Below are 144,179 nucleotides of genomic sequence, written 5' to 3'. Positions count from 1 at the left end.
CTCACAGTTCTGAGGTCCGGGGTTCAAATCCCGGCCCAGCCAGTGTGGAGTTTGCATCTTCTCCTCGTTCCTGCGTGGGTTTTCCACCCATATCCCAAAGACACGCATGATAGGTTGATGGGAGAAACTCGAAATTGCCCTTAACGTGTGAATGTGCGCGCGAATGGTTGTTTGTTTATATATGCCCTGCGATTGGCTGGAAACCAGTTGAGGGTTTACCCCGCCTCTCGCCCGAAGATAGCTGGATAGGCTCCAGCACGCCCGCAACCCTAGTGAGGATAAAGCAGTACGGATGCTGAATGGATGAGTGGATAAGAAACGTTGTTAAATAAAGATCGAATTATCTTGGTGGAATTTTGACACCACGAAAGTAGAATTACTGCACGTTGATGACACACATTCACATGAACACTGGATGTGTCAGTTCGGTCTAGCTGTGTGACGTTCCTACCTGGCAGCCATTTGAGAGAGTCAAAGTTCCCATTTAAGGCAATACATGGGTGTAGAAATTAAATTAAAATGTGTTAATTTCTCAAAGGGTTTTCCTGAGGTTTACCTTTTTTGTCAATGCCAAAGCGTGTGCAAGTAATCACGATAATTTGTGGAGAAAAATCCAAGGTGTATTTTTAACCAGTGAAACTTACTCCCAGTTCCCTTGTCGTAATTATACCGCGTTGTTCGAAACCGTATACAGTACAATGTACCGTCATCCTTGGTCTTTAGGTTTTCTTGCCTTCCAAAGCACATGGAATGCGGTGTCGACTTTGACCCTCCTAGTTTAGGGTCGCTGTATGCACACACACACATAGAGAGACACGTATTGGTCGCCGATGGTGCGCTCCTCCGTGCCGACTGCTACGCTAAGCTAGCTTGTTTAGACACACCCATTATCTGTGGGTGCATCTTTTTATTTTTTGGAACTTCCTAGGTCTTAGCTCCTCTGTTTAAATGCTAGCTCTCCCACCAGAAATTTCATCGAGGAGGATATTAACAGAGGAGTGATGCAGGAGGTGGTAGGAATGTTTGGGGCTGTGTCCGAAATCGTTCACTCACTCACTACTTTATATTCGCCATCTAGGGTTGGTAGACTATAGAGTGAGCTCCTTCATAACGGCGCCCTGTGAATGACGTCACAGCTGTCGCACAATAAAAAGTGGGCTGTTGCTGTCGGTAAAAGAAATAGGAGTGCTGCACATTATTAAAACGAGAGCATTTTGTAAAGAAATACATGTCAAGAATTTCTTTATTTTTTGAAAAGATACTTAAATTTATATTTTTTTAAATTCACTCCCTTCGTCTCTGACGCATCTCCTAGTCGTGCCATTTTTTTATGCGGAGAGATATGTCTAAAAATTATTTGCACGTGTGTTTTTAAAATCCACAAATATGTCCGCGAATCACACGTGTTTTGCAAATCCACAAATATATCTGCGATTCACGTGTTTTGCAAATCCACAAATAGTTTGCACGTTATTCAAATCCACAAATAAATCCACAATTTACATGTGTTTTTTAAAAATGTTATGTGTGCATTTATCACAGCTTATCATTTGTGAATATTCAATTTTGTTGGTGCGTTTGTGAATCAGTGGGCGCGCGGTTATTTCTTAGATAAACGTAACGCATTTTTATAAAAAACCACACGTGTGGGAAAGAGTGGAATGATATATATATATATATAGAGAGAGAGAGAGAGAGAGAGAGGGGGGGGGGCACGGTGGGCGCCTGCTTAGAGCGTCAGCCTCACAGTTCTGAGGACTCGGGTTCAATCCCCGGCCGCCCCCGATGTTTAGTTTGCATGTTCTCCCCGTGCCTGCGTGGGGTTTTCTCCGGGCACTCCGGTTTCCTCACACATCCCAAAAACATGCATTAATTGGAGACTCTAAATTGCCCGTAGGCTTGACTGTGAGTGCGAATGGTTGTTTGTTTCTTTGTGCCCTGTGATTGGCTGGCAACCAGTTCAGGGTGTACCCCGCCTCCTGCCCGAAGACAGCTGGGATAGGCTCCAGCAAGCCCACGACCCGAGTGAGGAGAAGCGGCTCAGAAAATGGATGGATGGATATCAGATGGATACCAGAAAATGGATGGATGATATAACGCTTATCCTCACTAAGGTCGCCGGCTGCTGTAGGCCAGCAAGCCCACGACCCGAGTGAGGAGAAGCGGCTCAGAAAATGGATGGATGGATATCATCCATCCATTTTCTTTAACGCTTATCCTCACTAAGGTCGCCGGCTGCTGTAGCCTATCCCAGCTATCTTCGGGCGGGAGCGGGGTACACCCTAAATGTTTTAAACTGAGTGTCACACACTAATCATCCACAAAACTCAAATCACCTGTACAGGTTTCCCTAGGTGTCATTAAATTGCTTAAATTTGGTTCAATTGTCTCAGTTGGATTCAATATGGCGGCACGGTGGCCGACTGGTTAGAGCGTCAGCCTCACAGTTCTGAGGACCAGGGTACAATCCCCGGCCCCGCCTGTGTGGAGTTTGCATGTTCTCCCCGTGCCTGCGTGGGTTATCTTTGGGCACTCCGGTTTCCTCCCACATCCCAGTCAATAGCGGGAAACTGTTTTTCTAACTTTACGGCATAATTCCTCTTTGAAATGTTAATTTCTTTAGTCAGCTGGTTTCTAGCGTGATTATACAGGGCCGATCCCGACTTCGATATGCGTCCTCTTTAGCCTGGCGAAGTTGCTTTAGTTTGGCAGTGAACCACGGCTTATTGTTATTGAACATGCAAAATTACTTTGTTGGGACACACGCCTCTTCACAGAAACTGATATAGGATGTGACAGTGTCTGTATAGTCATCCAGGCTGCCAGCTGAATTTTCAACGACGCTCCAGTCTGTGCAGTCTAAACAGCTTTGAGTGTGTGTGTGTGGATGTGTGTGTGTCTGTATATATATATATATATATACATATATATATATACATATATATATATACGTATATATATATATGTATATATATATATATATATATATATATATATATATATATATATATATATATATATATATATATATATATAAATATATATATATATATATGTATACATATCTAAAAAGTTAGAAAAACAGTTTACTGCTAATGACTCTAAATCAGTCTATCAATCTCATTACGATCGCTAACCAATTATAAGCGACCAACCCCCCTAAGCTGTGTGTATGTGTGTGTGTGTGTGTATATATATATGTATGTATGTATGTATGTATATATATGTATCAGAATCATAATCATCTTTATTTGCCAAGTATGTCCAAAACACACAAGGAATTTGTCTCCGGTTGTGTCCGGTAGTTGGAGCCGCTCTAGTACAACAGACAGTCAATTTACAGAACACTTTGGAGACATAAAGACATTGACAAAAAACAATTGTGCAAAAAGAGGCAGAGTCCTCTAGCACTTAGAGCAGTTCGAATGACTAATATTGCAATAGTCCGGTACAATGACCATTATGCAAAGGGCGCTGAGACTTCAAGGAGTGTATGCGGTTTAAAGTGACGAGTAGTGGGATCATCTGGGACAATGTTGGTTGTGCAAATGTTACAGATACTCCTCAATCAGTGTGCAAATGGAGCAGATGCTACTCTGGCATGAGTGGCCAGTATATGCAAATAGTGCAGCATGGCGAGACAACTACAGTGAGTGCACGAGTAATACATAATTGGCCCCACAGAAATGTGACAACGAACTCAAGTCAAAAAATTTCCAGCTTGTTCTAATGGAATTATAGGTTAGGTGTTTAAGAAGTTGATCGCAAGAGGGAAGAAGCTGTTGGAATGTCTACTAGTTCTAGTTTGCATTGATCGGTAGCGCCTACCTGAGGGAAGGAGCTGGAAGAGCTGGTGACCGGGGTGCAGACGGTCCGAGAGGATTTTGCACGCCCTTGTCTTAGTTCTGGCAGCGTGCAAGTCCTCAATGGTGGGTAGGGGGGTACCGACAATCCTTTCAGCAGTTTTGATTGTCCGTTGCAGTCGGAGTTTGTCCTTTTTTCTAGCAGCACCAAACCAGACTGTGATGGAAGAACACAGGACTGATTCGATTACCGCTGTGTAGAACTGTCTCAGCAGCTCCGGTGGCAGGCCGTGCTTTCTCAGAAGCCGCAGGAAGTACATCCTCTGCTGGGCCTTTTTGAGGACGGAGTTGATGTTGGTCGCCCACTTCAGGTCCTGAGAGATTGTAATTCCCAGGAACTTGAAGGTCTCGACGGTTGACACAAGGCAGCTGGACAACGTGAGGGGCAGCTGTGGCGAAGGATGCCTCCTGAAGTCCACGATCATCTCTACAGTCTTGAGCGTGTTCAGCTCCAGGTTGTGTCGGCCGCACCACAGCTCCAGCCGCTCCGCTTCCTGTCGATATGCAGACTCGTCACCGTCCTTGATGAGGCCGATGACAGTAGTGTCATCTGCAAACTTCAGGAGCTTGACAGTCGGGTTCGCTGAGGTGCAGTCGTTCGTGTAGAGAGAGAAAAGGAGCGGAGAGAGGACATAACCTTGGGGTGCCCCAGTGCTAATGCTGCGTGTGGATGAGGTGGCCTCCCCCAGCCTGACCTGCTGTGTCCTGCCCGTCAGAAAGCTGTAAATCCACTGGCAGATGGCAGGAGAGACGCTGAGCTGGAGAAGCTTGGTTGAAAGGAGTTCAGGGATGATGGTGTTGAACGCTGAGCTGAAGTCCACGAACAGGATCCTCGCGTAGGTCCCTGCACTGTCGGTACACATATATATATATATGTGTATATATATATATATTAATGCATGTTTTTGGGATGTGGGAGGAAACCGGAGTGCCCGGAGAAAACCCACGCAGGCACAGGGAGAACATGCAAACTCCAGATGGGGCCGGGGATTGAACCCGGGTCCTCAGAACTGTGAGGCTGACGCTCTAACCAGTCGTCCACCGTGTCACCTGACTGAAAACAGACCTATTCTTTGAACTGGTTTGGCTTTACTTTTATCTTCTTTGATTCTAGTGTGACTGCTTTAGTTTATTGGTCTTCCTGTATTACTTTTAACCATGTAAGGTATCCTTGAGAGACAAAAAAGGTGGACATAATAAAATGCTATATTATTATTATTATTAATAGTAGTAGTATAATTCTCATAATATTATCATTTCAGTATTTTTTTTTTTTACATTTGAAATTTCCTACAGGCGGCACGGTGGCCGACTGGTTAGAGCGTCAACTTCACAGTTCTGAGGTGCGGGGTTCAATCCCCGTCCCCGCCTGTGTGGAGTTTGCATGTTCTCCCCGTGCCTGCGTGGGTTTTCTCCGGGCACTCCGGTTTCCTCCCACATCCCAAAAACATGCATTAATTGGAGACTCTAAATTGCCCGTAGGCATGACTGTGAGTGCGAATGGTTGGTTGTTTCTATCTGCCCTGCGATTGGCTGGCAACCAGTTCAGGGTGTACCCCGCCTCCTGCCCGATGACAGCTGGGATAGGCTCCAGCACGCCCGCGACCCTAGTGAGGAGAAGCGGCTCAGAAAATGGATGGATGGAAATTTCCTACGTATGAAGCTAAACCACATTTTATCCGGATTCATATTTTCATATTTTTTTTACATTTTTTTTTACACTTCTTCCTTCCTGCCCTGCAAAGGTCCATATATCACCCTCAACAAAAACACATAAATGTTTGTGTGGTGTAGCATTTATTGGGGGACATCAAATTGTGCGTCACTTACGGGTTATCGTAATTTTAAATTGCAGCGTTATAAATCAAGATATTTGATAGATATGAGGGGCACCATGTCATACTTTTACAAGTTTAACTTGAGGCGAAATGACGACAAACCTTTATAATCAGTCTCTTATCGGAAGGGGGCTCCATTTTAGGAATGAGTTCTAGACTTTCCAGAGGTTTCATTCTGAACCCAAACACACACATAATCAATGCAAAGGGTGAATTTTAAATAAAATTTAATTATGAAAAGGGGTTTCTACAGGATAAAACACAGACAAACACAAAACAAACAAGGTACGAACATTGGCAAAGGAAGGGATTTGATCCTCCACATCCCGTTCACCAGCTCTTCTTGCTCCTTCCCTCAGGTTGGGGCTAACGATCAATGCAAACTAGAACTAGCAGACATTCCAACAACTTCTTCCCTCTTGCAATCAACTTCTTAAACACCTAACCTACAATTCCATTACAACATCCTGGCAATTTTTTGACTTGAGTTTGTTGTCCCATTTCTGTGGGACCAATTATACATTACTCGTACACTCACTGTAGTAGTCTCGCCATGCTGCACTATTTGCATATCTGTTGTTGAACAATACTGGCCACTCAGGCTACCCCCCCCCGCACCCCCCGCCCCTCCTTTTCTACCATCTTCGCGAACACCGAGGGGCTGGACTGACTTTTTGGCGTTATTTTTCCATTCTAGGATTATTTTGTGGTTTAAAACCAGTGGAATAAAATATTAATTATTGGCTTTAAGATAACTACACCATTTTCCCACCCTGCATTGTTCCACGTTCATTCTCTTTCATGCCTGTAATGAATATTTCAAATGTTATGTGGCGTGGAGAACATTACTATTTTCATGTGACATTTGTAGCGAGGGATGAGACATTCCATCTGGTTCAGTTAACAACAGATTTGATGTTAGACATTCAAGTTTGCCGAAATACAGTCACTAGTGGCGTTCATGTAAAGTTCTTAAAATATTGAGTCCTAGCCGAGTCACAGACTGTCTTATGAACCCCTGTCTGTAGTGTTGTCTCGTCGCCCGTGGGTGTCGCTGTTGCCTGTTCCAACTCCCAAGTTGCAGCTCTCGGCAGGGTGGAGGTGTCGCTGCAGGTCCAATCCTTCGACTGGCGGGGAGTTAATTAACTTAGCGTTCGGGGGCGAACCCAGCATTTTTGGGTCTCCCCTTTGAAGTCTCAGGCAGATGTGATTCACTTAGCGTCGGCATGGCAAAGCAAATGTCTGTGTCTTGTTGAAGATAGTTTATTGTGTTAATCCGTTTAGAGTCTGCGTGTGACTCTGGAGTTACAGTCTACCTCGGCGGGGAGCGGCGGTCGTGCGAGGCTGGGGTGCCGGGTGGCATTTTTTGCGTGGCATGTCCGCTACATATCCCCCCCTTCGGCGGCTGGATCCGGCTCGATGACGGATGTAGGCGACGTCTCGTTGAAAGATGGCACAGGTTGGCAGGAACACACACACAACAATGCAGTTACCAAAGTACAACCTTAGAGCATATCATCCCCCTTATGGCTACAACAGTTGTTCATGGCAACTCCCAAAATAAGGTCAGGCTATATATGTATATGGGTCAGGATTGTATATGGATGTGTGTAGGTGTGGCTATTGGGATAGCAGTGAGAGTAGAAATATGGGGCTTTGGGTGTAGCTAACACTAAGGGCGAGCATTACCTAGGTGTAGAGTTGTCAGTAAAAATCACAAAAAAAAACAAAAAACGAGGAGAACTCAACGCAGCTCTACGTGGGGAGAGAAAGAGAAAGAAAAGGTAGCTAGCTCAAACTTGGCACGTAGGGGGCACAGTGGTTAGGAGTAGAACACCACAAATCAATCAAGGAGAGGGAAGGTGCCAAGTAGAGGTTCTAATCTTGGGGAGAGCTGAATCCTAGTCTAGATTCAAAAGGGGGTAGTCAGGTCCAGGGGGCAATTTAGGTCAAGGAGGACCTCCTACCCAGTCTGTATGGGGTTAGGTTCGGGTTCAGTCGTTCTTTTCCTACGGAAGAGTTTGGGTCGCGCACCTGAGCACTGGTTCAGAAGACCCTGCAAGTTCTTAGTCTTTCGGTAGAGCAGGTAGGCGATGCCGAAGGTCATGCAGTAACCGAAACTGACCATGCAGTAACCGAAACTGACCAGGGATGTTATAATAATGTCTTAATAATAACATTAATAATGTTATTATTAAGATGTTATCTGCTGCGGACCAGGAATGCATGAGCGGGAGCTCGGGTGTTCTGTCCTCAGTGCTAATAGCGCGTAAGGTATTGTCAATCTGGGTGATGTCAATCGCCTGAGTTCCTTCAAACTGAATCTGTGTAAGCGTCTCAGGATCAACTTCCAATTTGTACTGTCCGAAAAAGTTAGAAATCTCAATCTCGCTCTCATAATTTTCGGTTGGCCGGTGGTAGAGGGCGACGTCCTCAATATGCGAAATGGCATCTTTGGAGACGTCGAGTCACATGGTTGGATTTGGCAGTGCGAGTCTCGTCGTGGTGTCGTGGTGGTCATAACTCAGTGTTGCGCTTAGGACAGTGGAACTCCCGAGAGAAAAAAACAAGTGGGCTTGGACAGGGCTAATGGGGCTTGCCAGAGCATTAGACAGGATGCTTTTGATTAAGCTCAGGGGAACCAAGTACAGAGGGATTCTACCCATTGCTAAGTGGTCTATGGATGGAGAGGTTTCAACGTAGCATGTCATTCATCAATGTGGTAACAATCTGTGTGTGATCCTAATCCGTTTGGACCACAGACAGTAGTTTACTTATGCTCTGTCTAGTTTGGTTCAGGATGACATTGTGAGTGTTGAGGACAAGGATAGTGCCCTTGAGTGTCTCGCCTAACGATCGGAGGTTATCCGTTTGTCTCTCCATGTTGCGTCGGATGTTCGGAATTTTGGTTTGGAGTTCACCAATTTGTTTCTTAACCGTGTTTAAGCTGATGGTGGCGTTTACCGAAGAGGTTCCTATGCTAAACAATGTGCCGAGGGAGGCGGTGGCCATGAGCAGGCCCCCTACAAAACGGTGTAGGGGGCCTGGGGCCCGACGGTACTAAGGCTACACGCTTCACCGGTGGGGGCACTGTGGATACCTGTTATTTCGGTGGTTATGTTTTTTGTTTGCGGCGGAGCAGCGCGTTCTGTTTCACCAGTGTCTCGGTCAGGCGTCTCTGTTGGCGGACATGGTGCTGTCCTTGTCGTGGCAAGGATGCTGTCACGGAGGTTGGACCTGCTTGACCGGTCCGGTCTCAGTGTGTGGACCATCCTATGTTTTGTGCATGATGCATCATGGGCGGAATCTTGTGTGACCCCCCCCCCTTTCGCACCATGAGGCCACGAATGGCGGTAAAGTGCGCTTCACGGAATAACCAAAGTCCACAATAATGCGAATGCGCACTTTACAGGAAGGAAGAAGAGCAGGAGCCCCGGTCACAGCGAGCCACAGAAAGATCACAAGAAAGGCAGGCAACTTTGCCATCACGGAAAATGTGGAACAGAAGAGGAAGGCTGGGAACCATCACAGAAGGAGGCTCACATCACCAGTGGATAATGCAGGTGACCAAAAAGAGCCGGGGCCCAGACGTGGCCTGAGGGAGAGGTGGGTGGCTAGGGTGGGTAAAACGGCCTGGAGGTGCACTTTGCAAGTTCCAGAGAAGAGCACGAGGAGTCTGAGGTCTCTAAGGAGAGACAAAACCCACATGTCCTGTGCTGTTGAAGCCGTCCATGTGTGAAAGTCATGGAAGAAGCAAGATGACGTAGCGGCCCTCGAAGGAGCGGGCCAGATCTGAAGAGAAGTCACTATGAAGCTCAGCGTGAAGGCTGAAAATGCAGTCCATTGTTTAAGGACCGAGTCCACAAATTGCTTTTCAAAGGCCGCAATTTTTGTATTTATTAGGGGGTCGACTGGCCTCAAAAGGTCGAGAGCAAGTCCGGTGTCCCAGGAGTGACCCCTGGCGGCCCTGCTTGATATCGCAGGTGTAGTCCCCCCTTTTGTAAGATCGTCAACCGGTTACGGTTGTATTCGATGGGTCGGAGTGCAGCCCAGGTGCAAGTCTGTTAGGCTGCAGTCTCGTGAGTCTTTAACGAATGACGCGGCGTGTTTGGTTAGCACTTCCCGCAAACGCTGTCGTTTTTCATCGGAATTTAGGGCGTCAGCATCCGCAAGGATCTGCTGCAGGTGAGTTTCAATGTCGGGATAAGCGAGTAGGGGAATATCTCATGGTGTCACCGGTGCAGGCGAGTTTGTTCGCGATGGCTTTGAGGGAGTGGGTGATGTTGCGGGAGACCCACTTTCGGGTGCAGCTGGGATTGTACTAAGCGTATGGATCACCAGGTGTTGGTCTGTAGCCAGGTCCACTCTGACGATGTCATCACCCTCAGTTTGTCCCACTGGAACGAGAGCAATGTGTCGCTAAGGAACAGTGAGTTGGACTCCACCAGAGCTAGGCAATGGGAAGAGGTCTAACGGAAGCTGACCAATCACGGGGACCGTGATATTGAAGTCGTGGAAGTCGGAGCAGATAAAGAGGCCAAGCCTAGTGAATCTGGGGATGTGAATGTCGTTCCCTGTGTGGTTTTGAATCAGCAGCACGGTTGTTCGGGAACCGTCTAGGAGGGGTGTGGCATGCAATGACAAACCCAGGTCATTAAACTCCGGCGAAGGCTGAAAGAACGCATGCGGACCGGTTATGGCTTGGTTAGCGCGTGCGACCAGTCGAATCGGGAAGTTGATAGTTGACGTTTTTACAATAACTTCATGTCGGGGATGGTTTGTCCCGACTTAAGGCTTAATGGTTGGACAACGCGGTTGGCAGAACCGCCATTCGTGTGCGACCACAAAACATCGTTAATAGTGTCAACTTGAACGGCCAGTCGGACAAGTACATCCGCGCCAACATAAGCTTTATGCGGCAAATTGGAGACTACTAGGAAGCAGTGAGTTAATGAGGGATGGTTCCATTGCGGGTTTAGGGCGCATACGCCCACTGCAGTGACGGCAGACGGTGGCACGGTGTTAACGGGAAAGCGAAGTTTTTTCAGCGTTAACTGAAGGTCAGGATGCTTAAGTCGTAGGTTGTCAAACAGTGCCTGAGAGATTGCCTATTTGTCAGCCCACAAGGCCAGGATGACGTCGTCTGTTGGACAGTCATCCAAATTAATTCCACCAGCAACATTGGGGCTGTAGCGCTCTTCGTGCGGTGGTTGGACAAGATGGGAGAGAAACGTGTCAAGTTCTCTTAAGTCGGTTCAGCGGTGGCGAGGGGGCTACAGGGGACTTGGCGGTGTCATCAATAGGGGTGTCGTACTTGAAGGAGTGCGGCCTGACAGGTCGCCATCCTCCAAGTGGTCCCACCCCAGGTTGGGACCACTTGGGACCACCTGAGGACACTTCCCGAGTTGGTGGTGGTAATGCCTGTTCCACCTGCGCCCACAGCTGAAGATTTTTGTAATCGATTAGTGGCTCGAACCGGCAGAGCAGGTCTTGGCCGATGAGCAGGGGGACGGTTTCAATTGGAGACATGTAGACCGGGTGGACTAATGTCATGGGGCCAATTGTCCAGAGGAGCATAGTTACGGTGTTTAGCTTGGTATTAGTCACTGAAAATGCACGGATAGTTAGTGCGCAGCGTTGCAGTTGAAGATCGCGGCCACTGGCTTGTAGCAATGTCAGAATTTGATTGAACACAGCATGGGACATAAAAGTGATGTCTGCTGCGGGGTCAATCAGAGCTTCTTGGACAAGTTCATGCTCAAGCGTAATGGGTAAATAGAACTTTCGGGACGTACCTTTAGCGGTTAGTTCACCCAAAAGCTGTCGGCATGGCAGAACGTTATTTAGTAGTGTGATGTCACGCGAGTCAGGGGCCTCGCCTGGGTCGAGTCGGACGATTAGGACGGCACGAGAGGCGTTTAGGGATTGGTCGTCCTGTTTTGACATGTAAGTTTGGCGCGAATTAGAGCTGCGGTCATTCCATGATTTTGAATTGCCGTTGTTGGTTACGAGGACCATTGTTGTACGCAGGCCGAGATTGGTTGTATGGGTTAAACGACTTCTTTTGATTGTCGAGTTTAACATCGCCAGAACGTGGTGTGTTGGTCACACGCGTGTTGTACGGAGCACCCTCTAATTCCATCTGTGGTGATACATTTGTAAAGAAGACACCTGAGTCTTGTGCTTTTGAGGGAGGCTGTTTTTGTTTAGCAAAACCCTTGGCGGCCAGTTGACGCAGTTGGGCACTGAACAGTGTGCGCGGGCACGCTGCTACGCCCAGCTGGTGGCTGGTATTAGAGTGTAGGTTTTCGACAAACAGTGTTTTGAAATTTTTGTCCTCCTCCATATTCGGCTCATTTAAATTTCCACAGTACGCTTTACGCAACCGGCAGTAATAAGTTTGGGGTGTCTCAAGTCTCCCCTGTTTAACTGTGAGGGCCGGAGATAAGCCGGTTGCGGCCTCTGCGTCATCAAATTCTTGAGACAATGCTTGGCAGAGGGCTGGGTAATCGGCCAGCACATGAGCCGGTTGTCGTTCAATTAAGCTGCTGACTTCTCGGGTACATATAACTTTGATAAGGTACAGTTTGTCGTCCGTAGTAGCAGAAGGGAATCGTTTAAGGTGAAATCCGAGGTCTCCAAGGTACGTGGCTGTGTCATATGACCCGTTTGGCTTAGGATCAAACCTTGGAATGTTGCGCGCCACTTTGTCTAAGTCTCTTAGAGTCATACTTGGAGCAGCGCTGGGTGGAGGGAGAGTCGGGGGTGAGTTGAAAAGGTGAACTGCGACTGGTGGGGCTGCCACCCGTGAGGAGGCCGCACGGCGCCCCCTGAAGGTGGGTTCTGGCCCAAAGGTCGGAGATGTTCTATAGGGCTCTGTGACGCGAGGTAGGGCCCCACGCTGCCTGTAGCAGGGGCCGGAGCACTGGGATGAGTCAGAGAGTCGGTGGACAGCTGTTGAGCTAATTGTAGCTCACGCCTGACATGGGTTAACTCATCCTCTTGGTCCCGGAGCTGTTGCTGGAGGCGGGACAGCTCCGTTTCCCTGATTACTATCTGTGTCCTGAGCCCGTACGACTGTTCCATCTCTTTGGAGCGTTTCGCTTTGAGTGTCTCGGTGCGTTCGGTGAGCCACTGAATGTCACCGGAAGCTTGCCACAGCAGAATAGTTGCTCGCTGATGTTCGGCCCGTAATTCAAGCACTTGGTCATTAGATGGTTGGTCGGGTAATTCTACCAATTTACCTTTTAAGTGCGCAATCTCGGCATAAGCATCTTGTAGTTGGTTATACTAACCTCCGGAAGTTACCTCGCTCGAGGTCGGGGCTTGGGTTGTTTTATCATCATCATAGTTTAATTTGCCGCTGTCTTTAGGCAGCAACTGTGCAGCCTCAGCTGCAGCAGTGAGGTCGGCTATCCGAGCCTCCGCATCATCGTATTGCATTTCAACGTCAAGGAGGCGGGCTTCAGCCACGTTTAAGCGCGCCGGGGTCTCTTTTAATTGTGCAGTTAACTGGACTTGTTTATGCTGTTCAGCTTCCAGTCTGTGTTTCACCAGAGCGTCCTCGCGGTCGCTCAATTTGAGTTGGGCTGCCAAGTTCAGCACCATGCAGCCAAGAGTTCGCGTGAGATTTTTATCTTTTAAGGTTTTGTGCTTGGCGTCACTCATAAGTTGTGCGATGTTATCATTGAGGACGTCGAGGCCAGCATTTTAAATGGACTCTGCATAGCCCAGGACAAGGTCGCTAGTTAAATTGCTGACGAGCTCTTCCAGTGTGTCAAGATTGTCGTATTGACTGGGACTTTCTGGAAGTTCCGCCATGATTAGCGTTTGCGAAGGGCACTTGGCGGAGTGGACAAATCAGCTTGTTGACTAAATTTGAAACTAGTTTAACCAATTAATTTATTTAGTTTGGGTAAATAAATTATTATTTGTTATAATTTTGTTAAGCAACTTGATTTGACGGTGTGTGATGGCTATCACTGCAAGTCAATTCAATTGGTGGAGCGATTTAGGCTTTCAGCTGATACACATAAGTTTTATTTAACTTTGGGTAAAAGTCAAATGTACTTATGATTAGCCTTGTGAATTAATTGATTGCTTATATGGCTAGTACTGGTGTCGCTTTTAAGCCAAGTGAAGAGGCATCAAAAACAAGAAGCGATTTAAAGAAATAAAAATTAAAAAAAATAAAAATTCAGTTTGAACATTAAATATCTTGTCTTTGTAGTGTATTCAATTAAATATAGGTTGAACATGATTTGAAAATCATTGTATTCTGTTTTTATTTGTTTAACACAACGTCCCAACTTCATTGGAATTGGGGTTGTATGAATATATATACTCTTTTTTACTGCGACTAATCATTCCGCTCCTTTCCAGTGCATGCCTTCATCTTTAACTGTTCCTCCTCCTGCTCTCTGCTTTCACTGCTGATTACAATGTCCTCTGCAAACATCATGGTCCACGGGGAGTGCAGTCTAACCTCATCTGTCAGCCTATCCATCACCACTGCAAACACACATAACACAGCTCCCGTGAAACAAAGACGTGAATAATTCCTCTCACGATGGAGCTAATTTCCGTAAAATATCGTAATAGAAAATCCCAAAATGTCCTTTCTAATGAAATAAATGTTTTATATTTTAAATTTTATTATTTTTTAATTTTTCCTATATTCACTCACAGAGGTGGGTAGTAACGCATTAGATTTACTCCGTTACATTTACATACATACATTTTACATTTACTCAAGTTACATTTTGGATAATTATAGCTGGGATAGGCTCCAGTCCGCCCGCGACCCTAGTGAGGATGAAGCGGTACAGAAAATGGATGGATGGATGGATGGCATTTTGAATAAATTGTATTTGTCAAAGTAGTTTTAATACTGCATACTTTTTACTTTTACTCAAGTATTTATGTTAAGAACAAAACAATACTTTTACTCCTGTCATAATCTGTGTCCTGAAGTTCCATTTTTGGAGCTTGGGTGGCGCTTTGTGGCTTGCCTCCCCTCTCTCTCTCTCTCTCTCTCTCTCTCTCTCTCTCTCTCTCTCTCTCTCTCTCTCTCTCTCTCTCTCCAGCAATCAGCACCACCTCAGCAGTGCACCTGTTATCAGTCAACACTCATCACTGCCTGCGCACCTGCTCCCAAGCCTGCCAGATCCAGGAATCTCGTATCAGAATATTAACAGTCGTTCGTGGTACACAGGCCTTCTTTCATGATTCCTTCTTATAAGTTAAAATTGATTCCTTGGCTACTTGCAACTGTATGAATCCTCTTGTGTCCTCCTCTGTCCCCAGTGCGCCTTCTGTGTCTCCCGCTTCGCTGCCCGCTCAACACTGTCAAACTCCTCCACCTGCCCACGACCCCACTTCCTGCAGCTTCCCTGTCCCAACGGATCACCATCATTCCTCGGATAGCCTACCCCCTGAGCTGCTAATTCATAAACCCTTATCATCTTCTTCCTCCGCCTCCGCCTGCTTTAGGATCCAGTGCTTTTTCATACGATTGCCAATCGTGACAGAATACTCTGGCCAGCATGGACCCAGCAACCCTGGAAGCGTTAAGGTTAGCCAGGTAGACAGGACCAGGTTCTCTGTGAGATTATGGACCCCTTAAACACACTCTCACAACAAGTATCCTTCATATCCTCCCAGATGCACTCCGGCAACGCTCACGTGAGTATTCCTTCCGAGCGCGCAGTCTCTGGCCAACCCCTCCTCCCGTACAAAGAGCCTCATGTTCTTCCTCTTGAACCCTACTCTGGGGACTTAGGTGCATGTGGCCACTTTCTCTTAAATTGCTCGCTTGTATTCAATATGCAACCGTTAAGCTATCCTACTGACAAATCCAAAGTCGCATTCATCATCAATCTTTTACGCAGAAGAGCTACTAAATGGGCAACCGCGCTCTGGCATGATTCCTCCCTGGTACTGGCTTCTTTAGACTCCTAATCGGCCGAACTTAAAAAGGTCTTCGACCACTCAGTTCAGGGCAGGGAAGCCACTCGACGCCTCCTTACTCTCACTCAAGTCTCTAGTTCCGTGGCTTCCAATTCTGTTGAGTTAAGAATTCTAGTTTGAGTGTGGGTGGGATGACGCCGCGTTAAGAGGCATTTTTTTTTCAAGGGGGTTTCAGAGCAGCTCAAGGACGAGCTTTCAGCCAGGGACGAGCCTTCCTTGCTCGAAAAATACATTTCCATAGCTATTAGACTGGACAATTGCTTACAGGAAAGAGCACGAGAGAGAGTGGTAAGAGCTCGCGGGTTAGCACCCTCCACTGGCACAGCACCGCTAGCTATTCCTATTATAAGTCCATCCTGAACTTCCGACCGCCTCCTTATCATCCCCCACTGCATTGGAAGAGCCCATGAAACTTGGCAAGAGCAGATTAGACCCTCAGGAAGGTCAGCACCGCTTCAGCCAACGTTTATGTACAGTGGGTACGGAAAGTATTCAGACCCCCTTAAAATGTTCACTCTTTGTTATATTGCAGCCATTTGTTAAAATTCTATTAATTTTTTTCCCTCATTAATGTACACACAGCACCCCAAAGTGACAGAAAAAAAATAGAATTATTGAAATTTTTGCTGATTTATTAAAATAGAAAAACTGAAATATCACACATCCATAAGTATTCAGACCCTTTGCTGTGAAACTCATATATTTAACGCGGGTCCTGTCCATTTCTTCTGATCATCCTTAAAATGGTTCTACTCCTTCACTGGAGTCCAGCTGTGTGTGTTCTGATTGGACTTGATTGGGAACGTCACAGACCTTTCTATATAGGACCTTGCAGCTCACAGTGCATTGTTAGAGCCAATGAGAATCATGAGGTCAAAGGAACTGCCTGAAGAGCTCAGAGACAGAATTGTGGCAAAGCACAGATCTGGCCAACATTACAAAAAAAATCTCTGCTTCCTAAGAGCACAGCGGCAACCATAATCCTTAAATGGAAGACGTTTGGGACGACCAGAACCCTTCCTAGAGCTGGCCATCGAGCCAAACTGAACAATCGGGGGAGAAGAGCCTTGGTGAGAGAGGTAAAGAAGAACCCAAAGATCACTGTGGCTGAGCTCCAGAGATGCAGTCGAGAGATGGGAGAAAGTTCTAGAAAATCAACCATCACTGCAGCCCTCCACCAGTCGGGGCATTATGGCAGAGTGGCCCGACAGAAGCCTCTCCTCAGTGCAAGACACATGAAAGCCCGCATGGAGTTTGCTAAAAAACACCTGAAGGTATCCAAGATGGTGAGAAATAAAATTCTCTGGTCTGATGAGACCAAGACAGAACTTTTTGGCTTTAATTCTAAACAGTATGTGTGGAGAAAACCAGGCACTGCTCATCACCTGTCTAATACAGTCCCAACCTTGAAGCATGGTGGTGGCAGCATCATGCTGTGGGGGTGTTTTTCAGCTGCAGGGGCAGGACGACTGGTTGCAATCGAAAGAAAGATACAGTACAAGTACAGTGATATCTTGGACGAAAACCTTCTCCAGAGTGCTCAGGACCTCAGACTGGGCCGAAGGTTCACCTTCCAACAAGACAATGACCCTAAGCACACAGCTTAAATAACGAAGGAGTGGCTTCAGAACAACTCCGTGACTGTTCTTGAATGGCCCAGCCAGAGTCCTGACATAAACCCAATTGAGCATCTCTGGAGATACCTGGCAAGACCTGTCCACCAACGTTCACCATCCAACCTGACAGAACTGGAGAGGATCTGCAAGGAGGAATGGCTGAAGATCCCCAAATCCAGGTGTGAAAAACTTGCATCATTCCCCAAAATACTCATGGCTGTATTAGCTCAAAAGGGCTACTATATATATACTACTATATACTGAGCAAAGTGTCTGAATACTTAATGGCTGTGTGATATTTCAGTTTTTCTCTTTTAATAAATCTGCAAAAATTTCAACAATTCCGTTTTTTTTTCTGTCAATATGGGGTGTTGTGTGTACATTAATGAGGAAAAAAAATGAACTTGAATTACTTCAACTTCTAGCAAATGGCTGCAATATAACAAAGACTGAAATTTTTCATGGGGTCTGAATACTTTCCGTACGCATTGTATCTATTGTGGACAACCAGGCCATTGCATCGCCCAAAAGATCAGGGCCTCTTGTACAAAGACTTGCGTGGATTTCCTCCTAAAACATGGCGTACGCTCAAATCCAGAAAACGTCGTACGCACAAAAATATTCAGATGTATGAAACTTTGTGTACTCATGAATCCAAGCACATTTCCTTCGTACATTCCAAACAACGTGGAAATGAGCGCACATGTTGGAGTAGCCGACTCCTCCTTGTCCACGTCCACATTTTGATATGCAAATTATATTCAAATTAACCCTGCACCTGAGATGCCAATCTCTGCATGATGAGACAAAAAAGAAACTGAGCAAGGTAATGAAGTAAAATATTTTTTATGAATGTGAAGTTGCTCAAAGAAGTGGAGGCACGCAAGAAAATCGTCTTTGGCACGGTGTCCTACGGCATTAACAACATGCGAAAGAGGAGCGAATGGGACAGCGCGTGTGCGGGTGTCGATGCTGTGGAGACAGAATAGCGCGCACACGCTGAACTAAAAAAGAAGTGGTCAGACATTAAGGTGGATGTGAAGCGGAGGACAGCTGCCCACCGCCAAAGTGTGGCCAAAAAAAGGCGGAAGAATCGGCGCGGAGGGCCTCACCCCGTTCGAGGAGAGAATTGCTGCGATCATGGGTGACGCTGCTCTCTCAGGGGTGCCCGGGAGGACACATGGCTCAGTATGATCACCCCACAAGGTTAATACCCTGTATTTTTAGAACTCATAACAAATGTGTTCATACAGTAACCTACACTCAGCTCTGTGAGATAAAGGTTCATGCATAAATGTTCTATGTGTGGTATTTGTAATAAATATTTTGAATTCAAATAGAAGCACATCAGCATGTCAAAGAAGATATCAAAAACTTTGACTCCTTTTTGATGACTCAATTTATTATTTTAATACACAGGAAAGGACACGCACACAGACAAAAAAAATCATGTGCAACCGATGTACATGTTCAAATGAAGTAAATTCAAAGGACTTTTTTTGAGTGCATGTGCTGGAGTCACGAAGCGACTGTGAGGGCAATAGGCGGCATAAATGATCGCCTTGATCAATTAATAGGTGTCCTCACAAATATCAGTGGTTCATTAAATACGCTGGTTAACAAATTAATTCTCAGTCCTTCCCTCAATTGCATTGTTGAAATCAAATGTTGCCAGGCATGAATTGGTCATCAGTGCTAATTATTCATGTCTCTGGTGTGCAGATTTATGAGAACAGTTTCCCAGCATCACCTCTAAGTGTCGCCAAAGCACCAAAAGCTGCAGAAACGTGCGTACGCCAGCCAGGCAGTTGGCGTCTCAACTCCGCTTGAAACCCTTCAGGTCCCCCAAAAAGTCACTGCCCTGGAGGGATGACTCATCTCGACTCATCTCCCCGGTCACTCAATAAACGACACCGTCCTGCCCTGACGTTCTTCCAAATAGTATGGATCCGCTCCCTCACCGACAGAACCGCCACAGGATGCGGGCAAAGATGGAGCAAGCTACGATGAACTCCTGGGTATCTTGTGCCAGGCTGGACCACCAGAGGTGTTGTAGGAGGAAATGGATGGTTCGGGTAATTCCGGCATGACAGGTGAGTTTAGAGCTGTGACCCCACTGGAGAACCTGAGAGCGGAGAGACTCAGGAACAAAGAGACAGTCTGGAGGTCCAGTCTTGGGGTCTAGTTGGTCTCTCTGGGCCGCCTTAAAGGTCAGATGACAAAGATTTTATGGGGTCAGTTAAAATTCATATTTGCATTGTTTATATGCTACTGTATGTAATGCATGCACATAACTTCCGGCAGGTTGTCAACTATAGCTAAAAATTAGGTTTTTATTATGCGTATTGAGCACTCCCCGAACATACTCGAAGCTCAAGACACCGGGGTGTGGTTACTCTATCCACTACAAGGGCTACCAGAAGTGACGTTGCAATTGACAAACAGTGCACTACACACTATACACAACGGCGAGCAACGTGTTGGTATATGAGGAGGAGGAGGATTTCGACGTACAGGAGCACCCAACTGAATTCAAATGTCAAATCGTACATGTTTGAGCCAATCAGGTCAGAAACTGACAGTGACGACAATGAGCAGCCAAGTAGCAGCTCTACAACAGAAAAAGAGTGGCCACTGGGTCGATGTGATGGTATGTCAAAAGCATGTCTTTTTATACAGCCATGGCTACAAATAATTGCACCCCAGGAGTGCCAATATTTTTTAGCACTACTATACGTATTATATATTAATATATGTTTCAGGGCGGCATGGTGAACGACTAGTTAGAGTGTCTGCCTCACAGTTCTGAGCACCGGGGTTCAAACCCCGGCCCCTCCTGTGTGGAGTTTGCATGTTCTCCCTGTGCCTGCGTGGGTTTTCTCCGGGCACTCCGGTTTCCTCCCACATCCCAAAAACATGCTTGGTAAGTTAATTGACGACACTAAATTGCCCGTAGGTGTGAATGTGAGTGGAATGGTTGTTTGTTTATATGTGCCCTGCGATTGGCTGGCAACCAGTTCAGGGTGTATCCCGCCTCCTGCCCGATGATAGCTGGGATAGGCTCCAACACGCCCGCGACCCTAGAGCTCAAATATGTCCAGTATAGCAGAGAGTTCTTTAGATTTTTTTCCCATGTTATTTTCAACATGAATGTTAAAGTCTCTCATTATGACAAAAAAAAGTTGTAGTCAGTACAAATAGCTGACATCAGTTCTGAAAAATCCTCCATAAATTTTATATCTTGGCTGTCTATAAATTATTAAAACAATAACCTTTGGGTCACCTTTCACTAAAAAAATCATAGATCTTCAAAATAGCTAAAATCACTGAGTATAATTTCTTTACACTAAAAGAATGACTTAAAAATAAAAACCATACCACCCCCGTTTTTCCCTGTCGCAGGGCACATATAAACAAACAACCATTCAACACTTGTTCATAAAATTAAATTAAATTGCTGGTGTTGCCTCATTTAAAATGGTATTACAACTACTTTTTGTTTGTTTGTTGTTGTTGTTTTGTTTTTTTGTTTGTTTTTTGTTTTTGTCCTGTTCGGCTGTTAGGTCAAGCAGAATGGAAGATCTGTATCCATCTTATGTCGGAACAGTTTTGCTGTGTCACAGTGGGGTTTTTCAGCTTCCGCTGTGGTTTCTTAGTATTATAATTTATGTTTATTGAGAATCAAAATCAATCAGTCAACAGAACAAAGTTTCGAGAGGGGAGAGAGAAACAAAGACAAAAGACAAAGCACTAATTGTGAACAGGATGAGAAAAGTAAACCATTATATATCTACAACAATGAAACATTAGATATGAGTGTGAGGGAAGGACAAGATAGAACAGGACAAGGACAGGAGAAGAAGCATTCAGGACAAGGGTCGTGAACCCGGTTGTACAACTGAAGTGTGGTGGGATTGACTATGTAATTTATAAAAGTCTATAGGACAAGAATGTGAGTGAGGGGATACACAAGCAATTTGCAAATTCATGAGTTATTTGTCGCAATAAGTGAGTGGCCCCACAACCAGCGAAAGAGTCCCTGGGATGTGTGCCTGCGGACACATGCAAGTGAATTGACACCGTTTAACATGCAAAAAGACTGACAGAAGTGTCCTGTAATTGCTGTGCCTGCACCGGGGACTCTGAGGACCCCACCCAATCAATCGAGGGGTGGGATCGGGCCTAGGTGTCCACCCGAGAGCAGCCCAGTGGATGGGACACGTTCCATACTGAGGGACCCAGGGCGGTCTGCCACCCCCACCAAGGCGCCCCGACAACAGGCCACCCAATGGAGGCCGCAGTGACCCAATGACAACCCCCCCCCCCCAGCCGCCCCCCCCCCCCCCCCCAGCTGCCCCACACACCCCTTCACCCCCAGGAGAGCCAGACTTCTCCCCAACCTGCAGGGCCCACGATGCAGCCAGTCCCCGCCGACCCAGAGTGTGGGAGAGTGACCCTTGTTTGTTGGAAAGGAGGGCGGATAGGGGCACCCGACAAGGAAACGGTAATGGGGGTGGGGGGACCCAGGGAGCAGCCGTGGGTCATGAGAGGGGAGTGTCCTTTTCAAATCTGCAGAAGAATGTGTTCAGGTTGTCGGCTAGTCGCCTAGTGTTCTCAGCTTGGGGGAATCGTTGCTTGTAATCGGTCAACGATTGTAATGCATGCCAGACTGATTTAGAGTCGTTAGCGCAAAACTGTTTTTCCAACTTTGCTGCATAGTTTCTCTTTGCAATGTTAATTTCTTTAGTCAGCTGGTTTCTAGTGTGATGCCGTGTCCCCGCTTCGATATGCGTCCTCCTTAGCTTGGCGAAGTTGCTTAAAATGGAAGATAGAGAGAAGCCCATTAGATACATAGTGGACTGAGTAAAGTGTGTTCTATGGAGCAGTTTCCATTGTATAAACTGTAGATTTGTGTTTTTTGTCATTCTAAATTTATCGTGACATATCTGTATCCAAGAGCTATGGTCAGCGAACATGGAAAGGTCTTCCCATTTGGTGATAGGTAAGTGCATTAATTTAGTGCATTAAATTATTTTTTTTACTTTTGAGAGATTACTTTTACTTTGTGGGAGAAGCTTCACTATTTGCTTGACAAACTCTGGCAGTTCGAGGGTGCTCTGGAGTGTTGTATTCCTTTTTTTTTTACTGCTGCTTTTAATTTATTGTATTGAAGAACGTTTCCACCTGTGATTTGGAATTCTTGGAACAGTTCATCATGTGTCCTAAAAACATTATTGTTAAATAGTTGTTGTAGGTGGTTAATTCCATGTTGTTCCCATTCATCCATCCATTTTCTACCGCTTATCCGGGTCGGGTCGCGGGGGCAGTAGCTTTAGCAGGGACGCCCAGACTTCCCTGTCCCCAGCCACTTCATCCAGCTCTTCCGGAGGGATCCCGAGGCGTTCCCAGGCCAGCCGAAGGACATAGTCTCTCCAGCGTGTCCTGGGTCGTCCCCGGGGTCTCCTCCCGGTGGGACGTGCCCGGAACACCTCACCAGGGAGGTGTCCGGGAGGCATCTGAATCAGATGCCCCAGCCACCTCATCTGGCTCCTCTCAATGCGGAGGAGCAGCGGCTCTACTCTGAGATCCTCCCGGATGACCGAGCTTCTCACCCTATCTCTAAGGGAGAGCCCGGACACCCTGCGGAGGAAACTCATTTCGGCCGCTTGCATCCGGGATCTCGTTCTTTCGGTCACGACCCACAGCTCATGACCATAGGTGAGGGTAGGAAAGAAGATGTTGTTCCCATGTACTAAAATATCCATCCATCCATCCATCCATCCATCCATTTGCTGAGCCGCTTCTCCTCACTAGGGTCGCGGGCGTGCTGGAGCCTATCCCAGCTATCATCGGGCAGGAGGCGGGGTACACCCTGAACTGGTTGCCAGCCAATCGCATGGCACATATAAACAAACAACCATTTGCACTCACATTCACACCTACGGGCAATTTAGAGTTGTCAATTAATTTACCATGCATGTTTCAGGGATGTGGGAGGAAACCGGAATGCCCGGAGAAAACCCACGCAGGCACGGGGAGAACATGCAAACTCCACACAGGCGGGGCCGGGGATTGAACCCCAGACCTCAGAACTGTGAGGGAGACGCTCTTACCACTCGCCCCACCATACCGCCTGTACTAAAATATAAGCGTGTGTGTGATTAATTTCGAAATCTGGATTATACCAGATTGGGGAGATTTTACTGGGAGCTAATTGAGATCCTGTAGACTTTAAACTTTGCCACCAAGCCATTAGGTCAGACATGCCCAAAGTCCGGCCCCCGGGCCAAATCTGGCCCGTGTTCATATTTCCACTGCCCCGAAGCCTCTGTCATAAAACCAATAATATGTGGCCCGGCAGTACAAAATACACGCGCAATTTTATATTTCACCACAGGATGGCAGTTAACTTGTGGCTGAACTCTCGCGGGGCCGTTTTGCGCATGATCTGTTTTTTGCCCATTTCTAAAATGGCAACTGGAAGTAAGAAAAGAAAAGTTGATAGCGAGGGCCGACGTTTCCAGGACAAATGGAAGTCTGAATATTTTTTTCACTGAGTTTAGAAACAACTGCGTCTGCCTAATTTGCCAAGAGACTGTGGCTGTGTTCAAGGAGTTCAATATAAAGAGGCACGACCAGACGGAACATGCTAATTACGACAAGCTAACTGGGAACGAACGCAGTAAAAAATTGAAGCAACTGGAAGCTGGTTTAACGGCACAGCAACACTTTTTCACAAGAGCCAGTGAGTCGAATGAAAATACAACAAAGGCAAGCTATGAGGTGGCAACGCTGATTGCCAAGCACTGCAAACCTTTTTCTGAGGGTGAATTTATTAAAGACTGTGTGATGAAAATGGTGGAGAACATTTGTCCTGAGAAAAAGCAACAGCTCGTAGCACTGTGGCACAAAGGATCGAAGAAGTTTCTTCTGATATTAAGAGACAGTTGGACGCAAAAGGAGTGGAGTTTGAATTTTTTTCGTGAGCCTGTGACGAAAGCATGGATGCATCCGACAGCGCTCAGTTACTGATTTTTTTTAGAGGAGTGGACAGTGAAATGAACATGCGTGAAGAGCTACTTGACCTCCAGAGCCTTAAGGACCAAACAAGAGGGAAATATTTATTTGCTTCTGTTTGTTCCGCCGTACATGACATAAAATTAAAGTGGAATAAAATCTCGGGGATTATTACGGATGGCGCACCTGCCATGGTTGGCGAGCACAGTGGATTATCAACCCTAGTGTGTAACAAAGTAAGCGAAGAAGGAGGTAAAGCTACAAAACTCCATTGTATTATTCACCAAAAAGTTCTATGTGCCAAACCGTTTCCGTGGAGCTCAGTGACGTTCCAGCCCACCTGCAGCTGGAGCTCATTGAGCTGCAGTGTGACACAGAGTGTCGCAGCCGGTACCAACAACTCCCTCTTGTCAACTTTTACCAGCAGCTGGATAAAGAAGAAAATGAGAAAGAAAATGTTGAGCTTGTTTGGCTCGACATAATTGTGTGAGAAGACATTCTTAGTCATGAACATGAATAAGAACCGCGTGAGGACAAGAATAAGTGACTCCCACCTGCGTGACATCTTGCGCATTAAAACCACCGCTTTTGAGCCAGACCTGCCCCATTTACTGCAGTCGAGATCTCAGTATCACCCTTCACATTAATGCAAACATGTTGTTTGTTGATTCTGATGAATAAAGTTTGAGTTTGAGTCAAATTTCATAAAAATACTTTATTTTGCATTTCATAAATTTTTATTTTAACCTTCATTTATCCTGATCTACCGAGCAGCAGACAGCATAGTAAAACAGTAAAATAAAAATACAAAAAAGCATTCCCCTCGTCGGTAGCATGTAAAATTAATGCTGGCCCGCATGACAATTTTTTTACGGCAATGTGGCCCCTGACCCAAAAAGTTTGGGCACCCCTGCTGTAGGGAAACCGTAAAACTACAGGACTAAATTTAGGCAATCTGCCAACACGCATTGGGCCAGCGTGGCAGATTAGGGCCTATTACCTTCTTCATGGCAGTACAACGAAAAACACGGCCCTCATTCCCCGGAGGCCAAAGAGCCTCTGCGTACGACAGTGGGCAGACAAGCTTGGCGGCAGAGGGTGCTAAGAATCATCGGGCTAATTATGGCTGCTTACGGACAAAGGACTTGGCTATACTAGACCAGAATACGGTTACTCTTACAAACATTTCAGGTCAACCAAAGGACAATCTTTAAAAGTAGCAAGGAAGAAGTACTTTATCAATAAATGGAACGGAAAGTTTACATGGAAAAGCCCCAAAGGTAACACTAGAATCATAGACTACATCCTGTCCAACGACAAAGGGGAATTTACGGATTGCACCGCCCTAAAAAAATTTCCCATTGGAAGTGATCACAGATTGGTCCGGGTCAAAGTGAAAATCAACTGTTAACTTGAACGAAATAAATTTCTAAAAGAGCAAGCTTACCAAATTAAACTTAATTCAAGAAAGAAGCAACGAGTTTCAAATACTTTTGGCTAATCGCTTTAAAGCTCTTTTAACACTAAAAGACAGAGATTTGTCAATACACAATGACGAAATTGAAAACGGCATTGTTCTAACTGAGCACAAAGTAGCGCCATCAACGAGAAAGACCACAACATCCAGAATATCTAAAGCTACTTTCAGCTTAATGAAAAAGCCATGCGAAAAGAAGAAAAGGGCCAGCATTATCAACAAAATTTAATATGTTGAATTGTGCAAGACTATTCAGAAAAAGATACAAGAAGAATTGAGAACTTACAATGTTAGGCTTTTTCAGACAACGCTTGAAACTGGACATGGAATAAAAAACATTAAACGCGCATTAATTCGCACGACACAGCCGCGTACCTTAGAGACATTGACTTTTACCTTAAAGGATTTCCTTCCGCTACTACAGACGATAGATTGTACCTTATTAGAGTTACATCTAACCAGGAAGTAAGTAGCTTAATCAAACGACAACCGCCACATGTATTGTCAAACTATCAAGCCCTCTGTCAGGCTTTGTCTCAAGAATTTGACGAGGCTTTCTGGCGGCTCTTACTGTTAAACAGGAGCCCCTCGAAACACCACAAGCTTATTACTGTCGTTTGCATAAAGCGTGACCGTAAATTTAAACAAACCCAAGATGGAGGAAGACAGACATTTTAAAACTCTTTTTGTTGAAAACATGCATCCATATGTAAAGCAACATTTGGGGCTAGCAACATGTTCCCGCACGCTGTCCAGCTCACAACTTAACGACCTAGCTGCTAAAGGCTTTGCTATTCATAAAAAGACCAACACAAAGCGATCAGATCACAATAGTTGTGGCTTGAGCTACCAAAATAATGACGCACGCCAAAACTTTTAACATTTGCGGAAAAAAACTAACGCCTGGTCCAGTTCGCTTGAATGCGACAAGCCCAAAAGTCATGTATTCTCCTTCACAACCCCACAAGGGGTCACTAACAAAGAATCGGGTACTGCTGCACATACTATCCTTGAGATCATCCGCAGCTTGGCGAATAATATGAAGCAAGACCTACGACAGCCTGAGCCACTGCTCGGCCAGCCCGCTGTGATTGTCTGTTCTGACATCAACGTCTCTGTGCACGGCTGATTCTCCAATTAGTGATGACAAGCGTCCCGTCCAACAGACCGTGGGTAAGCACATAACTGACCACTGCGATGACCAGGAACACCCGTTACGAAAATCTAAATTCGAGGACCAAAAGCAAGTTCGACAATCACACCTCGACAGTCTCCGACCATACCCTGTGACTCACTGAATGACTCCAGCTACCTGTCAAACAAAAAAGACAAGCAGCCATTTCAGCATCTTCTCGGGCTCAGACAAGACTCCGCCCAGGATGCACCATGCACAAAACACAGGATGGTCAACACGGTGAGACCGGACCGGGCAAGCAAGTCCAGCCTCCATGACAGCATCCTTGCTTCACCAAGTCCGCCAACACAGATGCTCAACCAAGACATAGGTGAAACCAAATACGCTGCTCCGCTGCAAACCACTAACATAACGACCAAAATAAAACACATCCATAGCGCCCCCAACGGTAACGTTTGTAGCCTTACTACTATCGAGAGACAACTTCGGGAATTGCAATCCAAAATCCCAACCACCCGACAACGCATGGCTAACAAAGTAGTCAATTCCTGGTTGATAAGCAACCTGCTAAAAGTAGCAATTTTAGTTCTCAACATTTGCTGTGTAATTTTAAACCAAAATAGGCAGGCCATAACCACGCTGTCATCTGCGCTCCTAACGGTTTATGCTCACAGATTGCTAACATGTTGATAAACGAGAGACTATGTGAAATTGCTCCCTTTCTCGACAACTTGGCAAAAGATAGAACTCTCCCACATTTGGGACCCCTCAGCTCTATTAAAATCACTTGGTCTACGGCCCTGGCAGGCCCCACCAATCCGGCCCACCTCAGGTTTTTCTGTACGTGTCATGAACGGAACAGAGGCTAGGACCCAAAAATGCAAGACTCCAAAACAAATGGACAGTTTCCAAAAAGAGAGGTTTAATAGACGGGCATAGGTCGGTACACGGGCAGGCAATCCAAGAAGGGCAACAGTATCCAAGAACATGAGGCAAAGAGGCAAGGTCGATAATCGGAACAGGGTCAAAGTCTTACTGTGAGTCTGTGACAAGGAATGCTGGAACGTGACGACAAGGTACAACGAACTGGCAAAGAGTGGGAATGAGACACGAGGTTAAATACAATCGGTAATTAGGTATGAACGAGGCACAGGTGGTGAAGATGCTCACAGGAGCAGGTGTGTGAGAAACGAGAGAGAGGAAGACAAAACCTGGAACACACGCACACACACACACACACACACACACACACACACATGACAGTACCCCCCCCCCCCCCCCCCCTTAACGGCCGGCCCCAGACGGCCCTGGGGCCCCTGGATGCGCAACGTGGAAGTCCCGAATGAGCGAATCATCCATGATAAACGCAGACGGTACCCATGAACGTTCCTCAGGCCCATAGCCCTCCCAGTCCACCAGATATTGAAACCCCCTCCCCCTCCGACGAGACGACAACAGCCGCTTCACAGCGAAGACAGGGCCCCCATCCACAAACCGGGGAGGAGGAGGGGGCCTGGAAGGTGGGACCAGAGGGGACTCCCGGTCTGGTTTGAGTAGGCTGACATGAAAAGCAGGGTGGACCCGCATCGACCTTGGGAGCCTCAGCTTCACGGTGACAGGGTTGATGATCTTTGTGATGGGGAAGGGCCCAACGAACCTGGGAGCGAGCTTCTTGGACTCCACCCGGAGTGGAATATGTTTGGTCGAGAGCCAAACTCGCTGACCCACTTTGTAGTTCGGGGCCGGTGTCCTCCGACGGTCAGCAGCGGCTTTGTAGGACCGTCCCTGGCGCAGCAGCATCTGTCGGGCTCGCTCCCAGGTCCTCCTGCAGCGTCTCACCAAGGTTAATGCCGCTGGAACTGTGGACTCAGGGGCTATGGCAGGAAACAGAGATGGTTGGTAACCATGCACAACGTGAAAAGGCGAGAGACCAGTGGATGCAGAGGGGAGGGAATTGTGGGAGAATTCGACCCAAACCAATTTCTGAGACCAGGATCGCGGATCCTGTGAAGCGAGACATCGGAGCCCCGTCTCCAGGTCCTGGTTCAGCCTCTCGGTTTGGCCGTTGGTTTCAGGATGAAACCCAGATGACAGACTGACGGTAGCACCTATGAGATTGAAAAACTCCTTCCAAAATTACGAAATGAATTGGGGACCCCTATCAGACACCACATTCTTGGGGAAACCATGGAACTTAAAAACCTGATTAATCATCAGCTCGGCAGTGTCTTTAGCTGAGGGGAGTTTTGGAAGTGCAATGAAGTGTGCCATCTTAGAGAACCTGTCAACAACTGTAAGAATGGTGGTATTTCCTTTAGAGGCCGGTAATCCTGTCACAAAGTCTACGGAAATGTCTGACCAAGGACGTTGTGGTATTGGCAGGGGTCGCAACTCCCCAGAAGGACGTTGATGAGAGGGCTTGTTGGCAGCACATACCTGGCAAGCATTGACATAATCAATAACATCCCTCCTAATATTAGGCCACCAAAAGCGCTGTTCGACCACTGATTGAGTCTTGGCAATGCCTGGGTGACATACAGTGCGGTTCGTGTGAGCCCAGTGGATGACTCTTCCCCTTAAGGTCGGAACCACATAAAGCCTGTTTTCAGGGCAATCATCAGGGCTAGGAGTGTCTTTCAGAGCCCCTTTAACCGCCGTTTCAATGTCCCAAACAAAAGCGGAAATAAAACATGACTTGGGCAAAATAGTCTTTGGCTCGGACAAAGAATTCTCTTCGGAGAAAATGCGTGACAAAGCATCTGGCTTACCATTTTTAGAACCGGGTCGGTAGGATAGCGTGAAATTAAATCTAGTAAAGAACAGAGCCCATCTAGCCTGCCTCGCATTTAATCTTTTAGCAGTCTTAATATACTCAAGGTTCTTGTGATCTGTCCATACTAAAAACGGAGTCTGTGCCCCCTCTAGCCAGTGCCTCCGCTCCATCAAAGCCACCATGACTGCCAACATTTCACGGTCACCAATGTCATAATTTTTCTCAGCTGGGGTCAGTTTTTTGGAGAGAAAAGCACAAGGATGTAATTTATCATCCTTGAGAGATTTCTGGGAGAGCACTGCTCCTATTCCGGCATCAGACGCATCGACTTCTACCACAAACTGCTGTTGGAGATCTGGCAAAGTAAGGATGGGAGCGGAGGTAAAGCTCGACTTAAGTTTTTGAAACGCTGCCTGACAAAGCGGGTTCCATGCAAAAGGTTTGTGTGGCGAGGTAAGATCATGCAAAGGAGAGGCTATAGAACTGAAATTCCTGATGAATTTTCTGTAGAAGTTTGCGAACCCTAAGAACCTTTGTACATCTTTGCGTGACGTGGGAGTAGGCCAATTAATTACTGCATCGACTTTGCAAGGGTCCATTTTGACTTCACCTTGAGCCAGGACAAAACCCAGAAAATAAACTGACGCCTTGTGGAACTCACATTTCTCAGCCTTAGCATATAGTTGGTTCTGCAGTAACTGCTGCAAAACAGAGCGGACATGAATAATGTGAGTCTCCTCATCCGGGGAGAAAATCAAAATGTCATCCAAATAAACAAAAACATAAACATTCAGCATGTCATGCAGGACATCATTGACGAGGTTCTGGAAAACAGATGGAGCGTTAGTAAGCCCAAAAGGCATTACCAAATATTCATAATGTCCTGTTGGTGTGTTAAATGCTGTTTTCCATTCATCCCCCTCCCTTATTCTGACTAGATGATATGCATTTCTTAAGTCCAGTTTGGTGAAAACCTTGGCTCCCTCCAGGAACTCAAAGGCGGTGGAGATGAGAGGAAGAGGGTACCTGTTTTTTACAGTGATATCGTTGAGACCCCGGTAATCGATACAGGGTCGCAGGGTCTTGTCTTTCTTGTCCACAAAGAAAAATCCTGCTCCCGCAGGGGATGAAGATGGGCGAATGATCCCGGCTGCCAGTGATTCCTCCACGTACTCCTTCATGGCCTTGTGTTCCGGCCCTGAAAGAGAGAACAACCTGCCTCGTGGGGGTGTGGTTCCAGGCAGCAAGTCAATAGCACAGTCATAAGGTCTGTGGGGTGGAAGGGATTTGGCCTTGGACTTGGAAAAAACGTCTTTAATATCCTGGTAACAGGTGGGCACTTGAGATAAATCAGGATCCCCAGATGGGGTCTGTGGATTGTCCTTAGAAACATGACCCTGAACATCACATGGCGGCTTGAAACAGTTCCGGGCGCAATTGCTGCCCCATGACATAATCTGCCCAGAGGACCAGTCAATCTGGGGGTTATGTAATCTCAACCATGGGTTCCCTAAAATAAGGTCCTGATTCATGGCGTCAAAAACATGAAAACTAATGCGTTCCGAGTGAGAATCGGGAAATGTCAATGTGAGTGTTTGAGTGCGGTGAGTGATTTTGCCCATAAAACTCCCGTCTGCAGCATAGGTGTTGCGGTGGCGTTTTATTTCAAAGGTTCTAAGGTGCATACATTTAACGAGGATGGAGTTGAGTAAGTTTGCGTCAGAACCAGAGTCAATTAATACAGGTGTATGAATTTCTTGATCAGGAGAGCATAGTGTCACTTTAGGAAGAACCGGTGTAGGGTCTTCCTTCATCAAATTCAGACTCACCTCTCCCGTGCCCTTGCTACCGGCACCGGCAACTTTGACGTGACAGTTGCTCACGGAATGACCCAACTGACCGCAGTAGAAGCACCGCCCTTCCCTCAGCCGGCGTTGACGTTCCTCAGGGGAGAGACAGAACCTGCCCAGTTGCATGGGTTCCTCCGTGGGGACGTTAGCCAGTGGGCTGAGACCGGAACCAGGGGATCTGCCTTGGTTTGGCTGGTCACCGAGGCTTGTCCTCAAAGTGCGCGGTGACGCAGCCTTCCGCCGATCTCCATCCAGCTCGCGATCCAAAAGCCTCTTGTCGATTTTTACGGCGAGAGCGATGAGAGTGTCCAAGTCGGTCGGCAGGTCTAGCGGCACCAAATGATCCTTGACGGCGGGGGATAGTCCTTGAAAAAAGGCATCGAGTAGCGCCCGATTATTCCAATGACTCTCAGCTGCTAGAATGCGAAACTCAATCGCGTAATCTGACACCCTGCGCATGCCTTGTCGTAAGGTGACAAGGGAGCGAGCTGCCTCACGATCAGGAGTGGAAAATTGAAAAATTTGCTCCATAGTCTTTACGAAAAAAGCCCATGAATGACACGTGGCGGAATTGCGGCTCCATTCAGCAGTAGCCCACGCCTCCGCACGACCAGTCAGGTGGGAAATGACGAAAGCGATCTTTGCCCGCTCGGTGGGGAAGGCAGCTGCCTGGAGCTCAAAGTGGAGTTCGCACTGCGTGATGAACGGCTTAATGTTCCCAGAATTTCCCGAGAACCTCTCCGGTCGAGAGAGCTGTGGGCAGACAGCAGCGGAGGTGGCAGGTGGCTGCATGTTGACTGTTTCACATGGAAATACCGTGGCGGTATTGGGTGTGGTGCCAACTGGTTCCTTTTCTTGGGTAATTTTCATAAGAAGTTCAAACTGTGAGGCCACCTGTCTCATCATATTGTCCTGATGCCTTGACAGTCCCTCTAGATGAAGGTGGAGGGCAGCAAGCTGCTCATCCTGCTTCGAGAGGCGTTGACCCTGCGCTTGAAGAGCTTTGGGCACCGGGTCTGAGTCTGCTGGGTCCATGTTATGGCCAGTTCGTTCTGTCATGAACGGAACAGAGGCTAGGACCCAAAAATGCAAGACTCCAAAACAAATGGACAGTTTCCAAAAAGAGAGGTTTAATAGACGGGCATAGGTCGGTACACGGGCAGGCAATCCAAGAAGGGCAACAGTATCCAAGAACATGAGGCAAAGAGGCAAGGTCGATAATCGGAACAGGGTCAAAGTCTTACTGTGAGTCTGTGACAAGGAATGCTGGAACGTGACGACAAGGTACAACGAACTGGCAACGAGTGGGAATGAGACACGAGGTTAAATACAATCGGTAATTAGGTATGAACGAGGCACAGGTGGTGAAGATGCTCACAGGAGCAGGTGTGTGAGAAACGAGAGAGAGGAAGACAAAACCTGGAACACACGCACACACACACACACACACACACACACACATGACAGTACGAGCTCCACAGCTCTGCATGTCAATCCTGAGTTCCAAAGAAAAAACGTTCTGGTCACTTGCACAATCAGCAATGCCCTCAAAGATGGCACGTTGCATCGTGAGGATGCCACTTGGTACCACCTACCATCCAGCAGTTACGACGGCCAAATTGTGATTTCCAAGTTTCTCAAACAGCACAAATTTGAATTTGACCCTGAAACGCTGGAACAAATTACATTTGAAGGAACTCGGGCGTGGCGGCACGGTAGCCGACTGGTTAGAGCGTCATCCTCACAGTTCTGAGGACCCGGGTTCAATCCCCGGCCCCGCCTGTGTGGAGTTTGCATGTTCTCCCCGTGCCTGCGTGGGTTTTCTCCGGGCACTCCGGTTTCCTCCCACATCCCAAAAACATGCATTAATTGGAGACTCTAAATTGCCCGTAGGTGTGAATGTGAGTGCGGATGGTTGTTTGCTTGTATGTGCTTTGCAATTGGGTGGCAACCAGTTCAGGGTGTACCCCGCCTCCTGCCCGATGACAGCTGGGATAGGCTCCAGCACGCCCGCGACCCTAGTGAGGAGAAGCGGCTCAGAAAATGGATGGATGGATGGGAACTCGGGCGTTTGACATCACCAACACTAAGGTGTCAAAACCCCTGTTTGCACATTCCTGCTGTATTACAGACCTTAACTTATTGGCCCTAACCATCCTATACCACTACATGATTTTCAGCCTCGCCTCTCTGCTCTACCGAAAGACCCAGGAGCGGCGGCACTGCTCAGAACAGCACTCCAATGCTTGCCTGAGGTGTTCCGGTGGAAAGGAATGGCTGAGCTCAAATATGTCCCAGCTTAAACCATGCAGGAGATCCTCCCCCTCTAACCGAAGGTTCCCGGACCTCCTCGCTTCCTCTCTGACTTAGGCTAAGATTCCTTTCCTTTGTACAGACTAGAACACCTGCCTTACACCTCTTCTTTTTGGTTACTATTTGAATGATTCACCCCTTATAGTAGTTTTGTTTTTCTTTTTCTTTTTTTTGGGAGACTCCCTCTGTTTTGCTAGGGAGGAGCTGGGCTGAAGGACTTTTTCTTTCTTTTTCCCTTCTTGTCTCCTCTTTCTCTTATTTTTTAAGAGCCCTACAAAGACTCTTCGTCAACGTTCAGAATCAGAATCAGAATCATCCTTATTTGCCAAGTATGTCCAAAAAAACACACAAGGAATTTGTCTCCGGTAGTTGGGGCCGCTCTAGTACGACAACAGACAGTCAATTGGCAGAGAACAGAGACATAAAGACAATGAGAAAAACAGTCACTAGTAATTTTTATTTATTTTTTTGACAATTGTGCAAAAGATGCAAGTCCTCTAACACTAAGAGCAGTTTGAATGACTAATGTAGCAATAGTCTGGTGCAATGACCATTGTGCAAAGGGCGCCGAGACTTCAAGGAGTGTATGCAGTTTAAAGTGAAGAGTAATGTGACAATCTGGGACAATCTTGGTTGTGCAAATGTTGCAGATACTCCTTAATCAGTGTGCAAATGGAGCAGATGCTACTCTGGCATGAGTGGCCAGTATTGTTCAACAACAGATATACAAATAGTGCAGCATGGCGAGACTACTACAGTGAGTGCACGAGTAATGTATAATTGGCCCGACAGAAATGTGACAACAAACTCAAGACAAAAAATTGGCAGCATGTTGCAATGGAATTGTAGGTTAGCCATTTAAGAAGTTGATGGCAAGACGGAAGAAGCAGTTGGAATGTCTGCTTGTTCGAGCTTGCATTGACTGGTAGCGCCTACCTGAGGGAAGGAGCTGGAGCTGGAAGAGCTGGTGACCGGGATATGGAGGGTCCAAGAGGATTTTGCATGCACTTGTCTTAGTTCTGGCACCGTGCAAGTCCTCAAGGGTAGGCAGGGGGTACCGACAATCTTTTCAGCAGTTTTGATTGTCGGAGTTTGTCCTTTTTTGTAGCAGTACCAAACCAGACTGTGGTGGAAGAACACAGGACGGATTCGATGACCGCTGTGTAGAACTGCCTCAACAGCTCCCATGGCAGGCTGTGCTTCCTCAGAAGCCGCAGAAAGTACATCCTCTGCTGGGCCTTTTTGAGGACGGAGTTGATGTTGATCGCCCACTTCAGGTCCTGAGAGACTGTAATTCCCAGGAACTTGAAGGTCTCGACGGTTGACACAAGTCAGCTGGACAACATGAGGGGCAGCTGTGGTGATGGATGCCTCCTGAAGTCCACGATCATCTCTACAGTCTTGAGCGTGTTCAGCTCCAGGTTGTGTCGGCCACACCACAGCTCCACTTCCTGTCGATATGCAGATTCGTCACCGTCTTTGATGAGGCCTATCACAGTGGTGTCATCTGCAAACTTCAGCAGTTTGACAGCCGGGTGGCTTGAGGTGCAGTCGTTTGTGTAGAGAGAGACGAGCAGCGGAGAGAGGACACAACCTTGGGGTGCACCAGTGCTATGCTGCGTGTGGATGAGGTGGCCTCCCCCAGCCTCACTGCCTTGAGGCAGCATGAGGACACAAGGTCCGGGCCTACCGTTTTGTTTGTCTTTTGTTGTTTGAAGATGCGTCTTACATCCTGTTCGTGGGAGGTCAACGCAGAAGTCAGAGGTGTGATGGTGATCGGTGGCGGGGCTGGGTGGGTGTGGGGTGTTAAAGTGTCATTTTCAAATCTGCAGTAGAAGGTATTCAAGTCGTTGGCTAGTATGCTATTGTTCTCAGCTTGGGGTGATCGTCGCTTGTAATTGGTCAGCGATTGGAATGCATGCCAGACCGATTTTGAGTCGTTAGTGCTAAAGTGTTTTTCCAACTCTGCTGCATTTGCAATGTTAATTTCTTTAGTCCGCTGGTTTCTCTGCTGCATTTGCAATGTTAATTTCTTTAGTCTGCTGGTTTCTTGTGCGATTATACAGGGCCCTGTCCCCGGTCTGATATGCACCCTCCTTAGCTTGGCGACATTGCTTAAGTTTGGCAGTGAACCACGGCTTGTTGTTCAATGATGACTGTCCACAAAAAGATGTCAAAATGGACGACTATGTCCTAGACGTTGTTGACAACTAAATCTATTTAGCCCAACTAACAATAGATAGAAATACAAGCACTGAAGTTGAACGCCGCATAAAGCTTGCCTGGCAGGCTTTTTGAAGGCTTTGTATTATATTCAAGAACAATCTTCGCATTTGCTTGACAAGAAAAGTTTTCGATAAATGTATTTTACCAGTCCTCACTTCTTTTCGTTTTGGCTTGTCCCGATAGCTTGGCTTGTCCCAACCCCCCCTCATGTCTTCCCTCACTACATGCATCAACCTTCTCTTTGGTCTTCTTCTAGCTCTCTTGCCTGGCAGCTATATCCTCATCACCCTTCTACCAATATACTCAATATCTCTCCTCTGGACGTGTCCAAACCATCGAAGTCTGCTCTCTCTAACATTGTCTCCAAAACATTTAACCTTCGCTGTACCGCTGATGAGCTAATTTCTAATTATATCCAACCTGCTCACTCCGAGAGAGAACCACAGCATCTTCATTTCCGCCACCTCCAGTTCTACTTCCTGTTTTCTCTTCAGTGCCCCTGTCTCTAATCCGTACATAATGGCTGGCCTCACCACTGTTTTATAATCTTTGCCCTTCATCCTAGCAGAGACTCTTCTGTTACATAATACACCTGACACCTTCCTCCACCCGTTGCAACCTGGTTGGACTCGTTTCTTCACGTCCTTACCTTATCTTCACTCATCATTGGTCTGGACTGTTGACCTCAAGTATTTAAAGTCCTCCTCCCTCGCTATCGCTTCTCCCTGTCGCCTCACTCTTCCCCCTCCACCCATCTCATTGATGCACATATATTCTGTTTTACATCGATTAATCTTCATTCCTCTCCTTTCCAGTGCATGCCTCTGCCTTTCTAACTGTTCCTCCACGTGCTCCCTGCTTACACTGCAGATCACAATGTCATCCGCAAACATCATGGTCCATGGGGATTCTAGTCTAACCTCATCTGTAAGATTATCCATCACCACTGCAATCAGGAAGGGGCTCCACCTTAAATTCCTCTGTCACACCTGCAGCACACCTCACCACTGTTCCGCTGCCCTCATACATGTCCTGTATTATTCTAACGTACTTCTCTGCCACTCCTGACTTCCACATGCAATACCACAGTTCCTCTCTGGGTACTCTGTCACACGCTTTCTCTCGATCTATAAAGACACAATGTAGCTCCTTCTGACATTCTCTGTACTTTTCCAACAACATCCTCAAGACAAATAATGCATCTGTTCTACTCTTTCTAGATATGAAACCATATTGTTGCTCGCAAATACTCACATCTGTCCTGAGTCTAGGCTCCACTACTCTTTCCCATAACTTCATTGTGTGGCTCATCAGCTTTATTCCTCTATGGTTACAGCTCTGCGCATCACCCTTGTTCTTAAAGATGGGCACCAGCACACTTTTCCTTCATTCCTCAGGCATCGTCTCACCTGCTGTAATTCTGTTGAACAAGGTGGTCAAAAACTCCACAGCCACCTCTCCTAGATACTTCCATACCTCCACAGGAATGTCATCAGGACCAACTGCCTTTCCATTTGTCATCCTCTTCATGGCTTTCTAATTTCCCCCTTACTAATCATTGTCACTTCCTGGACCACCTCAAAAATAGTTAAGGGGTTGGAGGATAACGTCGTTTGCATTATCTTTCGTTCCCTGGGGTCAGTTGTGGTATGTATGTGGTAAATAAGGATGTTTAGTTAGCATGAAAATAGGGCACCACGTCGTTGATTAGCTAACGGCAGGGAAAACGACGAAAAACCTTGTGGATCAATCTTTTTCTGAAAGGGTTGCCACAGTTATATAAAATGAGTTCTTGATTGCAGAGGTCAATATTCTTGACACAGACACACACAGTACACAAGAGAATTCTTGATATGTGGAACATTTATTGTGAAACTACAGGGAAAATGGGGACAAATGCAAAGGGAGTTAACTACTTAATAAAAAAAAACAAGAGTAACAACACAGCGGAAAATAGAGTGAATGGCTTAATGGCGTGAGATGAGCATGTACGAACTGATGAGTGTTGAGAAAGAATAAAGTTGGGACCTGTGAGATCGTTAAAGCCACCCCAAGCAACTATGCACTTATTTGTACTTATTCTGGTAGTTGGTGCAATGTTTACTCACTATTTGTAAGTCACATGGTCACCGACTCAGAGGCGTTCTTTCTCAGGCGGGAACCCGGCAGTTAAAAAGAAAATAAAGTTGGGAAGAAGATGAAGAAATGGAAGAAAAACGGGGAAAGGACCCCAAAAATGAAAATTGGTGGTCATGCAGATGCAAGGAGTTGCGCTCGTAACTTTCCTGCCATTGGGCTTGGTGGTGGGTCAGGCTTTTTGCTTGATTGAGAGATGCAGACTGGTGCATGTTTGTACCGGCATGGGATTTCCCCAATTTTATTATTCAGTTGCTGCTGGGGGGTGTCCGTGTTCCATCATTGAGAAGTGACCAGTTTTCTGTATCTTTTCAATCTGCTGAGTGGGCGTTTAGGGCTGATAAGAGTGGGATTGTTCTTTTTTTGAACAGTCAACAATCATCCTTCCTCCCCCAGCCGAGCTGTGGGTCACGAGAAGACAACGCAAACCTTCTTGGGGAAACCTGTGTCTGTCTCCATGGTGTATTGTTTGTTCTTAGATTTTAGGTGGGAAGAGCTTTGGAAGTATCCATGTAAGTCAAAACAGACATTCTGCCGGCTTGTGGGCTTATATCAGGAATGTTTGGGGTTGGGCAGGGTGGAAAGAAAAAGTAGGTATTAGGGTGGGTGGTGGGTTTTCACATTTCTCTTGGCTTGACTCCTGGGGACCCCACACCTCCATGCCACGACAACCTTTGGGCCCAGGCTTTCTCTCCCCTCTCTTGGTGCTCTTGCCCGTTCTTGCTCATGACGCGCGTTTAACATGGGCTCACTTTGGTGGGCTATAACCGTTTTTTTGTGGCTGCTGGCTCCTGCGTTGGGCCCTGTTGGTGGCTGGAGCTCCCTCGCTGGGTGGGAAGTGGGGGGGTTGGGTGTGGGAGTCGGTGGTCCGGTCCCCGTGCCCTTCCCTTTAGGATTGGTAGGTGCGCTTCTGTTGGGCTCTGGACCTCCCTGGGTCAGTAACGTCCCCCTGGTTGGGTCCCCTGCTGTACAGGCTCACTGACTCGCCCCCCTTGTGGGTGGGACCGGGCTCACCCTTCCTCGATCCGCCGGCTCAGCAACTCTGTACACCAGTTGACGAACATGCATGTGATATGGTGTTCATTTATTAATAAGTTTGATAGACACACACACTATAGGCTTTAATCACGTGTGCTGGGATCACTAACAACACAGGTTTTACGAACATATGAACTCACAGGTTCTTACAAGTGTTTAGACACCCACCCATCTACAAATGACTGTTGTAATGTGACTTGTGTTCAAATATCAAGACTGTCTCACTATTGTTTTGCTTAGGTTCTCACCCCTCAAAACGCTTGTCCACTCTGTCCCTCTGTCTGTCCCCTAAAACCCTTTTCTGCCCGGTTGCATTTTCAATAAACATCAGAATAATTTACAAATTTAGAAAATAAGTAGAGAGTGGGAGGCACGGTGAACGACTGGTGAGCAAATCTGTCTCACAGTTCTGAGGACCGGGGTTCAAATCCCGGCATCGCCTGTGTGGAGTTTGCATGTTCTCACCATGCCCGGGTAATCCGGTTTCCTCCCACATCCCAAAACATGCATGCTAAGTTAATTGAAGACTCTAAAATGTCCTTAGGTGTGAATGTGAGTGTGAATGGGTATTTGTTTATATGTGCCCTGCAATTGGCTGGCCACCAGTTCAGGCTGTAACCCACCTCTCACCCAAAGATAGCTGGAATCTGCTCCAGCACGCCCGCGACCCGAGTGAGGATAAGCGGAACAGAAAATGAAGGGATGGAAGTAGAGGGAGTTGGTTTCGCACCTATTTTCAATCAGCCGTCATCATCTCTGCCTGCATAAAAGCCTGCCAGATCCTGGAAACCCTCGCCAGAGCAATAACGTTCACCCGTGGTACACCAGCCTAGTACTTGCACGGAAGCTACGCTTTATTCACATTATTCTGCTTTTCCAAGTTCTTCCTCGTCTTCAGTGCTCCTTCCCCCACCACCTTCCGAACGCTCCCTGTCTATACGACCCGCCATTACACCATGAAGCTCTCAAGGCTCATTTTTGTATCCAGGATCTTGTTCTTTGGGTCACGACCCACAGTTTGTGAGGTGAGGGTAGGAACGTAGATCAACCGGTAAATAGAGAGCTTCACCTTTCGGCTTAGCTCCTTCTTCACCACAACAGCCCGATACAAAGTCTGCATCACTCCAGACGCTGCACCAATCCACCTGTCGATCTCCCGTTCCATTCTTCCCTCACTCGTGAACAAGACCCCAAGATATTTGAACTTTTCCACTTGGGGCAGGATCTCATCCCCGACCTAGAGAGGGCATGCCACCCTTTTCCAACTGAGGACCATGGTCTCAGATTTGGAGGTGCTAATTTTCATCCCAGCCGCTTCACAGTCGGTTGGAGATCCCTTGCAGGGGTATCCCCTGAAGACTCTTGTCTTCAGGGGATACCCCTGAGATGCTCAATCCCTTGCTCTATGGCAGCTCATTTATTGCAGAGTCAGTGCATTGCAATTTTTTTTTCAAGGAGCTGTAGTACATCTGATGCACATCTCTGAGACTTGTCAGTTTTATAGGCTAAATGATTTAAATGTAGCAACAATGACTCAGGTAAATTGAGCACTTGTTCTGAGAAGGAGAAAAAAAACTTACTGAGTATATGCAATTCAAACATTTGGTAAATCACCAAATTGCTTGAGAGTGGAAAGGACATGACCAGAATGTAACTGTTAAAAACACAAGCTACAGTAAGAGTTTTACTAAATACATTCACAAATACCAACCTTAGCCCGACAAATAGCTAATGTACACACTCGTGTACGTTAAGGTTTATCCCTGTTTTTTCAAGAATTATTTGGGTTTAAGAAAAAAAGTTTTTTTTTTCCCCCATTCATTTTCCTTTCATTTAATTTTTTATTTATTTTATCTGCGGTTTTTCGCTGTTCACGGTTCGGCCCGGTCCCTATCCCCTGAAAATAGTCGAGGTCTCTTTAGTTTTGATCTCTGGAGGCGCCCTTACTCTATGTGTTACGGTAGTAAATGTCATGTTGACATTTTATATGTGACATGATGACATCACCACGCTCGAGAAAGTTGAAGCGGAGCGTGTCGTGTTGAATTGTATGTGTACAAAAATATATATACGTCGGTTGGAGGCTGAAAAGCAAAACGTGTTTTTCTGATTATTTTCCCCACCACGCAAGAAAGCAGCGGAAGAAGTCATCGCTCCACTTGAACTTAACAAGGTCCACTGTCGAATAAATATGTTACAGCGTGAAATTGTTAATCTTAATTGTATGAATTGTTACAGCGTAAAATAGTTTTTTGTCATCTCAGCTGTCCAGATTTTTTGGGCAGGGCTAAAAACTAGCCCGATGATGCACACAGGCTGGGGCGTATACTTTCTAGTGTGAGTTAGTCCTCCCCCACTATCACTGTACTATAACTGTAATTACTGAGCAGCGTCTTTGCGAGTTGCTTAGTAATAATAGCTTAGTCAATTTCTTGCACTACATCTTGCAGTTATCCACCAACCTATGTGGCTCGTTGTCGACAAGCTATATGTCGACGGCCAACTGTTTCGTGGTGCCAAAGTCACGCCCTGGTTCTTCAAGATAAGTACTTCTTTTGATCTGTTGTTTCATTCATTCATTTGTCGCTTTTGCTTAGACAAACAAAAAAAAGGAATGGTCACGTATCGAGAGGTGCTGGATCCAAAAGCAGGCTGAGGCAGATGTAATATGATGAACAGTTTATTAAGGAAAGGGTATTGATGTGGTCCTAGGTGGTTTGGCAGACAGTGGCGTGGAACGGTGGAAGGCAGTGGAGAGGACAGGCGGCTGGCTTGGCGGCAGGAATGATGTGGATCCGAAACACAGGGAGTACACTGGGAACAAGGAGAGACACAGGAGTCAAAAGGGGAATGAGAAATAAAGTGGCTTACTATAGGCAAGTGGGCCGTGGTACCGCTTGAGGTAGCTGCAATATTTTGGCGAGGATGTCCGGGAACAGGCAGGCTTATATGCCGGTGAGGATGAGGCTGATTGGAGACAGGTGCTGAAAATAGAGAGGGGAGGGGGGGGGCAGAGAGAGGCTCCGAGCCCTCCAGGCTCCAATAATGGAACTGCTGGGCAGTATATGACAGGAATCACGCATGCATCCTCACTCCTATCGCTCTGCTTTCCTGCTCTGCTTGTTTCCACACACACTAAACACACAAGTCGCTCAAAACTCTTCTTGCACACTACAAACAACCACCACAGACCATATTATCCCCTTGACACGGTTTGTTTTCTATGTGCAGTGTTTGTTCGTTACCCTTCTATGTACCCTGGCTTTGCTGTACTTTATTGTAGCATCTCTATCACCCTCTCTAAATAACATTTGTCAACACAAAACCCCCAAAATCTCCCGAAAACTGAAAAAAAAAGAACAAAGAATACATTGTACCTAATCTATTTAAAATTACTATACACGCACCCATTATATGTCACCCTTAACTTTTGTGTCATGGAATGTCAATGGCATTGGATCACAGGCAAAGAGAATTAAGATTATGGATTATATCACAAAGTTTAAAACAGACCTCCTCCAATTACAAGAAACACACTTGATTGCCTCATTGACTCTAATTTCACCGGCATGGTGAGTGACTGGTTAACACATCTGCTTCACAGTTCTGGGGACCGGGATTCAAATCCTGGACCCGCCTGTGTGGAGATTGCATGTTCTTCCCATGCCTGGGTGGGTTTTCTCCGGGCACTCCGGTTTCCTCCCACATCCCCAAAACATGCGTGGTAGGTTGATTGAAGACTCTAAATTGCTGGCAGGTGTGAATGTGAGTGTGAATGCTTGTTTGTTTCTATGTACCTTGCGATTGGCTGGCGACCACTTAAGGTTGTACCCCGCCTCCCACCCGAAAATAGCTGGATAGGCTCCAGATAAGTGGTAAGGAAAATGGATGGATGACTCTAATTTCATTCAGACTATCTCGGCCTTTTATAACAGTAGACAAAGAGGAGTCTCAATATTAGTTCATAAAAGACTCATCATGTCACTTGACACAGAAAAATCTTTCGATAAAGTTAACTGGGCTTTCCTGTTTGTAGTACTTAGCAAATTTGGCTTTGGAGACTTATTTATACATTGGAGAGCAAAGAGGAACCAGACAAGGATGTCCACTCTCACCGATGCTATTTGCAATATTCATCGAACCGCTTGTTGCCGCTACATGTCAAAATGATAATATTATATATATATATTAAAGGTATCTGCTCGCTAGTGACAGAACACAAAATCAATCTGTATGCTGATGATATTCTTCTTTATTTAGAGGAACCCAAGTCTTCTCTTCACGCAGTCTTCAATCTCATTAAAACATTTCCCCAAATTTTGAGATTACTCTATCAACTGGACAAAATCAACAATACTCGTGATAATAGCTGTTAGATATATTTTAGAAGTTATCATTTATTTGCTTAGCTTGCATTAGTATTTTGCATTGTAGCTTGCATTAGTATTATGGACAATTTTTAGAAAGAAAGATGTCTCGCCTTCAAGAAGATGACTCAGCATCATCCGATGGACAACATACCCAAGGATTCCAGTTGTGGAGCCGACATCCAGTTAAGAGACCGTGGCCACGGCAATTGAGACCCTTTCCGGGACTGGTCTTTGTTCTTCTCAACTGGGATCTGAAGGTTGACGACAATCCACAGGATTTAAGACGACTTTGGTGAGTTAAAAATTGAAAAAATTTTTTTTAGGGGTAAAAATGTTTTTTTTTTAAGAGTGAGTGTGTTGCGCGACAAAGAAGTCTGCGGCGAAATAAACCTTGTGTAATACTAGTCACTGGCAAGTAAATGAAGGACGGCGGAATCCGACAAATTCCGCGTGGACGGCGGAGTCCTGTACGTATAAAATTCCGTGTTAAATAAAATAAAAGAGAGAAGGACGGCGGAGTCCTATACGTGATTAAATTCCGTGTTTTTGTGTTTCCATGTTTCCATGTTTTCGTGTGTTTGTTAAAACGTTACTAATATTGTGTGTGTGTGTAAAAGTATGGATGTATGAGACTGGATTGTAAGTGACAACTGAGTTTGGAAGCAGAGGCAAGAATCCTCCGCCCCATTTGGGGTAGAAGGTTGAGGGTTACCAGAACTCAGACATTCATTGTCACCCAGTCATTTTTTTGAATAAAGTCAGTATTAGGTCACTCTAGGTGCGACTACACTGACTTCCAAATTCACAAATATGGGAAACACTAACTTTAAAATGGATCCAAGAGAAAACCTGACGTGTAAAGACTGGAAATATGTACAACTTCAAAACCCTTCCAAAATAAAACATTTAAACACGTGGATAACCAAATACAGTTTCGCTGGCCAGCTGAATTCGTAAAAATTAGTTCAACTTCGAAACAAAATAAAAGATCGGCACAATAATAATATATCACGAATGGGAAAAGATGTATTTGACGACTTACTCTTTTGGCTAAACATGGCGTCTAAAAGAGAAAAAGGAGAGGAGAAAAAGAAATACTTAACAGATGAACTAAAAGACCAAACAGGCAAGGATAAAAATATATTGTTCCAAAGACAGGAAGATGACGAGACAGGACCAATGATAAGAAATGTTAAAACAAAGATAGTTGAAAAACGAAGTGAGAAAAATGATGAGACACAAGCATCAGCACCCTTGTACCCGGTTTTGCCACCTCATGAGCATCCTCCAACTTGTGAATCAGAAACTCATCGCGTTTTACGATCAGGAGGAGTACAAATGCATTGGTCTAAAACTATGGGGGAAACATTTTCTCCCATTACCAAAATGACAAGTACAACCTCAAACGAGGGGGACATGGACTTATATCCGATGATTGAGGTGGCAAATCCAAATGTACAAGAGGACCGCAAATAAACTATTTTGGTCTATAGAACTTGGACTAATGAGTATGTGAAAAAGGCCGTAGCCGGCCTCACACCCTACAAAGTAGACATTGTCCAGTTTGTTGAGGACATGGAAAATCTTAGACATTCCTACCATTTAAATGGTGCAGAAACACAACAAATTTGGATGACTGCGATGGGGCCTGATTGGCATCTTTGCCGGGGAGATTGGGATCCAATACACCATGGTGTTATAATGCCACATGATGACAGAGAATTACACCATCGAGTTAGAACCTTGATAGAAAGAACCACAACCAGGTTCCGCAAAAGGGCAAATTACACGGAAATTAGTAGAATAAAACAGAAAGACGATGAACTTTTTGATGAATACAGGGTTAGAATGACAGCTTGTTTTAAAGCAAACAACGGATTAACTGAGGATGCAAATCCTCAGAGCCCGTATCAACAACAGTTAAAAAACGCTTTACATGCGAATTCGAGAGAGCACATTAACAAATGGGTCGATAAACATTGGATAAACCTAGCAACTGGCTCTCTGGAGGAATATGTTAATCATGCCCTCCATGCAGAAAGAGTGTTAAGACAGAAAAAAAAAAATATATAGATGTCTTCCTCAACGAAGGAGCGGAAATTTACTATCAAGGCAAGGAGAGAGATAATTTTAGAGGACGTGGCAGAGGCCGTGGAAGGGTAAGATATGGTCGAAATTGTTATGATAATACCATCTGTTGGTGCTGTGGAGATAAAGGCCACATCGCACGTGACTGCCCTAAGAAAAATAACAAAGAATACGGTCAAACTACCGCATGACTAAGCCAGCCTGCTTCTCAACGCAACAAATCCTCTTCTGTAAACATTACAAGAAATGAGGAAGTGGATTTCAATTTACAGGACATTCTAAGTTTGGACACTGAGAAACCTGAAATAACCTTATCAGTAAATGGGAAAGAAATGAAATTTCTTTGCGATACAGGAACATGTAGAACTGCAAGTCGGGAAAAGATTCCAGGTTCCAAACTATCGGGACACAAGGCAATAGTTAGATCTGCAAATGGACAAATTACTTTTGCCATGGAACTTGAGCCTGTGTGGATTCGAGACCCACAGGGGAGAACTTGTAGAATGCCCATTTTTGAAGTCCCGGAGTGCCCTGTGAATTTGTTGGGAAGAGATGGCTTATTCCAACTGGGACTTGTACTCATTCCATCATCGAATGGAAATATTTTAGTGAAACGAAAACATGAATTAAAAAGGGAAGACCTCTATATGACAATGGAAAACAGGCAGAATACATTCTATTACACAATTGATATCCCTGACAAACCACCGTTAAACATGGGAGAGACTTTGTTGTCTGCAGGCTTGCAGCTTATCACACAAATAGAAGATAAAAAAAAGAGTGATGAGCTACATATATCTCTGTGGTACAAAAACACACCAGGGCCAGACTCAGTATATGAAAACAAGTTACGACATGCGACACATGATAAGATTACTGTGGATTATCTGTACTCAGACAATAAAGCAAGAGTCGCGGCCGGAATTATTTTATCAGACAAATTAAAGGAACTGTATAAAAATACAAGTGTCCCACATATTTCATGATGCAAAGATTATGAGTCACAGTGGAAACATATGGGAACGTTCGTAAAACAAGGACAGGAGGCAGATGATTGGCAGCAAATAGAAAACGAACTGGAATACAGTGCATCAACTGGTCTAATCAGGAAGCCGATATTTTGGACAATGCAGGTTGACGAAGGGAGACACATGCATCCTGTATGATTAGACCAAATGATCCTCACTGAAATTGATGAAGAGATGTTGACAACACTTCCACAAAAGTTATGGTCCAAGGACCCTTCGATGTAGGCCTTATTAAAGGGGCTATACCAGTACAAATTAGACCAAAAACTGAATATAGGCCAGGGATTCGTCAATATCCATTAAAACCGGATGCACATGAAGGAATCAAACCGGTAATTGAAGCACTAATTAAAGCAGGAGTTATAGTGCCGTGTCCAGATTCACCATGTAACACACCAATTTTCCCCGTGAAAAAGGCCCCACCTTCAGTCGGTTGGAGGATGGTACAAGATTTACAAACTGTGAATTCTGCAGTGATACAGAGAGCAGCATGCGTACCAGATCCACACACATTGTTAAATTCATTAAGAGCAGACGCTACCGTGTTTACAGTAGTGGACATAAGTAATGCATTCTTTTCTGTACCAGTAGAAAAGAACAGTTAATTTTGGTTTTCATTTACATTTGAGGGCAAAAAAATTTACATTTACTAGATTACCACAAGTTTACTGTGAAAATCCAACCATTTATTCACAAGTAATGATAACAAGCATGTCTACATTCACTCCCCCAGGAGGGAGCCAAATCTTATTATATGTCGATGATGTGCTTTTAGCGTCTCCAAATGAAGAGACATGCATCAAAGATTCATTGGCCTTACTGCGTCATCTCGCAGAGGAGGGACATAAAGTTAACAAAAATAAATTGCAATGGTGTAAAAAACAAGTGAAAAATATCAAGGACATAATCTAAGTGTGGGAGGAAGGACTATATTAGAGGACAGAAAAACTATCGTTTTAAAAGCCCCTAAACCACAAACAAAGAAACATATGATGTCGTTTTTAGGCCTGACAAATTATTGTAGAGCATGGATTCCAAACTATGCAGAAATTGTTGCACAATTGTCAAAATTAATGTATGAAGCAAACCTTAAAATGACATCACCTGTTCAATGGAATACAGAGGCAGAAAAGGCCTTCTGTGACATTAAACAACATTTGGTGTCCAGTACTGCCCTGCCCTTCCAAATTATGATAAACCATTCATTCAGATGGTAGATTGTAAGCACTATTACATGACCTCCGTACTTACACAACAATATGGTGATAAGCTGAGACCAATAGCTTATTTTTCTACTAAACTGGACAACGTGACGTGTGCATTACCGCATTGTGTCAGAGCAGTTGTGGCAGCTTCAATGGCAGAAGAGAGCAGTTCCACAATTGTTTTATTTCATCCATTAACTCTTAAAGTGCCACATACAGTGTCTGCTTTCCTATTGCAGACCAATATGGCGTTTTTATCACCTGCAAGACATTTATCTTGCATGGCCATCTTGCTGTCACAACCACATTTGACTGTTGAGCGATGCACAACCTTAAATCCAGCCACGCTAATACCCTTACCTGATGAGGGCACGCAGCATGATTGTCAGGAATTGGCTGAACAAACTGCTAAATGTAGAAATGATTTGAAAGATCAACCTTTGAATGATGGACAGGTTCTGTATGTAGATGGTTCTTCGAAAAAAGATGAACTAGGAAAGGTAAAAACAGGTTACGCAGTAGTAACTGATACTATTGTGCTAAAAGCTGAGTCGCTACCGTCACACTACTCTGCCCAAGCTGCTGAATTAGTAGCATTAACTGAGGCATGCAAGATGATGATAGATAAGGATGTTACAATTTATACTGAGAGCCAATATGAGTATTCCACAGTTCATGTTTTTGCACAATATTGGGATAACAGGGGAATGATTACGTCAACAGGGAAACCAGTAACGCATGCTGAATTACTTAAACAATTGTTACTGGCAGTGCAGCATCCACGAAAAGTGGCAATCTGTAAATGTGTTGCACATACATGTGGCACTGACAAGATTTCTTGGGGGAATGCATTTGCTGACAAAACCGCGAAAAAAGCAGCCTATAAACAATTTTTGGGTTTAATAAAACATATTGAGCAACAAACCTTAGATGACCAAACACTAAAAGATATGCAACAACAGAGTCCACAACAAGAACGCAATTATTGGGAAAAACGAGGTTCAAGGCTACAAAATGATATTTATATTAGCACAGAAGGAAAACAAATACTTCCAAAGAACCTATTTAAATGGGCTGCTATATTGAGCCATGGTGTGTCACATGTCTCAACAGGAGGGATGGTGGCACAGATACATCGACACTTTCCAACCTATGGTTTTAATTTATATTCAAAGAATTATTGTAGAGCATGCATGAGCTGTGCACGACATAATCCGCAAGGGCAATTGTGACCTACGAGAGGTAAATTCCCTGTGCCTACATACCCTTTCCAACGCATTCACGTGGATTACATAGAATTAAGTCAAAGTGAAGGAAAGAAGTACTGTTTGGTTATCATAGATGCATTTTCTAAATGGATTGAATTATTCCCAACAAAATCACCTGATGCTCTGACGGTGGCAAAAGCACTATGTAAAGATATCATTCCAAGATATGGCATACCTGAAACCATTCACAGCGATAATGGGACTCATTTTGTAAATCAAATAATCAATAAAAAAGGAACCATGTTCCATATCAATTTGAAAAACCATTGTGCTTACCACCCTCAGAGTGCAGGTCTCGTGGAAAGAATGAATGGGACAATAAAAAATAGAGTGAAAAAATGTATGGAAGAGACAGGAAGGTCATGGACACAGTATCTTGACCTCGTTAAAATGTACACCAACATTACAAGCACCACAGGTTTAACACCTTACGAAACATGGTTTGGAAGACCTTATAGACTTCCATTGTTTAAACAAAAATGGGAACTTGATGACGAAACAAACTTATCTGATTACATGAGAAAGTTGTTAGAGAAACAAAATGATTTAAAAGTATCTGCTGAAAGTAAACATATTTCCCAGCAGGAAACCAAGTTGGTTGGACCGGGAGACTGGGTCCTAATTCGAAGCATCAAAAAGAAGAACTGGCATTCACCAAAGTGGGAAGGACCGTATCAAGTGTTATTGACAACTCCAACAGCCCTAAAAATAGCAGAAAGAAATACGTGGGTTCATTTAACACACTGTAAAAGAGTCATTTCAGCTGAGTACTCAAATAGGGAAGGTGAGCAAAAGTCTGATAACGGAGCGGGAGCAGATGTGTAGATTCTGAAAACGCTTGCTGGTCAGTGAAGAAAAAAGACACCAACCCGTTTAGTGAGAACTCAGCAGAATGGCACACCCATGTTGGTTACGAGATTCGATAAGCTGTTACGCAGCAACTTTGGCTACTATAGTGTTGGTTTTGTTTATGTGGTACATGGGACGTCCCACCCTAAATGATACAACGCATTTTTTAGATAGGAAATCACCTACTAACTGGACCAATATGACCAACCCAATAATAAAAAATTTTGAATCACTAACTCGTATCAAAAGGAGTACAGCTGATGATCAGAACTGTGGGCATGACCTCCAAATGCGGCAAAACAGTTTAATATTTTGTGCCCCCCAAAATCAAGATACTTTAATCATAATTCCATATGCGGCTCTCACCAATGATGCTCAAGAGAATGGGCAGAATTGGGGATATGAATATGACTGGTATGCATCTATAGGCTTTGGATGGGAACACCTCATTGGTGAAACAGGTTATGATTGGTCCAGTTGGTCATTAAAAGCAGCAAAAGAACATAGAAAGAAGTTTAACCTAAGCAAAACGGCCCATAGTTTAATATTGAAATACAAATCAAGTCACCCAGTGTGTTTAATGGTGAGTTTGTGGGCATATTCTCGCGCAAAAGATCCCCACTTCTAAGTAGCATTGTGTTATGGGAACCGTGTTAAACCAGAAATGCCATTGAAAACTTCAAAGAAAGGTGGATACATTTTAATGGTTAACAACATAACTACTGATGATTGGTTCCTTGTAGTCACAGGAGTTTCACGACAAAATAACAATTGGTTACTATTGGTGGAACAAGCAGCAAATGTAGCGAGAAAAGATTGTGTGGTTTGCATGGGTCCCAGGCCTTTGTTGCGCATAGTTCCGGCACAATTATCACAAGATTGTATTATTCCATTAATGAACGCTACTGTACCAACTGAGAGGTGTAAATCATGGGATCCTATATATCCCGTAACAGAAGCAGATAAACACAAACCGATGTTTTCTACTCTAGTAGCACCAAATAATTTCACTTGTATAAACATGATTAGTAAAGGCAAAAAAAAAAAAAATAGGACCACTTAACGACACACAGTCTAAAGTAACCTTAAAAGTCGGACCAAATTTTATGCCAGTATCACGGAGCGACATCTGGTGGTGGTGCGGAGATGATAGACTGTTTGATAGATTACCTAAAGATATATCTGGATTGTGCGCTATTATCACTTTGATATTGCCTGTGTCAGTATACCCTATGCCTGTTCAAGATTTAATGGAAAGGGCACCAATGTTTTTGTCTAATTTAGAACATAGACAAAAAAGAGATTTGTCCTGGCAGGGGCAAAATAATCCGACGTACATCGACGCCATAGGTGTTCCTCGTGGGGTTCCAAATCAATACAAATTGGCTGACCAAGTTGCAGGAGGATTTGAGTCTTTCATATGCTGGTGGTGTACGATTAATAAAACTGTTGATAGGATAAACTATATCCACTTCAATGTACAGAGATTAGGAAATTGGACTCAGAGTGGGTTGGAAGCTGTGCATGAGCAGCTCAAGGCTACCTCTTTAATGACGTTCCAGAACCGCATAGCTGTCGACATGCTCCTCGCAAGAGAGGGAGGTGTTTGCGGTATGTTTGGAGAACAATGTTGTACATACATTCCAAACAATACTGCTGCGGATGGCTTGACCAGAGCCATCGATGGTCTACGGACCCTCAATCACAAGATGAAGAGCCACTCTGGGGTAGACACTTCTTTGTGGGACAGCTGGATGGACGTTTTTGGTAAATATAAAAGCCTAATTTCACCAATATTTATATCAATTGCTGTTTTTGCAGCCATTCTGACATTTTGTGGATGTTGTTGTATCCCATGCATTCGGGCATTAATCAGTAAATTAATCACCACAGTCATAACCCCCATGGAGAAACGTATGGAGCTGATGTATCCATTACTATTTGATGATAAAGATAATGATGATGATGATGATTTTGCTTTAACTGATTTGTTTTCTGATCCAGATGATTACGATGTTTAAACTACAACATTTCATGTATGACAAATTTACTCTGAGTGTAAATGTATTTGTTTCATACAAATGATTCTACAGTTAAAAATCGAAATGAAGTGACTGTAAGATGATATGAGAATTTGTGCAAATACATGATAAACAGGAGGGAAATGTTAGATATATTTTATAAGTTATCATTTATTTGCTTAGCTTGCATTAGTATTTTGTATTGTAGCTTGCATTAGTATTATGGACAATTTTTAGAAAGAAAGATGTCTCGCCTTCAAGAAGATGACTCAGCATCATCCGATGGAAGGGCGCCTTGACCAAGGACGTGATCGGATGTGGTCGGGGACGTGGCAGGTGTTGGTCTGGTCCCATGTTTTGTGTTGTGTCCGTGCGAAAGACACAAGATGAGAAATCCCAACGATACTGTTGCGAAAGGGGCTAACAAAACAACATGATAATCGGCGAACCAATAACGAGTGTCCCATTTGGACCCTCGACCGTAAGTTTCCCATGATTTATGTTGTGTCTTAGTGCTTAGAACATTATATCTTGTAAAACCCTCCTGTTTTCAAATAAATGTCGGAGCGACGGGGGAGATTGTTTAGAGCGTGTTGAGAGGCTGTAACCTGAACAATCTCCCATGCGCCCTCCTCATGAGTAAAGAGACCAGCGTCTTCATTCCTTTTGTGTCTATTCATTATAATGTTGGGTAAGATAAATCCAACAATAGCAAACTCATGGACTCCTACAGGTCAAATTCCAGATTACCCCATTCCTATAGGAAACATTAAGTATTTAGGTATTCATATTTCGACAAAACTTAACCAATCTAAATTACACACCACTTCTGGAAAAAAATCTCATCTGATTTAAGACGCTGGAATAACTTTCCAATATCACTACTGGGAAGAATAGCCACAATAAAAATGAAACCTTACCTCAAATAAATTATTTATTCTCATTGATTCCATTTAACACCACATTTAAATGGTTTCAAACATTAGATTCTGCTGTACTACATTTTAATTAAAAAAATAAGAAAAATAGAATTAGTCTATCCACTCTTCAGAAAAGTATACAGGAGGGAGGCCTAAATACTCCCAACTTTAAACACTATTGTTGAGCTAACCAATTACAATACCTCATCAAATGTTTGCACCACAATGAGGAGTATGATTCTTGGCTAGAATTGGAAAAATAGACTGCAACAGATAAATCTCCCAAAACTCCTATTTATTTCCACAAGTCTTAAACGCCATAAATGCTTCAAGAACCCAGTAAGCGATCCACCTTAATGGCTTGGTGGAAAGATTTGCAATCTACAGGATCTCAATTAGCTCCCAGTATGCTCCCCCCAATCTGTCATAATCCAGATTTCGAAATTAATAATATACCCCTTCATTTTAGCACATGGCAACAACATGGAATTGACCACCTACAACAACTATTTAACAATGTTTTTAAGACACGTGATGAACTGTTCCAAGAATTCCAAATAACAGGCGGAAACTTTCTTCAACCCTCGAACTGCTGCAGTTTGTCAAGCAAATAGTGAAGTTTCTTCCGTAAAGTAAAAGAAATATTTCAAAAGTTTCTAATCTAATTTCATGCACTAAATCAATGCACTTACCAATCACTAAATGGGAAGAAGTCCTTTCCATGTCCAATGACCATAGCTACTGGATACAGATATGTAACAATACATTTAGAATGACAAAAAACATAAATTTACATCTTATACAATATGAGGTGCTCCATAGAACACACTTTACTGAGTACACTATGCATAAAATGGGCTTCACTCCATCTGATATATGCGCACAATCCACCAAAACTACCCCAGACACCTATTTTCATGCAATATGGGAATGCACACCAGTTCAATGCTTTTGGTCTTCGGTTACACAGAAACTCTCTTATATTTTGAATTTCAGGATTCCACTTTCCCCAAGATTGTGCATACTTGGCGACTTAAGCATAATCGACCTCCCTAATAAATATTCACAATCATTACTCGTCACGTTAGCTGGCTGGGGAGTTGGCATTGGGTCCCTGTGGCCTCCTCCGGTTGGCCGGTTGTCGGGGCGCCTCGGTGGGGCCGGCAGATGGCCCGGGTCCCTCAGCGTGGGACATATCCCCTCCGCCGGGCTGCTCTCGGGTGGAATCCTGGGCCCGATCCCGCCTCTCGATTGATTGGGTGGGGTCCTCAGCCTCCGCGGTGCAGGCACAGCAATTACGGGACGCTTCTGTCAGTCTTGGTGCATGCAAAACAGTGTCAATTCACTTGCATGTGTCCACTGCCACACACCCCTGGGACTTTTTCGCTGGGTGTGGGGCCACTCACTTATTGCGACAAATAACTCATGAATATGCGAATTGCTTGGGTATTCCCTCACTCACACTCACTTCCTATAGACTTTTATAATTTACATAGTCACTCCCACCACACTTCAGTTGTTCAATTATAATACTAAGAAACCACAGCGGGAGCTTAAAAACTCCACTGTGGCACAGTAAAATTGTTCAGGCATCCTCCATTCTGCTTGACCTAACAGCCGAACAGGACAAAAAATAAATAAATAAAAAACTCGCTTGACCCCAGCGGGCCTCTAGTACGTCAGCATCTCTCTCGGTGTTGTTGTGTGTTGGTCCAGAGACACAGTAACTGTTTATTAAACACAGCGACAAATGTTTTTCAACCAGTAGCTGACTACAGATGCTTAAGCACAGTGTGCGAACGAACGTGTTTGATTGACAGGTAGAGCTCATCTCCAACACCTCCGCAGACAAGGGCACACAAACCTGCAGCTCGAGGGTGGGCTCTATTTTTCATGATTTTTGAGCTTTAGTATATATAGTTGGTGATTTGTTTTTAAAAATTTCATTCAAATTTGGCAGGGTTGTTAACAATACTATTCTCTGTGTTGTGTCAAATCTACAAGAAATGTATTGGGTCGTTTTACAGGCACTTTAATTTGTGTTGCTAACCAGTTAAATATTCTGGCCAAGAAACTCTAATAGTCTCCTTTTGTGCAAGGCTGTTGTGTCCCCCAAGGCTCTGTGCAGCATGATGGTGCATGTGAACAAAAGCTTGACAGACTGTTTGGCCTTTGACTCCTATCTCTACAGTCAACGGTTAGCTATTCTTGTTACGCCATGCCCAGTTGTAAAATAATAATTAAAATTAAATTAGCGTCATAAAATGGGGCCAGAGAGAGCTGATTTTTTACAAGATCATTTTAATAATGTTCTCATGTCAGGTCATACAGTTTTAACATATAAAGACAATTTTTTTTGTTTGTTTGTTTAAACCGTAAACTCTACTTTTACGTGAAACAGTCTTAGTTCTATTTCCGCTTGTCTTTGCACAGTTAGCCGGTGAGAGATGTTTGAATTGTGAGAATGAACGAATAAAAACAAACACGTCATTTAATTTGTTCGTTTTCGCTGTATCGAGGATGTAGCCAAGCTTATCCTCCAGATCTCAACCTCCAAAATGGCAGACAAATATGATTGAAAACTATTAGATATCAAAAAAGAAAAAGTGACAAATTAATTAACTTCCCTTATTACTCTCATGCACAAAAACGAAAACAATTGTTTTATTTTTCATAGTTCAATATTTGGCTCAGATCAAAAATGTGAACAAGAATTCTACATGGATACTTTTCTTACAGTATGACCTTTTCAGATACATGACAATTCCAACCTAATTTATTCCAGAACCATTACTGATCTTCTTTTCCGCGTGAAAGAGTTTTCTGTGCTTGTCCGGCATTAGCCATCTCAGTTTGAGGCCTTGGTTTGGGAGGCTGCACTGCATGCTTTGCTGCAACTGAAACACACAAGGAGGAGATTTAGGCGAGACGATTAACACTTTGTCGGGGCTTAGATTTGAATTAAGGCATCCATCCATCCATCCATTTTCTGAGCCGCTTCTCCTCACAAGGGTCGCGGGCGTGCTGGAGCCTATCCCAGCTATCATAGGGCAGGAGGCGGGGTACACCCTGAACTGGTTGCCAGCCAATCGCAGGGCACATACAAACAAACAACCATTCGCACTCATATTCACACCTACGGGCAATTTAGAGTCTCCAATAAATGCATGTTTTTGGGATGTGGGAGGAAACCGGAGTGCCCGGAGAAAACCCATGCAGGCACGGGGAGAACATGGCAAACTCCACACAGGCGGGGCCGGGGATTGAACCCCGGTCCTCAGAACTGTGAGGCTGATGCTCTAACCAGTCGTCCACCGTGCCGCTGAATTAAGGCACTAAATATTATTTCCAGCAATTGACACAGGGTTCACCAGGGGCGGGACACTGGAACATAGTGTTTTAGTGAAGTTCTGATATTTTCTGTTGACCATCAAATCATGTTAAATTACGTTAAATCCCCAGGTATTCTATAATTAATCTTTTTTTTTCTTCTTCTGTATTAAACATCTTCACCATCACCTGGACTTCAGGATTTGTTTAAACCTGATAACATCATAGAGTTACGAGCCTGCTTAAGCCTCTCTGTGGCTTTTCACTGATAGCAGTCGCCACAATTGAGTCAATAAAAGATTCTGTCAATTAAATTACCCTTTTCTATACATATAAAAATGTCCTTTCCTTTTCTCATAACAATGATTAGTGCAGTGTTGTCAATGTTAGCATATTTAATAACAAAGTTACCACGGGTCCTGGCTGTCGTATCAAGACCGCCTAATTAAACCTAGGTCATAACAAGTACTCCAGACTAGAAGGGGGAGAGCGGCCTTAAAGAAACGTGGTAAGAGATTTATTTAATACCAAATAAAAAAAAAATAGGTTACTTTATTTAGAAAAGCCTAATTTAAGCGGGGCCGACGCTTCATATTTGGCTGTGAGAACCTAGGCGAGTGTTCCTCAACACCAGCTTAAGCAAGCTCCCGTCACTGGTTACGGTTCACTGTGTAATACGCAGGACCAACAAAAAGCTTTAATCCTTTAAACGGAGAGCTGGTCAGGACTCCCTTAGCTCTAAAGAACTGGGGAGCCTGAGGTAAGTGAGGTCTGGCTCACTTTTAAATTATTTCAGCCATTCATGGAGAAGCCACAGCTTATTGCCGTCACTGAGGAAATGCAAGCTACGAAAGCAACGCATCACAGAAGCAATATGTTTGTTTAATCCTTCTGTGTAGTTTGTCAAATTTTACACCGTTTGGATGTATTGCCACTTTTCCATTGGGGACTGTTTGTTTCGAAGTGTTGCATGTGCTGATTTGCCGCGGTTGGCGGAGATTTTGTAGCTTGTTTGACAGTTGGATGCATTGGGTGCCGTGCTGTTAAGGATGATGATGATGATGAAAATCCCGCCACCCATCCATCCATCCATCCATTTTCTTCCGCTTATTCGAGGTCCGGTTGCGGGGCAGTAGCTTGGCAGGGAAGCTCAAACTTCCCTCTCCCCAGCCACTTCCTCCAGCTCTTCCGAGTCAATCCCGGGGTGTTCCCAGGCAAGCCGAGAGACGTAGTATCTCCAGGGTGTCCTTGGTCTTATCCGGAGTCTCCTCCCAGTGGGACGTGCCCGGAACACCTCACCAGGGAGGCGTCCAGGAGGCACCCTGAACAGATGCCCAAGCCACCTCAGCTGGTTCCGCTCAATGTGAAGGAGCAGCGGCTCTACTCTGAGCCCCTCGCGGATGACCAAGCTTCTCACACTCTCTCTTAGGGAGAGCCCGGACACCTGACGGCGAAAACTAATTTCAACCACTTGTATCCGGGATCTTGTTCTTTCGGTCACGACCAGCTCGTGACCATAGGTGAGGGTAGTAACGTAGATTGACCGGTAAATAGAGAGCTTCGTCTTTCGGCTTAGCTCCTTCTTCCCCACAACAGACCGATACAAAGTATGCATCACTGCAGAAGCTGCACCGATCCACCTGTCGATCTCCCGTTCCATTCTTCCTTCACTCGTGAACAAGACCCCAAGATATTTGAATTCCTCCACTTGGGGCAGGATCTTATCCCCGACCTGGAGAGGCCACTCCACCCTTTTCCGACTGAGGATCATGGTCTCAGTTTTGGAGGTGCTGATTCTCATCCCAGCCGCTTCACACTATGCTGCGAACTGTTCAAGTGAGAGTTGGAGATCACGGCTTGATAAAGCCAACAGAACCATATCATCTGAAAAAAAGCAAAGATCCAATACTGAGGCCACCAAACCGGATCCCCGCTATGCCTTGGCTGCGCCTATAAATTCTGTCCATAAAAGTTATGAACAGAATCGGTGACAAAGGCCAGCCTTAGCGGAGTCCAGCCCTCACCGGAAACGAGTGCGACTTACTGCTGTTAATGTGGACCAAACTCTGACACTGGGCGTACAGGTGCCGAACCCGTATCAGGGGGTTCGGCACCCCATACTCCTGAAGCATCCCCACACAGGACTCCCCGAGGGACACAGTCGAACGCCTTCTCCAAGTCCACAAAACACATGTAGACTGGTTGGGCGAACTCCCATGCACCCTCGAGGACCCTGCCGAGGGTGTAGAGCTGCTCCACTGTTCCACGGCCATGACGAAAACCACACTGCTCCTCCTGAATCAGAGATTTGACTTCCCCACCGACCCTCGTCTCCAGCACCCATGAATAGACCTTACCAGGGAGGCTGAGGTGTGTGATCTCCCTGTATTTGGAACACACCCACCAGTCCCCCTTCTTAAAAAGTGGGACCACCACCCCAGTCTGCCAATCCAGAGGGACTGACCCTGATGTCCACGCGATGTTGCAGAGATGTGTCAACCACGACCTTACGGCCACAGCTCCGGCCAGCCGCCTCGGCAGAGCTCTTCAGCACCACCTCCAAGGACTCCAAAAAGGGTGGGTACTCTGAACTGCTGTTTGGTGCATAGGCACCAAACAACAATCAGAACACGTCCTCCCACCCAGAGGCGGAGGGAGGCTACCCTCTCGTCCACCGGGGAGAACCCCAATGTACAGGCCGGGGAGCAATCAGTATACCCACACCTGCTCGGCACCTCGCACCGTGGGCAGCTTCAGAGTGGAAGAGAGTCCAACCCCTCTCAAGAGGACTGGTACCAGAGCCCAAGCCGTGTGTGGAGGCGAGCCCGACTATATCTAGTCGGAACTTCTCAACCTCACACATCAGCTCGGGCTCCTTCCCTGCCAGAGCGGTGACATTCCACGTCCCTAGAGCCAGCTTCTGTAGCCGGGGATCGGATCGCCAAGGTCCATCCTTTCGGCCACTGCCCAGCTCAAACTGCACCTGACCCGTATGGACCCGCCCACATGTGGTGAGCCCATGGGAAGGGGGACCCACATTACCCTATCGGGCTGTACCTGCCCAGGCCCCATGGGTACAGGCGCAGCCCTTAGGTGCTCGCCTTCGAGCCCCACCTCCAGGCCTGGCTCCAGAGGGGAGCCCTGGTGAACCGTGTCCGGGCACGGCAAACCTACATCCATTCATTTTATTCATCATCGGTGTTTTTTGAGCCATGCTTTCCCAAGGTCCCTCACCTAGGACCCGTTTGCCATGGGTGACCCTACCAGGGGCATGAAGCCCAAGACAATTTAGCTCCTCAGATCATTGGGACACACAAACCCCTCCACCAAGATAAGGTGATGGTTCCAGGAGGGGCTGAATTGACATGACACTTAAAATGATGGACAACGTGGAGACCGATACTGGAAACTATGCCATTCAAAAAACACAATTGTGTACTTGTTAACAAAGATAGGCACGTATACACACCACCTTTCGTTGGTGGGACATCTGCTTGTCCGCCATATTTGATGTGGCAGCTCGATCTGTAAACTGAAACTAGATAATGGACTGAACTTCATAAAGCAGCAATGTACTAAGCATACAAAGTTAATGTCTCTCATTTAACCATTCACACACATGAATATACTGTATTTGGGGAAACAGATGGGCTACAAAAGTAACGTATGTAATTGCTAAGCTGATGGTTACATGTTTAGTTCCAGCTACTGCATTGGTAGTTTTAAACATGCAAATGTAAGGAAATAATAATGTACAGTATATATAACAGCCTATATTTCATTTCATACTCTTAAATTGTTGTTCATTTAGCTTTTATAGGTGCAAATGCACTTTTTTGTATTATGATCAGTCAAAAAACATTTTATCACGCCCATATATGTTGTAACGGAACATATGTGTGACTGTTTTGACTTGCTTTAATCAAGTAATGAATTGACATGCTATCGTCCGGCTCAATTTTCATAATTTTTGCCACAGTAACTTGGGACTTGCTTGAAACTTGACGGTTCAGACTGACTTGCAACTTTCAACATTGTGACTTGCTCCAATGTTTGCAGATACTGTATGCTCCAACATCTGCAAATCCAATTATTTGGCACTGTGTACTTGCTTGATAACTTGCTTCTGAGCGATTAGCCTCAACATGGCATGGTAATCAATAAATAACCTGTTTTCTATCTCTGGTGCTTTGCAGCATGAAGGTGTCTAAAATATTATAGATCATTTGTGGGGATTAAACCGACTCAATTGCTGCCTGTATTGGCCTAATCTACGCGACTAACATCCATATCACAAAAAATACAGTATGTAGAGCATATAGTCGACAGCAGTTTTTCATTCTATATTTGATTTTACTTTTAAATCAGGTGTTATTATATAAATGAAAGACAATATTCAAAACTATTTTGAAATTACTTTTCAGACATACTGTCGCTGTATGATTTAAGTTAATTAATATATGGAGAAAAAGTGGTTTAAGTCTGTTATGACAAAAAAGGGACAATTTACATTATTTACAAGTTGTAATGATAGTAGGAAATATTTACAGAGTAAAAGTTAATAATTTAAATTCATTGCATTTAAATATGTAGATAATTTAAAAGGTTTAACATTTCATATAGTTTCAATAAAATTGAAGAACATGTAATGGGTTTCTGATTTACTGATGTACCTGTCATGTGTGTGTGTTCCGGGTTTTGTCTTCCCCCCTGTTTCACACACACCTGCTCCTGTGAGCATCTTCACCACCTGTGCCTCGTTCACCCTAATTACCTATTGTATTTAACCTCGTGTCTCATTCCCTCTTGTTGCCAGTTCGTTGTACCTTGTCGTCGCGTTCCAGCATTCTTTGTTTCCACGTCAGAGACTCACAGTAAGACTTGACCCTGTTCCGATTATCGACCTTGCCTCTTTGCCTCATGTTTTTGGATACTGTTGCCTTTCTTGGATTGCCTGCCTGTGTACCGACCTATGCCCGTCTATTAAACCTCTCTTTTTGGAAACTGTCCATTTGTTTTGGAGTCGTGCATTTTTGGGTCCTATCCTCTGTTCCGTTCATGACAGAACGAACTGGCCATAACATGGACCCAGCAGACTCAGACCCGATGCGCAAAGCCCTTCAAGCGTAGGGTCAACGCCTCTCGAACCAGGATGAGCAGATTGCTGCCCTCCACCTTCATCTAGAGGGACTATCAAGGCATCAGGACAATATATACGTGGCCTCACAGTTTGAACTTCTTATGAAAATTATTCAAGAGAAGGAACCAGTTGGCACCACACCCAATACCGCCAAGGTATTTCCATGTGAAGCAGTCACCATGCAGCCACCTGCCACCTCCGCTGCTGTCTGCCCACAGCTCTCTCGACCGGAGAGGTTCTCTGGAAATTCTGGGAACATTAAGCCGTTCATCACGCAGTGCGAACTCCACTTTGAGCTGCAGGCAGCTGCCTTCCCCACCAAGCGGGCAAAAATTGCTTTCGTCATTTCCCACCTGACTGGTCGTGCAGAGGCGTGGGCTACTGCTGAATGGAGCCGCAATTCCGCCGCGTGTCATTCATGGGCTTTTTTCGTAAAGACTATGGAGCAAATTTTTCCATTTTCCACTCCAGATCGTGAGGCAGCTCGCTCCCTTGTCACCTTACAACAAGGCAAGCGCAGGGTGTCAGATTACGCGATTGAGTTTCGCATTCTAGCAGCTGAGAGTCATTGGAATAATCGGGCGCTACTCGATGCCTTTTTTCAAGGACTATCCCCCGCCGTCAAGGATCATTTAATCCCACTTAGACCTGCCGACCGACTTGGACACTCATCGCTCTCGCCGTAAAAATCGACAAGAGGCTTTTGGATCGCGAGCTGGATGGAGATCGGCGGAGGGCTGCCTCACCGCGCACTTGAAGGACGAGCCTCGGTGACCAGCCAAACCAAGGCAGATCCCCTGGTTCCGGTCTCAACCCACTGGCTAGCGTCCCCACGGATGAACCCATGCAACTGGGCAGGTTCCATCTCTCTCCTGAGGAACGTCAACGCCGGCTGAGGGAAGGGCGGTGCTTCTACTGCGGTCAGTTGGGTCATTCAGTGAGCAACTGTCACGTCAACGTTGCCGGTACCGGTAGCAAGGGCACGGGAGAGGTGAGTCTGAATTTCATTAAGGAAGACCCTACACGGGTTCTTCCTAAAGTGACACTATGCTCTCCTGATCAAGAAATTCATACACCTGTATGAATTGACTGGTTCTGACGCAAACTTACTCAACTCCATCCTCGTTAGACGTATGCACCTTAGAACCTTTGAAATAAAACTCCACCGTAACACCTATGCTGCGGACGGCATTTTTATGGGGAAGATCAATCACCGCACCCAAACACTCATTTTGACATTTCCTGATTCTCACTCGGAACGCATTAGTTTTCATGTTTTTGACGCCATGAATCATGACCTTATCTTAGGGAACCTATGTTTGAAATTACATAACCCCCACATTGACTGGTCCTCTGGGCAGGTTATGTCATGGGGCAGCAATTGCGCCCGGAACTGTTTCAAGCCGCCATGTGATGTTCAGGGCTATGTTTCTAAGGACAATCCACAGACCCCATCTGGGGATCCTGATTTATCTCAAGTGCCCACCTGTTACCAGGATATTAAAGAAATTTTTTCCAAGTCCAAGGGCAAATCCCTTCCACCCCACAGACCTTATGACTGTGCTGTTGACTTGCTGTATGGAACCCGCTTTGTCAGGCAGCTTTTCAAAAACGTAAGTCGAGCTTTACCTCCGCTTCCATCCTTACTTTTCCAGATCTCAAACAGCAGTTTGTGGTAGAAGTCGATGCGTCTGATGCCGGAATAGGAGCAGTGCTCTCCCAGAAATCTCTCAAGGATGATAAATTACATCCTTGTGCTTTTCCCTCCAAAAAACTGACCCCAACTAAGAAGAATTATGACATTGGTGACCGTGAACTGCTGGCAGTCAAGGTGGCTTTGATGGAGTGGGTGCACAGACTGCGTTTTTAGTATGGACAGATCACAAGAACCTTGAGTATATTAAAACGGCTAAAAGATTAAATGCGAGGCAGGCTAGATGGGCTCTGTTCTTCACTAGATTTAATTTCACGTTATCCTACCAACCTGGTTCTAAAAATGGTAAGCCAGATGCTTTGTCACGTATTTTCTCCGAAAATAATTATTTGTCCGACCCTAAGACTATTTTGCCCAAGTCATGTTTTATTTCCGCTTTTGTTTGGGACATTGGAACGGAGGTTAAAGGGGCTCTGAAAAACACTCCTAGCCCTGAAGATTGCCCTGAAAACAGGCTTTATGTGGTTCCGACCTTAAGGGGAAGAGTCATCCACTGGGCTCACACAAACCGAACTGTATGTCACCCAGGCATTGCCAAGACGCAATCAGTGGTCGAACAGCGCTTTTGGTGGCCTAATGTTAGGAGGGATGTTATGCTGTTGACTTGCTGTATGGAACCCACTTTGTCAGGCAGCTTTTCAAAAACGTAAGTCGAGCTTTACCTCCGCTTCCATCCTTACTTTTCCAGATCTCAAACAGCAGTTTGTGGTAGAAGTCGATGCGTCTGATGCCGGAATAGGAGCAGTGCTCTCCCAGAAATCTCTCAAGGATGATAAATTACATCCTTGTGCTTTTCCCTCCAAAAAACTGACCCCAACTGAGAAAAATTATGACATTGGTGACCGTGAACTGCTGGCAGTCAAGGTGGCTTTGATGGAGTGGGGGCACAGACTGCGTTTTTAGTATGGACAGATCACAAGAACCTTGAGTATATTAAAACGGCTAAAAGATTAAATGCGAGGCAGGCTAGATGGGCTCTGTTCTTCACTAGATTTAATTTCACGTTATCCTACCAACCTGGTTCTAAAAATGGTAAGCCAGATGCTTTGTCACGTATTTTCTCCGAAAATAATTCTTTGTCCGACCCTAAGACTATTTTGCCCAAGTCATGTTTTATTTCCGCTTTTGTTTGGGACATTGAAACGGAGGTTAAAGGGGCTCTGAAAAACACTCCTAGCCCTGAAGATTGCCCTGAAAACAGGCTTTATGTGGTTCCGACCTTAAGGGGAAGAGTCATCCCCTGGGCTCACACAAACCGAACTGTATGTCACCCAGGCATTGCCAAGACGCAATCAGTGGTCGAACAGCGCTTTTGGTGGCCTAATGTTAGGAGGGATGTTATCGATTACGTCAATGCTTGCCAGGTATGTGCTGCTAACAAGCCCTCTCATCAACGTCCTTCTGGGGAGTTGCGATCCCTGCCAATACCACAACGTCCTTGGTCAGACATTTCCGTAGACTTTGTGACAGGATTACTGGCTTCTAAAGGCAATACCACCATTCTTACAGTTGTTGACAGGTTCTCTATGATGGCACACTTCATTGCACTTCCAAAACTCCCCTCAGCTAAAGACACTGCCGAGCTGATGATTAATCAGGTTTTCAAGTTCCATGGTTTCCCCAAGAATGTGGTGTCTGATAGGGGTCCCCAATTCATTTCGCAATTTTGGAACGAGTTTTGCAATCTCATAGGTGCTACCGTCACTCTGTCATCTGGGTTTCATCCTGAAACCAACGGCCAAACCGAGTGGCTGAACCAGGACCTGGAGACTGGGCTCCGATGTCTCGCTTCACAGGAGCCGCGATCCTGGTCTCAGAAACTGGTTTGGGTTGAATTCTCCCACAATTCCCTCCCCTCTGCATCCACTCGCCTTTTCACGTTGTGCATGGTTACCAACCATCTCTGTTTCCTGCCATAGCCCAAGAGTCCACAGTTCCAGCGGCATTAACCTTGGTGAGACGCTGCAGGAGGACCTGGGAGCGAGCCCGCCAGATGCTGCTGCGCCAGGGATGGGTCCTACAAAGCCGCTGCTGACCGTCGGAGGACACCGGCCCCGAACTACAAAGTGGGTCAGCGAGTTTGGCTCTCGACCAAACATATTCCACTCCGGGTGGAGTCCAAGAAGCTCGTTCCCAGGTTCGTTGGGCCCTTCCCCATCACAAAGATCATCAACGCTGTCACCGTGAAGCTGAGGCTCCCAAGGTCGATGCGGGTCCACCCTGCTTTTCACGTCAGCCTACTCAAGCCAGCCCGGGAGTCCCCTCTGGTCCCGCCTTCCAGGCCCCCTCCTCCCCCCCGGTTTGTGGATGGGGGCCCTGTCTGCTCTGTGAAGCGGCTGTTGTCGTCTCGTCGGAGGGGGTTTCAATATCTGGTGGACTGGGAGGGCTATGGGCCTGAGGAACGTTCATGGGTACCGTCTGCGTTTATCATTGATGATTCGCTCATTCGGGACTTCCACGTTGCACATCCAGGGTCGTCTGGGGCCGGCCGTTAAGGGGGGGGGGGGGTACTGTCGTGTGTGTGTTCCGGGTTTTGTCTTCCCCCCCCTGTTTCACACACACCTGCTCCTGTGAGCATCTTCCCCACCTGTGCCTCGTTTACCCTATTTACCCCATGCATTTAACCTCGTGTCTCATTCCCTCTCGTTGCCAGTTCGTTGTACCTTGTCGTCGCGTTCCAGCATTCCTTGTTTCCACGTCACAGACTCACAGTAAGACTCTTTAAGGCGGACGGATGTGTGTGGTTAGCAAGAAGTAATTTGATTAGGCAATGTGGAGTAGAGACACAGTTTTATGACCGAGCTATCTCTTTACCTAATTTTTATTTTATCCACCCCATTCTCTGTTTTTGTCACTTTGGACAGATTTGCTGTTGCACTTCAGTCCTTCGCATTATTCCTAATGGGCTGTGCTAACACAATGACAGATGCTGAATACATAGAATACCTTGACAACTCACTTAATGTAAAGGCATTAGCAAACCAACTTCTATTCAAACATAAAGAATCTTGGAGAAAGTTAGCCTGCCGTCTGCAAGAAAGAACAAAGAGAAGAATTACATTTAAGGATTTCATTGACTTTTTAATCTTCTGTATCCACTCTATGGATACACAAAAGAAACCACCATAAACATGAAGGATCAAGGACGACATAAACCAAATTCATAATAAACTGAGACACTCAAACCAAAGAAAGTGTCCACAACGGTCACTGTGCCCTCTAAGATGGAAAACGACAAACAGCAAAAACCTTGTGCTTATTGTAATGGAGACCAACACAGACTCAGAGTTTGCAAGAAATGGCTGGCTGTCCTAAAGTACTTGAACAGTGAGCGCACCAAATTCAAGATGGTTGTTGTAAATAGAGTTGCAGCAATCCTGGAGTATTCGCAGACATCTCAGTGGACATATATCCAACACTACTCTAAATCCCACTGACCATGTCTCAAGAGGACAAATCATAAACGCATTCTTGAAAAATTAGACTTGGCTTTCAGGACCAAGTTTCTTGCTTCGCTCAAAACACAAATGGGCTAAAAAAAATCCAGACCCAGATATCGATGACCCGCACAACGAGCGACGGGGCCGAACCTGAGTGAACTGTTGCACAGTGTGCATGGTTTGGCAACTGTTTCCATGAGTGGCCAATCAGTCGGCCACTGTTTTTGTAGCCCGCTGGTGCACACCTTTGCAACGTCACAGTTTACAGACAATCAAAATTCAAACAACCTTTCACGCTTGCTGAAAATACACTTCTGGTTTATTGGACAAACCTAACTGATCCAGTATTTGGAGATATTAAAGACACCCAAACAGTGAGCAAACATGTAAGGAGGCCCATGTCACAGCCTCATGTAAGAATAAAAGGAAGCATATTTGCCATCAGACGGCACGACTGGTTAGCACATCTGCCTCACAGTTCTGAGGACCTGGGTTAAAATCTGGCTTTGCCTGTGTGAAGATTGCATGTTCTCCCTGTGTCTGTGTCGGTTTTCTCTGGGTACTCCAGTTTCCTCCCACATCCCTAAAACATGGCAGGTGGATTGAAGACTCGAAATTGCTCGTATATGTGAATGTGACTGTGAATATGTGCCCTGCGATTGGCTGGGGACCAGTTCAGGGTGTACCCTGCCTCTTGCCCAAAGATAACTGGGATATGCTCCAGCATACCTGCAACCCTAGTGGGGATAAGCGGTGTAGAATATAAATGGATGGATATTTGCCATCACTGTGATAGTTGCAGAGAAACTACCAACCTACCAACGGGTTTGGGGCTTGGCGCCACGACAGGCACCGACCAACTGACAGCCATTGCTCCGGTCGGCCACCTCAACAATGGAGGCGCAGTACATGGGCCATTCGGACTCAATGTCCCCGGCCTCCCTCGGGACGTGGTAAAAGTTCTGCCAGAGGTGGGAGTTAAAACTCCTTCTGACATGGGACTCTGCCAGACATTGCCATCAGACCCTAACAATACGTTTGGGTCTGCCAGGTAGGAGCTGCATCTTCCCCCACATCGGAGCCAACACACCACCAGGTACTGATTGATTGACAGCTCCGTCCCTCTCTTTACCTGAGTGTCCAAGAAATGCGGCTGCAGGTCTCATGACACGACCATAAAGTTGATCATTGAACTGTTGCCTAGAGTGTCCTAATGTCAAGTGCACTTGTGGACACTGTTATGACTGAACATGGTGTTTCCTTATGGACAATCCGTGACGAGCAAAAAAGTCCAAAAACGTAACACCGCTCGGGTTCTGAGCAAGGGGGGCGTTCTTCCCAATTTTGCCATTCAAGGTCTCACTGTCTTTTCCAACGTGAGCGTTGAAGTAACTGAGAAGAACGAGCACCCCCTTCCAAGGACTCCAAAAATGGTGGGTACTCTGAGTTCCTGTTTGGTGCATATGCACAAATAACAGTCAGTCACCCCACCCGAATGCAGAGGGTGGGTACGCTTTCGCCTACTGTGACGAACCCCAATGTACAGGCACCAAGCCGTGGGTCAGTCACTATTCCCACACTTGCTCGTTGCGTTTCACCGTGGGCAACTCCAGAGTGGAAGAGAGTCAAACCCCTCTCAAGAAGACTGGTACCAGAGCCCAAGCTATGTGTTGAGGCAAGCCTGACTATGCCTAGTAGGAATTTCTCAACCTCACAAACTAGCTCAGGTTCTTTCCCTGCCAGAGAAATCAGCTTCTGTAGCCAGGGATCGGACCACCAAGGTCGTCGCCCTTTGCCACAACTCAGCTCACTCTGCACCCGAACCCCTTGGCCCCTCCTACAGGCGGTGAGCCCATGGGAAGGGGCACCCATCTTGCCTCTTGGCAAGGCTCGTGCCTGGCAAAGCTCCATGGGTGCAGGCGAATTATTTATTATTATTTTTCTTGGTCTGATGGTGCAACATGAAACATAGATGGTACTAATAAAAATAATAATGATCAAAATTATAATATAAATAAACTGAGAAGAAGGAAAATAAAAAATGTGCAGTAAGCATAAATAGTGTGCAATAAGCCCCTCCTGGAAGCCGTCACCTTATCGTGGTGGAGGGGTTTGTGTGTCCCAGTGATCCTAGGAGCTAAGTTGTCTGGGGCTTTATGCCCCTGGCAGGGTCACCCATGACAAACAGGTCCTAGGCGAGGGACCAGACAAAGCATGGCTCAAAGACCCCTTATGATGACGACAAACTATGGACTCAGTTTTCCCTTGCCCAGACGCGGGTCACCGGGGCCACCTTCTGGAGCCAGGCCTGGAGGTGGGGCTCAAAGGCGAGCGCCTGGTGGGCGGGCCAGCACCCATGGGGCCCGGCTGGGCACAGCCCGAAAGGGTAACGTGGGTCCCCCTTCCTATGGGCTCACCATCTGTGGGAGGGGTCACAGGGTTCGGGTGCAGTGCGAAGCTGGCTCTAAGCACATGGAATGTCACCTCTCTGGCAGGGAAGGAGCCCGAGCTGGTGTGTGAGGTCGAGAAGTTCCGACTAGATATAGTCGGACTCGCCTCCACATACAGCTTGGGCTCTGGTACCAGTCCTCCTGAGAGGGGTTGGACTCTCTTCCACTCTGAAGTTGCCCACGGTGAGAGGTGCCGAGCAGGTGTGGGAATACTACCCGGCGCCTGTACGTTGGGGTTCACCCCGGTGGACGAGAGGGTAGTCCTGTGGGGGGTGCTTTGGGAGTATGGGGCACCGAACCCCCTGATACAGGCTGTTCGGTTCCTGTACGACCTGAGTCAGAGTTTGGTCCGCATATCCGGCAGTAAGTCGGACTCGTTCCCTGTGACGGTTGGACTCTGCCAAGGCTGTCACCAATTCTGTTCATAACTTTTATGGACAGAATTTCAAGGCACAGCCGAGGGGTAGAGGGGGCCTGGTTTGGTGGCCTCAGTATTGCAGCTCTGCTTTTTGCAGAGAATTTGGTTCTGTTGGCTTCATCAAGCCATGATCTCCAACTCTCACTGGAGCAGTTCTCAAGCGAGTGAGAAGCGGCTGGAATGAGAATCAGCACCTCCAAATCTGAGACCATAGTCCTCAGTCGGAAAAGGGTGGCGTGCCCTCAAGTGCCCCAAGTGGAGGAGTTGAATTATCTTGTGGTCTTGTTCATAAGTGAAGGAAGAATGGAACGGGAGATAGATGGGCGGATCGGTGCAGCGTCTGCAGTGATGCAGACTTTGTATCGGTTCGTTGTGGTAAAGAAGGAGCTAAGCCAAAAGGCGAATCTCTCAATTTACTGGTCGGTCTATGTTCCTACACTCACCCATCGTCACAAACTGTGGGTCGTGACCGAAAGAACAAGATCCCGGATACAAGCGGCCGAAAGGAGTTTCCTCCGCAGGGTATCTGGGCTCTCCCTTAGAGATAGGGTGAGAAGCTCGGTCATCCGGGAGAATCTCAGAGTAGAGCCGCTGCTCTTCCACATCAAGAGGAGCCAGATGAGGTGGCTGGGACATCTCATTTGGATGTCTCCCAGATGCCTCCCTGGTGAGGTGTTCCTGGCACGTCCCACCGGGAGGAGACCCCGGGGACGACCCACGACACGCTGGAGATACTACGTCTTTCTGCTGGCCTGGGAACGACTTGGGATCCCCTCGGAAGAGGTGGGTGAAGTGGCTGGAAAAAGGGAAGTATGGGCGTCGCTGCTAAAGCTACTGCTCGACCCGACCTCGGATAAGCGGTAGAAAAATGGATGGAGTGTGCAATAAGCATCAGGTGTAGGTGTGAAGTTTTAATGGGTGATACCAGCTTATTTAGTGTTCATGAGTCTGATGGCCGAGGGGAATAATCTGTTTATGTGGCAAGAGGTTCTGCTCTTGATGGACCGTAGCATTCTACCTGAGGGGAGAGGGTTGACCAGGGTGTGCAGGCTCAACTGTAATCCAACCTGGACGGCCCCAGGTCCAGGAGATGTACAAGTTCTTGATGGATGGGAGCCTACAGCCAATCACCTCAGCAGCATGCACAGATGCACTGCAATCTGTGCCTGCCCCTGGATGTAGCACCAGCATACCACAAAATGATGGAGGAGGTGAGGATGGACTTGATGATGGCCATGTAGAACTGCACCAAAATCTTGGTTGGCAACTTGTGTTTTCCTTAGCTGCTGTAGGAAGAATATCCTCTGCTGGATATTGGTGGTTCACTGGTGAACGAGCACTGCAAGATGGACCCCAGGTGACTTCATATCATATGCGTCGACTTTTAACAATAACACTAACGAAATCCCACATCTGTACCAACGGGTACAAACATGCATGAATTCCTGGAATGTGCACCTCGATTTCTGTGTCATTAATGTTGATTCTGCAGGATTGACAATAAGTCTGATCATGAGGACTGTACTGTGTTTTTAGCCAAGAGTATGAAATGACGTGTTGAACAATATTATTTGATATGACAGGACTAAGATTGAAATAAAATAGTTTCGTATACTTAATCTCTGCTTCAGACAGTTGGGAATCGTTTTTAAAAATGTGCGGAAGTGCACCCATGATTTGGGCATGACCAGCGCACTTAAAATTAAACTTAGAATGGAAATCTGACCTCCCCACCACCCACCCCACGCAAGTGGTGTGGTGCATTAAAATCTGGAGAAGTCAGTGAAAGCCAAATCCCCCCCCACCCACGACCCACCGGCCCCCAGAGATGGGTGTATGTGGTGCATTAAAACGTGGGGAGTGTGTGTGATGCATTTAAAATCCAGGGGGGCAGGCAGAGCGGAGGGGTAGGGCGCATGGACCGAGAAACAGCACAGACACCCACACCCTCCCGATCCCATACCAGTCCTTTCCTCATCAGCGGCAGCTTGACGCACTAGCTCGGATCCTCCATGACAAGACGAGCGGCGTTGACGTAGCTGCGCGGAATGCAAGTGGCTTTCTACGAGTTACCGCTGCTTGCCGAGCTGGCGAAGGAATAAAGAAAAGAACGAAGCGACCATCCACCGTTGAAAAAGACTATGTTTTTCGTCTTCGGAAATCAGGCAATCTCTTGCGTTGTCACAGCATGCTCCCACGCCCCCAAATACCTGATCTTTTTGTCCCGTGACTGCGGTATAAAAAAGGCAGATCTTTCTTGTCCTCATTCTCTCTTGCTTCCACGTTCAGCTTATGCAAGCTCGCCTTTCGGCTCCGGCCATCCCTTTCCCATCCCCCTTTTTCCTTTGTGGTCACCACGCGGCTGCCCAGACCCCGAGAAAGACTCGGTCCGGCATCCAGACTGTGGTGCTGCTCCTGACTTGCTACTTGCGGTTGCCAAGGAGAGAAATCTCAACCCATAAGTTACACTCTCAAGCAAGCGTAAAAGCGTGGCATGCCAACAAGTCCAAACGTCAGGTAAAGTTACGAGCGCAAATGCCAGCACAACTGCAGTACCTACCAGAATAAGTACAAATTCGAGCATAGTAGCTTGGGGTTAGTTTAACGATGTTACGAGTCAAAACTTTTTTCTCTTTCAACCCGTATCAAGTAATTCACGCTCATCTCACGAGTTCAGCCATTCACTCTATATTGTGCGGTGTTATGTTTACTTGTCTATCATAACGTAGTAATTTCCCTTCGCATTTGTCCCCAAATTTCCCTGTAATTTCATTTTAATTTTCTCTATATTAAGCATCCTATTGTGTACTATGTGTGTTTGAGTCAAAGATATTGACCTCTGCAATCGAGAACTAATTTACATAATTGTGGCAACCCTTTCAGAAAAAGATTGATCCACAAGGTTTTTTTTGTTGTTTTGTCCTGCTAATAAGATGATCAACGACGTGGTGCCCCATTTTTATGCTAACTAAACACCTTTAGTAACAACATTCTCCCATTTCTCCCAGAATGCAGACATTATTCTGCGACCCTGGTACACATTAATTAAATTTTTCTTAACACCAACATACGCTACACCAGAAAGCAGCACGTTACAATAATCAATGTGAGCTGGAACAAATGCGTGGACAATGAACTCTGCATCACTAGCGGATAGGATGGGCTGTATTTTATCGATATTGTGAAGATGAAAAAAAAAAAACAACAACGCAGTTTGGGTAATATTTTTAATGTGCTTTTGGAAAGGGAATGTTGAGTCAAGTATAACACAGAGACTTTTTGGCGAGTCATTTTGGGTAACGGTGCTTTTGTCAAAACTCAGTGTGGTGTCCTTAAACAAGTGCAGTGTCGAGCACGACCAATAATCAACAGCTCAGTTTTCTCAGAGTTAAGGAGCAAAACGTTACAGGACAGTCATTGTTTAATCTCAATGAGACAAGCCTCCAGATTAGACCAGTCGTGAGGGTTGGTTCGTTTTAATGGCATGTACAGCTGAGTATCAACGGCATAACAGTGACAGCTAATCTTATATTTATGTAGATCGCCAAGCGACAGCATATAAATGAACAAAAGAGGGCAAAGTACTGATCCCTCGGGGACACCGCAAGTGACATTATAATACCCAGAGGTCATATTACCATGCATTACACCGTGCGTCCTATCTGAGAGATAAAATATTAAACTAATAAAGTGCTGGGCCTGAAATACTGTTATGCATTTCAAGGCGATCGAGTAGTATATTATGATTGATGGTATCAAAGGCAGCTCGGAGTTCAAGTAATAAAGGTGTCACAATCCATAGCTAATAAAAGATCATTCGTCACTTTTGCAAGGGCCGTTTCAGTAGGGTGGTCTGCCCTGAATCCAGATTTAAAAAGTTAAAATAGATTGCTGGAGGCCATGAGATCATGGTTGTACTACATGATCGGTTGTACTACAAATGTTTCAAAAATTTTCTAAATAAATGGGAGATTTGACACAAACTTGCAATTGCAAAGACTTTCAGGGTCTAAGTTGGGTCTTTTGAGTGTGAGTTGAATAACGGCTGCTTGAAGCTGAAGGTCAAGTGCCAGAGGAGAGTAATAAATGTATAATATTTAAGATTGAAGTTTTTAAGATGAAAAACACCCACAAGAGGGTTGAGCAAGCACGTTGTGTGTTTTGCCGCACAAACGAGTTTTGTGTGTCTGTTCAGTGTCTTTACAGAAAGGACCATATTCATAGGTATGATCAAAAATTTCCCAAGAACGTCTTTTCTCTGACCAGTGGGTTGTGCGAAATGCTTAGTGGACCATCACTCTGGAAAATCCCCTTCCAGTGAACAAGCCCAGACATGTTCTCATTATCTTATCAAAAACCATGTAAAACATAACCATGTCAGTTTTACATTTTGTGTGAGAGTTTCCGAGGCGAAAACATGTCTAAACATTTTATGTATCTAGTGAAGATATGTTAAATTATAGTTTCTTTACATGAAGCAAGTGTCCTTTTTTAATTGCACAATCAGGAGTACTCAAGGTCTCTCTCAGGAACTGTCTAAAAGCATGATAGAGATGATAGTATAGTTTGACCTTGATCATATCATCCTCCCCTTGGTGGAAAGTTACATTCCACAGGAACGCCCCTTGAGAGACATGTTCTTGACAATTAAAATATAGATAGGTCAGATGAGGCGGCACGGTGGACGACTGGTTAGAGCGTCTGCCTCACGGTTCTGAGGAGCGGGGTTCAATCCCCAGCCCCGCCTGTGTGGAGTTTGCATGTTCTGCCCATGCCTGCGTGGGGTTTCTCTGGGCACTCCGGTTTCCTCCCACATCCCAATAACATGCATGGTAGGTCAATTGACAACTCTAAATTGCCCATATGTGTGAATGTGAGTGAGAATGGTTGTTTATTTGTATGTGCCCTGCGATTGGCTGGCAACCAGTTCAGGGTGTACACCGCCTCCTGCCCGATGATAGCTGGGATAGGCTCCAGCACGCCCGCGACCCTAGTGAGGAGAAGCGGCTCAGAAAATGGATGGATGGATGGATAGATCAGATGATTCTGAAGATGTTTGAGTTTTATGAGTATGACATAATAAGATTCAAAAGACTATTGCATAGTCTAAACGTGCATCAACAATTTAAAATATGGGCAGAGATGGCAGAGATGTCGCAACTTGTTTTCATGAAGACCATATTTCAGCCTGCCATGTCTAAGCAAGCCATATATACCTACTTGATACTGATTTTGTATACACACCTTACATTCCCATAAGTCCATTCACAAGTTCAACCTTTTCAAAATGGAGGAAACAGATAGAAATATAAAGAAACAGTTCATCAGAAAACTATGAGCAATAATACCATGTACTCACCTATCTCCTGCATCCTCCTCTCTAACACCAACTGCCCTCATGCCTTCCCTCACGACATCTATCAACCTTCTCTTTGGTCTCCCTCCAGTTCTCTTGCTTGGCTGCTCCCTCCTCATCACCCTTCGAGCAATATACTCACTCAGCCTCCTCTGGATATGTCCAAACCATAAAAATCTGTTCTCGCTAACTTTGTCTCCAAAACACCTCATGTGAGAACTTGCCCATGCAAAATATTTGTTGATCTGGTGATTTGCTGAAGTGCCCCATGTGATAAGAAAATTAAGTTTGTTAGTCACCTTGTCATATTTTGACATCACTCTGACTCAATAGCTGGACTATATTTACTTACCATCACTTTATTTTTTTCAAAACAGATTTTTTTTTAATGAACTATATGAGTAGATCACTGTTTTTTCAGTTGGAATAACCTACTTATGGGTTATCCATGATGGCTCCAGTCAGTATAAACGAGTTTGCATCGTTTATACTGACTGGAGTCTATATTACATCTCAAGCTAACACGAACGCCGCATTGCTAACGCTCGCCGAACAAGTCAACGAAATTGAAAAAAAACACCCGGACTCACCCCTCAGTATTCTCGGGGACTTTAACAAAGCTAAACTCAACCACAAACTCCCTAAATACAAGCAGCACATCGACTGTCCTACCAGGGAAAATAATACTTTAGACCACTGCTACACTACGGTAAAAAACGCATACCGTGCTATACCTCGTGCAGCCCTGGGCTCGTCTGATCACTGCTTAATTCACTTAATACCGACGTACAAGCAAGAACTTAAATGTGTGAAGCCTCCAGTGAAAACAGTCAAAAAGTGGACCAATGAAGCCAAGATGGAACTTCAAAGCTGTTTAGACTGCACAGACTGGAGTGTCTTTGAAAATTCAGCTGGCAGCCTGGATGAATATACGGACACTGTCACATCCTATAGACCTATGGGACCTATGCGAGGATCCTGTTCGTGGACTTCAGCTCAGCGTTCAACACCATCATCCCTGAACTGCTTTCATCCAAGCTTCTCCAGCTCAGCGTCTCACCTGCCATCTGCCAGTGGATTTGCAGCTTCCTGACGGGCAGGACACAGCAGGTGAGGCTGGAAGAGACCACCTCATCCACACACAGCATCAGCACTGGAGCGCCCCAAGGTTGTGTCCTCTCTCCGCTGCTCTTCTCTCTCTACTCTCTGCACCTCAGCGCACCCGGCTGTCAAACTCCTCAAGTTTGCAGATGACACCACTGTCATCGGCCTCATAAAGGACGGTGACGAGTCTGCATATCGACAGGAAGTGGAGCGGCTGGAGCTGTGGTGCGTCCGACACAACCTGGAACTGAACACGCTCAAGACTGTAGAGATGATCATGGACTTCAGGAGGCATCCTTCGCCACAGCTGCCCCTCACGTTGTCCAGCTGCCTTGTGTCAACCGTCGAGACCTTCAAGTTACTGGTCTCTCACGACCTGAAGTGGGTGACCAACATCAACTCTGTCCTCAAAAAGGCCCAGCAGAGGATGTACTTCCTCCGGCTTCTGAGAAAGCATGGCCTGCCACAGGAGCTGCTGAGGCAGTTCTACACAGCGGTCATCGAATCAGTCCTGTGTTCTTCTGTCACAGTCTGGTTTGGTGCTGCTACAAAAACGGACAAACTCCGACTGCAACGGACAATCAAAACTGCTGAAAGGATTGTCGGTACCCACCTACCCACCCTTGAGGACTTGCACGTTGCCAGAACTAAGACAAGAGCGTGCAAAATCCTCTCAGACCCTCCGCATCCCAGTCACCAGCTCTTCCAGCTCCTTCCCTCAGGTAGGCGCTACCGATCAATGCAAACTTGAACTAGCAGACATTCCAACAGCTTCTTCCCTCTTGCGATCAACTTCTTAAACACCTAACCTACAATTCCATGACAACATGCTGGCAATTTTTTGACTTGAGTTCATTGTCACATTTCTGTGGGGCCAATTATATATTACTTGTGCACTCACTGTAGTAGTCTCGCCACGCTGCACTATTTGCATATCTGTTGTTGACCAATACTGGCCACTCATGCCAGAGAGGCATCTGCTCCATTTGCACACTGATTGAGGAGTATCTGCAACATTTGCACAACCAACATTGTCCCAGATTATCGCGCTACTCGTCACTTTAAACTGCATAAAGTCCTTGAAGTTTCGGCACCCTTTGCACAATGGTCATTGTACTGGACTATTGCGAGATTGGTCATTCGAACTGCTCTAAGTGCTAGAGGACTCTGCATCTTTTGCACAATTGTAAAAACAAATAAAAAATAAAAAAATGTACCGGCATTACCAGATAACGATTAACCCCTTATTGCTCAGTTTTTTTGTCAATGTCTTTATGTCTTAAAAGCGTTCTCTGTCAATTGACTGTCTGTTGTCGTACGAGAGCGGCTCCAACTACCGGAGACAAATTCCTTGTGTGTTTTTTGGACATACTTGGCAAATAAAGATGATTCTGATTCTGATTCTGATTAAATGCGGTGCAATACTCTCGCATGGACGCAGCGATCCATGCGTGACTGGAGCATTGAATGTTAGTGGGTACCTCATGTATCCATCCCCACCAACGATCATTCATCTGCACCCACCCCCACACAGCCTATAGCTGCATGCTGGCCAGTACGTGGGATGATTTGAAAACATAAAAATAATCATAATAATGTGTGCAATTAATTGATTTTGACAAGGATTAAGAGGGTGGTGGCACGGTGGACGACTTGTTAACACATCTGCCTCACAGTTCTGAAGACCCGGGTTCAAATCTGGCCTCGCCTGTGTGGCGTTTGCATGTTCTCCCCGTGCCTGCGTGAGTTTTCTCCAGGTGCTTCGGTTTCCTCCCACATCAGTAAAACATGGTCAATTGAAGACTATAAATTACCCGTAAGTGGGAATGTGAGTGCGAATGGTTGTTTGTTCATGTGTGCCCTGCGATTGGCAGTTGGGATAGGTAAGCGGTACTCTGAACACAGCAAGTCAACCACATGCTGCTGGCTGGGCACCATTGTGTAACCAAAATATTTCAGTTGTTTATTTTAACCTCCCCTCTCAAAAAAAATCTAATTAATCAATTGAGTTGTACACATTGTAGAGCACATTAACGAATGGGAAAAGATTTTTTCAATTATTTATTTTGGTCTCATTTGTTTTTACATCACAAACACCTGGCATTTGAACAGGCCAAGTGAGCCTATTGTGCTGTTCAACAAATGTAAACAATAGTATAAGACCCTTTCTTGGAGCAGAATTTTCCTGAATTTGTTATTTTATGAAGATGTTATTGGTCGTTTTTATAAAGTGTTTCAAAAGATTTTATTGTTTAAATTGATTGATATATTAATATCCTTAAGTGATATCTTTAGCTTTTATTGACCATGCTCTGATTGAAAAACAAAAAATCAGAAGTTATTAGTTAATCACTACTTGAGTAAAGGTTTTTGACTTAGTACTTTCTTACGTAATTATTTGGAGGTCAACTTTTTACTTTTGCTTGAGTCATTTTATTCGAAACTAACAGTACTCTTAGTTTAGTACAATATTTGTCTGCACTACGCACCTCTGATCGGCACCTTACCTCAAATGATTGGTCGCCATTTTCTCATGTCAGTAAGTCCACATGATGGTATCATTTGATACATTCACAAGTAGACATCGCAAAAGAACACTTTCACTCAAAATGTGTTAAGCTTAGCCTAGGACAAGCCGAGCCTACAGTACCTCTAATAATTGTTCGCCACTTGTCAATATTTCCCTATGATTACATCAAAATTTTCTTTATTGGAAGCACTCACCAAAAAATCAATTTTACTCAAGGGGCTCTATATTCGTGGACTGCGGTGAAAACAAACTTTTCAATGTCGCCATATGCGAGACTATTTGCACCGCTTTTAAAGGGTATGCCATGACTACTTCGATTCGAGAGTACTAGAACTGGCTGTGTTGACGCAGATACAAGCGTAGATGTCCCATTTTAAATCCGCTGGTCGTACACCGGTCCAACTAAAGTACCAAAACAGAGTCTAGCCCACCTCCTCGCAGAGTAAGCAGACGATACACGAGTGCCTCAGATGCGGGGTGGATCAGACATATTACTCTTACAAAGGTGGACCACCACCCCAGTCTGCCAATCCAGAGGCACTGTCCCCGATGTCCACGTGATGTTGCAGAGGCGTGTCAACCAGGACAGCCCCAAAACATCCAGAGCCTTTCGGAACTTCGGGCGAATCTCATCCACCCCTGGGGCCTTGCCACCAAGGAGCTTTTTAATCACCTCGGTGACCTCAACCCCAGAGATAGGAGAGCCCGCCTCAGAGACCCCAGACTCTGCTTCCGCACGGGAAAGCGTGTCGGTGGAATTGAGGTCTTCGAAGTATTCTCCCCACCGGCTCAAGACATCCCAAGTAAAAGTCAGCAGTGCCCCATCCTCACTATACACAGTGTTCATGGTGCACTGCTTCCCCCTCCTGAGACGCCAGATGGTGCACCAGAATTTCCTCGAAGCCGCCCGGAAATCGTTCTCCATGGCCTCACCGAACTCCTCCCATGTCCGTGTTTTTACCCTCAGCGACCACCAAAGCTGCATTCCGCTTGGCCAGCCGATACCCATCAGCTGCCTCAGGAGTTCCACAGGCCAAAAAGGCCCGATAGGACTCCTTCTTCAGCTTGACAGCATCCCTCACCGTTGGTGTCCACCAACAGGTTCGGGGATTGCCACCACGACAGGCACTGAATACCTTATGGCCACAGTTCCGGTCAGCCACCTCGGCAATGGAGGCGCGGCACATGGTCCATTCGGACTCAATGTCCCCCGCCTTTCCTGGGACATGGATGAAGTTCTGCCATAGGTGGGAGTTGAAACTCCTGACCGGGGATTCTGCCAGACGTTCCCAGCAGACCCTCGCAATACTTTTGGGCCTGCCAGGTCGGACCGGCATCTTCCCCCACGGAAGTTAACTCACCACCAGGTGGTGATCGGTTGAAAGCTCCGCCCCTCTCTTCACCTGAGTGTCCAAGACATGTGGCCGCAAGTCAGATGACATGACCACAAAGTCGATCATCGAACTGCGACTTAGGGTGTTCTGGTGCCAAGTGCACGTGTGCACACCCTTATGCTTGAACATGGTGTTCATTATGGACAATCCTTGGTGAGCACAGAAGTCCAATAACAGAACAACACTCGAGTTTTGATCGGGGGGCTGTTCCTCCCAATCACGGCCTTCCAGGTCTCACTGTCATTGCACACGTGAGCATTGAAGTCCCCCAGCAGAAACAAACAACAGTCAGGACTTGTCCCCCCACCCGAAGGTGGAGGGAGGCTACCCTCTCATCCACCGGGGTGAACCCCAATGTACAGGCACCAAGTCGGGGGCAATCAGTATACCTACAACTCCAGAGTTGAAGAGAGTCCAACCCCTCTCAAAAGGACTGGTACCAGAGCCCAAGCTGTGTGTGGAGGCTAGTCGGAACTTCTCAACCTCACACACTAACTCGGGCTCCTTCCCTGCCAGAGAGGTGACGTTCCACGTCCCAAGAGCCAGCTTCTGTAACCGGGGATCGGATCGTCAAGGTCCCTGCCTTCAGCCACCGCCCAGCTCACACTGCAGCCGACCCCTATGGCCCCTCCCACAGTTGGTGAGCCCATGGGAAGGGGGACCCACGTTACCCTTTCAGGCTGGGCCCCATGGGTGCATGCCCGGCCACCAGGCGCTCGCCATCGAGCCCCACCTCCAGGCCTGGGGCCCAGTGACTCAAATGCAAGTAAAGAGCAACGTTTAGCTTGATTTTCTTCAACTACAGTACTCCACCATCATTCCAGTCCCCAAGAAACCTGCAATCTCTGGTCTGAATGACTACAGGCCTGTCGATTTGACATCTGTGGTCATGAAGTCCTTTGAACGTCTCGTGCTGGACCACCTCAAGAGTGTCACAGGTCCCCTGCTGGACCCCCTGCAGTTTGCCTTCCAAGCGAACAGGTCTGCGGATGATGCAGTCAACATGCACTTGCTCCTAGAACACCTCGACAGTGCAGGGACCTATGCGAGGATCCTGTTCGTGGACTTCAGCTCAGCGTTCAACACCATCATCCCTTAACTCCTTTCAACCAAGCTTCTCCAGCTCAGTGTCTCACCTGTCATCTGCCAGTGGATTTACAGCTTTCTGACGGGCAGGACACAGAAGGTCAGGCTGGCGGAGGCCACCTCATCCACACGCAGCATCAGCACTGGGGCGCCCCAAGGTTGTGTCCTCTCTTCTCTCTCTACACGAACGACTGCACCTCAGCGAACCCGACTATCAAGCTCCTGAAGTTTGCAGATGACACCACTGTCATCTGCCTCATCAAGGACGGTGACGAGTCTGCATATCGACAGGAAGCGGAGCGGCTGGAGCTGTGGTGCGGCCGACACAACCTGGAGCTGAACACGGTCAAGACGGTAGAGATGATCGTGGACTTCAGGAGGCATCCTTCGCCACAGCTGCCCCTCACGTTGTCCAGCTGCCTTGTGTCAACCGTCGAGACCTTCAAGTTCCTGGGAATTACTATCTCTCAGGACCTGAAGTGGGCGACCAACATCAAGTCCGTCCTCAAAAAGGCCCAGCAGAGGATTTACTTCCTGCGGCTTCTGAGAAAGCACGGCCTGCCACCGGAGCTGCTGAGACAGTTCTACACAGCGGTCATCGAATCAGTCCTGTGTTCTTCCATCACAGTCTGGTTTGGTGCTGCTACAAAAAAGGACAAACTCCGACTGCAACGGACAATCAAAACTGCTGAAAGGATTGTCTGTACCCCCCTACCCACCATTGAGGACTTGCACGCTGCCAGAACTAAGACAAGGGCGTGCAAAATCCTCTCAGACCGTCTGCACCCCGGTCACCAGCTCTTCCAGCTCCTTCCCTCAGGTAGGCGCTACCGATCAACGCAAACTAGAACTAGTAGACATTCCAACAGCTTCTTCCCTCTTGCGATCAACTTCTTAAACACCTAACCTATAATTCCATTACAACAAGCTGGACATTTTTTGACTTGAGTTCGTTGTCACATTTCTGTGGGGCCAATTATGTATTACTTGTGCACTCACTGTAGTTGTCTCGCCATCCTGCACTATTTGCATATAATGGCCACTCATGCCAGAGTAGCATCTGCTCCATTTGCACACTGATTGAGGAGTATATGTAACATTTGCACAACCATCATTGTCCCAGATGATCGCACTACTCGTCACTTTAAACCGCATACACTCCTTGAAGTCTCAGCGCCCTTTGCACAATGGTCATTGCACCGGACGGAGTATTGCAATATTAGTCATTCGAACTGCTCTAAGTGCTAGAGGACTCTGCATCTTTTTGCACAATTGTTTTTTGTTAATGTCTTTATGTCCCCAAAGTGTTCTGTAAATTGACTGTCTGTTGTACTAGAGCGGCTCCAACTACCGGAGACAAATTCCTTGTGTGTTTTGGACATACTTGGCAAATAAAGATGATTCTGATAAATATCAATGGTATGTGTTTAAAGCATTGGCATGTTTCAATCAGAATGAGAAAAGGTCTGCATGTAAACCTGATTACTCAATAAGATTAAAAATATGACTTCTGAAACCAAAAGATCGTATTTACCCCGATCTTGATAGTTCAGTGTATACATAAGTGTGCATGTGTGTGTGTGTGTGTGTGTGTGCGTATGTGTCAGTTTACAGCACTTTTAGGTGTTAAGACTTGATTTTAATAGTCTCAGTGTTTTTTTCTTTTCCATTTAAACACATCCTTAACTTATAGCGTTAAAAGCTTCAAAAACCGATGGCAAGATTGCCAACTACAAAGAAAGCAGTTTTCACAACAGTGTTTCAATAAAATCGTTCTAATTTGAATTTATGATGATGTGTTACTAGCAATAGAATTGGATAAATCACAATAAAACACAGTCAATTGTAAATAGTGACCCTAATGTCAAACAAAATGAATTTGGGAAGCTGGCTATCCTTCAAGGTGTTTACATTTATGAACATTTTCTCCCCGTAACAAATAGTGGAAATGGAAAAAACAACAATAAAAACATTTAAACATTTTGCAACAACCATACAAGTGTATTTTTTAAACTGCTAAAAAAAATAAAACGAAATTACTCACCCATCAATGATGTGTGTCGTAGGTGTCAAGAACACTTGCTGTAAGACTTCATACTTAACACTTTTTACCATTTTTAACTGCCATAAAAGTGTATAAATAAGTTAAACCACTCTGGTAAAACAACAACATAGATTGATGTGGTATGCTTTGGATCAGGATCTGTCTTGAATCAACTTACAAAACAAGGCATTTTAACTTTGATGACACTTGGCAGACAATTGCAGCGGCAGGATTTCTCTGTATGCCTGGGAAGTCAGTCTCTTCAGCAACACCACTTACTTTGGCACATCATTCTTCATTATTATTGAGGTCAACGGAACCATATTGGACTGAGCAGCCAAGACGGGTAGTATCAGCTTCTTATGCTTTCATAAGTTCTATTCCTGCTTCCATGGCTATTATCGGACTTTTTCACTGTCACCATCCACTGTCATCCCTTCTGTTTTGGGATCATAATACAGAGCAGATGTTTTCTCTAGCTAAGAAAACAATTCAGATGGTCCGATAGTACCACTGTGTTTGAATTGGAATGAAGGAAGTCGGTTAATGTGTCACGTGGTCATATTACAAGGCTACATTACGTATGTGCTGACTTACTAACATATCAGTATTCAAGGTTTTAGGGTTTTTGACCACCTCAATTTTTTAAATCAGTATTTTACAATGAACAATTGGTCATTGCAAAAACATGACTTCCGTGTTTCTGACAAATCCTGAGTTTTAACGATAGATCTATTACGCCGATGATATTTTCTAATTTTTCAACTCTAACGTTTCAAAATCCGTGTATTCATTATGAATAATATGACACATACGCTGATTGACTAACATCTATGACTCAACAATGTTTTTTCCCCACCTCAACTTTTGAAAAACAGTATTTTCTCTCTGCTTATAAAGAAGGGATCGATCCATCTCATCACATAAAACCTAACTAGCCATTAAACATAATGGATCCATCGCTCAAATCAACCTTGGTGTATTATTTTTAATGCAACATTCACACTGTCATTCAGCTACAAAATATTATAACAATACAAAGACAACTAGGGAGTGCTCAATCCGCCTCCGGTCCAACCTCTCCTGCACCCAGACATCCAATTAATTAGAACAATTCAACAACAGGTCTTTATGTTTGACATGAAGTACAGATATCTCGTCTACATCACGGTTGTTTTGTTGTATAGAAGCTTGAGTTTTGTATATGAATATGGGAGGAGTCATGATAATAATGATTTTAACTGAAAGTAAAGTGATCCACTGAAACATGATGTGAACCTGTACAATTTCTCCCTCGTCAGTATGATTCAGGGAAAACTACAACAATAAACCAGTGATAAAAATTAAAAACTGATTGAGGATTGTTCTCTTAAGGGTATGCTTTTTCTACATATCTTGTGTCGGAGCTGATGAGTGTGAAGAGGGAACCTAATGTGGTCAATGAGAATATATTTATAGTTAACGGCTGAAAGTGTCTATATATTATATATAGTTGTAAATGGTTCAATTGAGTGAGAACGAGGTGGGATCGTAGTTTGCTCGTTTTGCGTTTAGCCTTATCGGAAAAAGATACATTTTATTATTGTTTTGGTTAAAGTGATATTAAAGAAGGATATTTGAGCTTGCACATTTCTATATTTTGTTATTTCTATTTGAAATTCAGGCACTGACTAAAAAAAAAATAAAAAAAAAAATAAATAAATAAATAAATAAAAAAAAATCCAAGTTACTCACCCGTTAATCAGTACTCGAGTAGTTGTTTTTTAACAGAATACTTAACTTCTCAAGTATTTATTTGGAGGACAACTTTTTGCTTGAGTCATATTATTTAAAGTATCATCTTATACTCCTACACAAGTACATTTGGTCACATTCCAGAAATGACAAGAAAACAGACTACATTTTTTATTATTTTTTTGTCCTGTTCGGCTGTTAGGTCAAGCAAAATGGAAAATCTATAACCCTTTTATGCCGAAACAGTTTTACTGTGTCACAGTGGAGTTGTTAAGCTTCCGCTGTGGTATTATAATTGAGGTTTATTGAGAATCAGACTTGATCAGTCGAACAGAACAAAGTTTCTAGAAGGGAGAGAGAAACAAAGACAAAAGACAAAGCACTAATTGTAAAGAGGATGAGAGAAGTAAATCATTACATTATCTGCAACAATGAAACATTAAATATAAGTGTTGCATGGGGATGTAGTGCTACACCCTGTGAGGGACAGAAGAAGAAGCATGCAGGACAAGGGTCGTGAACCCGGGTGTGCAACTGGTGGTGGCATTAATTACGTATTAATTACGTAAATTATAAAAGTCTACAGGACGAGAGTATAAGTGAGGGGATACACAAGCGATTTGCATATTCATGTCTTATTTGTTGCAGTAAGTGCGTGACCCCACACCCAGTGAAAGAGTCCTAGGGGTGTGTGTCTGCGGGTACATGTAAGTGAATTGACACAGTTTTACATGCACAAAGACTGACAGAAGTGTCCTGCGGCGGCTGAGGGCCCCACCCAATCAATCGAGGGGCGGGATCAGGACCATGGGTCCACCCGAAAGTGATCTAAAATGTATGAAAATAAAAACGAATAAATATAATAATAATAAAACAACCTCTACAACAAAGAATATAGAATTCCATTGTTTACTTTCACACTTATGAAAATAGTCTTCTTTTGTCAAATGTCAAATAGCACCCTACTCAGGCAAAGGAATCAAGAGTATAGATTGAGCATGTTGAGGAAAGGTGACCAGCTATCTACCTATATGTGTACTTTTGACTTTTGACTTTTTCGTTCTGCTGATATTTTTTCTAACGCAATATATTCTATGATGAGATTTAGCCACTGATTGATGTTAATAGCTTGTTTGTTTTTCTAGTTTAATGGAATTATTTTCTTAGCGGTAGCTAACGCGACAAGTAATGATTGTAAATATTTATTAGGGAGGTCAATTATGCTTAAATCGCCAAGTATGCACAATCTTGGGGAAAGTGTAATCCTGCAGTTTAAAATATACAAGATTTTTTGTATAAACGAAGACCAAAAGCATTGAATTGGTGTACATTTAGAATGAAAATAGGTGTCTGGGGTATTTTTGGTGCATTGCACGCATATATTAGATGGAGAGAAGCCCATTTTATGCATCGTGTGCTGAGTAAAGTGTGTTCTATGGAGCACTTTATATTGTATAAACTGTAGATTTGTGTTTTTTCTCATTCTAAACGTATTGTTACAAATCTGCATCCAGTAGCGACGGTCAGCAGACATGGAGAGGTCTCATTCACATTTGGTGATTGGTAAGTGCATTGGTTTAGTCCATGAAATTAATTTATAAACTTGAGAGATTTCTTTTACTTTGCAGGAGAAGCTTCATAATTTGCTTCACAAACTCCGGCAGTTCAAGGGTGCTCTGGAGTGTTGGTATTCTTTTTTTTATTGCTGCTTTTAATTTATTGTATTGAATAAAGTTTCCAGCTGTTATTTGGAATTCTTGGAACAGTTCATCACGTGTCTTAAAAACATAATTGTTAAATTGTTGTTTGTATGTGGTTAATTCCATGTTGTTCCCATGTACTAAAATGAAGGGGTATATTATTAATTTCGAAATCTGGATTATGACAGATTGGGGAGAGCATAAATGTGGGTTTAAATCGAATCATTGAAAATAAATAATTGATTTGAGGTTTTCATTTTGATTGTAGCTATTCTTCCCAGTAATGATATAGGCAAGTTATTCCAGCGTCTTAAATCAACTGAGATTCTTTCCAGAAGTGGTGTGTAATTTAGATTGGTTAGCTCTGTGAGTTTTGACGAAATATTGATACGTAAGTACTTAATGTTTCCAATAGGAATAGGGTACTCTGGGATTTGATCTGCAGGAGTCCATGAGCTTGCAGTTATTGGGAGTATTGTTGATTTTGTCCAGTTAATAGAGTAGTCTGATATTTGTGAAAATGTTTTAATGAGATTGAAGACTGCCTGAAGAGAATACTTGGGTTCCTGTAAGTAAAGAAGAATATCATCAGCATATAGATTGATTTTGTGTTCTGTCACTAGTGAGCAGACACCTTTAATATTAGCATTCTGGCGTGTAGTGGCAGCAAGAGGTTCGATAAATATTGCAAATAGCATTGGTGAGAGTGGACATCCTTGTCTGGTTCCTCTTTGTAAAGTAAAACTTTGTGAAGTTATCCTATTTGTGGTGACTGTCGCTTTCGGCGAATTGTATAATGTTGCTATCTAATGTATACTTGAATCTCCAAAGCCAAATTTAAGGAGTACTGCAAACAGGAAAGCCCAGTTAACTTTATCGAAAGCTTTATCTGCGTCAAGTGACATGATGATTGCGTTTAGATTTTTACCCTTTGACATGCTTATTAAATTCAACAGATGTCTGACATTGTTTGTGGAACTTCTACCTTTCATGAAGCCTGTCTGGTCATAATGGATAATCGACGGAAGTACCTTTTCAAGTCTCGCTGCGAGGGCTTTCGAGATAATCTTGATATCTACATCTACAGAAGGACTTCCGGACGGCTTCGAGGAAATTCTGGTCTACCATCTGGCATCTCAGGATGGGGAAGCAGTGCACCATCAACACTGTATAGTGGGGATGGGGCGCTGCTGACCTCGACTTGGGACATTGTGAGTCGGTGGGGAGAATACTTCGTAGACCTCCTCAATTACACCGACAGACCTTCCCAGGAGGAAGCAGAGTCTGGGGTCTCTGAGGCGGGCTCTCCTATCTCTGGGGTTGAGGTCAACGAGGTGGTTAAAAAGCTCCTTGGTGGAAAGGCCCCGGGGGTAGATGAGATTCGCCCGGAGTTCCTAAAGGCTCTGGATGTTGTGGGACTGTCCTGGTTGACACGCCTCTGCAACATCGTGTGGACATTGGGGGCAGTGCCTCTGGATTGGCAGACTGGGGCGGTGGTCCCCCTTTTTAAGAAGGGGGACCGGAGGGTGTTTTCACACTCCTCAGCCTCCCTGGCAAGGTCTATTCAGGGGTGCTGGAGAGGAGGGTCCGTCGGCCGAGCTCACCGAGCTTCTAACCCTATCTCTAAGGGAGAGCCCGGACACCCTATGGAGGAAACTCATTTCGGCCGCTTGTATCCGGGATCTTGTTCTTTCGGTCACGACCCACAGCTCGTGACCATAGGTGAGGGTAGGACGTAGATCGACCGGTAAATTGAGAGCCTCGCCTTTCGGCTTAGCTCCTTCTTTACCACAACGGATCGATACAAAGTCCACATCACTGCAGACGCTGCACCGATCCGCCTGTCGATCTCCCGTTCCATTCTTCACTCACTCGTGAACAAGACCCCAAGATACTTGAACTCCTCCACTTGGGGCAGGATCTCATCCCCGACCTGGAGAGGGCATGCCAACCTTTTCCGACTGAGGACCATGGTCTCAGATTTGGAGGTGCAGATTCTCATCCTAGCCGCTTCACACTCAGCTGCGAACTGCTCCAGTGAGAGTTGGAGGTCACGGCTTGATGAAGCCAACAGAACCATATCATCTGAAAAAAAGCAAAGATCCAATACTGAAGCCACCAAACCCGCTATGCCTCGGCTGCGCCTAGAAATTCTGTCCATAAAAGTTATGAACAGAATCGGTGACAAAGGGCAGCCTTGGTGGAGTCCAACCTTCACCGGAAACGAGTCCGACTTACTGCCGGATATGCGGACCAAACTCTGACTCCGGTCGTACAGGGACCGAACAGCCCGTACCAGGGGGTTCGGTACCCCATACCCCTGAAGCACCCTCCACAGGACTCCCCGAGGGACACGGTCGAACGCCTTCTCCAAGTCCACAAAACACATGTAGACTGGTTGGGCGAACTGGTCCACTGTTCCACGGCCAGGACGATAACCACACTGCTCCTCCTGAATCCGAGATTCGACTTCCCCACGGACCCTCCTCTCCAGCACCCCTGAATAGACCTTACCAGGGAGGCTGAGGAGTGTGATCCCCCTGTAGTTGGAACACACGCCGCCTTACGGCCACAGCTGCGGTCGGCCGCCTCAGCAATGGAGGCGCGGAACATGGTCTACTCGGACTCGATGTCCCCCGCCTCCCTCGGAACATGAGCAAAGTTCTGTCGGAGGTGGGAGTTGAAACTCCTTCTGAAAGGGGATTCTGCCAGACGTTCCCAGCAGACCCTCACAATACGTTTGGGCCTGCCACGTCGGACCGGCATCTTCCCCCACCATCGGAGCCAACTCACCACCAGGTGGGGATCAGTTGACAGCTCTGCCCCTCTCTTCACCCGAGTGTCCCAGACATGCGGCCGCAAGTCCGATGACACGACCACAAAGTCGATCATCGAACTGTGACCGAAGGTGTCCTGGTGCCAAGTGCACGTGTGGACACCCGTATGCTTGAACATGGTGTTTGTTATGGACAATCCGTGATGAGCACAGAAGTCCAATAACAGAAAACCGCTCGGGTTCTGATCGGGGGTGCCGTTCCTCCCAATCACGCCCTTCCAGGTCTCACTGCCATTGCCCACGTGAGCATTGAAGTCCCCCAGCAGGACGATGGAGTCCCCAGCGGGAGCGCTCTCCAGCACCCCCTCCAAGGACTCCAAAAAGGGTGGGTAATCTGAACTGCTGTTTGGTGCATAGGCACAAACAACAGTCAGGACCGTCCCCCCACCCGAACGCGGAGGGAGGCTACCCTCTCGTCCACTGGGGTGAACCCCAACGGACAGGCGCCAAGCCGGGGGGCAAGAAGTATACCCACACCTGCTCTGCGCCTCTCACCGTGGGCAACTCCAGAGTGGAAGAGAGTCCAACCCCTCTCGAGAGGACTGGTACCAGAGGCCAAGCTGTGTGTGGAGGCGAGTCCGACTATATCTAGTCAGAACTTCTCGACCTCACACACCAGCTCGTGTTCCTTCCCTGCCAGAGAGGTGACATTCCACGTCCCTAGAGCCAGCTTCTGTAGCCGGGGATCGGATCGCCAAGGTCCCCGCCTTCAGCCACCGCCCAGCTCGCACTGCACCCGACCCCTATGGCCCCTCCCACAGGTGGTGAGCCCATGGGAAGGGGGACCCACGTTACCCTTTCGGGCTGTACCCGGCCGGGCCCCATGGGTGCAGGTGCTCGCCTTCGAGCCCCACTTCCGGGCCTGGCTCCAGAGGAGGGCCCCAGTTACCTGCGTCCGGGCAAGGGAAACCTGAATCCATTTATTGTACTCGTCATAGGGGTTTTTGGAGCCGTGCTTTGTCAAACAACCTAGGTCCGAGGATCATTGGGACACACAAACCCCTCCACCACGATAAGGTGACGGCTCAAGGAGGGGCATACCTAACTATATATTTTTAAATAAGGCTGTCAAGTACTGTTCTGTTCTCCCATATTTTTAACATGAACATCTGAAGTATCAGTAAACTAGCATTGTCGGGTCTGATGAGTGATGAGTTTATTGAAAACAGTAGTACCTTGCTACTTAGAATATTACTCAAGTAAAAAGTTGTCCTCCAAATAAATACTTGAGAAGTTAAGTATTCTGTTAAAAAAACAACTGAGTACTGAATAACGCGTGAGTAACTTCTATTTCATTATTTTTTTTTAGTCTGTGCCTGAATTTCAAATAAAAATAACAAAATATAGAAACGTGCAAGTTCAAATATCGTTCTTTAACTAAAATGATAATACAATTTATATTTTTTATAAGGCTAAACGCAAAACAAGCAAAATACGATCACACCTCCTTATCACTCAATTGAACCATTTACAACTATATATATATATATATATATATATATATATATATATATATATTTGATATATATATATTCAAATATATATATATATATTTATATATATTTATATTTGATATATATATATATATATTTGACTTTCAGCCATTAACTATAAATACACTCTCATTGACTACTTCTCTCTTCACACTCATGAGCCCCGACACAAGATATGTAGCAAAAGCATACCCTTAAGAGAACAATCCTCAATCAGTTTTGTCATGGTCAGAGAGCATTCATTTTTATCCTCACTAGGGTCGCGGGCGTGCTGGAGCCTATCCCAGCTATCATCGGGCAGGAGGCGGGGTACACCCTGAACTGGTTGCCTGCCAATCGCAGGGCACATACAAACAAACAACCATTCGCACTCACATTCACACCGACGGGCAATTTAGAGTTGTCAATTAACCTAACATGCATGTTTTTGGGATGTGGGAGGAAACCGGATTGCCCGGAGAAAACCCACGCAGGCACGGGGAGAACATGCAAACTCTACACAGGCGGGGCTGGGGATTGAACCCCTGTCCTCAGAACTGTGAGGCAGACGCTCTAACCAGTCGTCCACCGTTCCGCTGCATTAAAAATAATACACAAAAGTTGATTTTAGTAAGGGATCCATTATGTTTAATGGCTAGTTAGGTTTTCTGTGATGAGATGGATCAATCCCTTCTTTATAAGCAGAGAAAATACTGTTTTTTGAATGTTGAGGTGAAAAAAAACATTTTTGCGTAATAAATGTTAGTTAGTCAATGTATGCGTAATATTATTCATAATAAATACACGGATTTTGAAAGGTTAGAGTTGAAAAATTTGAAATTATCATCGGCGTAATAGATCTATCGTTAAAAGTCTGGATTTGTAAGAAACACGGAAGTCATGTTTTTGCAATTACCAATTGTTCATTGTAAAATACTGATTTTAAAAGTTGAGGTGGGAAACAAAGTCAAAAACCCTAAAACCTTGAATAATGGTATGTGACACATTAACCGACTTCCTTCATTCCAATTCAAACACAGTGGTACTATCGGACCATCTGAATTGTTTTCTTTGCTAGAGAAAACATCTGCTCACTCCTCTGAGCATGATGAAATAAAGCTCCTTATACAGTCAAAACCGGATTTCAATTCAAATTCCAGTACTATGAATGCAATGGTTGGAGTCGATTGCTCTTCAAGCGGTACAATTCAGAGCTCCATCAAAATATTCTGGAAGAGTATGCCTCTCAAAGTTATACAATAAGGTCAAACCATCATCGTCATGCGGCGACATCAACAAATCCTGCAAGAATTTGACTAAGGAATAACTAAATTTAATTTTGGTCTTTTTTCTGTATTATGATCCCAAAACAGAAGTGATGACAGTGGATGGTGACAGTGAAAAGGTCCGATAATAGCCATGGAAGCAGGAATAGAATTTATGAAAGCATAATAAGCTGGTACTACCCGTCCTGGCTGCTCAGTCCAATATGGTTCCGTTGACCTCAATAATAATGAAGAATGACGTGCCAAAGTAAGTGGTGTTGCTGAAGAGATTGACTTCCCAGGCATACAGAGAAATCCTGCCGCTGCAATTGTCTGCCAAGTGTCATCAAAGTTAAAATGTCTTGTTTTGTAAGTTGATTCAAGACAGATCCTGATCCAAAGCATACCACATCAGTCAAAGTTGTTGTTTTACCAGAGTGGTGTCATTTATTTATACACTTTTATGGAAGTTAAAATGGTAAAATGTGTTAAGTATGAAGGCTTACAGCAAGCGTTCTTGACACCTACGACATACATCATTGATGGGTGAGTAATTTCCTTTTATTTTTGTTAGCAGTTTAAAAAATACACTTGTGTGGTTGTTGCATCCATCCATCCATCCATCCATCCATTTTCTGTTCATAAATGTCTGTTCTGTTCACCTTAAAGGATAGCCAGCTTCCCAAATACATTTTGTTTGGCATTAGGGTCACCATTTACATTTGACTGTGTTTTATTGTGATCTATCCAATTCTATTGCTAGTAACACATCATCATAAATTCAAATTGGAATGATTTTAGCTCAATCTTTTGTATTTTTTTCATCAGTAATACAGTTTGTAATATTAAAACACTGTTGTGAAAACTGCTTTCTTTGTAGTTGGCAATCTTGCCATCGGTTTTTGAAGCTTTTAACGCTATAAATTAAGGATGTGTTTAAATGAAAGAGAGAAAAAACACAGACTAATAAATCCAAGTCTTAAACCCTAAAAGTGATGTAAACTGACACATGCGCTCACACGCGCACACACACACACACACACACACACACACACACGCACACACGTGCATACACTGATCTTAATGAGTAATCAGGTTTACATGCAGACCTTTTCTCATTCTGATTGAAACATGCCAATGCTTTAAACACATACCATTGATATTTATTCCAACTGAAAAAACAGTGATCTACTCATATAGAACTTGAACTTGTGAATGGACTTATGGGAATGTAAGGTGTGTATACAAAATCAGTATCAAGTAAGTATATATGGCTTGCTTAGACATGGCAGGCTGAAATATGGTCTTCATGAAAACAAGTTGCGACATCTCTGCCCATATTCTAAATTGTGGAGGCACGTTTCGACAATGGAATAGTCTTTTGGATCTTATTATGTCATACTCATAAAACTCCAACATCTTCAGAATCATCTGACCTATCTATATTTTAATTGTCAAGAACATGTCTCTCAAGGGGCGTTCCTGTGGAATGTAAATTTCCGCCAAGGGGAGGATGATATAATCAAGGTCAAACTATACTATCATCTCTGTCATGTTTTTAGACAGTTCCTGAGAGAGACCTTGAGTACTCCTGATTGTGCAATTTAAAAAAAGACACTTGCTTCATGAAAATAAACTATAATTTAAACTCTGGAATGTATCTTAACTCGATACATAAAACTTGTTCCTACATGTTTCAACATTTTAAAAAAGAAAGCAAGAGACTACTGAATCACGCACACACACACACACACACACACACACACACACACACACACACACGTAGCCATAGGTTTTGTCCTGGGTGGTGATGATGTGCAAAACATGAAACTATACTTTAAACTCTGGCATTTATCTAGATACTAGATACATAAAACAATTTGTTTCTAATACGTGTCAACATTTTATAATAGAAAATAGAATAGAAATGAGACACCAATCTTCCTAATAGAGTGAAGATAGTTGGATGAATCCCAAAAGATACAACATGTTTGGACTTGTTTTCGACAAACGAAAACATGTCTAGGCATATATTTTTTGATAAGAACTTCGGAAACTCCCACATGAAATGTAAAACTGACATGTTTAGGGTTTAGATGTATTAATGTTCATCACATAATGCTTTACACCTGCACTTCTTTTTAATAAGAGCCTAAAAAATAAGATGTCCTTGAAAAATGAAAACATGTTTCGACATGTTTTTTTGCCTCGGAAACTCTCACACGAAATGTAAAACTGACATGATAAACTTATGGTTTACCCTTGGAAATGGTTTTTGATAAGATAATGAGAACATGTCTGGGCTTGTTCACTGGAAGGGGATTTTTCCAGACTGTCCGCTCAGCATTTCGCACAACCCATTGGTCAGAAAAATACGTTCTTGGCTAAATACACATTTTTTTCTGATCTTCTAACATCTCAGGCACCCCATGTCACGTGCACAAGCCACGAGAGTATCCCCATTCTTTGCCAATGCTGTGTGACCTCTGGACATGACCCTCAAACATCTCGGACCCCATGTCACGTGCACAAACCACGTGAGTGTCCCATTCTCTACAGGTGCGGGGTTGTGACCTCTGGACATGACCCTCAAACATCTCAGACACCCGATGTCACGTGTACAAGTCATGTGAGTATCCCCATTCTTTGCCAATGCTGTGTGACCTCTGGGCATGACCCCTAACATGTCAGATGCGGGATGGGGACGGAAATGACCATATTCACAGGTATGATCACAAATAACCTTTTTTGGCACCTAATGATTTCATTTGTTCCTACAGGTGTCCCCGAACATGATGTCATGCGCCAAAAACGCCAGGGAACATGATCTCACTTTATTTTCACGTCATTTTGTTTGTACCGGATGTGACGTCATTGGGACAGGTGGTCCGGAAGGTGACGACATTGCGCACGTGCGCTGGCACGCTGCCAGGTGGTGACATCATAGGTCATCCATCATTTTGACAGGAGCGGGATACTCTCTCTCTCTCTGACAACAACCTCTTCATCAATGTGGGGAAGACCAAAGAGATTGTCGTGGATTTCAGGAAGAGCCCCCCACAACATCCCCCACTGACAATCGATGGTGCTGCTCCGGAGAGGGTGAGCAGCACCGAGTTTCTGGGGATGTGCATCTCAGAGCATCTCTCCTGGTCCAACAACACCACATCGCTGGCCAATAAGGCCAAAACACACCTCTACTTTCTGCGAAATCTAAAGAAAGCTCTTTCTCCCGGGGCACCATTGCAAGTGTCATCCAGGACCGCATCACTGTGTGGCACTGAAGCAGCACTGCCTTGGGCCGGAATACACTACAGCGGATAGGGAATACAGCCAGCCAGATCATCGGTGCCTCTCTTCCCTCAATCACAGACATTTTCAACAACCGCCTCACCCGCAGAGGCATCAGCATTACAAAGGACACCACCCACCGCTCACACTCATTTCACAGCCTCCTGTCTTCAGGTAGATACTGGAGCCTCTAGGTCCACAGAAAAAGACTGGGGAACAGCTTCATGTATCAAGTAGTTAGGATCCAGAACTCGGTTCACTTCCTCGCCACTTTGCCTACAGGAACTTCACACATATGCACTTCCTCCAACCATACACAAGAAGAGTCTTTTAGTTGAGCGGATTAGCCCCAGGGAGCACACACATCTCTCTCCCTGTGTGTTCCCTCCACCATCGTACCACTGTTCCTACATACGGTATCATACTGTTTACAAATTTTGCATTGTATCACTTTTTTAATTTTCCCAATGTACTATCTGTTTATAACACACCATGACACTTTCTTTCCCTTTTTGCACTACCTTATTGTCTATTGTCTGTTGTCTCACTGTCTGTCTATTTATTGTATTGTACGGTTTATATATTTACTGTTGATTTGTATCGATTTATGTTTTAGATTACTGTCGAGAGAAACAGTGTTTTGATCTCCCTGTAAGTCCTGTACGCATAGGGAAATTGAAAAAGAAAACCTTGACCTTGAGAATGACAGAGGGTAGCGGGACAGGTATCGGCATTAGTGCTCACAGTAGTCTCAGTGGTCGAAGAAGGCAGGGTGTCAGTAATCTCATTCCTAATGAGCTAAAAAAAAAATTTTGCATGATGAAATTGCATGAAATCATAAGTGGGAGCTGTTGGAAGCAGGCTCCTTTTGGGTTAGCATTGCTACTGTATCAAATAAGTATTCAGGGTTATTTTCATTAAGACAAATTATTTTGGAAAAATAATTCGTTTTAGCTGATATGAGAGCTTGTTTGTATTTCAGTGAAATATCCCCCTATGCCTGACAGAAGACTTCAAGTTTAGTTGCACGCCATTTGTGCTCAAGCTTCCGACTCTTTTAGTTCTCGGGTTTCATATGTGAACCAAAGAGTAAGTCTCTTAGGAGGTATTTTATGTCTTAATGGTGCTAAAGTGTCGAGAGTGTTACAGAAAGCCACATTAAAATCAGTTGTGAGATTATCAAAAGAACCCACAAGTGAGGGCAGTAGTCCTTGAAGAACTAATATTATGGCTGCTATAGCTTTAATTGTGCTCATCCATCCATCAATCAATTTGTTTCCGCTTATCTGAAGTCAGGTCATGGGGGCAGGAGCTTTAGCAGGAAATCCCAGACTTCCCTCTCCCCAGCCACTTCCTCCAGCTCTTCCGATGGGATCCAAGGCGTTCCCAGGCAAGCCGAGAGACGTAGTCTCTCCAGCGTGTCCTGGGGCATCCCCGGGGTCTCCTCCCGGTGGGACGTGCCCGGAAGACCTCACCAAGTAGGCGTCCAGGAGGCATCCTAGATCCAGAATGTGGCATTGTCTTGCTGAAGTAAGCAGGGACGTCCATGAAAAAGATGTTGCTTGGATGTCTGCATATGTTTCTCCAAAACCTGTATGTACCTTTCAGCATTAATGGTGCCTTCACAGATGTGTAAGTTACCCATGCCATTGGCACTAACACAGCCCCATACCATCACAGATGCTGGCTTTCGAACTTTGCATCCATAACAGTCCGGATGGTCTTTTCCTCTTCGGGCCGGTGGACACAACGTCCACAATTTCCAAAAACAATTTCAAATGTGGACTCATCGGACCACAGAACACTTTTCCACATTGCATCAGTCCATCTTAGATGGGATCGGGCCCTGAGAAGCCGGCAGCGTTTCTGGGTGTTGTTGATAAATGGCTTTTGCTTTGCATAGTAGAGTTTCAAGTTGCACTTACGGATGTAGCGCCGAACTGTATTTACTGACATTGTTTTTCTGAATTGTTCCTGAGCCCATGTGCTAATATCCTTTACACATTAATGTCGATTTTTGATGCAGTGCCACCTGAGGGATCGAAGGTCACGGGCATTCAATGTTGGTTTTCGGCCTTGCCGCTTACATGCAGTGATTTCTCCAGATTCTCTGAACCTTTTGATGATATTATGGACTGCAGATGATGAAATCCCTAAATTCCTTGCAATTGTACGTTGCGGAACATTGTCCTTAAACTGTTCGACTATTTTCTCACACACTTGTTCACAAAGAGGTGAACCTCACCCCATCTTTGCTTGTGAATGACTGAGCAATTCAGGGAAGCTCCTTTTATACCCAATCATGGCAACCACCTGTTTCCAATTAGCCTGTTCACCTGTGGGATGTTCCAAACAGGTCTTTGATGAGCATTCCTCAAGTTTCTCAATCTTTTTTACCACCTGTCCCAGCTTTTTTGGAACGTGTTGCAGCCATAAAATTCTAAGTTAATGATTATTTACTAAAAACAATAAAGTTTATCAGTTTGAACATTAAATATCTTCAATTAAGTGTTCAATTAAATATAGGTTGAACATAATTTTCAAATCATTGTATTCTCTTTTTATTTATGTTTAACACAACGTCCCAACTTCATTGGAATTGGGGTTGTAAACATAACAAAATAATCACACCCATTGAATCAGACTTTGTCTTTCTTTTTTTTGTCCACAAAAATCTCCAGCTCAAAGCTTGCACACAATGAATGAAAAACACCATTGAGGAGCTAATGAAAGTTTGCATCGAACTTGCGACACACAACTCTCAAAATAATGAATATTGGTACACAAACGCTGTATAAAGACATACAAAAACGCAATATAACAATACTCTCAGGAATATATTCTTAAAACTCTCTGAAAACAGAGTTATATTGACAATATTCGAACGTGACTTCTTTCTTTATCTAATTGCATGCAAGACACTGCCCTTCAGAGGTCAAGACACGCACAGTAGGAACAGTGAATAAAACTATACCCCAGATGCATTGGAGAAAGCAAATGCTGTTCCCACCATATACTGACAGTAAATAAGTGAATAAATAAGTGAACTGCAATTGTTATTTTGCACTTTAAAGTATAGTTGGTATTAATTATTTATTGAGGTTATTTTTCATGGTTTTCAAATTTTATGTTTTATTTAATCTATTCAATTAATATGATTACTTTTAAGTTGAGCAGTGGTTCTGTTGCAATTTAAATATATATATATAAATATATATCCATCCATCCATTTCCTGAGCCGCTTCTCCTCACTAGCGTCGCGGGCATGCTGGAGCCTATCCCAGCTATCATCGGGCAGGAGGCGTGGTACACCCTGAACTGGTTGCCAGCCACTCGCAGGGCACATACAAACAGACAACCATTCGCACTCACATGCATACCTACGGGCAATTTAGAGTCTCCAATTTATGCATGTTTTTGGGATGTGGGAGGAAACCGGAGTGCCAGAGAAAACCCACGCCCGTGCCCCTCCCTTTGGGACTGGTCAGGGCGCTTCTGTTGGGTTGGGGACCTCCCTTGGTACTGGGGGGTCGGTGGGATCCCCCTGGTTGGGTCCCCTGCTGGATGAAGTCGTTGGCTTGGTTCGCACTTGTGGGTGGAGGGGGCCTACATGGGGCCGGCCCACCCTTCCTCAATGTGCCAGCTCAGAAACTCCGTACACCAGTTAACTAACATGCTGTCATGGTCTGTGTTTTGGTTTGGGTTGTGTTTAGTTTTGTTCCATGTTTTCCTGTGTTCCATGTTTGTCGTGTGCTCATTAAGTTGTTGTGTCCACCTGTTCTCGTCTGCTTTGTGTCAACCAATCAGCTCTCTCCAGCCACTCATGTCTTGTCCAGGTGTTCCTCGTTGTCTCGTCTATCTGTTTGTATTTAGTTCCCTGGTTTCTTTCAGTTCTTGTCGGTTCATTGTCGTTGTCACATGTCTCTGCCATGTCATAGTCGTCAGTTGTCTTTATCATTGTGGTATGTTATTGTCAGGTGTCATTCTCCCTTTCTATTCCACGTCTTACTCTCAGGTCATAGTTTGTTTCCAGTTTTAGATATTCGAGTGTTTCTTTGTTACTTTGATTTGATTGGTATCTGTTGTGGGACTTTGTTCAGTTTTCCCTTTTCTAAGATTAAATATTATTTTGAGACTCCCGCACTCCTGCCTTGCCTCCCTGCTTCCCTGCAATTGGGTCCACCATGTTCTTACCTTGTGTTACTCGCCCTCGCCCTAACCACGTACGTGACAGAATGAACCGACCAGAACAGGACCCAGCGGGAAGAAGATGGCGTCACCCTGGACACCACCAAACTGCCTCCCACCGTCCTCAGCCTGCCATCCATACCTACCCTCCTCCAGTAAGCCCTATCGTTCAGTCTTTTCTGTCCTTTTCATCGGGTCCCCCCACTTGTCCTAGTTATTCACCATGCCCTACTATTTTACATCCACATGTTTCTTTAGATTCTGATTTTTCTGATTGTGAAGATGGCCCCGATTTAGTTAACCTTCTGTCTGATTCTGACTCTGACACAGACTTAGATTTTTCTGGTTCCTTCCCTAGTTTATCCCGTCCTCGTCAGTTTTTGTCACGTCTCCCCATTTCCAACCCCAGTGAGTCCAAAACCTTTCCCTCGGACCTTTTCTTGGGCACCCGTTTGGCCATCTACCCGGGACCGCCGCGTGGTGGCCAACGGAAGCGCCCAAGTAAAGGTCAAATTTTGCCCCCTCGTTTTTTCCCTGTTCACAAGTCACTTAATTTTTCACCTGTTCCCACACGTTGTTCCACGGCTCCACTTAAGTCACGTCCAGTCAAACCTGCCCCCAAGCCACCATGTTCTGTACCAGCCATTTTTCCTAGTTCACCTTCCCGAGACCTTGTGCACTCTTCCACTCCCGTACCCTCTACTCCCAAACCTCAATGGCGGCAGGCTGAGGAAGCGACTGCAGGCCCCGTTCCTGCTCCTCGGCAGCTGCGCCAGGTTCCCGCTCCGGCGGCGCTCGTCCAGCGGCCGCCACCCGACCCCGCTCCGGCGGCTCTCGTCCAGCGGCCGCCACCCGACCCCGCTCCGGCGGCTCTCGTCCAGCGGCCGCCACCCGACCCCGCTCCGGCGGCTCTCGTCCAGCGGCCGCCACCCGTCCTCGCTCCGGCGGCGCTCGTCCAGCGGCCGCCACCCGTCCTCGCTCCGGCGGCTCTCGTCCAGCGGCCGCCACCCGACCCCGCTCCGGCGGCTCTCGTCCAGCGGCCGCCACCCGACCCCGCTCCGGCGGCTCTCGTCCAGCGGCCGCCACCCGACCCCGCTCCGGCGGCTCTCGTCCAGCGGCCGCCACCCGACCCCGCTTCGGCGGCGCTCGTCCAGCGGCCGCCACCCGGCCCCGCTACGGCGGCGCTCGTCCAGCGGCCGCCACCCGTCCTCGCTCCGGCGGCGCTCGTCCAGCGGCCGCCACCCGTCCTCGCTCCGGCGGCGCTCGTCCAGCGGCCGCCACCCGTCCTCGCTCCGGCGGCTCTCGTCCAGCGGCCGCCACCCGTCCTCGCTCCGGCGGCGCTCGCCCAGCGGCCGTCACCCGTCCTCGCTCTGGCGGCATTCGTCCAGCGGCCGCCACCCAACTCTATTGCCTGGCCCCTGCATTACCATTGGCTTCGGCACCGTGGCCGTCCACCTGAATGGCCCTGTAAAGACCCTGGTGCTTGGCGTCCTGGACGACCTCCTGAACCGCTCAGCCAAGCACCTCACCCTGGGTGGCCTGGATGGCCACCAGACTGACCTGAGGGGTGGACTCTGTACCCTCCTCCAGGCCCCCTTCCGCCCACCCTGGGTTGGTGACTTTTTGGTTGTTGTTTGGGGAACGTCTGGGATCCGTTCCTTTAGAGGGGGGGTACTGTCATGGTCTGTGTTTTGGTTTGGGTTGTGTTTAGTTTTGTTCCATGTTTTCCTGTGTTCCATGTTTGTCGTGTGCTCATTAAGTTGTTGTGTCCACCTGTTCTCGTCTGCTTTGTGTCAACCAATCAGCTCTCTCCAGCCACTCATGTCTTGTCCAGGTGTTCCTCGTTGTCTCGTCTATCTGTTTGTATTTAGTTCCCTGGTTTCTTTCAGTTCTTGTCGGTTCATTGTCGTTGTCACATGTCTCTGCCATGTCATAGTCGTCAGTTGTCTTTATCATTGTGGTATGTTATTGTCAGGTGTCATTCTCCCTTTCTATTCCACGTCTTACTCTCAGGTCATAGTTTGTTTCCAGTTTTAGATATTCGAGTGTTTCTTTGTTACTTTGATTTGATTGGTATCTGTTGTGGGACTTTGTTCAGTTTTCCCTTTTCTAAGATTAAATATTATTTTGAGACTCCCGCACTCCTGCCTTGCCTCCCTGCTTCCCTGCAATTGGGTCCACCATGTTCTTACCTTGTGTTACTCGCCCTCGCCCTAACCACGTACGTGACACATGCATATAATATGGTGTTCATTCACTAATAAGTTTGATAGAGACGCTATACGCGGCACGGTGGCCGACTGGTTAGAGCGTCAGCCTCACAGTTCTGAGGACCCGGGTTCAATCCCCGGCCCCGACTGTGTGGAGTTTGCATGTTCTCCCCGTGCCTGCATGGGTTTTCTCCGGGCACTCCGGTTTCCTCCCACATCCCAAAAACATGCATAAATTGGAGACTCTAAATTGCCCGTAGTTGTGACTGTGAGTGCGAATGGTTGTCTGTTTGTATGTGCCCTGCGATTGGCTGGCAACCAGTTCAGGGTGTACCCCGCCTCCTGCCCGATGACAGCTGGGATAGGCTCCAGCACGCCCGCGACCCTAGTGAGGATAAGCGGCTCAGAAAATGGATGGATGGAGACACTATAGGCTTTCATTGCATGTGCTAATAACAATATATATGTTATACGAACATATTAACTCACTGCTTCTTACAGGTGTTTAAAGACACTAAAAAATAATCCCACCGCACCACTTGTCAGTAGTACTGCCTTGCTCATCTCCCACATCCTGTCCTGTCCTGCCCTTTTCAGTCCCCTCTCATCTTGTTCTCTTGGTTAGTTCTTGCATGTCCTCACCGGGTGTACCCCATCCACAAATAAGAACACAATTTGACTGTTGTAATGTTACTTGTGCTCAAATATCTAGCTCATTATTGTTCTGCTGTGGTTTGCATCGCTATTTCCCTTGTTCCACTCTGTCTTTCTGTCTGTCCCCTAAAACCCTTTTCTGTCCGGCTGCATTTTCAATAAACATCGGAATAATTAAAACATTTAAAAATAAGCAGAGGGAGATTTTCAAACTCCCCTGTTGCACAGAAAAATCTTCGAGCACAAAAGGCAGACAGAGCCACTGTTCTGCAAGGCCATGCAGCTGAACAGGACAGGTTAAAAAAAAAAAAAAAGAAAAAACATATGAAGGCTTGCCTCAGTTAGCTAGCTGCTTGGGGCTAATGCTAACACAACTAGTAGGTCAATTCCAACTACACTATCAGGTGTCCCCGCCACATCTACAGTTACCAAACTATTCTGCTGTAGTTGGCGGACACGCCCCTCAAGCAGGGAAAGTCTCTCAAAGAGAAGGGTGCAATTGGTGCACAAGGTACATACAGGTTTTGGAGAAACATATGCTGCCATCCAAGCAATGTCTTTTTCGTGGACGCCACTGCTTATTTCGGCAAGACAATGCCAAACCACATTCTGCACATGTTACAACAGCGTGGCTTCGTAATAAAAGAGTGCGGGTACTAGACTGGCCTGCCTGCAGTCCAGACCTGTCTCCCATTGCAAATGTGCGGCGCATTATGAAGCATAAAATACGACAACGGAGACCCCGGACTGTTGAACAGCTGAACATCAAGCAAGAATGGGAAATAATTCCAGCTACAAAGCTTCAACAATTAGTGTCCTCAGTTCCCAAACGCTTATTGACTGTTGTTAAAAGAAAAGGGGATGTAACACTGTGGTAAACTTGACCCTGTCCCAGCTTTTTTGGAACATGTTGCAGCCATAAAATTCCAAGTTAATGATTATTTGCTAAAAACAATAAAGTTTATCAGTTTGAACATTAAGTATCTTGTCTTTGTAGTGTATTCAATTAAATATAGGTTGAACATGATTTTCAAATCATTGTATTCTGTTTTTATTTATGTTTAACACAACGTGCCAACTTCATTGGAATTCGGGTTGTATTATCTATTGTAATATAGGTTTGGCCAGCAGAGGGTACTCAGGTCATTGCATATCTACGGTGGCCTGGAAGTGCAAAACAATATAAGAAATTGTGAAACATTAACATTTCAGGAAACACAAAAACCAAAGACGAAACACTTTCACATTTCAGAAAACACAAAAACAAAACATGAAACACTAACATTTCAGAAGACACAAAAACAAAATACAAAACACTAACATTCCAGAAAACACAAAAACGAAAGACGAAACACTTTAACATTTCAGAAAACACAAAATCAAAACACGAAACACTAAAATTTCCGAAAACACAAAAACAAAAGATGAAACACTTTAACATTTTGGAAAACACAAAAATAAAACACGAAACGCTAAGATTTCAGAAAACACAAACACAAAAGTAGAAAAACTTTTACAAAAAGACAAATCAAATTACAATTGCAGATTGCAGGGACACCCAGACTTCCCTCTCCCCATCCACTCTCCCCATCCACTTCATCCATCTCTTCCGGGGGGATCCCGAGGCGTTCCCAGGCCAGCCGAAGGATGTAGTCTCTCCAGCGTGCCCTGGATCATCCCCGGGGTCTCCTCCCGGTGGGAGACAGATGGTGGCAGACTTTGCAACAAGGATGCAAATGGCTTTAGTGAACACTTTTTTCCAGAAGAGGCACGAACATAGGGTGACCTATAAGAGTGGAGGTAGAAGCACGCAGGTGGATTACATTTTGTGCAGACGATGTAATCTGAAGGAGGTTACCAACTGTAAGGTAGTGGTAGGGGAGAGTGTGGCTAGACAGCATAGGATGGTGGTGTGTAAGATGACTCTGGTGGTGGGGAGGAAGATTAGGAAGACAAAGGCAGAGAAGAGAACCATGTGGTGGAAGCTGAGACAGGACGAGTGTTGTGCAGCTTTTCGGGACAGGCTCTCGGTGGACGGGAGGAGCTTCCAGAAGACTGGACCACTGCAGCCAAGGTGATCAGAGAGGCAGGCAGGAGAGTACTTGGTGTATCTTCTGGCAGGAAAGGAGAGAAGGAGACTTGGTGGTGGAACCCCACAGTGCAGGAAATCATACAAGGAAAAAGGTTAAATATGAAGAAGTGGGACACTGAGAGGACCGAGGAGAGGCGAAAGGAACACATTGAGATGCGACACAGGGCAAAGGTAGAGGTGGCAAAGGCCAAACAAGAGGCATATGATGACATGTATGTCAGGTTGGACACAAAGAAGGAGAAAATGATCTATACAGGCTGGCCAGACAGAGGGATAGAGATGGGAAGGATGTGCAGCAGGTTAGGGTGATTAAGGATAGAGATGGAAATATGTTGACTGGTGCCAGCAGTGTGCTAGCTAGATGGAAAGAATACTTCAAGGAGTTGATGAATGAGGAAATGAGAGAGAAGGGAGAGTAGAAGAGGCAAGTGTGGTGGACCAGGAAGTGGCAATGATTAGTAAGGGGGAAGTTAGAAAGGCATTAAAGAGGATGAAAAATGGAAAGGGAGTTGGTCCTGATGACATTCCTGTGGAGATATGGAAGCATCTAGGAGATGTGGCTGTGGAGTTTTTGACCAGCTTGTTCAATAGAATTCTAGTGCATGAGAAGATGCCTGAGGAATGGAGGAAAAGTGTACTGGTGCCCATTTTTAAGAACAAAGGTGATGTGCAGAGCTGTGGGAACTATAGAGGAATAAAGTTGATGAGCCACACAATGAAGTTATGGGAAAGAGTAGTGGAGGCTAGACTCAGGACAGAAGTGAATATTTGCGAACAACAGTATGGTTTCATGCCTAGAAAGAGTACCATCGATGCATTATTTGCCTTGAGGATGTTGATGGAAAAGTACAGAGAAGGTCAGAAGGAGCTACATTGTGTCTTTGTAGATCTAGAGAAAGCCTATGACAGAGTACCCAGAGAGGAACTGTGATACTGCATGCGGAAATCTGGAGTGGCAGAGAAGTATGTTAGAATAATACAGGACATGTACGAGGGCAGCAGAACAGCGGTGAGGTGTGCTGTAGGTGTGACAGAAAAATTTAAGGTGGTGGTGGGACTGCATCAGGGATCAGCCCTGAGCCCCTTCCTTTTTGCAGTGGTGATGGATAGGCTGACAGATGAGGTTAGACTGGAATCCCCGTGTACCATGATGTTTGCAGATGACATTGTGATCTGCAGTGAAAGCAGGGAGCAGCTGGAGGAACAGTTAGAGAGATGGAGGCATGTACTGGAAAGAAGAGGAATGAAGATTAGCCGAAGTAATGTGTTATGTGACAGAAGAGTCTCTGCTAGGATGAAGGGCACAGTGGTGAGGCCAGCCATGATTTACGGATTAGAGACAGTGGCACTGAAGAGACAACAGGAAGCAGAGTTGGAGGTGGCGGAAATGAAGATGTTGAGGTTCGCCCTCGGAGTGACCAGGTTGGATGAAATTAGAAATGAGCTCATCAGAGGGACAGCCAAGGTTCAATGTTTTGGAGACAAGGTTAGAGAGAGCAGACTTCGATAGTTTGGACACTTCCAGAGGAGAAATAGTGAGTATATTGGTAGAAGGATGATGAAGATGGAGCTGCCAGGCAAGAGAGCTAGAGGAAGACCAAAGGGAAGGTTGATGGATGTCGTGAGGGAAGACATGATGGCAGTTGGTGTTCGAGAGGAGGATGCAGGAGATAGGCTTTCATGGAAAAGAATGACGCGCTGTGGCGACCCCTAACGGGACAAGCCGAAAGGAAAAGAAGAAGATTCAAGTGCTTCCTCATTCAGTTAATGATCCATTCCTGAGGTTCACCTCATGTTCACCGACTATGCGTTGTTGTTGTCACGTATTGTAAACTAGGAAAGGCGGAGAGATTAAAAAAAAAAAAAAAAAAAAAACGTATTCTGAATTACCACCTACCTATCTCTCTCACAGAAACTCTCGAACACCCGGCTTCGGTTGTGACTCGTGAACATGCGTGCAGCGAGCTCAGCTACCGAACATCCGGCTGGCATGACCCCCTTAAACTCCCTGCTGCTGCCTCTTCAGCTTGCCTTGCACTAGCGAATATAACTCGCATGTCGGTCTCCTATCCTCTCATGACTTTATGTGTAGTCTGTTAAGATTATGGATACATGGGCTTGTTTCCATGTGCTTGACTGACTCAACATTAACGGGTAGAGTTTGAAGAAACGGCTGCTAGTAAAAGTTATCCCCGCGAGGACGTCAGCATTTGCGGTTAAAATCACTCATGAGTACATTCACTGCGTAGTACATCGTTCCTTGCGCAAACGAATCACTCATTGTACTTGGAGATCGCTCCTTAGCGGATCACGAACGAAGAAGTTCAACGAACGAATCACCCGGGACTATCCATCCATTTTCTGAACCGCTTATCCTGACAAGGAGTGCTGGAGCCTATCCCAGCTTTCAAAGGGCAGGAGGCGGGGTACACCCTGAACTGGTTGCCAGCCAATCGCAGTCACTCGGGACTAATGGATCGCGAATGAAGATGTTCAACGAAAGAATCACTCTTCATTTCTTCAATTCTTCAGTACACCAGTACATTCAGTTCAATTAAGTCCCTCCCCCGCCTGCCTGTCGCTGGCTGGTCATTGGTCATTCGCTGAAGTAAGTGACAACGCTGGCGAATCGTAAATCACATGGCAGTACTTTTAATGAAGTCTCGCCCCTGCCCGTACGCTTTGCTGATCATTGGTTGTTCGCCGAAGATTCAGAAGTGAGTGACAGAAAGCTTCAGCAGTTCCATTTCCACTCCCAGCCGACTCGCTTGCCTCACGGTGGCGGGCGGCAGTCAAGCTCAAAGAACGAATCATGTCATAAACTGATTCGATGTAATGAAGAAGAAAGAGTATGCTGTGTATAACTTTTATTATCCTGCTTTAACAGATAAGATGAGTTGTAAGTAGTATATAAGTCAATAAGACAATAGTAGTAAGTGATCCTTAGTGCCTTAGTGTTACAAATATTGAGCTAAATAGTGAATTGACATGTTGAAGAGTTGTATAGATGATTAACCAAGTTGAATACTGAACTTAGTGATGGTGAGATGAAGCCTCATGAGGCATCGTTACACTTCAGCCAATTGGTTCGAGTCATGGTTCATTTCTTGATGCTTCATGTGCACACGAAACCACCTACTGGTCATTTGTATAATCACAGGCAGTTGTTTCTTAACCACATAATGTGATACATTGCATTTTTGCATCTTTTTGGCTCTTGTGAATGACTACAGCGGCTGAAATAAGTATTTAACACGTCACCATTTTTCTTATGAAATATAAAAGCACAAAGGTACTATTGACATGAACATTTGACCAGATGTTGGGAACAACCCAATCCAAAGTCATCCATACATACAAAGAAAGTAGAACAAATAACCTCAGAAATTAAGTTATGTGTAATAATGTGAAATGACACACGGGAAAAAGTATTGAACACATGATGAAGAAAGGGAGGTGCAAAAAGGCATGGGAAGCCAAGACAACACCTACAATATAGATATATACAGTATGTTTTGGATCATTATCCTGCTGAAATGTCCACCCTCATTTTATTTTCATCATCCTCGTAGATGGCAGCAGATTTTTGTGAAAAATGTCCCAGTAGATTTGCCACTTCATCCTTCCATCCCTTTTTTGAGCTGCTTCTCCTCACTAGGGTCGCGGGCGTGCTGGAACCTATCCCAGCTATCATCGGGCAGGCGGCGGGATACACCCTGAACTGGTTGCCAGCCAATCGCAGGGCACATACAAACAAACAACCATTCACAGTCACACCTACAGGCAATTTAGAGTCTCCAATTAATGCATGTTTTTGGGATGTGGGAGGAAACCGGAGTGCCCGGAGAAAACCCACGCAGGCACGGGGAGAACATGCAAACTCCACACAGGCGGGGCCGGGGATTGAACCCGGGTCCTCAGAACTGTGAGGCTGACGCTCTAACCAGTCGGCCACCGTGCCGCCCCCATTCATCCTTCCTTCAATAATTTGAAGTTTATCAGTACCATTTTCTGAATAGCAGCCCCACACCATCATGTTCCCACCTCCAAACTTCACTGTTGGTATAGTGTTTTTAGGGTGATGTGCAGTGCCATTTCTCCTCCAAGCGTCGTGTGCATTATGGCATCCAAAGCATTAAATTTTTCTCTCATCGGACCAGACTATACTGTATTCTCCCAGTACTTAACTGGCTTGTCCAAATGTTGTTCAGCAAACTTCAAACGAGCTTTGACATGCTTTTTCTAGCAATGTGGTCTTGTGTACTGAGCGTGCATACAGGCTATGGCAGCGGAGTTTGCTCAGTGTTTTCCTTGTAACAACAGTACCAGCTAATCCCAGGTATTTTTTAAGCTCTCCACAGGTGGCCCTTGGTTCTTGGACAACTCTTTGGACTGTTTATTGGTTTACATCTCAGAGAATCGGCCTGGAATATTTTATTGCATTTATGAGTGAGGAGATGTTTCGTTTTCAGTTCTTTTTTAAATTTTATTTATTTATTTATTTTTGTGTAAATGTCATTATTTTGGATTATTTGGTATTGCTGGCCTCGTCAGACACCCATTTAGTCATGTTTTGTATTTTCACATTTTGGACTGTTTCTTGGTTTACATCTCAGAGAATCGGCCTGGAATATTTTATCTCATTTATGAGTGAGTAGATGTTTCATGTACAGTTCCTTCTTGTGATATTCATAATTTGTATTATTTGATGCTTTAGCGCATTCCATGATGAAGCAGAGTCTGTGGTAACTGAGGCGGGCTCTCCTATTTCTGGGGTTGTGGTCGCCGAGGTGGTTAAAAAGCTCCTCGGTGGAGAGTCTGCTTCTAAGAAGATAGCTTGAAAAGTCTTTGACAAAGATTAGATTAAGCCAAATTGAGGAGCGGTGCACTTTTCCCTTGTCTTCGAGTGACGGGACTTTCGGACAGGGGAAAACGGCCCCGGAATTCTGTGTGTGATCTTGCAATCTTGTTGAGTTCTGGACATAAATACGTATCAAACTGCAATGATTGTGAGTTCATTCTTTGGTTATCTTTCATTGGAAAAGCAATGAAGACGCAGCGGGAAGTTGTGGCGAGAGTTATTCAATAAGGGTAAAGAATAGCACACTTCCAACAGTACCGAACCTCCTTTTTTTTTTTTTTTTTTTTTTGTCCTGTTCGGCTGTTAGGTCAAGCAGAATGAAGTGTCTGTATCCCTTTTATGTCGGGACAGCCGAACCTCCTGATACGGGCTGTTCGGTCCCTGTACGAACAGTGTCAAGAGTTTGGTCTGCATTGCTGACAGTAAGTCAGACTCTTTTCCGGTGAGGGGTGGACTCCGCCAAGGCTACCCTTTGTCACCGATTCTGTTCATTACTTTGATCGACAGAATTCCTAGGCGCAGCCGAGGCGTAGAGGGCGTCCGGTTTGGTAGCCTCGATAGTTTTATTCACGAGGGCATGGCATGTCAACTCCGGCTACCCCTTGAAACCCTTCAGGTCCCCAAGAAAATCACTGCCCTGGCCGGACGACTCATCTCCCCGGTCAATTAGTAAATGGCACCGTTTACACTACTCATCTCAGGTAATCATCGTGCAACCATCCAACTGATTGCCATTCCTTCCCCTGGGACCCCATTAGTCCTCGGAATCCCTTGGCTCAAGAAACACAATACACCATTGATTCGACCCACATGTCAATCACCGGGTGGAGTCCTTTCTGCCATTCCCATTGTCTTCTCTCGGCCGTTCCACCCTCCAGTAAACCTCAGCCACCTGCCACACCTGTCGATCTCTCCCGGGTTCCGGGGGAACACCACGAACTCTCTCCAGTGTTCAGTTAAGATCTTGCCATCTCAACCCCCCACCGCCCCTATGACTGCGCTATCAACCTCCTGGCGGGAGCCCCTTGCCCCTGCAACCGACTCTTCAATCTCTCCCATCCTGAGAAGAAGGCTATGGAAAACTATATCCATGACTCCCTTGCTTCTGGAGGCATCCGGGCCTCTGGAGGCTGGATTCTTTTTCGTTGAAAAGAAAGATACCACTCCATCCCTGCATCGACTTCCGGGGACTCAATATCATCACTGTGAAAAATAAATACCCGCTGCCCCTTATTGACCCTTCATTTGAACCCCTTTGCGATGCCCAGATATTCACCAAATTGGATCTGCGCAATGCTTCCCATCTCAACCGCATTAGAGAGAGGGACAAATGGAAAACTGCTTTCAATACCCCCCTGGGACATTTTTAATATCTTGCCATGCTCTTCGGGTTAACCAACGCCCCCACAGTTTTTCAAGCCGTCATCAACGACATCCTCCGTGACATCCTCAACAGGTTCGTCTTTGTCGATTTAGAAGACATCCTCATCTTCTCCGGCTCCCCCGATGAACATCGCTAACATGTCCGCTAATTCCTCCAACGCCTTCTTGAGAACTGTTTTTTTTTTTTGTACAATTATGCAAAAAGTTGCAGAGTCTTCTAGCACTTATAGCAGTTTGAATGACTAATATAGTGTTAAATATATTGTAGAAGTTATCATTTATTTGCTTAGCTTGCATTAGTATGATGGACGAATTTGAGAAAGGAAGATGTCTCGCCTTCAAGAAGATGACTCAGCAGGAATCATCCGATGGAAGGGCACCTTGACCAAGGACGTGGTCGGGGACGTGGCAGGTGTTGGTGCCATGTCTTCACCTTGAAACCCTACCCTTAGTGTGTTGTGTCTTGTATCTTAGTACGTTATGTCTTGTAAATCCTCCCTATTTCAAATAAATACAGGAGCGACAGGAGAGATTGTTTAGAGCGTGATGAGAGGCTGTAATCTGTACAATCTCCCATACGCCCTCCTCGTGAGAAAAAGAAACCAGCGTCTTCATTCCTGTTGTGTCTATTTTTTATAATGTTGGGTAAGATAAATCCAACATTAAATTGGTCCTTCGAGCCGGATTTGAACCAGCGACCTAAGGATTCCAGTTGTGGAGCCGACATCCAGTTAAGAGACCGTGGCCACGGCAATTGAGACCCTTTCCGGGACTGGTCTTCGTTCTCCTCAACTGGGATCTGAAGGTTGACGACAATCCACAGGATTGAAGACTACTTTGGTGAGTTAAATTTTAATTTTTTTTAGGAAAAAGGATTAAAGGGTGAGTGAATTGCGCGACGAAGAAGTCTGCGGCAGGATAAACCTTGTGTAATACTAGTCACTGGCAAAGTAAAAGAGGGACGGCGGAGTCCGCCAAATTCCGAGAGGACGGCGGAGTCCTGTACGTACTTAAATTCCGTGTTTAATAAACCTTGTGTAATACGAGTCACTGGCAAAGTAAAAGAGGGACGGCGGAGTCCGACAAATTCCGCGAGGACGGCGGAGTCCTGTACATACTTAAATTCCGTGTTTAATAAACCTTGTGTAATACTAGTCACTGGCAAAGTAAAAGAGGGACGGCGGAGTCCAACAAATTCCGCGGGGACGGCGGAGTCCTGTACGTACTTAAATTCCGTGTTTCCGTGTTTTCGTGTGTTTTTAAAATTTTTACTAGTATCGTGTGAATGTGTAAAAGTATGAACCTATAGACAGGATTGTAAGTGACAACTGGGTTTGGAAGCAGATACAAGAATCCTCCGCCCCATGTGGGTAGAAGCTTGAGGGTTACCAAAACTCAGACATTCATTGTCACCCTGTCATTTTGAATAAAGTCAGTATTTAGGTCACTCTAGGTGCAAATAAACTGACTTCCAAATTCACAAAATGGGAAAAAAATAACAGTAAAACGGATCCAAAAGAATGCCTAACGTGTAAAGATTGGAAATATGTTCAACTCCAAAACCCTTCCAAAATAAAACATTTAAACACGTGGATAACCAAATACGGTTTCGCTGGCCAGCTAAATTCGCAAAAATTGGTTCAAATTTGAAACGAAATAAAGTGTCGACACAAAAACAATATATCACAAATAGAAAAAGAGGGATATGACGACTTATTCTTCTGGCTAAACATGACATCTAAAAGAGAAAAAGGCAAATCCAAATGTACAAGAGGACCACAAAGAAACTATTTTGGTCTTTAGGACCTGGACTAATGAGGATGTGAAAAAGGCCATAGCCGGCATCACACCCTACAAAGTAGACATTGTCCAGTTCGTTGAGGAAATGGAAAATCTGAGACATTCCTATCATTTAAATGGAACAGAAACTCAACAAATTTGGATGAAGCAAACAGCGGCTTGAATGAGGATGCCAATCCTCAGGGCCCTTATCAACAACAGTTAAAAAATGCTTTACATGCGAATTCGAAAGAACACATTAACAGATGGGTAGATAAACATTGGATAAACCTAGCAACTGACCCTCTGGAGGAATATGTTAATCATGCCCTCCACGCAGAAAGAGTGTTAGGACAAAAAAAAAAGAAGATAGATGTCTTCCTCAACGAAGGAGCAGAAATATACTATCAAGGCAGAGAGGGAGCAAATTTTAGAGGACGCGGCAGAGGCCGTGGGAGAGGAAGATATGGTAGAGGTCGAGGTAATTATGATAATACAGGCTGTTGGAGCTGTGGAGAGAAAGGCCACATTGCACGTGACTGCCCTAAAAGAAATAAAAGAGAATACGGACAAACTACCGCATGACTAAGCCAGCCTGCTTCCCAACTTAACAAATCCACTTGTGTAATCATTCAAGACAATGAGGAAGTGGATTTCAATTTACAGGACATTCTGAGTTTGGACACTGAAAAATGTTGGGAAGAGATGGCTTATTCCAACTAGGACTTGTACTCATTCCATCATCAAATGGAAATATTGTAGTGAAACGAAAACATGAATTAAAAAGAGAGGACCTCTATGTGACACTGGAAAGCAGAGAAATCCCATTCTATTACACAATCGATATCTCAGACAAACCACTGTTAAACATGGGAAAAGCCCTGTTGTCTGCAGCCTTGCAGCTTATAACGGAAGTAGAATACAATAAAAAAGGTGATGAGGTGCATATAACTCTGTGGTACAAAAACACACCAGGGCCAGACCCAGGATATAAAAAAAATAAAGTTACGACATGCGACACCTGATAAAATTACTGTAGATTATCTGTACTCAGACAATGAAGCAAAAGTCGCGGCAGGAATCATTTTACCAGTACAAACTAGACCCAAAACAGAATATAGACTATGCATTCGTCAATATCAATTAAAACCAGATGCACATGAAGGAATCAAACTGGTAATTGAAGCACTAATTAAGGCAGGAGTTATAGTGGAGTGTCCAGAATCACCATGTAACACACCCATTTTTCCCGTAAAAAAGGCCCCACCTTCAGTGGATTGGAGACTTACAGGCAGTAAATACTGCAGTAATACAGAGAGCAGCATGCGTACCAGATCCACACACGTTGTTAAATTAATTAAGACCAGACGTTACTGTGTTTACAGTAGTGGACATAAGTAATGCATTCTGTACCAATAGAAAAGAACAGTCAAATTTGGTTTGCATTTACATTTGAGGGCAAAAAATATACATTTACTAGATTACCGCAAGGTTACTGTGAAAGTCCAACCATTTATTCACAAGTTATGACAACACGCATGTCTAAATTCACTCCCCCAGGAGGGAACCAAATTTTACTATATGTAGATGATGTTCTCCTAGCATCTCCAGATGGAGAGACATGCAAAGATTCATTGGCCTTACTGCATCATCTAGCAGAAGAGGGACATAAAGATAACAAAAATAAATTGCAATGGTGTAAAAGGCAAGTCAAATATCTAGGCCATAATTTAAGTGTAGGAGGAAGGACTATATTAGAAGACAGGAAAGCTATAGTCTTAAAAAACCCTAAACCACAGACGAAGAGCTATATAATAATCATTTTTAGGTCTGACGAATTATTGTAGAGCATGGATTCCAAACTATGCAGAAATTGTTGCACCATGGTGCATTGTTGCACCAAAATTAATGTATGAAGACAACGTTAAAATGACATCACCTCTTTAATGGAGTACAGAGGCAGAAAAGGCCTTCTGTGCCATTAAACAACATTTGGTGTCCAGTGCTGCGCTTGGCCTTCCAAATTTAATGATAAAACATTCATTCAAATGGTAGATTGTAAAAGCTATTACATGACCTCCGTACTTACACAACAATACGGTGATAAGCTAAGACCATGGGCTTATTTTTCGACTAAATTGGACAGCGTGACATGTGCTTTACCGCATTGTGTCAGAGCAGTTGTGGCAGCTTCGATGGCAGTAGAGAGCAGTTCCACGATTGTGTTATTTCATCCATTAACTCTTAAAGTCCCACATAGAGTGTCTGCTCTCCTATTGCAACACCTGCAAGACATTTATCTTGCATGGCCATCTTGCTGTCACAACCACATTTGACTGTTGAGCGATGCACAACCTTAAATCCAGCCATGCTAACACCCTTACCTGATGAAGGCACGCAGCATGATTGTCAGGAATTGGCTGAACAAGCTGCAGAATTAGTAGCATTAACCGAGGCATGCAAACTAATGATAAATAAAGATGTTACAATCTATACTGATAGCCAATATGCGTATTCCATAATTCATGTGTTTGCGCAATATTGGGATAACAGAGGAATGATTACGTCAACAGGGAAGCCAGTAACACATGCTGAATTACTTAAACAATTATTACACGCAGTGCAACATCCACGAAAAGTGGCAATTTGTAAATGTATGTGTTGCACATACATCTGGCTCTGACAAGGTTTCTAAAGGAAACGCATTTGCTGACAAAGCCACGAAAGAAGCAGCCTATAAACCATTTTTAGGTTTAAAAAAAAACAAATTGAACAACAAACCTTAGATGACCAAACACTAAAAGACATGCAACAACAAAGTCCACAACAAGAACGCGATTATTGGGAAAAACAAGGTGCAAAACTACAAAATGAAATTTACATTAGCACAGAAGGGAAACAAATACTTCCAAAGAACCTATTCAAATGGGCTGCTATATTGAGCCATGGTGTGTCACATGTCTCAACCGGAGGGATGGTGGCACAGATACATTGACACTTTACAACCTATGGTTTCAATTTATATTCAAAGAATTATTGTAGAGCATGCATGATCTGTGCACGACATAATCCGCAAGGGCAATTGTGACCTACTAGAGGTAAATTCCCTGTGCCTACATACCCCTTCCAACGCATTCCCATGGATTACATAGAATTAAGTCAAAGTGAGGGAAACAAGTACTGTTTGGTTATCATAGATGCATTTTCTAAACGGATCGAATTATTCCCAGCAAAATCACCTGATGCTCTGACGGTGGCAAAAGCACTATGTAAAGACATCATTCCAAGATATGGCATACCTGAAACCATTTACAGCGATAATGGGATTCATTTTGTAAATCAAATAATCAATAAAATAGGAACCATTTTCCACATCAATTTGAAAAACCATTGTGCTTACCACCCTCAGAGTGGAGGTCTAGTGGAAAGAATGAATGGGACAATAAAAAATAGACTGAAAAAATGTATGGAAGAGACAGGAAGGTCATGGACACAGTGTCTTGACCTCGTTAAAATGTACATCAACATTACCAGCACCACAGGTTTAACACCTTACGAAACATTGTGTAGAAGACCTTATAGACTTCCGTTGTTTAAACAAAAATGGGAACTTGATGACGAAACAAACTTAGCTGATTACATGAGAAAGTTGTTAGAGAAACAAAATGATTTAAAAGTATCTGCTGAAAGTAAACATGTTTCCCAGCAGGAAACCAAGTTGGTTGGACCAGGAAACTGGGTCCTAAGTCGAAGCATCAAAAAGAAGCACTGGCATTCACCAAAGTGGGAAGGACCGTATCAAGTGTTATTGACAACTCCAACAGCCCTAAAAATAGCAGAAAGAAATACGTGGGTTCATTTAACACACTGTAAAAGAGTCATTTCAGCTGAGTACTCAAATAGGGAAGGTGAGCAAAAGTCTGATAACGGTGCGGGAGCAGATGTATAGATTCTGAAAACGCTTGCTGGTCAGTGAAGAAAAAAGACACCAACCCGTTTAGTGAGAACTCAGCAGAATGGCACACCCACGTTGGTTACGAGATTCGATAAGTTGTTACGTAGCAACTTTGGCTACTATGGTGTTGGTTTTGTTTATGTGGTACATGGGACGTCCCACCCTAAATGATACAACCATTTTCTTTAGATAGAAAATTACCCACCAGCTGGACCAATATGACAAACCCAATAATGGAAAATTTTGAATCATTAACTCGTATCAAAAGGAGTACAGCTGATGATCAGAACTGTGGGCATGGCCTCCAAATGCGGCAAAACGGTTTAATATTTTGTGCCCCCCAAAATCAAACTGCTTTAATCATTATTCCATATGCGGCTCTCACCAATGACGCTCAAGAGAATGGGCAGAATTGGGGATTTGGATATGACTGGTATGCAACTATAGGCTTTGGATGGGAACACCTCATTGGTGAAACAGGTTATGATTGGTCCAGTTGGTCACTAAAAACAGAAAAAGAACATAGAAAGAAGTTTAACATAAGCAAAACGGCCCATAGTTTAATATTGAAATACAAATCAAGTCACCCAGTGTGTTTGATGATGAGCTTGTGGGCATATTCTGGCGGAAAATATCCCCAATTCCGAGTAGCATTGTGTTATGGGAACCGTGTTAAACCAGAAATGCCATTGAAAACTTTAAAGAAAGGTGGACAAATTTTAATGGTTAACAACATAACTACTGATGATTGGTTCCTTGTTGTCACAGGAGTTTCAGGACAAAATAACAATTGGTTACTATTGGTGGAACAAGCAGCAAATGTAGCGAGATTGTGTGGTTTGCATGGGTCCCAGGCCTTTGTTGCGCATAGTTCCGGCACAATTATCACAAGATTGTATTATTCCATTAATGAACGCTACTGTACCAACTGAGAGGTGTAAATCATGGGATCCTATATATCCCGTAACAAAAGCAGATAAACACAAACCAATGTTTTCTACTTTAGTAGCACCGAATAATTTTACTTGTATAAACATGCTTAGTAAAGGCAAAAAAATAGGACCACTGAACGACACACAGTGTAAAGTAACCTTAAAGGTCGGACCAAAGTTTATGCCAGTATCACGGAGCGACATCTGGTAGTGGTGCGGAGATGATAGACTGTTTGATAGATTACCTAAAGATATATCTGGATTGTGCGCTAGTATCACTTTGATATTGCATGTGTCAGTATATCCTATGCCTGTTCAAGATTTAATGGAAAGGGCACCAATGTTTTTGTCCAATCTAGAACATAGACAAAAAAGAGATTTATCCTGGCAGAGGCAAAATTATCCAACATAAAACATACATCGACGCCATAGGTGTTCCTCGTGGGGTTCCTAATCAATACAAATTAGCTGACCAAGTTGCAGGAGGATTTGAATACTTCATATGCTGGTGGTGTACGATTAATAAAAATGTTGATGGGATAAACTATTTCCACTTCACTGTACAGAGATTAGGAAATTGGACTCAGAGTGGGTTGGAAGTTGTGCATGAGCAGCTCAAGGACGTTCCAAAACCGCATAGCTGTCGACATGCTCCTCGCAAGAGAGGGAGGTGTTTGCGGTATGTTTGGAGAACAAACAATACTGCTTCAGATGGCAGCTTGACCAGAGCCATCGATGGTCTACGGACCCTCAATCAACACTCCTTTTGGGACAGCTGGATGGACGTTTTGGGTAAATACCCTAATTTCACCAATATTGACATCAATTGCTGTTTTTGCAGCCATTCTGACATAGTGTGGATGTTGTTGTATTCCATGCATTCAGGCTTTAATCAGTAGATTAATCACCACAGCAATTACCCACATGGAACCGTATGGAGCAGATGTATCCTTTATTGGATGTTGATAATGATGACGATGATGATGATTATGATGTTGTTTTTCCTGATTTGTTTCCTGATCTAGGTGATTACGATGTTTAAACTACAACATGCATGTATGACAAGTTTACTCTGAGTGTAAATGTATTTGTTTCATAAAAATGATTCTACAGTTAAAAAATTGAAATGAAGTGACTGTAAAATGATATGAGAATTTGTGCAAATACATGATAAACAGGAGGGAAATTTTAAATATATTGTAGAAGTTATCATTTATTTGCTTAGCTTGCATTAGTATTATGGACGATTTTGAGAAAGGAAGATGTCTCGCCGTCAAGAAGATGACTCAGCAGGAATCATCCGATGGAAGGGCGCCTTGACCAAGGACGTGGTCGGGGACGTGGCAGGTGTTGGTGCCATGTCTTCACCTTGAAACCCTACCCTTAGTGTGTTGTGTCTTGTAGCTTAGTACGTTATGTCTTGTAAAACCTCCCTATTTCAAATAAATACAGGAGCGACGGGAGAGATTGTTTAGAGCGTGATGAGAGGCTGTAATCTGAACAATCTCCCATACGCCCTCCTCATGAGAAAAAGAAACCAGCGTCTTCATTCCTTTTGTGTCTATTTTTTATCATGTTGGGTAAGATAAATCCAACATATAGTAATAGTCCGGTGCAATGACCATTGTGAAAAGGGCACCGAGACTTCAAGGAATGTATGCAGTTTAAAGTGAATAGTAGTGCGATAATCTGGGACAATGTTGATTGTGCAAATGTTGCAGATACTCCTCAGTCGGTGGGCAAGTGGTGCAGATGCTACTCTGGCATGAGTGACCAGCATGGTCAACAACAGATATGCAAATAGTGCAGCGTGGCGAGACTACAACAGTGAGTGCACGAGTAATATATAATTAGCCCAACAGAAATCTGACAACAAACTCAAGACCAAAAAAAAAGCCTATCGAGCCTTTTTGGCCTGTGGGAGTCCTGAGGCAGCTGATGGGTCTTAGCTGGCCAAGCGGAATGCAGCTTTGGTGGTTGCTGAGGCAAAAACCCGGGGTTGTAGGGCTCTCCTGGTTGACACGCCTCTGTAACATCGCATTGACATCGGGGACAGTGCCTCTGGATTGGCAGACTTGGGTGGTGGTCCCCCTTTTTAAGAAGGGGGACCGAAGGGTGTGTTCCAACTACAGGGGGATCACACTCCTCAGCCTCCCTGGTAAGGTCTATTCAGGGGTGCTGGAGAGGAGGGTCCCTCGGGAAGTCGAATCTCAGATTGTTGATAAGCAGTGTGGTTTTTGTCCTGGCCGTGGAACAGTGGACCAGCTCTACACCCTCGGCAGGGTCCTTGAGGATACATGGGAGTTCGCCCAACCAGTCTACATGTGGACTTGGAGAAAGCGTTCGATCGTGTCCCTCGGGGAGTCCTTTGGGGGTACTTCGGGAATACGGGGTACCAAACCCCCTATATGTACTGTTCGGTCCCTGTATGACCAATGTAAGAGTTTCGTCTGCATTGCTGGTAGTAATTCGGATTCATTTCCGGTGAGGGTTGGACTCGGCCAAGGCTGCTGTTTGTCAATGATTCTGTTTTTAATAGAATTTCTAGGCGTAAAAGGCGTAAAAGGGGTCCGGTTTCGTGACTTCAGTATTGCATCTCTGCTTTTTGCAGATGATGTGGTTCTGTTGGCTTCATCAAGCTGTAATATCCAACTCTTACTGGAGCGATTCACAGCCATGTGAAGCAATTGGGATTAAAATGAGCACTTCTAAATCTGAGACCATGGTCCTCAGTTGGAAAAGGGTGGAGTGCCCTCTCCATGTCGGGGATGAGATCCTGCCCCAAGTGGAGGAGTTCTAGTATATTTGGGTCTTGTTCACGAGTGAGGGAAAAATTGAATGGGAGATTGACAGGCGGATCGGTGCAGTGTCTGCAGTGATGCAGACTTTGTATCGGTGCGTTGTGGTGACTAAGGAGTTCAGCTGAAAGGCGAAGCTCTCAATTTACCAGTCGATCTACTTTCCTACCCTCATATATGGTCATGAGCTGTGGGTCATGACCGAAAGAACAAGAATGGATACAAGTGGCCGAAATTAGTTTCTTCCGTAGGGTGTCTGGGCTTTCCCTTAGAGATAAGGTGAGAAGTTCGGTCATCCGGTCGGGGCTCAGAGTAGAGGCCCTGCTCCTCCGCATTGAGACGAGCCAGATTAGGTGGCTAAGGCATCTGATTAGGATGCCTCCTGGACGCCTCCCTGCCGAGGTGTTCCGGGCATGGCAACTGGGAGGAGACCCCGGTGGAGAGACTTGCTAGAGAGACTATGTCTCCCGGCTGGCCTAGGAACACCTCAGGATCCCCCCGGAAGAGCTGGATGAAGTGTCTTGGGAGAGAAAAGTTTGGGGTTTCCTGCTGAGGCTACTTCCCCTGCGACCGGACCTCGGATAAGCGGAGGAAAATGGATGGTCCCTCTTTTTCGGGTTTCGGCCAATAATTTTCAATTCGGTGCATCACCACTAAATACTATTATTTCTGGTAATTGGCAAGGGGTGGGTGTGGTTTTCACTAATTCATAATTCTAGACACCTGTTAACCGGCGCAGCCCAGCTCACTGAGACAATGATACTTTATGTTGACTGTCAAATCACGTGCAATCACCAGGTATATAATAATTATTTGATTTGGTATTGTTTTCTGCAATAAAGCACCTAAACTGTCACCTGGACATTAGCATGGATTTGTTTGAACCTGTACAGTACAGTAACACAGATCATACAGTTACAAGCATTCTTAAGACTCTCAACGGATTTTCGTTGATAGTAGTTGTCACACTTATTTGTATGTAAAATGTTACCTGCTCCAAGATGGCAGCAATCACTGCTCCCTGATTGAGATCCACCGAGGAGTTCTTTCGCAGCACACTCACACTCACCAGTCGTGTCACTATGGCCTGATCCACTTCATTGAAAAAAAAGACAAAAAAATAATACTGATTTTTACCTGCAGCAATGAATTTTTTGTTTAAGGTTTTTGATAATAATCAAAATTTCATGGCAGTCCAATGCAAATGTAATCTGAACAAGAGTTTTTAAACTTGAATGGAAAGTCATAAACAATGAGAACTACTTAAATTTTGCCATAGCTTTGTTGATAGAACCTATTGACAGAGCAATGGTGATGGCCCAATGAAATATACTTCTTGTGTAACGTTAAAAAAAGTGCAAAACGGTAAAGACATAAACAGGTACATCACAACCATGTAAGTTGCACAATATACACACATTGCCTTTCAAACTCTACAGTGGCCAAGACAGGTCACAACAATTGCAAATGCCATAACAAATGCAAACGCCACAACATGACATGAACAGACAACGGAAATGCAAATGCTACAACACAACACATTATGATCACAACAGAGCGACATTACCACATAATTGGAAATGCTGTCGTCAAAACGTAACGACATTAATCAATAACATAGCGTATAGTGACGATAAATCGTCTGGGTTACCAGGGACACATATTGCCGACGGACCATTTAGTTCTCATCCCAATTTTAATTTTATTAGGATAATCTTTTAATAGATTTTGCGTTGGTAGTAGATGTTGGTCAATCGGAATGAGTCCAATGAATACCAAATCCTATAAGTTGTTTGCTTTTTTGTTCTACTAAAATATTATAATAATAATATTATTTATTATACATACTCTTGTACAACCCCAATTCCAAAGAAGTTGGGACGTTGTGTTAAACATAAATAAAAACAGAATACAATTTTTTGCAAATCATGTTCGACCTATATTTAATTGAATACACTACAAAGACAAGATATTTAATGTTCAAACTGATAAACGTGATTGTTTTTAGCAAATAATCATGAACTTAGAATTTTATGGCTGCAACACATTCCAAAAAAGCTGGGACAGGGTCATGTTTACCACTGTGTTACATCACCTTTTCTTTTAACAACATTCAAAAAATGTTTGGGAACTGAGGACACTAATTGTTGAAATTTTTGTAGGTGGAATTCTTTCCCATTCTTGCTTGATGTACAGCTTCAGCTGTTCAACAGTTCTGGGTCTCCGTTGTCGTATTTTACGCTCCATAATGCGCCACTCATTTTCAATGGGAAACAGGTCTGGACTGCAGGCAGGCCAGTCTAGTACCCACACTCTTACTACGAAGCAACGCTGGTCTAACACGTGCAGAATGTGGCTTAGCATCGTGATGCTGAAATAAGCAGGGGCGTCCATGAAAACGACGTTGCTTGGATGGCAGCGTATGTTTCTCCAAAACCTGTATGTACCTTTCAGCATTAATGCTGCCTTCACAGATGTGTAAGTTACCCATGCCATTGGCACTAACACAGCCCCATACCATCACAGATGCTGGCTTTTGAACTTTGCGTCCATAACAGTCCTAATGGTTCTTTTCCTCTTTGGCCCGGAGGACAAGACGTCCACAATTTCAGAAAACAATTTGAAATGTGGACTCGTCGGACCACAGAACATTTTTCCACTTTGCATCAGTCCATATTAGATGAGCTCGGGCCCAAAGAAGCCGGCGGCGTTTCTGGGTGTTGTTGATAAATGGCTTTTCCTTTGCATCGTCGAGTTTCAAGTTGCACTTACGGATGTAGCGCCGAACTGTATTTATTGACATTGGTTTTCTGAAGTGTTCCTGAGACCATGTGATGCACATTGATGTCAGTTTTTGATGCAGTGCCGCCTGAGGGATCGAAGGTCACGGGCATTCGATGTTGGTTTTCGGCCTTGCCACTTACATGCAGTGATTTCTCCATATTCTCTGAACCTTTTGATGATTTATGGACCGTAGATGATGAAATCCCTAAATTCCTTACAATTGTACATTGAGGAACTTTGTCCTTAAACTGTTTGACTATTTTCTCACGCACTTGTTCACAAAGAGGTGAACCTCACCCCATCTTTGCTTGTGAATGACTGAGCAATTCAGGAAAGCTCCTTTTACACCCAATCATGGCTCCCACCTGTTGCCAATTAGCCTGTTTACCTGTGGGATGTTCCAAACAGGTCTTTGATAAACATTCCTCAACTTTCTCACTTTTTTGCCACCTGTCCCAGCTTTTTTGGAATGTGTTGCAGCCATAAAAGTTAATGATTATTTGCTAAAAACAATCAAAATGATAAGTTTGAACATTAAATATCTTGTCTTTGTAGTGTATTCAATTAAATATAGGTTGAACATGATTTGCAAATCATTGTATTCCGTATTTATTTTTTGTTAAACACAATGTCCCAACTTCATTGGAATTGGAGTTATATTTTAATTTACTAATTGTGTCTTTTATGATTGAAAAGGTTACTTTAACAATAATAATAATAATGCATGCCACTTATATAGCGATTTTCAAAGCACTCAGATGATTTACAATAACAAATAAACAAATAAGGTTTACAAGCAATTTTCATTCATCTTAGTGAGATTTATATTTTATATTTATTTATAGTTTAGAATTTTATCTATACATTTCCTACTTTTTGGAGGCACCGTAATTTACTTCACAGGTTTAGGATGACTCTTGTTGAATCTCCTGTTTACGAAGTTTATTTACATTATGTACCCATGACCCTGCTCATTGTACTACCACCAAAACATTAAAGGTCAGATGACAAAGATGTTATGGGGTCAGTTAAAATTAATATTTGCAGTGTTTATATGTTATGTAATAGATGAATGTTTCTAACCATAGCTAAAATTGAGGTTTTTATGACACATATTTAGCCCTCCCCGAACATACACGAAGTTCAAGACACCGGGGTGTGGTTACTCTATCCATGGCAAGGGCTACCAGAAGTGACATTGCCATTGCCAAACACAGCGCACTACACTTTATACGTAATGGTGAGCGACGTGTTGGAATATGAGGATGAGGAGGGTTTCGACGTACAGAAGCACCCAACTGAACTCGGCATCGTCAAACCGAACATGTTTGAGCTGACCAGGAGGTCGGAACAGTGACGACGACGAGTAGCCAAGTAGCAGCTGTACAACAGAAAAAGAGAGTGGCCACCAGGTCGATGTGACGGCATGTCAAAAGCATGTCTTTTTATACAATCATGGCTTGAAATAATGGCACCCCAGGGGTGCCAATATTTTTGAGCACGTCTATACGTATTATATATTCATATATGTTTCAGTGACACAGCACAAGCTTTTACATAGGTTGCAGTATTCGTATATATTGTGTGCCCCTCGCTCGAGTTGCGTTATAACACGCCGCACAGAAAGTCTTTGCCGTGTCTGTTTGCTTGTTATATACGCAAAAGTACAGACAACAGTACTGAAAAATACTGCGTGGGTCTCTGTTTCATACTTCCCAGTGCATAGTAACCATAATAGAGTCGTATGTATATACAAGGAAATGCTCACCTCTTGTCTACGCTGCTTCACCGTGGCGGCTGCGAGATTTAATTCTCTTGCTGGCGGTAATATCATATATTGTCTCTTCATACACGGACTACCTGAGCTGTTTAGACACGCAACATGGCATGTACACTAGTGGTGGCATGCAACATGACATGAACGAAGATGGCACCAGATTCCACAGAATCTGATATAAGGAGGAGGATAGCAGAATGGGTAATTGATTCTGGACAATTGTAATAATGCTGTAGCGCATAATTCTGTCTTGTCTATTCTGTCGTTATATTGTATAGGTGAAACCTAACTCCCATTTCCAAAGCCATCAACACAATTACAGTGCAAAGAACAACACACCAGGACCCTAAGTTAATTCATCTTGTGAGTAATTAGAACTACTAACCATGACAGCTAAACTATTTTGAACTTAACAGAATACCATACATCACAGCTAAACAAAGTAATCACAATGTGTTGAACAGGTTCATCTACTTGTTTTAGACTCTGACACCTCTGTGGTGTTTGGGGACGCGTACAGGGAAATATACCCAGTTGGTGAGGATTTCTCACATCACTTATTTAAAGACTCAACCATTATAAATCTTAGAACATTCTTTTTGTTCAATGTGTTCAATCCAAAGGTAATAGGAAAAGGTCGCAAGCATACTGGAGAACACCTGAAACATACTCCATCAAGAAGAGGAGATACCAGTTTGTGAGACAGATTAAAAATATATATATATTTTCATGCCATCATTGAGGAATGTACACACTTGAAGCCTACTAGGCCATGGCTTTTTTTTTTTTTTTGTTGCTGAAAAAAAAACGTTCAATTAAAAAAAGTATTGTAGTATTGCAGTTGAATGCATTTCACTTTGGCTCTATCGATTGAAATACATTTTTGTGTTTCAGGAAATAAAATTGTTCGGTTATTTCGTGATCCTGTGACCTACATGGAAAAGTGGATACCTGAGTATCTTCGGATGGAGGTCATAGTAGGAGTGATTAAGTTAGACCGCTCGTCACTCCTTGGCATCGAAACCCGGCCCCAACCAGTGAACTAGGCCATTCATCATTAAACTCCACAACTGCGGTGACAAACAGCATGTCATGAACGCAGCCCATCGTTTGGGGTTGGATGCGCAAACTCGTCTTCTGCACCAAGGATCTCTTTCTTCAATAATTACTCTGCAGCAGTTTTCAGGTGAACAGTCATTTGACGCTGTGAAAGAACAACTAAAAAAGAAGAACATCGTTTATGCGTTGGTTAACCGTGCTACTCTCAAGATGATGAGTCGTTCGATACATCGGAGGCTGCTGCGGCTTTTGTGAACTCGCTGGGCTAAATTGTCTGGCTCACCATCATTTCCAATTTCCATCTTTCTCCTCCACTTCACAATTGCTAGACTAAATTAAGCATTTGCCAGTAGATACTGTATTGATGAGACTTGTCTGTCGTGGTGTAGTATATTTTTCTCATCTCATCACGCGAACTGTACTTTTTTTTATTGGAGCAGTGGCTGCACTAATTTCTCTGGTATGACTCCCAAAGATGTTCATATAATACCTCTCAATGGCCAATAATATGACTAATATTACTATAAGGGAAAAAGTCACAATTTAAAACTGTTTTTTCCTGGAAAAAAAAACATTGTTTGTCAGAGACCATCTTTATCTCTGAGGATGATTTGTCCCCACACCAACTGACAGTGTCACCCAGCGCCAGACCCAGAAACTCTTCCAAACAGTTGGACTGGGTCATGTGATCTGACCCAATTGGTGGCCCCTGTCTCGTCTACCCAACGGGCACCTTTTCCGTCGAAACCTGGCCTCAACATCACCACAGTGGCATCTCCCTATACAGAACTAAACATTTTAACCAGCCTGTGCATTTGACTACCAAGTTTACGCTGATTTGATTGGCTTTCTGAGGGATGTTCCAGATGAGTTCAAGGTAAGAAACCATGTAGCCAATGGCGTTGTATTATATTATATCTGACCAACCATTAAAAAGTTTGATTGAATAAATGAAATATATCATAACGGAAAACGGTTCATCAGTTATGCTAGAGATGCTATCAAAGTGTTGTCTGAATCAACTTGCGCACACTTCTCTAAAGGCATGGCAAAATAGAATTGTTTTGGATTATTCTGTTGTACTTTCATCCCTAATAACACTGGTGTTACTTAGGCTTTGGGAAGTTTAAACTGTTTTTTATTTTTTATTGGGCTTGCACAAAACTCTGGGGTGGGAGATCAATTCACAAGATTACTAGGATGGTTTAGCAAATGGTACCCTGCGATTGCCTGGCAACCAGTTCAGGGTGTGACCCGCCTCCTGCCCGATGATAGCTGGGATAGGCTCCAGCACTCCCGCGACCCTTGTGAGGATAAGCAGCTCAGAAAATGGATGGATGGATGGATGGTTTAGCAAATGGTAAAAAAAAACTGGGTGTAGCAGTAGGTGTTCTGATTATCTGTGGCTGCTGTTGCATTCCATGCATTGGAGGATTGTTTAAAAAGCTGATTGAACATATGCTGACCAAAACGGTGGTGCGTCAACAAATTCCCTAAAAGAGAGAGGGGAATTGAAATTGAACGGAATGCTGCAACTTTGATGACAATTATTACCACTGTGAAACCCTGCAATGAACAGCTGTGTGGATGATAACCCTGAAGTACAACCCTTGTTGTTGGGAACTGAATGTTTTGTCACTGTTTGCCTTGATTGATTGATTCTATTGTAGTCATTAGTGCTTGGAATCGCCCCCTAAAACCCTAATCAATATTCGTATTGTCTTTGGTGAGCGATGATCGAATCAATTCAATCTCTTTCTCTTTGTATTTGATAGAAATTACAACACAACAGTGAATATATGTTTTGTTTGATACATCCCATTACAGATACACACCCAGCTCTTCTCAAAAATATATAATTGCATTCACACTTAGTTACGCAGAGACAACATCCGCACAAAATATCAAAAGAGGGTATGTAGTGAAGTACTCTCGGGGCGTGCTCTCTGTACCCCGGAACATTCGGAAACTCGGGACGTTGTTGGAGTGTGCCGTTCGGTACAAGCAGAAATTACACATTCAATATGGCGGTATCCCCGCCAATAGCCAACACGTTCATCAGTACATTTATAGAAAATGGAGCGCACTCCGTCTCTGAGTACCACGATCTCGGGGCACGGTGACATCGTCACACTGAATTTCTGAACGTACCCAGACACCAAGGCTAAGCTAGGATTGGTCCAATACTGCATGATGTCACGACAGGAAGCAGTCTTTGGGCTATAAGATACTATGAGGAAAAACGTCTGGGGGTCTTTTCCGCCTGGAGCTGATCAAGCTGCATGTGGAAGACCTTAACACTGAACCTTCACCAACCTTATTCTTTGACTCTGTATTTTTGAATAAATTGTAAAACTTTTTATCAGGCCAAATCATTGAAGAATCACCTCGAACAGAATAAAAGAACTAGGTAACAGAGGGTCGAGGGTTTTATTTGGTCTCTTTTTACCTCTAACAAATGGTGCCATGACCCGGATTCTGAAGAGGTAACAAGACAGGAAAGGCGGGCCAAGATATCTGAAACGGCAGCAAATAAAGGTGTCGTATATATTGGTTTTGGATGAAAACCTAATTCATTTTGGACAAAGAATACGTCGGAGGTGAATGCCTGCGTTACTTCCGCTTCAGTTCGATTTACATTTAACGTTATAATCAACCTCCCCTCCTTGAGCTGTCATCTTATCGTGGTGGAGGGGTTTGTGTGTCCCACTGATCCTAGGAGCTAAGTTGTCTGGGGCTTCACGTCCCTGGTAGGGTCACTCATGGCAAACAGGTCCTAGGTGAGGGACCTAGGGAAAGCATGGCTCCAAAAACCCCTATGATGAACAAAACAAATGGATATAGGTTTCCCTTGCCCGGACGCAGGTCACCAAGGCCCTCCTTTGGAGGCAGGCCTAGAAGTGGGGCTCGAAACCGAGCGCCTGGTGGCCGGGCCTGCAGCCATGGGGCCCGGCCGGGCACAGCCCAAAAGGGTAATGTGGGTCCCCCTTCCCATGGGCTCACCACCTGTGGGAGGGGTAATAGGGGTCGGGTGCAGTGTGAGCTGGGTGGTGACTAAAGGCGGGGACCTTGGTGATCCGATCCCTGGCTACAGAAGCTGGATCTAGGGCCGTTGAATGTCACCTCTCTGGCAGGGAAGGAGCCCGAGTTGGTGTGTGTGGTTGAGAAGCTCCGACTAGATATAGTCGGGCTCGCCTCCACACACGGCTTGGGCTCTGGTACCAGTCCTCTTGAGAGGGGTTGGACTCTCTTCCACTCTGGAGTTGCCCACGGTGACAGGCGCCGAGCAGGTGTGTGTCTACTTCTTGCCCCCCGGCTCGGTGCCAGTATATTGGGGTTCACCCCGGTGGACGAGAGGGTAGCCTCCCTCCGCCTTTGGGTGAGGGACAAACAGTTTGTGCCTATGCACCAAACAGCAGTTAGGAGTACCCACCCTTTTTGGACTCTTTGGAGGGGGTGCTGGAGACCGCTCCCGTTGGGGACACCATCATTCTGCTGGGGGACTTCAATGCTCATAATTAAGCCACTTCTGAGCCTGAGCCAACGTAGGAAGCGTCTCAACTGGGCCAAGGACAGGAACTTGCAGATTTGCAGATTCAGGGTCCACAATTTAAACAATTTCAAGTATTTGTTTATTTTTACATAATTTGGGCTTCCAGCTCATAAAACCCACAAAATCAGGAATTCAAAAAAAGAAAATAGAATACTGTGAAGACATCAGCCCAAATTTTGCAGGCCATAAATGTTTTAAACTGAGTGCCACACACTAATCATCTACTAAACTCAAAGCACCTGCACAGGTTTCCCCAGCTGTCATTAAATTGCTTCAGTTTGGTTTAATTGTCTCAGTTGGGTTCAATATGGGGAAGACTGTAGACTTGACAACTGACCAGAAGTCCATCATTGATACCCTCCATAGGATGGGTAAGCCACAAAGGTTCATAGCCAAGGAGGCTGGCTTTTCACAGAGTGCTGTGTCCAAGAACATCAATGGAAAGTCCAGTGGAAGGACGAAATGTGGCAGGAGAAGATGCACCAACAAAATAAATGACAGTGAGCTTCAGCGGATTATCAAACAGAGAAGATTCAAGAATCTAGCAGATATCCAGAAAGAGTGGAATGAAGCAGGAGTCACAGCTTCAAAAACCACCACATTCAGATGTATCCGGGAGATGGGTTTCAACTGTTGGGTTCCTCGGGTCAAGCCACTTCTGAACCTGAGCCAACGTAGGAAGCGTCTCAACTGGGCCAAGTTAAGAAGGACTGGACTGTTGGCCAGTGGTCCAAGGCCCTCTTTTCCGATGAAAGAAAAGTGTGTCTTTCATTCAGGAATCAAGGTCCAAGGGTTTGGAGGAAGACTGGTGAAGAACAGAACCCAAGCTGTTTGAGACATGATTTGGGGTGCAATGTCCGTTGTAGGTGTTGGTAAACTGCTTTCTTAAATCCAAGGTCACTGCAACATTCTACCAGAATATTCTAGAGGACTTTATGATTCCTTCTGCTGCGGATCTGTATGGAGATGGAGATTTATCTTCCAGCAGGACCTGGCACCAAAACCTGGTTTGATGCCCATGCCATCCCAGTGCTTGACTGGCCAGCCAACTCGCCGGATCTAAACCCCACTGAGAATCTATGGGATATTATCAAGAGGAAAATGAGGGCCACCAGACCCACAAACAAAGAAGAACTGACATCAAGCATCAAGAAAATCTGGGCTTCCATAACACCCAGGCAATGCCACAGGCTGATTGATTCCATGCCACGGTGCATCGAAGCAGTTATTAAACCAAAGGGATTCCCAACCAAGTATTGATTAAGATTAACATATAATTTTGGAAGTACCATATTTTGATTGATTTAATGTGACCCTAATTTATTTCTTTTTTTCTACACAAAGTGAGAGGTAAATGGTGATTTCTTCACAGTATACTAATTTTTTGAATTCCTAATTTTGTGGGTTTTATGAGATGGAAGCCCAAATTATTTAAAAATAAACAAATAAATATTTGAAATTGTTTAAATTGTAGGTCCTGAATCTTTTACTTTTTGAATGGTATTATGGACATAAATAAACGTTTCCAGTACATTCAAATTTTTTGGAAAGGGTCTTTAAAAGGTACTAATTATATTGATAATATACCATACCACCATATATACCAGTATATAACACATATATTATGTACAGATATATAATAACAATAATAATAATATACTATAATTTAACAGAAATACCTATATAAGAGGCTTATATGGGAGCTCTGTACCGCTGAGCGTTAAAGTTTGAATACAGAGTTGGAAGCGGGTTGCTTGTGCGGACGAATAAAGACAGACAGTTTGAATGAAGGAAAGGTCGTTCATGATGTAATGGAACACCTGACTACTTATTTTATTTATTTATTTATTAGGTAATTTGTTTGGTTGTTGAAATTAATTGATAACGGAATGTTTGAGTCAGATGATAGTGATGAATGAATTTAGTATTAATGTCTTCTGTTTCTGCTTGTTCCTAGGCAAAGGGCTGTGACATGCATTGTATAATAGTGTTTGACCTATATTTAATTGATTACAATTTAAAAAACAAGATATTTAATGTTCAAACTGATCAACTTTATTGTTTTAGCAAATAATCATTCATTTAGAATTTTATGGCTGCAACACATTCCAAAAAAAGCTGTGACAGGGTCATGTTTACCACTGTGTTACATCACCTTTTCTCTTAAGAATATTCAATAAACGTTTGGGAACTGAGGACACTAATTGTTGAAGCTTTGTAGGTGGAATTCTTTCCCATTCTTGCTTGATGTACAGCTTCAGCTGTTCAACAGTATGGGGTCGCCGTTGTCGTATTTTACGTTTCATAATGCGCCACACATTTTCAATGGGAGACAGGTCTGGACGACAGGCAGGATAGTCTAGTACCCATGCTCTTTTACTACGAAGCCACGCTGTTGTAACACGTGCAGAATGTGGTTTGGCATTGTCTTGCTGAAATAAGCAGGAGCGTCCATGAAAAAGACGTTTTTTGGATGGCAGCATATGTTTCTCCAAAACCTGGATGTACCTTTCAGCATTAATAGTGCCTTCACAGATCAACTATTTATGCTCCAAGTTGGAGGCATACCCCAAAACCATGGATGGTATCAAGCTTTCGAAATGCAAAAAGGGACAGTTGTTAGGATGCCTGGCAGAGAAGCCACTGTTCGTCCACAAGAGTCGTCAGGTGGAAATTCCCTCATTAATATTCCATTCAGTTGGAAAGTGGTAGTGGAGCTGCCATTCCTTTCCTTAACCTTTGTTGGAATACGTCATGGAGTCAAGGAGAGATGTAATGGTGCTTCCTTTTGACACAGGAAAGGAAAGTAATGTTTCAAATGAATTAAACTTCACTTTTCCTAACTGACGTCATAGAGTGACGATGAGTATTGCTGACGTAATCTCTAGCTAGCGGTCTTTACCCAAAAAATATTTGCTTGTTCATAAAATGAAAAAGTATCTTTTAAAATAATTCACAGATTCTACTCATGTAAAGGCTGTGGCTCAGTAGGTAGAGCAGGTCGTGCAGTGACCGAAGGGTCACTGCTTCGAATCCCGACTACGAATGTCCTTGGGCAAGACACTGAAGTTCAATTTTCTCCCAGTGGGCCTGGCAGCGCCTTCCATGGCAGCAGTCATTGGTGTGTGAATGTGTGTGTGAGTGGGTGAATGTGAGGCTTTGCAAAGCGCTGTGGGCACTGTGATGGTGTCGATAAAGTGCTATATAAGTGCAGTCCATATGCCATTTAAGGTGTTTCTACAACGATTAAAAAAATATAAATACTAAAATAAAGTCAAACAATACATGAGGACCATAAGACATGGCAAAAGCCATACAAACGTATGTATATTATATTGTAGTATAGTATGTGCTCTTTATAATGTATTTTTGTGATACACTAATCTACCTTTTCTTTGCCATTGATTTGCCACCTCCTGCCTATTGTGTTTATGTTCTGTTTTCTGAATAAAAATGGATGAAAAAGTCTCTAGTTTTATTTTATTGTTTTGTCCTTTTTCTCTTTCACTTGAAGTTTCATCCCCTCGCACCTTTCTGTATTTTATAATATATAAAATATACAGCATAGAGATACAGACCGCCAAATCATTTTATGTGGCCCACAAAAAGCAAATCATGTGCGTCGACACCATGTTTCTAGCTAAAATACCAAAATCGCAAATTGTCTTCACATTTAGTAACGCTGAGATATTGCAACCATTTTTTGTTGCCCATCCCCCTTCCAAAACAGACTGAATAATAATTCAATAATAGTTGAACAAACACATTTTAGTGGCTTGTGATATAACAAATATTCATTTATCAATTTGTTGTGTATATGTAATACTATGAGGCGATCATACATTTTTACGGGTTCACGGTTATAACGCCCGTCCGAGGGAAACCAGAACGATGATGTTCGAAAAGAAATTTTGTTTGACACCTCTGACTTGTGCAGGATAAAATGTCTTTGAATTACTCCTTAAAAGTCAGAGGACAAAGATGTTATGCGGTCAGTTAAAATTTATATTTGCATTGTTTATATATTATGTAATACATGCACATCACTTCCAGCAAGTTGTCAGCTATAGCTTAGCGAAAAAGGAACTTTTTACTACGCGTATTGAGCACTCCCCGAACATACCCGAAGCCCAAGATGTGTGGTTACTCCATCCACTGCAAGGGCTACTGGAAGTGACGATGCAATTGCCAAACACAGCGCACAACACTCTGTACGCAATGGCGAGCAACGTGGTGGAATATGAGGAGGATTTAGACGTACAGGAGCACCCAGCTGATCTTGGCATTGTCAAACCATACGCTTGAGCCGATCAGGAGCTCGGAACCTGACATTAACGACGACGAGCAGCCTAATAGCAGCTGTACAACAGAAAAAGAGAGTGGCCACAGGGTCAATGTATGTCAAAATAATGTCTTTTTATAAATTTATATGACTAGAAATAATGGCACACCAGGGGTTCCAATATTTTGAGCACGACTATACGTATTATATATTCATATATGTTTCAGTGACATGTCACAAGCTTCTACAGAGTATGCAGTATTTCTATATATTGTGTGCCTCTCGCTCAAGTAGCTTTATAATACAGCGCACAGAAAGTTGTTGCCGTGTCTGTTGGCTTTTCATATAAGCAAAAGTACAGACGACAGTACTGAAAAGTACTTTTTTTTTCTCCTACTGCCCAGTAGGCTTTACACGATCAGTATTTTTGGGGCAGATCACCAATCAATGTGTTTAAAAAAAAACGAAAACCGATCACCGATCCGATCACAAGATGGAGCAATCTGTCCATTTAAATGACTTGTTCACTTACTGTATATACTTGTGTACTGTATACTGAGTATTCTCTAGTCAGGTCATGTATTCTAATCAGTCAGGTCAAACCAACATTACAACATGACAGAAATAATGGGTGCTAACTTACTGTAATTAAATTATCAAATTAAATTACTTCACACACACCGAAACTTTAGCGCATGATTCGACAGAATGCCAATGTTTACGTAAACCGTTAACTGTTAGTGCTAGCAGTAGCTTGCTAGGGTATATAACGTTTTGTTGCCTGCTTGCGAGCCGTATCGTATTAAAAGTATGTGAACATACTTCAAGCAATCCTTGAATGAAAGTCCTCTGCTGGGCACTTGTGACTACCACCACACGTTTTTCCCCATTTTGTTCTTATAACTGCGATCAATGCAGCCCTATGGGTGGCACAAGTCAGTGCAAACTGTAGGCCGGTCCCAAGCCCGGATAAATGCAGAGGGTTGCGTCAGGAAGGGCATCCGGCTTAAAACCTTGCCAAACAAATATGAGCGTTCATCCAAAGAATTCCATACCGGATCGGTCGTGGCCCGGGTTAACAACGTCCGCCACCGGCGCCGTCAACCTGCGGGGCGCCGTTGGAAATTCAGCTACTGTGGGTCGAAGTCAAAGAAGAAGAGGAGGTGGAAAGCGGGTTCTTCGGCAGAAAGAGAAGAGGAAAACACAGAACCTAGAACTGAATGTGGGGACTTTGAATGTTGGGACTATGACAGGAAAATCTCGGGAGTTGGTTGACATGATGATGAGGAGAAAGGTTGATATATTGTGTGTCCAGGAGACCAGGTGGAAAGGCAGTAAGGCTAGAAGTTTAGGGGCAGGGTTTAAATTATTTTACCATGGTGTCGATGGGAAGAGAAATGGAGTCGGGGTTATTTTAAAAGAAGAGTTGGCTAAGAATGTCTTGGAGGTGAAAAGAGTATCAGATCAAGTGATGAGGCTGAAATTTGAAATTGAGGGTGTTATGTGTAATGTGATTAGTGGCTATGCCCCACAGGTAGGATGTGACCTAGAGGTGAAAGAGAAATTCTGTATGTATGCTAGGTTTGACACTAAAGAAGGAGAAAAGGATCTATATAGGTTGGCCCGACAGAGGGATAGAGATGGGAAGGATGTGCAGCAGTTTAGGGTGATTCAGGATAGAGATGGAAATGTGTTGACTGGTGCCAGTTGTGTGCTGGATAGATGGAAAGAATACTTTGAAGAGTTGATGAATGAGGAAAATAAGAGAGAAGGAAGGATAGAAGAGGCAAGTGTGGTGGACCAGAAAGTGGCAATAATTAGTAAGGGGGAATTTAGAAAGGCAATAAAGAGGATGAAAAATGGAAAGGCAGTTGGTCCTGATGACATACCTGCTGAGGTATGGAAGTATCTAGGAGGTGGCTGTGGAGTTTTTGACCAGCTTGTTTAACAGAATTATAGCAGGTGAGAAGATGCCTGAGCAATGGAGGAAAAGTGTGCTGGTGCCCAGTTTTAAGAACAAGGGTGATGTGTGGAACTATCGAGGAACAAAGTTGATGAGCCACACAATGAAATTATGGGAAAGAGTACTGGAGGCTAGACTCAGGACAGAAGTGAGTATTTGCGAGCAACAGTATGGTTTCATGCCTAGAAAGAGTACCACAGATGCATTATTTGCCTTGAGAATGTTGATGGAAATGTACAGAGAATCTCAGAAGGAGCCACATCGTGTCTTTGTGGATCTAGAGAGGAACTGTGGTACTGCATCCGGAAGTCTGGAGTGGCAGAGAAGTATGTTCGAATAATACCGGACATGTGCAAGGGCAGCAGAACACTGGTGGGGTGTGAAATGAGCTCATCACAAGGTCAGCCAAGGTTAGATGTTTTGGAGACAAAGTTACAGAGAGCAGACTTCAATGGTTTGGACACCTCCAGAGTAGTCACAGTGAGTATATTGGTAGAAGGAGACATGGTGTTCGTTATGGATAATCCGTGATGAGCGCAGAAGTCAAATAACAGAACACCACTCGGGTTGTGATCGGGGGTGGGGGGGGGGGCTGGTCATTCCTCCCAATCCCGCCCTTCTCACTGTCATTGCCCACGTGAGCAATGAAGTCCCCCAGTAGAAGTAGAACGATGGAGTCCCCAGCGGGAGCGCTCTCCACCACCCCCTCCAAGGACTCCAAAAAGGGTGGGTACTCTGAACTGCTGTTTGGTGCATAGGGACAAACAGTCAGGACTCGTGCCCCCACCCGAAGCCGGAGGGAGGCTACCCTCTCTTGAACCCCAATGTACAGGCACCTGCTCGGCGCCTCTCACCGTGGGCAACTCCAGAGTGGAAGAGTGTCCAACCCCTCTCTAGCGGACTGGTACCAGAAGCCAGGCCCTGTGTGGAGGTGAGCCTGACTATATCTAGTTGAAACTTCTCAACCTCACACACCACCTTGGGCTCCTTTCCTGCCAGACAGGTAACATTCTACGTCCCTAGACCCAGATTCTATAGCTGGGGATCGGATCGCCAAGGTCCCCACCTTAGGCCACCGCCCAGGTCACATTGCACCCGACCTCTACGGCCCCTCCCACAAGTGGTGAGCCCATGGGAAGGGGGACCCACGTTAAACTTTCGGGCGCAGGCCCGGCCACCAAGCGCTCGCCTTCGAGCCCCACCTCCAGACCTGTCTGCAGAGGGGGACCCTGGTAACCCGCATCCGTGTTAAGGGAAAACATTTTCCTCTTTTCAATCATCATATGGGTCTTTGGAGCTGTGCTTTGTCTGGTCCCTCACCCAGGAACTGTTTGCCATGTGTGTCCCTGCCAGGGGCATAAACCCCTCAACAATTTATCTTCTAGAATCATTGGTACACGCAAACCCCTCCACCACGATAAGGTGACAGCTCAAGGAGGGGAGGTGACAGCTGCCCTCAGACAGATATTTACATAACTACGTTAAAAGACACGCGGCAAATGGTAAATGGACAGCACTTATATAGCGCTTAAGGCTAAAAATAAACTAGCTTTGGGATTCAAATATACTGTACACGATGGCGATGCAGAGTAAATATCTTTTGCAGAGCCGATTAAAGACGTCATTGATCGGAACGGTTAATTATGACATTAAAGCCAACCAGCCGATCAGCATAAAATGCTAATTATCGGCCGATACCAATCAAGCTGATCAGATCAGTGTAAAGTCTCCTGCCCAGTGCACAATAACTGTAATAGAGTCGTATGTATATACAAGGAAATCTTCACCTTGTCTGCGCCACTTCGCCGCTGCAGTATGACAGCTGCAAGATTTAGTTCTCTTGCTGGCGGGTGAGGTCCTGATGGCCGTTGGAAAAATAGTTGGGACCGCAGCTGATTTCAGCTGTATCCAATGGTTTCTGCGAAGTATTTCTAAAAACACGCCAGTTCGAAGTGATCACCACAGAGTTTGGAATGCTTGCTCGGCACCCATAGGTGACCACGACCATCAATTGACTTTCCCTATCCACTGGTCACGTATTCCTTTTACACTTGGAAAGCCAAAGAAACTCTTGCCTCAGCCTTTGTACAACCAAATGCGACACAATAAACCAATGTCAAATCGCTAAATCATAACACAACAAATATACGGGAACAACAGCATGGAGCAATAGCACACAAAGGTAAATGAACAGGCTATTTGGCTTGTGTTACCTCACAGGGCCGGATAAAGCCGAAGACTGAAAGGCGCAAGATTAAAAAAGGTAGAAGGCGCATTCTGAATCATATTTATCGATTTAACTGCTGTATATCTGCTATATAATTACTTCAAAATGGCAGATGTGGTTTGTAAAGGGGTTCTAGAGTTGTTAAAAAAAAAATTAATATCTTTGTCCGCTGACCTTTAATAAAAGATTCTAAGCTCTTGGCCAGGACTGGCATACATAACATTAGGTGTGCAATGTGATGAGGTGCTGTGTATATGTATGCTATTTGTAGTTATATTTAGCATAATTATACACATCTACAGTATATTTTGTTTTTTCCAAATGTATAATGATCTAAAATTGTTATTGCTCATGAGCTATTTTGTCCATCTATCAGGCTGCTGTAATTTCCACATAAGGATCAATCAGTGGTGTTCCATGAGGGCCTTCAGAGCCTTTTCTACTGGCTTAAACACTATCAAAAGCACTGACCTACAATTACAACTTAATTAAATAATTAATTAATTATTTATAATATTTATTATAATATCCATCCATCAATTTCTTTTTACCGCTTATCCTCACTAGGGTCGCAGGCGTGTTGGAGAGGCGGGGTAGACCCTGAACTGGTCACCAGCCAATTGCAGTATTTATTATATATATAATGTTATATAATCTTCATTTCATAGCATGTGTGCATTTGATTTGCTCGGTTTCCAGTTTCGTACAATGCTGTAAATGAAGAATTTTGTTTTTTTTTGTCCAATCAAATTTCAGCTTCTTTGTGTTGCCCTGTAAATGTAATCTTCCCCGAGGCCTTCAGAATTCCAAGTGATGGCATTACCAAGTCAAACACACGCACACACAGTCTCTCACACACACACACACACACACACACACACCGTTGAAATGCTCTAACCAATCAGATTTTGTATTCACTACTGCACCTTCACGCAGGCTGAGTTACGTTGGTATTTTCCCCATCCTCTGATTGGTTCAGCTAAATAATCCTCTGATTCGTTGAGCTGAATATGAGCATGAGAATTGATTTACTGAAGAGCACGATTTTGGACATGATAAAAAATTCATTTTCAACGGCACTTTTTTTAATTATTATTATTTGACTGTGTGGCTAGGTCAACCAACATATTACTTACTCTCTGGCTTGTTTTCAACCTGCAAAAGGATTTTGGAGTACTTTCATAACAGCATATATGAGCTGGCTTACACAGACAGCCAGGAGAAAATAAAGCATCTCAGGTGAGTTTGGACCTTTTTTTCATGTTATTAGATAAATATTGACTGTTAAATGCTGTATTGTAGTTTATACACAGCGATGACTATACAGGTTTGGAGTTGTTTCATGGTGATGTATTGGCATATAAAGGTAACTATGTTTCTTGCTAATGGCATTCATCCTCATATATGGGGAATGCCTCTTTCTCTTCTTTAATGTAACACATAGTAAGTTTTTGTACATTATTTTTTGCGAGGTGGATTAGGTCACTGAAGGCCCAGGTCCCAAGCTCACCGCCCGGCACTGGGATCAATAATGTCTTCAAAAAATGCTTTGAATTGCATCCAAATGCCAGGACGGAGCAGAAGTCTGTTTACACCATTGTGTTATTGTGGAGTAAATGTGTACATCTACTTACCGTGGTAGCAAATAAACGAGTGTCGGGATTTACAGTCATCGTCCTTCCACCGTGCTGCGTTATTAAGGTCAGCCACGACGCAGAAGTCATTCCCTGTCTTGTTGTCTGGTTCTCCCATTTGCCAATGGAAGAATGGAGTGCTACTTCCATCTGACCACTTCCATGAGTCGCGGTTAAGGCCAAGCCAGGCTTTGTGTCGACCAGCGAGCAGCTCCATGACTTGGTGGTTCTCCCGCTCGCTGCTCACGCTAGCCAGTTCGCTGTTGTTCCTCCGGCAGGACGCTTGAGCCTGGTGCCAGGTTAAGTTTTGCTCCAGGAGGACGTATGATCCATCGGACACTGGGAATACATTCTTGTTAAGTGATGAGGAGCGTGAAGCGCCACATGGAGGGGCACTGTGACACTCAAAAACGTACAAAATCCATGACTTCTGTCGTACAGTGCAACGTCGCAAGTTTTTGCAAATTTCTAGCCAAAATACATCTCTGAAACTTTTAGGTTATCATGAGAGACATCAAATGATGAGCTCTATGTGTTCGGCTTTCTCTTTGGCTTTTTGGTTATTTAGCGACTGCTTTTCCTTTGATAGGTTTCTGCTTCCTCTTTTTTTTCGTTTGCCGTCAGCTTGAAAACTTGGTGACTGACTTGCTGAACGGCCGACCAACAAATGCACCAACTAACCAACAAACTAACTTAGTGACTAAGTGGAAAACTAACTAACTAACCAACTAACTTACGCAGTAACTAGCTCACTAATTAACAAACCAAGTGACTAATGATTTGAAGAGGGCATTTGTGCCGCCATCTCCTCAGACCCGAAGGTGCTCAAACCCTAAAAATGCTTTTCAATGATTTTTGTCAGGGTCAAAACTGTGCACCTTTTGGTACCACTGAACATAGCAACTTTAAGAATTAAGATACGATTGGATATATTTGCATTAAAAAGGAAAAGGAATCATCTCACTGCAGATGGACGGAAGTTGTTGGTCACACTGGTCGTTCTTCCAGTATCCGCTGGGGTACATCAGAACACAATATTCTCTGCCCTGCTTGTTCGTTGGTTCTCCAGGACACCATTTGCTGTAGTTCCAGCCCATCTTGTAGTACTGCTCCCCTGACGACCACTTCCAGCTTGGCACATCGGCTTTCAGGCCAATCCAGGCAAGCTGCGAGTGAAGCCACAGTTGAGTTTTTTTACAGTGGTTGACCCTAAAGACGGTTCCTTAGGGTCAAGCAACAACCATTATTTGCTGTCAAACAGCATGAACACCTCTTTAACACACAGACCCTACCAAATAGCCACATCAGAGTTATAAGGTCCTGCAATAAGTCTTTCACACAGAACCAGCAAAGCCAGAATTTTGCCGCAATTTGGTGATAACTACCTGACTAGAACCCCAACTAACTAACCAATTCCACCAACGAATGCACCAACCAACCAACAAACTAGTTAACTTAGTAACTAGATAATGAACTTACAATAAAAAAACTGACTAATCAACTAATTTACGATGAAACGATGTAGTTAGGAATCTGGCAAAAACTAGCAAACTACTTTTAACCAGTCAACAACCAACCAACTCACGAACTCGAAAGCAAACTGATTAACTGACTGAACATCTAAACAACCGACTAACAGGCTTGTGAATATTTATCCAGGTCATTTCATTCTCACGGCATTGAATCGATTGCTGGACTGGACTGTGGTGTTTGTCTTAGAAGATGTTTCGCTTCTCATCCGAGCAGTTTTCATCAGTTTATGCAACAAGCCTGAGTTAGGACGCACTAGCCAGTGTTTGTGTGGAAGACTCAACAATTAATGCTTCAACTTAGAGGCATGCCACACAACACGTATGGAATCATCCTTTTGGAATGCATAAAAGTGGGTGAGCCATTCAGCCGTCTGGCCGAGAGGCTATTGTCAGTCCATTGGAGTCGTTGGGGGGAAACTCCCTCATTGATATTCCATTCAATTGGAAAGTGGTTGTGGAATTAAGGCCTCTTTATACTCCCGCAGTCGCGAGGCTGACAACGCCCGCATTGCATCACGTGACTGACCAATTGGCCCGCGCGGCCCCTCTGCGTAGCTTGACGCGCACACGGCAAAAAGTTGTTGTTGCGCGTCCAACGCCACGGAGATTATCTCTTGTGATTGGTCCATTTTAGTCACATGCTGTGATGACGTACTCAAGCGTGCCCCTTGGTTCTACATATTATCTACGTCGCCGCCTTCTTGATCGATTTTGCAACATAATTAAACGTATCATCAGGTCATCTAGGTCCATTTGTTCTAGCAGACACTGTTCCACGGTCGCCATTGTTGTTGCGTTGTTCCTTGTTACTGAAAGATCCAGTAGGTGTCAGTATTGAGCAACATCAGCCTCATTTGCTTAAGCTACCCTGAACTGATAAGTGCGATGGAAACACAAATCACATGGGCCACAGGAACCTATGGCTACCAGGAACTCCTGCTACCAGGAACTCATAGTTCCTGGGCTGGTTGGTGGAAAAGCCCCTTTTGTCTCAGGGTGTTATCAGGAAACACAAATCACATGGGCCACAGGAACCTATGGCTACCAGGAACTCCTGCTACCAGGAACTCATAGTTCCTGGGCTGGTTGGTGGAAAAGCCCCTTTTGTCTCAGGGTGCTATCAGGTTTGAAGTGTACTGGAATGTTGTGTTAGTTGGAAATCCTGAGTTTCTCAGAAAGACCTGGAACATACGGCAGGACCACATTGTTGCGTCTATCCAACCACTGAACAGACGTATAGCACAATACCGACGGGCAAACTCCTCAGGCCAAGACTCAGTGGTCTCCCTGCACCGCCAAGAGAAACAGCAATCTTTTGAGGACAAAAATGTGTATATTCTGGGCGGGAAAGACAGGGGGTGAGAGAGGCCATATACACAAAGGTACAAAAAAAATCACTTAACAGAGGAGGGAGCTTACGGCATCACCTATCTCCTACTTACAATGCCGTCCTTTCGTCCATTCCAAAGAAGCTCAATAATTATGCCTCCAACAAACAGCATGGCCTCCTTGACTGTAAGGAAAAGGCTTCTTTATACTTGCGCGGATGGCGACGGCGCTGATGTCACTGCGGCTGTGCCACGCGTAGTTTGACTTTATACTCGAGCGCAATCCACGCGTGCAGTTTTGAAAATGTCCTGCAGTTCACCTCCAAGTCGGGGATGTCGCTACGGCTAGGACACCACAGGATGGAGTTTCCTTTGCATTTCTTGGCCATTTCCGGTAGCCGTTTTTACTTTCCTTTCCGTAACAAGGAACAAAGCAACAACAATGGCGACCGTGGATGAGAGTCTGCTTGAACAAATGGACCTAGATGACCAGATTATACGTTTATGCTGCACAATTGAGCAAGAAGGTGGCGGCGTAGATGGTCTGTAGAACCAAGGGGCACACTGAGTACGTCATCACAGCATGTGACTAAAACGGACCATTCACGAGAGATTATCTCCGCTGCATTCTACGCACAGCAGCAATTTTTGCCCTGTGCGCGTCAAGCGACGCAGAGGGGGTGGACGGGCAAATTCGTCATTCACGTGATGCAATGCGGGCGTTGTTGGAGTATAAAGAGGCCTTAACTCCACGACCACTTTCCAATTGAATGGAATATCAATGAGGGAGTTTCCCTCCAACGACTTCAGCTGACTGTCAATGGCTCTCGGCCAGCCGGTTGAATGGCTCACCCACTTTTATGCATTCCAAAAGGATGATTCCATATGTGGTGTGGGGCATGCCTCTAAGTTGGAGCATTAATTGTTGAGTCTTCCACACAAACACTGGCTAGTGCGTTGTAACTCAGGCTTGTTGCATAAACTGATGAAAACTGCTCGGATGGGAAGCGAAACATCTTCTAAGACAAACATTACAGTCCAGTCCAGCGATCGATTCATAGCAAAATGTGGAAAACATAAAAGTCTCGCACTGTATGTTTAAATTGTCATGGTCTGTGTTTCCGTATGGGTTGTGGTTAGTTTTGTTTCATGTTTTCCTATGTTCCATGTTGTTCATGTCGTGTGCTCATTTAGTTATTGTGTCCACCTGTTCTCGTCTACCTTGTGTCGACCAATCAACTCCCTCCAGCCGCTCGTGTCTTGTTCAGGTTTCATTGTCGCTATCTGTTCCACGTTGTACTCACCAGTCATAGTTTGTTTCCAGTTTTTCTTTGTTACTTTGGTTATCTGTTGTGGGACTTCACTTAGTTTGCTTTATCCATGTTCCTTGTTTGCCTTTCTTTTGGAAATTAAATATAATTTTTTTGAGACTCCTGCACTCCTGCTTTGCTTCCCTGCTTCCCTGCACTTGGGTCCCCCAAGTTTTTGCCTTGCCTTCCTCGCCTTCAACAACCCTAATCGTGACATAAATATTATGACATCAGTGTGTTAGCTCAAGACTGAGCATGTGCAGATATGCCTTTGAGGACAGTCCTCGAGAAAATTTAAGATGATGCATTTGCTATGGTTAATAAGAACACAGAGTACAAAGTTGAAAAGTATTGTTGTTTCTAAAGGATGACTTCCCGTAAACATAATTAGAGGAATCCCCTGTGGATTATAAATCTTCTATGCTCAAAACGGCATTGGAAGAAGTCACCTACAACCTGATGTATGCTAATTGCAAATGTGACTAACACCCTCCCAGCGGAAGAACTGAGAGGCCTCCTGCAGGTGAGAGGGGTCTATGGGATTTCTGGAGGGGGCCCTCTTGGGGACTCCCAA

The 144,179-nt window shown here is 44.7% G+C and overlaps 1 long non-coding RNA gene across 1 annotated transcript; it reads right to left on the bottom strand.

Moving 5' to 3' along the window:
• Positions 1 to 55,323: 55,323 nt before the first annotated feature.
• On the bottom strand, positions 55,324 to 124,809 carry LOC133396327 (uncharacterized). Its single transcript, XR_009767358.1, has 3 exons — positions 124,709 to 124,809; positions 121,148 to 121,251; positions 55,324 to 55,897 (listed from the first exon to the last, which is right to left on the bottom strand). It is a non-coding gene; the product is annotated as an uncharacterized LOC133396327 (long non-coding RNA).
• Positions 124,810 to 144,179: the final 19,370 nt, after the last annotated feature.

This window comes from Phycodurus eques, chromosome 1 (assembly GCF_024500275.1).
Source record: "Phycodurus eques isolate BA_2022a chromosome 1, UOR_Pequ_1.1, whole genome shotgun sequence".
Lineage (NCBI taxonomy): Eukaryota > Metazoa > Chordata > Actinopteri > Syngnathiformes > Syngnathidae > Phycodurus > Phycodurus eques.
The sequence above is the reverse complement of the archived record's forward strand: the minus strand, read 5'-3'. Positions and strand labels throughout refer to the sequence as shown.